Source organism: Pseudoliparis swirei, chromosome 13 (genome assembly GCF_029220125.1).
Source record: "Pseudoliparis swirei isolate HS2019 ecotype Mariana Trench chromosome 13, NWPU_hadal_v1, whole genome shotgun sequence".
NCBI lineage: Eukaryota > Metazoa > Chordata > Actinopteri > Perciformes > Liparidae > Pseudoliparis > Pseudoliparis swirei.
The window spans coordinates 10,297,274-10,439,401 of record NC_079400.1 but is presented as its reverse complement, the minus strand read 5'-3'; the positions used below and the strand labels follow the sequence as shown (position 1 = coordinate 10,439,401).

General features: G+C 45.7%; 1 protein-coding gene and 1 long non-coding RNA gene across 2 annotated transcripts; both read left to right on the top strand.

The window, feature by feature from the left end:
* The first annotated feature begins 21,639 nt into the window (after positions 1 to 21,639).
* On the top strand, positions 21,640 to 105,559 carry LOC130203177 (uncharacterized). The gene is made up of 3 exons (XR_008833456.1): positions 21,640 to 21,848; positions 68,402 to 68,480; positions 105,515 to 105,559. It is a non-coding gene; the product is annotated as an uncharacterized LOC130203177 (long non-coding RNA).
* Positions 105,560 to 105,584: 25 nt separating this feature from the next.
* Positions 105,585 to 136,542, top strand: LOC130203176 (thyroid hormone receptor alpha-like). The gene is made up of 9 exons (XM_056429100.1): positions 105,585 to 105,841; positions 120,614 to 120,675; positions 120,990 to 121,046; positions 124,113 to 124,213; positions 125,160 to 125,307; positions 126,100 to 126,305; positions 131,931 to 132,077; positions 134,442 to 134,700; positions 136,251 to 136,542. The coding sequence occupies exons 1-9, from the start codon at positions 105,786 to 105,788 to the stop codon at positions 136,499 to 136,501; spliced, it is 1,287 nt and encodes a 428-aa protein (XP_056285075.1). The 5' UTR covers positions 105,585 to 105,785; the 3' UTR covers positions 136,502 to 136,542.
* The last annotated feature ends 5,586 nt before the right edge of the window (positions 136,543 to 142,128 follow it).

The window sequence follows — 142,128 nt, the reverse complement described above, 5'->3', positions numbered from 1 at the left end:
TCATGGAACAGACTCATGGAACAGACTCAAGGAACAGACTCAAGGAACAGACTCATGGAACAGACTCAAGGAACAGACTCATGGAACAGACTCAAGGAACAGACTCAAGGAACAGACTCAAGGAACAGACTCATGGAACAGACTCAAGGAACAGACTCAAGGAACAGACTCATGGAACAGACTCAAGGAACAGACTCATGGAACAGACTCATGGAACAGACTCAAGGAACAGACTCATGGAACAGACTCAAGGAACAGACTCAAGGAACAGACTCAGACTCATGGAACAGACTCATGGAACAGACTCATGGAACAGACTCAAGGAACAGACTCAAGGAACAGACTCATGGAACAGACTCATGGAACAGACTCAAGGAACAGACTCATGGAACAGACTCATGGAACAGACTCATGGAACAGACTCCAGGAACAGACTCAAGGAACAGACTCATGGAACAGACTCAAGGAACAGACTCATGGAACAGACTCAAGGAACAGACTCATGGAACAGACTCAAGGAACAGACTCATGGAACAGACTCATGGAACAGACTTAAGGAACAGACTTAAGGAACAGACTCATGGAACAGACTCATGCAACAGATTCATGGAACAGACTCCAGGAAAAGACTCAAGGAACAGACTCATGGAACAGACTCATGGAACAGACTCATGGAACAGACTCATGGAACAGACTCAAGGAACAGACTTAAGGAACAGAGTCAAGGAACAGACTTAAGGAACAGACTTAAGGAACAGACTCATGGAACAGACTCATGGAACAGATTCATGGAACAGACTCCAGGAAAAGACTCAAGGAACAGACTCATGGAACAGACTTAAGGAACAGACTCATGGAACAGACTCAAGGAACAGACTCATGGAACAGACTCAAGGAACAGACTCATGGAACAGACTCATGGAACAGACTCATGGAACAGACTTATGGAACAGACTCATGGAACAGACTCATGGAACAGACTCATGGAACAGACTTAAGGAACAGACTCATGGAACAGACTTAAGGAACAGACTCATGGAACAGACTCATGGAACAGACTCATGGAACAGACTCAAGGAACAGACTTGTGGAACAGACTTAAGGAACAGACTCATGGAACAGACTTAAGGAACAGACTTAAGGAACAGACTTAAGGAACAGACTCATGGAACAGATTCATGGAACAGACTTCAGGAAAAGACTCAAGGAACAGACTTGTGGAACAGACTTAAGGAACAGACTCATGGAACAGACTTAAGGAACAGACTTAAGGAACAGACTCATGGAACAGATTCATGGAACAGACTCCAGGAAAAGACTCAAGGAACAGACTCATGGAACAGACTTAAGGAACAGACTCATGGAACAGACTTAAGGAACAGACTTAAGGAACAGACTCATGGAACAGATTCATGGAACAGACTTCAGGAAAAGACTCAAGGAACAGACTCATGGAACAGACTTAAGGAACAGACTCATGGAACAGACTTAAGGAACAGACTTAAGGAACAGACTCAAGGAACAGACTCATGGAACAGACTCATGGAACAGACTCAAGGAACAGACTTAAGGAACAGACTCAAGGAACAGACTCATGAAACAGACTTAAGGAACAGACTTAAGGAACAGACTCATGGAACAGACTTAAGGAACAGACTTAAGGAACAGACTCCAGGCCCAGCAGAGCACACAATACTTGAAGACTTGTTCAGGCCAAAAAAAAGGAAGTTGGTTCATGAATGACCATATTAAATATAATGACAATTTATATTTATTAATATTTTTATAGGGCCTGATCACTGACTTAGTGTCAGATGGAGGACATTTGTACTTAAAATGTTTATTCTTCACCAGCACCCCCCCCCCCCCCCCCCCCCATGTCACCTTTTTCACCCCTCATGAGTTTGTAAGGAGGCCATAATAATTGTTGCCTCATGGCTGAAGTTAAGTTTCTCCAGCTCTCCCCAGGTTGGCAAAAAAAGCATCTCAAAATGAATCAGATTGATGCTTTAAAATATGGACATTTAAAATGTGTATTCCAGGGGAGCATGCCCCCGGACCCCCCTAGAGGGGTAATATCCTTCTCACCTTTTTCACCTCTGACCCGTTTTAATGCCTGTAAATATGTAAATATTATGATATATACTAATACTTTATTGTCAGACAACACATTTATTATTTCTCATCCTAGAACCTCCTAGAACGAGTTTCTTTTACTGTGAAACATTTTCCATTGTCGGTTTTGTCTGAGTTTTTGTTGGCGCGCTTATCCTTCAATACAACCGAGTGTATTAATAAACCGCAGAGAGTAAAATGAATCAGAAGTGACGACTGTAAGTGTAAAGAAAGTCGATTCCTGAAGTGATACCTTTTATATCAAGGAATCTGAATGAGGAGTTTTATTCTTGGAGGGGGGGGAACAGATTAAGAAAAGGTGAGAGAGCGAGAGCAGGGCACGGAGGAGAGGAATTAAGTCGGTTTTCGGGTCGAAAGAAGAAGAAGAAGAAGAAGAAAAACAACAACAAGGAGAAGAAGACTCACAGGACGGTGACCGGACCAGGTCAGTGAAGACGAGGCACCGAGGGGGCTCTGAGGTTTGATTTGGCCCCCCAGATGTTTCCAGCAATACAAAAGGAATTAAAATGAACAAAGCAAAGGAAATCTGCAGCGTAAGAATCTCTGTTTACGCCGTTCTACACCCGTGAGAACAAAATTCGGATCCCTAATTATTAATGTTTGCGGGAGGTAACAAAGAGATGCATTTCACTGCAGTGAAGTCAGGATCCTCTTCATCACTTAACACAACACAGTCGCGTTGTCACGAATTCCCCACCTTCCAAATTAAATTCATCCTGCTTACACGTTTAATTAACTCTCCTGTCATTCCAGATCATGTCACCTGATTGTCTCTCATTCCCTTCACCTGGTCCTCACGCCCTTCTCACCTGCAGCCCATCCCCTCATTAGTCCCTCATTCCCTTCACCTGGTCCTCACGTCCTTCTCACCTGCAGCCCATCCCCTCGTTAGTCCCTCATTCCCTTCACCTGGTCCTCACGCCCTTCTCACCTGCAGCCCATCCCCTCATTAGTCCCTCATTCCCTTCACCTGGTCCTCACGCCCTTCTCACCTGCAGCCCATCCCCTCGTTAGTCCCTCATTCCCTTCACCTGGTCCTCACATCCTTCTCACCTGCAGCCCATCCCCTCATTAGTCCCTCATTCCCTTCACCTGGTCCTCACGCCCTTCTCACCTGCAGCCCATCCCCTCATTAGTCCCTCACTATTTAGCTCCCTCACTTCCACTTGTCCTCTGCCAGATTGTCTTGTGTGTCATTGCCAAACTCTCCAGCGAATTCCCTGTACTAGTTCTGATCTGCCTGTTACGACCCTGTTTGCCTGTTCACCCGACTTGAGATTTTTGCCTGCCCCTTTTTTGGATTTGTTGCCCTGTTTGACGGACCACCTGGTTTTGACCCTGCCTGAAAGATTAAGTAAACAGCCTCCTCCTGCATTCCTGTGTTTGTCGTGCTTTTGGGTTCCAGTACCTGGAACCATTACACGCGTGGGCTTTTGTCCTGCGTGAGAAAGCAAGAAATTCATTGTTTGCTCCCCAAGGGAAAACATCTGTGTTTCTGTTCCTCCACATGCGGGTCACACATCGACAACTAAGCCTTAATCGGCCCAACAGCCTTTAATATGTGTTCTTCCTTTTAATAATCAATGTGCCGACAATCAGCTGCAAATATGGAAACAGTCGTTGCGTTGTCCTCGTGCACGTTAGTAAAAACTAATCTCTGAGTGTTCGCCGTTCTCCTACTGTACTGTATGTTTGCGTTGTTTCGCCTGTAGTCTTCATCACGTGGTGCATTTGAAGATAATAAATGAGATCTCAGTTGGACTCGCTGAGCGTGAAACGAGGAACACTTCCCGACCACAAAGACATTTGCTTTGGCAACAGCACACAACAATATTTGAGAGTAAAAAGCCTAAAGTACAATGTACACACAAAATTCCCCAGTTTTTAAAATTCAGTGTCAATGTATATTTACTTTTTCAGAGTTATTACAACAATAGCGAGAGTAAATAGCCCCCAGTGTTGGTGTAAATATTCAGAGTTGAACATGTTGTGTATAATATTTAGTGTTAAAGTGAGTTGACTGTCAGAGTCATTACAACTAGAGCCAGAGTAAAACCCCAGTGATGACAACGTTCACTGTTACTTTGGTAAGCTCCGCCCCCTCTCTGTAAAACTCCGCCCCCGCCTTCTACTTTCAAATTGAGTTTCATCACGTGCGTTTTAATCCTAGAAAGAATTTCTCTAAATCACTGTTTTATTCTAAGGTTGATATTTCAGCAGAAGCAACATTTTAGAATAACTCTTTACCGAGTTTAACTTACACTCGAGATGTTTTTGTGTCTTAAATATTGAATTAAAGACGGCTAACGTGAACGAGTGAAAAGCTGCACAGTAGAATGAAAGAGTACAACACTAAGCCAGTAAACATATGGGCCCTATACAGAGAGCTATAGATCCACGATGGGGCAGTGGTTAGCAGCTCCGGCTAGCAATCAGGGGGTTGGCGGTTCAATTCTGATGTGTCCTTGAGCAAGACACTTAACCCTCGCTTCCTTGTAAGTCGCTTTGGGTAAAAGTGTCATCTAAATGTAAAGTAAGACTGAACATAGTGATAACATTACAGAGTTAGAACAACTCTGTTAAGAGTTTTATTCTACACAGAGGTGTAGAAATAACATTACAAGTATTATTTATATTTGACACTCAGACTAGTGTTTAACGCTTCTCAGTGTAGAATAAAATAATAACTCTTACCAGAGTTGCGTTAACTCTGAAGAGTTAACATTATGTTCAGTGTTACTTTAACACTCTAAAGATAAGGGGCCATATGTTCACTGTTAAAATGTACTCTTTAAGTGTTAAATTGACACTGCCAATATTACTGTGTAAGTGCTTCCACTTTGTGGGAATGTTTTCTTGGGTCCACACTTGGCTTGCTCCTGTATTTCATTAAGTCTCTCGCCAAAAACTATTAATCATTATGTATTAACACTCTTCTCTATCGCCCCCTGGTGGCTGGCTGTTAGTTTTTACGAGGTGCGTGATCAGATATGCGTAAACATTAATATATATATATATATATATATATATATATACTGGCTGCGCGGTGGTGTAGTGGCTAGCACTGTCACCTCACAGCAAGAGGGCCGTGGGTTCATTTCCTGGTCGGGGCGGTCCTTCTGTGTGGAGCATGTTCTCCCCGTGGCAGTGTGGGTTCCCTATGGGCTCTCTGGCTTACCTCCCACAGTCTAAAGACATGCAGTCAGGTTCATTGATCTCTAAATTGCCCGTAGGTGTGAATGTGAGAGTGAATGATTGTCCGTCTCTCTGTGTGCCCTGGATGGACTGGCGACCTGTCCAGGGTGAACCCTGCCTTCGCCCTATGCCAGCTGGGATTGGCTCCAGCGCCCCGCAACCCTAATGAGGATAAGTGGTATGAATAATGGAATGGAATATATATATATATATACAGTATATATAAAGCATATATATGTTCTACCTTTGTTTCTTTTGCTGTGTTAGATTCCTTGTGTTTGATGGTGTGTCCTGATATACCGGTAAAAAAAATTGGATTCACTGAAGCACAGTTAAAGTTGAATTTGAATGATTATATGTTGTAATAACTCGATTCAAAAGGTATTCACTGATCCCCTAATTGCATCATTCATCTTCACCTGCAGGACGATCTGGGCCCGCGGTGCTCGCCTACGTTTCTTGTTATTATTTTTGCAGTTGCTCGACTGCCTCGTCGGCCGTCAGCCCCGATAGATGAATTGCTCTCCGGACTGAACGCGGAATAAAGCTTCCAGCAGCACAAACACACTTTTCAATCAGGGCCACTCGGGTTCGCCATCTTCTCCGCGGCCTCTTTTATGCCCGACTCACAGGTCCTCTGCAATCACCGCCCTGGCAGATCTTCCATTAACCTCCACACAAAAGGCCCGTCGAGGCCTCGGCCGCAAAAAAACGGCTACATAGATTTGTCGAGAGCTCGGGCTTTTCTCTAAACGAGTTGATTGTGTTTTTGCGCTGGCGTTGTTGTTGTTGTTGTTGATGTTGCATTTTTTGTGGAGGGAGAAAATGTGCAGAGGGAAGTTTGGAGCTCACAGATAATGTTTTTTAAAACGAGAAGACATACTAAACCTCCAAATTACTCTAAATGCATAGACGGAGCGGGGGAGGGAGGGGGGGGGGGGGGTATTACAAAGTCTTTTGTGATACAAAATCCATATAATGTGATGCTGCTGGCGGCCATTGTTCATTGGCACTCTGGCTGTGACGAGACTCCAGAACGAGCACGTTTCACCTGGCACAAAGTACAGGAAGTGTTTATCTCCCCGAGTGGAGGTGAAGGAGACGTGTTTGTTCCTCGAGTGTTGTTGTTCACACCAGCGATGGTGAATTATCATCCACCATCACTAAGAGCGCCTACTATAGTAGCACTCTACTCTTCTGGGCCTTGTATTTTTATTTCACAGTCTTGTCTGCTTTTAAAGTTCCTCACATGATTTGATAAAAATATTATTCTGATTGTTATTTACATAACATGTGCTGGTGGGTATTCTAATGGAAACTTGTATTAACTTTTTTTTTTTTTATTGCATTGCTGTTTTCATTTATTTAGCATTTCTTCTCAAGCAGCTGTCTCAATGAGTCAAATTGAATGATGTTCACAATAAGATGTGTTGAAAACATCTGGATCCACTTTGTTCTGTCAAGTGAAACTCCCTCACAACAATATTTCCCTCGTGTATCATTTCTACTTGATATGTGATTATTGCTACAACATGAAGGGTCATAACAGTTACAGGTTATTGTTCCGCAGTGTACGACATGTCACAGGGAACCGTTTCCCCAGATTTTTACCTCAGAATATGAATACTGTGTGTTTTCCACCTCTTTGTACTGCCGCGTGTTTATTCACAAATAAACATAATTGATCACGGTGAAAAGAGAACTGCTCACCATAAAATCGATAAATTCATGTAAAAAGATGCTTATCATGCTAACCCACTCTGTATATATGTGTTTATATATATGTGTGTATAGAGTATGTATATATGTTTCAGTATATGTTTGTATATATATGTGTGTATACTATGTATCTATATATGTATGTGTGTACATATAAATGTGTATCCATATATATATATAATGTATAATAATAATTTAATAAAAAAACTACTTTTAATTTATATAGAGCTTTTCTAGACACTCAAAGAGGCTTTACATTAGGCATAGACAAACAGAACAACACTAAACAGAAAGACAAAGAGCAAACAAAACAAACAGAACATTTCGTGTAAAAAAAAAGCAAAAAAACTGGAGAAGCGATGCAGAATGAGTCATATGGTGGAGGGTCGGGTGCAGGTGAGAAGGCCCCGTCACATCAGGTCCGACTCTTGGTCCTGATGGTCTTCAGAGTGTTTGCACCGGCGGACCGGAGCTTGGGTTGGGGAGGGGGAGGAGGTCTGAAAGGGAGGGAGGGGCCAGGTTGTTTAGGGCTTTGGAGGTTGTGATATTTTAAAGTCTATCTTCAATTTGACTGGGAGCCGGTGAAGGTTGCGTCAGACCGGGGTGATGTGGGTGGAGGTGAGCAGTCGAGCACCAGAGTTCAGAACATACTGAAGTTTTTTTCCGGGACAGCCGTAGAGGATGCTGTTGCAGTAGTCAAGTCTGGAGGTCATGAGGGCGTGGATGAGGATTTCAGGGGTATCAGAAGACAGGGAGGGCCGGAGGTTTGCAATGTTCCTGAGGTGAAAGAAGGCAGTTATTGTGATGTGGTTGGAGTGGGGGAGGAAAGAGAGGGTGGGGTCGAGGATGTAGCCGAGGTTGCGGACCCGGGTGCAGGGGGTGATGCAGGGGGTGATGAATGGAGCCATCGATGTTGAGAGAGAAGGTCCGGGGGTAGCGGTGGAGGGAGTTGGGGCTGAGTTTGAGAAAGTTTAGTTGCATCCATCATTTTATATCAGTGAGACAGGTGGAGAGAGCAGAGCGGGTGACTGGGGTGATGGTCTTGGAGGAAGAGAAGAAGAATCGAGGAGAGCAGGAAATAGGAGAGAAAGGAAAAAGATAGAACAAAGAGAGTACTGTAGTGAGTGACCTAAAATATAATAATCGCATACATTGTACTGCCGCGCCCTGCAAATATACACAAAGCAATCTATAGAAATACACATTAGAGACTTTAAATGGACTATTCAATGTTATAAACCTGCCATAAAATGTGTCAAGTAGAGGTCTGTTTGTGATTGAACTGAAGGATGAGATGTGAAGTAAGGTAGCATCATGTTGAGGGCTGGGGGAGGTGGTTGAGGGGGAGGGGCAGCCAGATGGTTGTGTATTACGATGATGTTGTCATTGGAGATGGTGTCCGTGCATTGGGAGTTTATTGATGGTGGAGAAAAGCATTTTGAGGTTGTTGGAGCCAGAGTGGGGGGAGGGGATGTCTATGTCCAAGGTGAGAGCCAGGTGGTCAGATATGGTGAGGTTGATGCTGATGAGGTTTTCTGATGGTAATGCCGGAGGTGCAGACCAGGTCAACTGTGTGTCCTTTTTCATGGGTGGGAAAGCTGACATGTTGGGTGAAGTAGTCAAAGATGTCCAGGAGTTCTGCTGAGCTTGTGGATTCAGATGAGTTGACCTCTATGTTGAGGTCACCAAGTAGCAGAATGGATGGAGTCACATGACGCATGAGTTGTGTGAGACATTCAGAGAGATCAGAGGGGAAAGCAGGGTGAGGTGATGGGGGCAGTAACCAGGGTTCAGATGAAGAGGGAGCCGGGATGGTTATTGCAACTGCAGTGATGTTTTTACAAAAAATGTTGGCTATTCCACAATATTTCCTGTTTATATGTGCGTGTATATATTTGTGTATACTGTATGTATACATGTATCAATATATGTAAGTATGTATGTGTAAATGTGTATGTGTGTATATATAGACTACAGATGAAAAATAGCCTCTTGGCTAACTCTGGCACATTTACTGCAATGTTTTTATCAATGTGCACTGTCCCTTATTAAATAAACCATAAAATAAAAAAAATAGACTATACATAGTCTATACATGTATGAGTGTGTGGATATATATATCAATGGATATATTATATGTAGAAATGTATCTATATATATATATATGACTTATCTTGCTCTACATATATTTAATCGGTGGATTTTTACAGTTGCCCAAACCCGATGGGTTCAAATAGCATATTAACAAGCTGAGCCGTCATTATAACTTCAAACTCGTCATCCTCCAAAAAAAATCTTCAACAACTTTGCATAATGAGAATTCTTATTATTTTTGTACCTGTCACGAAGACAAACTAGTTAAGGATTCCCATGGAGCGAGCCCATTAGCCTGTAGTGCATAAACATGAGCGCTGCGGAGGCTCAGTGGGGACGAAATGGGAGTGTTTGTCTCAGTCATTTCGCGGCCGCTGTGAGCGCGGAGGCAGCGAGTCCTGTTTGGAGGACGTGGGCTCATTTTGTTCTCCTTGTGCATGAATACTGAGCAGGACTTATCGGTAAATCCTCTCCACCTGCAGCGCCGGTCTCCGAGAGACTCTGATGGAGCAGCGCTTTGATCCTGTGTGCCGAGCGACCTTGTTTTTAGTTCTGCTGGTGTGAATAATGAGCTACGTGCATCTACTGAGTGTGTGAGGGGCCACTTGTGTCTCTGCGTACTGTTTGTCCTGTGAATATGAAAACAGTAAACACTCCACCGCAGAGAGCCGTGGGCTTTAAAAAAGCGTGTTTGTATGTGTGTGTGTGTTGATGGAGAAATCATAGGTGTGTTTGAGGTCAGAGAATGACTGGGATTCTCAGCAGCCACCTGTTTAATGTTGGAAGTGAAATCATTTCTTTAAGTTGACATAAGGTTATAAAATCGTTAAAGTAAACTGTGCCCATGATGACAATTTTCCACGGCCCAAGTTAATGATAATAAACATTTATCTGCCCGACAGTCCAAAATGTAAAGCAGAGAGGAACGCATGCTTTTCAATTCCAGACGGCAACACGCTGTGTATGAATATACATTTTGACAGGTTTTATCGATCAAAAGTCAAGAAGACGCCCGTCGTGCTCCAACGGTCGGGGGGGGGGGGGGGGGGGGGGGGGGAGACGCTCGTGTCTCTGACCCACCGTTGGCAGCTCCAGTTTAACCTTCGTTGTTTTTTTCGTAACGACGCCAGGCGCGGTGCTCGTGGGAAGCATTGCCGCTTTTGTCCACAGGGGGCGCCAAAACCCAAAGACGAGCGTGACAAAATACATTTTATTGAGAAGAATCATCGTCAAATGTACAAAACCTTTAATCGCCTCCTCCACACACGTGTACAGCCTGAGCTTGTGCTCCTTCTACCCAGCTTCCAGTGGGGGACAGTGCAGTGTGTGTGTGTGTGTGTGTGTGTGTATGTGTGTATGTGTGTATGTGCATTCCCTTTTGAATGCACAAACACACATACACACTGCACAGAGAAAAGATATCCCTATTGTGAGCTGCTACCAAGCCAACACACTCTCTCTCTCTCTCTCTCTCTCTCTCTCACATACATACATACACACACCAAAAATATTTTAAATGTTCTTCACATCCACACGGCTCCCGGGCAGAATGGCTACTTGTTCTACTTCTTCTTCTTTTCCTTCTTCTTCTTCATCTTCTACTTCTTCTTCTGCTTCTTCTACTTCTTCTACTTCTGTTTCTACTTCTTCTTCTTTTTCTTCTTCTACTTCTTCTACTTCTACTTCTTTTCTACTTTTTCTTCTTCTTCTTCTACATTTTATTCCTCTTCTTCTACTTCTTCTACTTCTACTTCTTCTTCTTCAATGGCAGCACATTCCTGGAGGAAACAGGGGTATCTGTGCGAATTGTCACGGCGCGTTCATCAATAGTTGTTATCATGTCGAACATTTTCCGATGCTTCTGGAAAGAAGGCAGTAAATAAATGAAAAGGAGGTGGAGAAGTGCATGTACTGCCCCATATTAGTAATAATAACAATACATTGTCTTTAAAAAGGTGTTTTTCATGAAACTGAAAGGAGTCAGACCATGAAGTCATGTTTGTTCTCAGGTGAGATGGTGGCCGGTGATAAGGACTCCTGTACATGTGCTGGGATTCATCTGAGTTGGTTTTCAGGTGGTTGTTTTGAGGCGTGACTGAACTCTGTAACCCAGAGAAACCTGCATCTCAGTCAAAGAACCCTAAGTACATACACGGTGTACTTAGTGTATGTAATAATACTCGCGACGTATATATGTAGGTCATTTTAATTCGGAACCGCTGAGCCAATTTACGAATGGATTTAAGTGGAAGAAATAAGCTGGTTCATTATTGATGGGTTCATCCGGCTCCGACTTTATACAAGAATGACTTTTCTCCGGGTTCACACCTCAGGCCTCCGTGCTCGGTCACATAGTGGCTCGTCTGACCACTGGGAGTCCTCCTAAATGCCCCTTAAAGTTCCAGCTAAGTGTCTCTTCTCGAAAATCCACCAAGCTGCTAAGAGCAACGTTTCCTACGAATCAACCCCTGTTGGGCTCTGCACCAGGCCAACGGGAATGTTCTTCAGTGGCCCGGGAGCAAAGAGTTCTATTGGATTGTTTTGATTGTTTCTAAGCCAATTTGGATCCTCATTAACTCCCCTGTCGTCCAGATGGAACCAATACACAGTCAGGAGTTCTTTATGGCTCAGTATAGCTGATGGTGAGAAGGTCTTTTCAGCTGGACGGCCTCTCGCACTTGTCTTCAAATGTGTGATCCATGATAACAAATAATTTGTATTAGGAAGTAAAAACCCACAGGAGCGACTCGTCCCTTGAGTCACATGGTTGGTGGTTCGATGGTCCGAAGACCCCAAGTTGCTCCCTGCGATTTGGGTTGTTCCTAAATACCTTGACTTGGTTCATGCAGAGGTCTAGAACAATATAACTTAATGTTCTCCTTTCAAAGTTTCGGTTTGGTTCTTAGATTTTGGACTGACAAGTTTACTTTGTTCCAGTTTTGGAGCTGCTTTTTAGCCCCAAGATGCTTTTGCGAATATGGAAAATTGGGATGTTATTGAAACCAAAGCTCTGGAGAAGTTTCAGAGACTTTGTTTCCTGCATTCTGGTGACTTTTAAATAATGAAAATCATACAAGCAATTTATATGTTGAAATATTGTGGGGTTTAACTTGGATATAGAAGATCTTTAGAGTGATTGGGCTTAAACCCAGAAACAGGTTGTTATAATTAAAAGGTTAAAAAAATAAGTGAGAAATACTGGGAGGAAACCTTGAGAGGGCAATGTGAAATAAAATGACATTTAACCTTTTATAAAACGGTTATGGTGAACTTGTTAGCAAACATTTTACATATTTACACCTCCAGCATGTGTGGAGCAACAATTGTGCTTTTTTAGTTTCGGTCTTCACCAACTCCAGAGAAAGATACGTCAGGTTTCTGACACGACAAGCAACCTTTTTCAATCTGATCCAGTGTCAAGGTAAAACGATAGATAACTGTGTCTTTAAAATGACATGTAGATATATAAACTGGAGAGTAAACAGGGTGACAGTACGAGGGGGTTATGCTTCTCAGGATGGATGCAAGTGCGTTTGCACATGTCACATAACTGATTTGAGCTAACGTCTCCGTGTCACACTGGGTCTGGCTAATGAATTCGAAACAAGCTCCGCCTCCATGATGGAGCGGGGCTGTTGGCGCTGTGCGTTTCAAAGAGTCCCCCTCGCCACCGGCCGAATCCATTCGGGTTTTGCTTCGTGGGGATTTTGTTCTCCTTCAGTTCTTCCCTGCCACTGCAAAATAAACCCCAGAGGAAATCATCAGTCCTAGCCGGGTCCTGAGCACCCAGACATAATGAGATTTGAGGGACATCAAAGTGCCTCTCTCTTGAGGTGACGAACATGAGTGAGCTTCCTCGGGAGCGTGGCACAAAGGACGGAGGCGAGTTTGGACAGCGCGGGCTTCGGGAGATGAGTTAGCGGACATAAGCTGTTTTTGTCTAAATCCATAATATAAATCATGCCGTGATGAAAGGCTCCAGTTGAAAGAGTGACACAGGTACGACGATGAATCTGTTGGTGAGCGTCGAATCAAACAGGCGTGAAACTTTTAATAAAAGGACTAGAATGGCTTGTAATCTACGACTGACCTCACTTTCTCCTCCCGCCGGATCACAGGGTTCATCGGCAACCTTTGAGTTCAATCTCATCATGTGACTCCAGTTCAACCTGAGCTCCGTGTCCCAAAGTGCTGTCAACTTGGTTCAGATGTTTTCCTAATTTTCTCGTGTTTTTTCGTAATTAAGCTTGCGGTGCATTGACCTCAATTAGAAATTGGTCAAATAACGCTCCGCCAGATCAAGATGACTAAAAGTCCGCCTTGACAACAATTAGGAAAACGTCAAAAAAATGTCACAGTTAGCGTCGCAGTCGATTAACAACGATTTGCCTCGTAGCCTTTGACACGGCGGTGTCGGTATAATCCACGGGACGACGTGCTAACTTCAATCAACAGAGAACATAATCGTGGGCGAGATTAGGGGCCGGTGCCATTGAGGCGGAGGACAAGCTGCAGACAGAGGGATCCATTATTCAGAGCAGAACCTCTCCAGTATCAGGCTTTGACCGCCATTCGTTAGATTAACTCTCACTTGTGTGCATTGTGTGTCACACTAAAAGACGTATGGGCAAATTGGAAAAATTTAACATGTCGAACGGTGCACAAAAAGCTCCTTTAGAGGTTCAGTTTGATGGATGCTGCTCGGCCACTCCGTCCATATTCAAAAGGGCGTAGGCGACGCTTTTGTAGTTTTTCATTTGGGAGGATCGGCTTGTAAAAGGTCAAACGGTTTGCTTTTAAAGTTGTGTTTCCCTTTTGTTGCTATACCAAGAAAGTAGCACACAATCAGTGGAATGCTCGAGAATCCAAGTGCAAAGGTTCAGGAGCTGAATGTGCATTTCAGACCGCAGTCCCTCGGGACCCTCTGGATGTCTGAAGCGAGGGATTTGATTTCATCTACCTTCCAGTTGTTGGTTTTTCATTACATTTCTGATTTGAGAGTTGTAATAAAAATGATAATGAATGAACACACTTGGATGCCTTTCCCCGAAAGTGCCAACTACAAACTATACCAACCACGATGGACGACGACGAGACTCTCCTAAGCGAGGAGGAAATAGATTACATCTATTCAGCTGGATGTATAACATCCATATTTACATAATTGTTTCCCATTTAGAGAACAGAACCAGTAGCAGATGGGCTACAAATTCAGTTTTGGCGAAAGAAAGAAAAGGAGAGCAGCGACATCGGTCATCTCAAGGAATCAGTAACGTTATTAAAGAGCGACGAAGTCCACGTGGTTGTCGTCCCCATGGAGGTCATTTTAACCATCACCGTGACAGAGAACTTCAACATAATGAATGAATGAATGAATGAATGAATGAATGAATGAATGATCTTTATTTGTCATTGTGCAAAGGAACAACGAAATTTAGATGCAATCCCAAGGTGCTAATAGGACAATAGACAATATAAAAACAACAAGACAATATAAACAAGACAATATAAAAACCAGAATGAATCATAAATAGACATAGGGGAACTATACATAAGTATAAATGAGATCTATGGATGTAAATATAAATATAAAAATAAGTATAATAAACTACGTATGTAAACTAGGCATATTTCTTAGTGTAAACCTAAGTTTTTTATTGCACGATTCCTCATATTGAACGGGGATGCGACATTTGACTCTCTAAAAACTTAGCAGCGTTTAGTGCGCTTATGGCCCTCGGAAAGAAGCTGAACTTAAGTCTGTTGGTCCGGGTATACATAGTCTTGAAGCGCCTGCCTGAGCGCAGCCGTACAAAGTGTTCGTTGCCCGGGTGAGATGGATCCTTGAGGATCTTGACTGCCTTCTTAAGGCAGCGAGAGCTGTACAGTTCTTGCAGGGAGGGGAGGGGCACCGATGATCTTCTGGGCCGAGTTGACGACCCTCTGAAGCGCGTTCCTCTCTGCGGCTGTGCAGCTGAGGAACCACACGCAGATGCAATAGGTGAGGACGCTCTCCACGGAGCAGCGGTAGAAGGACACAAGCAGATCCTGTCTGAGGTGGTAATTCCTGAGTATTCTCAGGAAGTAGAGTCTCTGCTGTGCCTTCTTGACGATCGCCGTGGTGTTGGTTCTCCAGGACAGGTCCTCAGCCAGGTGAACGCCCAGGAATCTGAAGACCGAGACTCTCCACACAGTTCCCGTCAATGTACAGGGGCTGGATGACAGTTTTCTTCCTTCTGTAATCGATGATCATCTCCTGGGTTTTGAGCTTGTTCAGCTGTAGGTTGTTCGCTTTGCACAACACAGACAGCTGCTCCACCTCGTCGCGATGCAGCGTCTCGTCACCCGGAGATGCAGCCCACCACAGTGGTGTCGTCAGCAAACTTTATGATGGAGTTGCTGGGGTGGGCGGCGGTGAAGTCATTAGTGTAGAGGGAGTAAGTAGGGGCTCAGCACGCAGCCCTGGGGGACCCGGTGCTGAGGCTGAGGGCCGTGGAGGTGTGGGGACCTATCCTCACCCTCTGGGGCGGTCAGACAGGAAGTCCTTAATCCAACGGCAGGTAGAGTGTGATAATCCCAGGTCTGACAGTTTTGTCACCAGTCTGTCAGGAAGGATGGTATTAAATGCCGAGCAGAAGTCCATGAAGAGCAGCGTGCGTAGCTCCCCTCCAGGTGAGACAGGGCAGAGTGGAGAGCTGTGGCGATGGCGTCATCCGTGGACCTGTTTGCTCTGTATGCAAACTGGTGACGGTCCAGGCCGGGCGGAAGGGATGAGATGATGTGGGAACGAACCAGCTTCTCGAAGCACTTCATGGGGATGGGGGTGAGTGCCACTGGACGGTAGTCGTTTAAGCAGCTGATGGTTTTCTTTTTTGGCACCGGGATGATTGTGGAGGTTTTCAGGCAGGATGGGACGGTGGCCTGGGACAGGGACTGGTTGAAGATCTTGGTGAAGACCCCCGCCAGCTGGTCGGCGCAGTCTCTCAACACCCGTCCCGAGACGCCGTCCGGCCCTGCTGCTTTCCTCGGGTTCACGGCCTTCAGCGTGCGTCTCACTTCGTGTTCCGTAGAATGAGGCTGCTGTGGGCTGGTGGATGTGGTGTGGCTGCTTCCGTTGGTCCCACCTCGTAGCGGGCGTAGAAGGAGTTCAGCTCTTCCACCAACTGAGGGTCGCCCCCGTCGGCCGAGGGGTGGCTGGGTCTGTAGTGTCATGTGTTGGACCCCCTGCCACACCTGCCTGGAGTCGTTACTCTGGAAGCAGTCCTCAATCTTCGCCTTGTAGTCCGCCTTGGCCCTTCTGATCCCCCGCTTCAGGTCGGCTCTGGCCGTGCTGTATAGCTCCCCATCTGCGGAGCTGAAGGCGGTGTTCCTCTCTCGGAGCAGACGCTGCACCTCTCCCGTCATCCACGGCTTCGTGTTGGGATGTACCCGGATACGCTTGTCCACGGTGACGGAGTCTATGCAGTGCTTGATGTAACCCAGGACCGCTGAAGTGTACTGTTCCAGGTCCTCGTGCTAGAAAAACACCCAGTCGGTGGACTCAAAGCAGTCTTGCAACTGTGGAGTGGCACCTTCAGGCCAGGTTTTAACTGTCTTTGATGTGGTGGGAACCCTTTTTCTGATGGAGGTGTAGGATGGGATTAGGAGTAGGGACACATGGTCTGACTGGCCTAGGTGTGCTAATGCTCTGGCTCTATAGCCCAGCTTGATGTTAGAATATACCTTGTCTAATGTTTTATCTCCCCTGGTGACACATCTAACATGCTGGTAGAGTTTGGGAAGCACTACCTTTAAGTTAGCATGGTTAAAGTCCCCCGCAATAATGTGGACAGCCTCAGGGTATGTGTTTTGTTGTTTACTAATTGTATCGTGCAGCTCACCTAGCGCCACGCTAGCGTTAGCATCGGGTGGAATGTACACTGCGGTTATCAATACAACATTAAATTCTCTTGGTAGGTATCTGGGCCGGCATTTAACAGTCATATATTCTACGTCTGGGGAACAGTGGTTACTCACTATGTTTGTGTTTTCCCCCCAAGTGTCCTTTGTGTATATTAGGAGGCCCCCGCCTCGCGACTTGCCTGTAGCCTCTTTTGTTCTGTCGCGTCGGTGGAGAGTGCGGCCTGCTAGTTCGATAGCTAAGTCCGGGATGGACGAGTGGAGCCAGGTTTCGGTGACTATTAGCACACAGCTATCTCTCACCGTGGTGTTAGTTGCAACCTGGAGTCTCAGCTCGTCCATCTTGTTTGCCAGAGATCTTGCATTTGTTAGGAAAATACTCGGTAGCGATGGTTTGTCCGGGCGTTTCCTTAGCCTCTCTCGCAGTCCGGCTCTGCAGCCTCGTTTTTGCTTACGCTCCTTCCTCCGTCTGCGGTACTTGGTTCCGGGTATGTTGAACCACGGAGTACCGGGTCTCCTGGCGATGTCTACCGGGATGTTATTTCCATGGATAAACTCGGCTGTGACGGTGCTTTTGCTGCGTAATCCGATTTCTAGTAGGTCTTGTCTATTATAGCTGTATTTCGCCCAGCAGGACGAGAAAAAAAACACACACATAAATAACAAAAAAAAACACCAAACGGGAGAGCGGTGAGCCTCTGCGACTTGTCGCGACGCCATCTAAATATATACACACAACCAGGCGCATACAGAAAGATGATATGTGTTATTATATGTGTTTCACGGGCCACGAGCGCATATCGTTATTAAATCTGAAAGTCTCAACGAATGAATGCTAGCAGCCAATCAGCTTGACTCCTTAATGGATGAAGTGTGTGTCGTCATTGAAGCACCGCCGCCTTGGATATAAAAGTGAATTGCACTTTCAATCCAATTCAGTTTATTTTGTATAACCCAATATCACAAATTACAAATTTGCCTCCGAGGGCTTTACAATCCGTACACATATGACATCCCTGACCTTTGACCTCACATGGGATCAGGAAAAACTCCCAAAAAATAGAAAAAAAACTTTTGCGGGGAAAAAAGTGAAGAACCCTTCAGGAGAGCAACGGAGGAGGATCCCTCTCCAGGATGGACAGAATAATATATGTCATGTGACCAGAAGGAATCATTACAGAGTTACAACACATTCAATGAGTATGACAGAGTGGATGAATAGTTGGTAGTCGGCATGGATCACGATCCAGACCTCCACAATCCATCAGGCAGATGGAGGTAGAGAGGAGGAGTGGGCGGGGCATCAGCAGGGCCATGGCATCAGACCCAGACAGGTCCAATGGACCCTATCAGACGTGAACCGTTTTGAATCCCGTTCACTTCTCACATCTATAATTTGAGGCGATGTGATGACGAAGAGGTGATTACTCTCTCTCTCTTTTTCCTCGCCAGACGATGAATAACCACGATTGAGATTTTTGTCCCGCGCCTTGCCAACGGCGGCCTTTGTAATCTAGGTATAATCTAAACTAACGATGGCCACCGCATTCGCGAGCAGACAAAACCAAAAGGGCTGGTATGCGTTCAGTGTGTTTGTAAATGTTTTCACAACCTTGACAATGATTAACAACTCTCCCATTAGGACGGAGGTTTATTCACACGACGCGCTTCATTGCGAGGGTAACGCTTCAGAGAGGCAGAGGCCATTAACAGCGGGGGCCGAACACGGTGGCACAGGTGGTGCACCAACAAACAATTAAACAATTGCATGTGGTAATTGCGCGGTAAATCACGGCCCCGGAGATCCCAGATGCCACGCGCATATTTTTCCACAGCCTGTCGTGGGAATCCATTTCTAAAGAAGAGGCTATTATCCATCTGTGCATCCGTGCACTTATCTACTCGTCTGCCCAATCTCTGTAGGAACAACGCTCAATTGGACTTTTCTTGCTTTTTTGGCTTCTTAAAAAAAAAAAAGTCCTCATGAAGATTATGTCGTCTGAACCACGCTCTAGTTACCTAACTTTAAACGCTACGTTTGGATTTTTAGGGCTTTGGGGACGAAACTTTCAGCCAGAAATTCACGCTTCTCAGACAATAAATTATCCAAAATCGCTCCGATATATTCTCTTTCGAGAAATGAATCCCATTTGATCATATATTGTAGGCGCCTATACAAGATTGTTTAATTCTCAGCACAGGTAAACGGCGCCTTAAACACTATATACTGTATACAACGACAGGGGCCGTGTGCAAAGATGTAAGATATGCCACCAGGAAGGCAAAGACTCCATTAATAGACACGGTGTAGATAGAAGCACGACGTTAAGATGAGTCACACTGCATGCTGGGAGATGTAGTGCCTTCTGTTCTGAATCTGACCCGAACGTCTTCAATGTAAACCTGCTATATGACAAGTCGGCGAGGGGGGGGGGTCTGGTAATTGACGTCCCTTTGTAATCACACGACGACGGAAACAGAAGATGACGGCTGCACACAATCAAATAGCAACTTCCTGTTTCGTGACTCTCACACATGACCACCGAGTGAAACACACACACACATGCACACACACAGACACAGAAAAAAGAAGGTCTCTTTTTTGCTTCATTCTCAAGCTCCCCCATCCCCCCCCCCCTCTCTTTATAATCTGTGCAATTTAAAGAGCATCAAATGTAAATGTCACACTCCTGGCCATGCAGCGCTCTGAGATTGTGTCACTTTCACAGCCGGTGATTTCCTGACTCTGTGTGTGCCAGATTAGTGGGTAAGACGTATCTGACTGTTTGAAGGCTCCAGTCGGCACACACAGTTTCCTCCAAGGCTGAAGAAAGGATGGAGAAATCCTTTGAGCTCTATATATTGAACTGTATTTGACGTCTGCGCTGCACTGTGGTGTTTTCTCACTTTAAAACTGATGTGACAGTGGGGATGGTTATAGTGAAATGGTGATTTTAAAGGTAGTTTGTCCAGCTGTTTGCATTGTCTTCTGTTTTATGTCTGTCCATCTGTAGATTATTATTATTAGTGGAATGACGCACAGAAAGCCTGATGGGATTATTGCAACGTTTTAAAATGCGAGCGAGCGATCAACCCGAGTCCTGATTTACTCGGCTTGTGTTTTGTTCTGCAAACATATTTTTTTCTTTTCTTGCTAATATAAGAAAAAATGTGTCCACCGTCACAGAAATAATTGTCAATGGTTTTGGAAATAAATTATGTTAGGCATTTTAAAAGAATGTTAACATGGTGGGATTAGCCAGGCGGTGAATGAGCTATGTGGAGCTTGTGACGCTCCACAGTTCATATTTTTATGAAGAGAGGCGTTCAGGGGGCTCTGATTACAGGTTTGTCTTTTATTTCATGGCATAGATTGGTCCCCAAGCGGCCAACTCTTAGGACCGATTCAAAACCGTAAACATTTTCAAACATGAAATGCCAATATATATCGTCAATTTGGTAATAAATGTCAATATTACCACCAGCATATCATTCACTTTATAGCTTAAAAACATATTTAAGTATGCAATTACTCTTTAATTCACTCTCAGTTGGCAATTCATTGATTAATGGTCTCATTCGCTCAATACTAAAACAATTTAATTTGATCAATACTCATAATTTGTTATATTTGAATAATAAATCATGTTCTTTTATTTAATAAATAAAGTAAACATTACTGTTATACAATATATTTAAATAACCATATAATATGATTATATAATCCTTTTTATTTGGTAATTATTATAATTAATTATTTAATTATTTTCGATGAATTATTAAATAATGATATTAAATAATATTACAATCATTTAATATTCTATTTTTTTATTAAATAAAAAACGATCAAATCAAATGATATACTATATAAACCCTGCCTATCTCTATCAAGGTACATCATATTAAGGTGGACTAATCTAACCTTCCCTCAGGGAGGAGGAGGTGGAGGAGGAGGAGGAGGAGAAAGAGGAGGAAGGAGGACGATAAATAAGGAGAGCAGACGGGTTCGCGGGACGTGTTCCGGACATGTGCTCTACAGCCGCGGTCCTGCAGAGAGCGGTAGATAGTTTGAAGAAGTGGCCGGTCGACCTCCTCTACTGTACGGCGTAAAGGCGGAGGGAGGAGCGAGCGTGTAGTATTTTATTATTTTGTTGCGTGCGCGTGTTGCGTGCGCGTGCGTACGTGCGCGTTTCCTCGCTCTCCAGTCGTTGCAGCCCCAGCCAAACGCTCCTGGAAGGCAACAAAAAACAACAAGGGGGGAGGGAGAGAAGAAACAAACTGCTCATTTCACGCAACGACAACACACACACACAAAAAGGAAGCATTGTAGGAAGGAGGCGAGCTGTGTGAGGAGGGAGGTGTAATTCTGGCAGTGCAAGGCACAGCAGCAGCTTGAGCGGAGGACCCGGCTCCCGAGCAGGAGAGAGAGAGAGAGAGAGAGAGAGAGAGAGAGAGAGAGAGAGAGAGAGAGAGAGAGAGAGAGAGAGAGAGAGAGAGAGAGAGAGAGAGAGAGAGAGAGAGAGAGAGAGAGAGAGAGAGAGAGAGGTGTGGTGGTGGGGGGGGGGGGCGTGGAGCCCTGCAACGCACACACGCCGCTACACTTGAGACGAAAAAACCCGGAGGAGCCCCGTTGACTTTTCCCCGCTACATTTCCACCAAACGCTCTAGAAAAAAGAGAAAGAAAAGAAAAAGGAAAAATCCAACCACGACCTGGTGCCCAAGACCGCGTGTGTGAAGCCGCGAGAAAAGCGGAGAGAGAGAGAGGGAGAGCGCGCGAGCGAGGGGCTGGGGGAGAACACCCGACGGTAAGTGTCGCCGCCGCCACAGCGTCCTCTTTGCGTGTTTGCGTGCAGTTGTTTGGCGGCGCTAGCATCAGTAGCCGGGCTGTCCTGACAGAGCGGACCCGCAGCCGAGGGGGGAGCGCTGCGCAGCGCGTACAGTACAGGGAGGCGGCGCGACGGCGCGGGGCTGCAGCCATTCCGCCATAACTGTTGACGTCCGCGTCAGGTTAGTTGTCATTGAACAGCGGCGACGCGGCCGCATACGACGTGACGCGCGCGGCGGTCATATGCTGACTATATATCCATAATATGTGTGTGTGTGTGTGTGTGTGTGTGTGTGTGTGTGTGTATACATGTGTGTGTGTATCTATATGTCTGCGCCGGCTGTACTATGCGCTGCACGCAGGGCCCCGAACTTGAATTCCTGCCTGCAGCTGCACTCTGGAGCGCGCGCGCGCACGGAGGCAGATCGGACGGGATCGATACAATATCACCAGTTATTGTATAGGATGAAGGTGGAGGGAGGGGGGAGGGAGGGAGGGGGAGGCATGTGAGGTCTCTACGTGACCCTAATTGCGTTGTCCCCGGATGTTCTCCTTGAGGCGGAGGGGCAGCGGGGCCATGCGTCCTGTTATTTTCTAACGATAATCGCAATTTGTGTGTTTGTTTAGTTGGTTTCTGACTGTGCGATGGTCCAGGTGATGCTCACAGACCCGTTATATACATGTGTTGTTGCTGCTTGCTTGTTGTTGTTGTTGTGTTGTTGCCCTAATGTTCCCGTGCCTCCCAGATAATCACAGTCCGAGCTCATCGGTTGATGCCTATCACACATTTCCAATGACAGAACAAAGTGTTCCAGAGGTGCACACAATGTGCACTGCATTACAACTGTCTGGGTTGGGTATATTACATTACCGTAGGCGCTGTGCCTCCGTTGTACAGCTGTGTGTGTGTGTGTGTGCTTTTGATAAACATGCCCTCAAAATACAGTGCAGTACAATGGGCTGTGCTTTCTGCAACAAAGACAACATTGCCCAGGAAGTTGCCTTCACTCGACCGCACTGATTATGAAGGGAACTGAAACACCTTAAGTTTCCAAGAAGCCCTCCACTCATCCAGCCCGCTGTCCCAAAGCCCCGAGTGACCGCTGACAGGCAGCGCTCGCTCTTAATCATTCCCTCTGACCAGACAGGGGGGGGGGGGGGGTCTCAGCAGATCACACGTGTGATGGCGACGGTTTGTGTGCCAAGTCCCCTCGTCACAACATCACAGCGCCGCTGTCATAATTACCCCCCCCCCTCCTTTCTCCGTGGCGGTTGTCCGGCTATAGAACCACGCGGGCTCGGTCATCACTCCAAGAGGGGCTCAAGTGCAAAGGCGCCTCGAGGAGAGCCGAGTGCACACGCCTTCATTCATAAACAAGGCTCCCGTCGTCGCTATGTAAATGCAAGTGGCGCCGGACCCCCCTCCAGAGTCCCAGGGTTCGACTGAAACAAAGGTAATTTGTGTCGGATCAGCTGGTCCCCCCCCCCCAGGTGCCGCTGTTCATTAATCATTAGCCCTCCGTTTATATCGCAGTGCTCTCTCCACCGGGTTGATTATTACCACTGGACAAATCCAGCAGCGGAGTATAAACATTACCCCCCCCCCCCTCCTTTTCCCCACCCCCCTCTATGTATATGATTTTAAATAGACCTTACAGGTAAGGTGAGGCCAAACAAACTTAGAGAAACATTCTGGTTCTTCTGGTGTGTCCCCTCCCCCCCTTCTTCATAGTAAACGCGTTCTGTGCAAAGAGGCGATGCAAGTAGGACATACAGAGTTATGTAACAGGGCTGTACATGTGAGGACACACAGACGGTGCATGGGTGTAGCCCCATGGGACCTGGTCTTCTCTTTTTTTCCCCCGCTCCCTTCTTTTCTCCCATCTAGCTGTTGGCTGGGGCTCCTTTAGGGGGGCCCGAGGTGACCTCCTTCAGTCTCTCCCAGCAGCGAGCACCCCATCGGGCCTCTCTTTTTGTGACCTTGTCTTTTCTTCCTGGCCTCCTCGCTCCTTTTCTGTCTCTCTCTCTCTCTTTCTCTCTTCTCTCCCCCTTCCCTCTCCCTCCTCGGCTTCCATCCCCTCCTTTTCCCCAGCGGAGCTTAATGCTCAGACACATAGAGCCTTCACTTATATAACCTTGGCGGTGCAGCTGATGTCCCGGCCTGTATCCGCTGTATAATGATGTGAGAGCTGTCTGGAGAGGCAGAGGGCATGCTGGGTAGGCCAATATGTCAAGAGCTATTCCTGAACGGAGTCTGGTGAGTGGGGTGATCCGGGGATTTGATTCCCCCTCCATATACATTTTTTTTCTTCTCCCCCTTTTTTCTTTCAGCTAAATGGAGATGCAGTTCATTGTTTTAATGTATCAGTTTTAATGAAACGCGCCAGAGCGACGCATCCCTCCACGCGGAGAATGTCCCAGTAATTGTAATTGTTACTTTCTCACCCTCTACTTTCTGCTTGACCTCAGTTGGCCGCTGCTCATCCAATCGTGTGTTCTCGCCTATGACTAATTAGATTACGGCACGGCCTTATGATATGGACTTTTCGGTCGTTTGGCGGTTCAGCCGGGGCGAATGCGGCCGACCTCATGAAGTCATCTGATCATCACGGGGTTCTGCCCGTGGATTCTGTGTTTACAGCTCGTGTTCGCCAACATGCTGCATTTAGACGCGCAAAAAGCCGTCTTTTTTATCCGAGAGACACTTGCATTGACGGGTATGATTCGGTTAACTTTTTTTTTCTTTTCCTTTTTTCTTCTCACATGACCGCCGAACATCAGATAAACATCGTCTTTGATGGACGCCTGTATGTCTTCGTGCATTCCATTGAATAGAGTTTAATCGCTAATAAGCTCACAGACGTCCTCTTGTTCCACCAAATCCACCAGAGCTGATGGGAAATCTACAGGATGTGCAGCTTGATGCTTTCAGTGTTTTTAATCCCTAAAACAACATTTTAACATGAACCGGCTCTTTATTTCTAATTTCTCTCAGGACAACCTATCATGACCAAGACCTATATATTTGTCTGCGTCAGAATAACAGGCCAAAGGTCATATTGGCCACAGAATCATATTTGTGGTCCTGATTCTGGTGATAAAAAAAGTTTAATATTCCTGGGATTTTATTGATACCATACCCTTAGCGATGCTCGTAGCGGTGCTTTTGGAATGTTTTGTAAGAGAAAAAAAAGACGATAAAGACGATTAATTAGAAGATAATCCACGTTGCTTTATTACTCTTATGTAAACAAATAGTCTTTCTTGAGCAGCGACAGTAGCAATGTTTGAGTCGCTCACTATTGTAGATTACACTAATTGCACGACAACTAAAAAGGGCAAAGTAAATGTCGACAACACAGCTGTTTATTAATAACTATGTTTTAAACATCTCGACACACTGACAGGCTTATTAGTCGTTAGTTCATATTTCTCAAGACGGATCAATTAACGGTTGTTCTGTGGAATATGAACAATAAACCCTCCATGTCTTCATATTTTGTTTCAGTACACGTCGATCTCAATAAAATCTATTGAGGTAAAAGTCTTTAAATTCTTCAGAAAGTGGGCCAAGCACGTTAAGTGGGGACTCGGGTCCTTTTTGAGCGTACAAACCACATTTCCTGCATTCTTTACGGTGGAAATGTCTTTCTTCGTGTACAGGAAGACACTCATTGTAAGTCCCAGGTGACAATTCTAAATGTAAGGGAATATATAATGCAGCAAAGCTCTCCGTTATTGTGTACCGCTCTCACATATTTATCCTCCTGTCGATCAACTTTCCATCTTTTATTGAGTCGACACAAATGTGGCGTGAGTTACTCTCCCCTTGGAGGAAGTATCTGGATAAACGTCCATGTGGCACCTGCTCACATCGTCAATGATGAATTCATTTATAAACCGCCGGACTTAAAGTGCTCATATCTGTGTCCTCCAACACAGGAGCAGTATTGTGAGGATAAAGAAACAATATTTTTTTTAAAAGAGCGTGACGACAGCTGAGCATAGGTATCTGCCGGGGTACGGCAATACCGCGTGGACAAACCTGCAGTACAATACTAGAACGAGTAATATAATATACATCACAATGGCAATCGGTCACATTTATTTATGACTTTGATTGCATTTGCTTTTCATCATTTCCTTTGTATCAATTTATTGGGGAAAGGGGTGTGGGGGGGGGGGTCATTGCTGTTTCCTGCTTCCAATATCAGAGTCCTGAGTGTGTCCTCCTCACTGGCTATTTCCAACCTCATTATCTGAGAAGGCCGAGGCGAAGCTTCCAGGGGGACGTCCCACGCGGGTCTGCGCTGCACGCCGCGGCCCATTGAGCTCCCGCCGCTGATAAGCAAGCACGCTTGACACGGTGCACGCCACAAGCGATTAGTGCATCCCCCCCTTCCCCTCCCCGCGTGCTCCCGAGTTTGTGGCTGTTTCTCAGTGGGTTGTTCTGGCCCCGCCCCCTTTCTTTCTTCTTCTTTTCTCACCGGGTTAGGTTTCACTTTACTCGGTTGTTTCAGTGGTTTCCTTTTTCTCTGCTCCTCGGTGGCCCACTGAGCCAGCATCCAGATTACCAGGGGGTATGATAATTTGTAGAATAGCCCAGAGAAGAGAGAGAGAGAGAGATATAGAGAGAGTCAGCTCGGCTCTGCCCGGGTACAACTGGAGCCACTCACAACTTGCTTTTCATCAACGGTAACACTTGGCACGAGGGCCCGAGAGGTTTATTTTTGCCAGGGTGAAGCGGAGCACTTTACGAGGACATCAGACTTTTTCTGGCACTCTTTCTCTCTCTCTCTCTCTCTCTCTCTGGGAGAACTGCCTCAAATTATGCGTTGGAATAGAGATGAAGTCATTACGCATTTGCAGACGTATTGAAACCAGCTCCTAAGACAATAAAGTGTCAACTTTCTTGTCCTCCTCTGTCATAAACACTGAGTTCTGAGGGATTCCCTTCATGTGTATTTGAGATTAAAGTGGCAATAACAATTCCAGCATCTGTGCCGGAAGAAGATAATCAGTTTATAATCAGAGTTCCCAAGAGGAATTAGTGTGTGTGATTATTAGTTAGTCTGTATGTGGGCAGGACTGACGAGAGTTAGAAAGTAATCGAAAATAATTAAAGCTTTGTTTTTTGTTGTTGTTGGTAGATGCAGTGTTATTGGTTTTGACATGTAATTATTATTATTTTCATTTCCAAAAAAATCATCGATCTATTTGTTGATTTGTCTGAAAAATGGTCGAAGCAGAGCCGAAGGCAACATCTTCAAAAATAGTCAAAAACTCTTCAATAATCCGTTTACAATATAAATATAATGAAACGGAGGAAAGCAGCAGATACTCGAAATTGAGAAGCCTGAAGCAGAATGTTTGAGCTTTTTGGCTGGAAAGGAATATAAGGTAACCGACCATGTTGATAGTGGTATCTGCTGTAAAGTACACTTCAAAGTACAGCACTTTGCTGCATTGAGCGACTGCATAAAACACACATCGTTTTGCCGCATTCACCCCCTCCTAAAGATAAAGGAAAGCACACTTATTGGCTTTAATGATGCAGTCATCGTGTTAAAACACATCAGAGGCAAAATAATAAATCTGTTATACCGCTTCTACTGGGAGAGTTCCCATGCCTGAGCGTACTATCCGCTGAGGTAATGAATAACTTGGAGCAAAGAGATGCCTATAAAAGAAACAATTTGGCCGAGACCCAAGTCCCGCTATGCATGGCTACCCGGCTCTTCCAATGTGAGCCGTATATAGGTCAACAATTCATAACCGGAGGAAAGAAATGTAATATGAATATAGTGCCTTTGCTTGATGCTGTTGCAATTTAGATTTGACCAGGATATCCTTTATTAATTATTTTAGAAACAAGGGTTTGAATATCTTTCCGGCTGGAGTTTTATTGCTTCCCATGTTTCTGTAATCTGTCACGCTTCAGGAAATGTGGATGTTGAAGTGGTTCCAACGTGTGATGGTTTGACGAGCTTCGACAGAACGCCCACCTCTCCATCGCTGTGTGTTCCTGTTTGAACTGGGATGGTGGTTCACTCCACCGACAACCCCTTAGTTACCAAATAGCTGCGTATAGTTACGAGACCAAAATGAAGCCCTTTGGTTTTACAGTTGGGCTTTTCACAATAGAAACATGGTGGTTGTCAACCGAGCCGTGGAGGGAATGAGGCGGTGGTTTGGTTGTTCTACAACAGGTTCATTAGGTCTTTTTAATTATTGTAATTTACCAAACTATTACTGCGGTCTAGCTAACTGCGTCGACTGTTTACCCATTGGTTTTAACTGACTCTACTGTTTACCCATTGGTTTTAACTGACTCTACTGTTTACCCATTGGTTTTAACTGACTCTACTGTTTACCCATTGGTTTTAACTGACTCTACTGTTTACCCATTTTGTTTTAACTGACTCTTCTTTATGTTGTTTACCAATTGGTTTAAGCTGACTCTGCTGTTTACTAGGGTTGGGTATCGAAAATATGGTTCCTATACGACCGGTGCCGACCGGACCAAAACTCAACGCACATGCCGGTGCTTCTTTTCGGTGCCTGAGCCGATTGAAATTGCAAAAAAGAATTGTTTTGAACTTCTCTGCTGACTCCGCCCTGTCAGCAGGTTACGAAAGCCTCTCATTGAACTTTGAAAGCGGAGGCGTGTGCCGTGTTTGACTGCGTGAGCCCCGCGGAGCACATCGGCGTCAGGCTGGGCGCGATGGGGAGACCGATGATGACAAGAGCAGCCTGAACTCAGATTAGTACCGTAACGTTGACGACAAGTCTTGAATTCATAAATGTCGGCCAACAAATAATGAATTAGTCATTCTAACCATGTTTAAGCTAGCTCGTAGCTCGTGTTCGTAGCTCGCGCGACAGTCTGATATCCGTTTGTTGTCAGTGCTCCATGAGACCGGCTTTTCCAGGGAATATGGCCGAAGAGGTTTTTAATGTCGCCATTGTCAATCGTCGTTTTGTGCTTTTTTTCCCTTTCTTTTTTAAGTATCGTTTCAGACACCGTGTAGGCACCGGTATCGTTTAAAAACTACCGGTTTAGCACCGGTATCAGAAAAAACCCAAACGATACTCATCCCTAGAGTTTACCCTTTGGTTTTAACTGACTCTACTGTTAGCCCATTGGTTTTATCTCAATGTTTCAACTGTTTTCTGCTGTTTATCCACAAATACTCGTTAACTAATACAAATGTATAATACCAATACACAATCTTAATCCTGATATTGATCCTGTGTCTCAATAGAAGAATATTATGCCTTAATAAAAGATCAGATCAGTTGATATTACTCCACAATCTCTCTAGTGCACCTTTTGTGTATGAAGTGGGGGTCCGAAGTTCGAGGCAGACACGTGGAGATGAAGTAATACGACTGCTCTTTTCACTCCAAAGCTCGGTTTCTATTGGCCGAAAGTCCCCTGGAAGAACATGTTGTACATCTTAAAGTAAAATGCATCCATCTGGTGCGCCTTTGAGAGCAGAATCAAGAGGCTAGCTCTTGTGCCCTTGTAAACAACGTTGTGCTCTTTTGGTGTCCAGTCGCCATCAATCACAAACACGTTCATTGTATATGAAAAGTGATGACACAGCAACAAAAAAACAAAAACAAAAAAAAAGCACCTACACAACTCGGTAATGGGTGGGCTGCCTACATCCATTGCTCAGGCGCCTATGCATATAAGTAGTAATATCGTGGGAGTGCCATTATTATTCTTACTACACAATGAAATAAGTAATTAAAGCTCAGGGATTGTGCTGTCGGCCTTATTAAGACATCCACATGATCAGTCATGATTCTATTGCAGAGCTCTCCTGTTAATTCATTGCCAGCTGCTTCCTCAGGTGGAGATATTTGGGTCACATGTCTGGTTTCCACAGCAGCCGAGTCACAACTCTCTGGTGTGAACGCACGTGTGAGATGTTCCCCTGGCACGAGAGTTAGACTTTGGTTTATGTTCTGGCTGTCTGTGAGGTTGAAGACGGCTCCGGAGTTTAGTTGGGCTTCTTTGAAGTGTGACTGAAAGCGACCCAGTCTCCACTGGGCCTCCCCCAGTTACTGCCCAGCAGGCGCTTTTTTTGTTTGAGGAAACTTCGTTCTTCCCTGACATCACGTCCAAAAGCTTTTTTTCTCGAAGCCTGGATGATTTTTCATCCTCCACTGATTATTCTTTTGAGTGTAGAATAGTGAGGCATTCACTGCACCATCCAATGGCGATGGTGGAGGAAAATAGTTTGCTATTATACTCCAGCTGCAGGTGACATGCTGTGGTTAGCGGTGTGTGTGTGTGTGCGTGTGTGTGTGTCGGAGGATGCCGTTAGGTGAAAGCGGCGTGTGATTAATCTGTTTATTCGTCACCTTCTCTTGTTTGTTACCTCAAGTTCCCGCACACGTTCACACGTGATTAGCCTCCGCGTTAGTGACGCTGAGGCGGAGCAGAGAGACTCTTCTCTGCAGGCCTCTCTGGTCGATAAAAGCATTTTTGCTGTAATTTTATCGACCACGACACTAATGCTGATGAGTTGCAGCCCTGATTATATGACATGAAGAGAGAACGGGAACATTGTTATTGATCTAATTGTGGTTATCGGAGAAGAAACGCGTGTATTTAATTGTCGATTGTTATTCTTTTCACGTGTCCGACTCATTTTAATTGCTTGGATTCTTGCTCTGGAGGGATGTTTTAATGCGTCGAGGCTCGGATTCATGTCAAAGGTGTGGAGTGCGGAGCTGGAGCAAAGAGTCAAAGGAAACGCAGTGCGCCCGCTCGCGTACCGGCCCCGGGGCCCTGAGAACAAAACCAAAAGAAGCAATGAAACCCACATCAAGACGGCCATACACTGCACAAGGAATGCTGGAGATGTACTCGGTGCAATGTGGGTCATGTAAACAAGCCGTAACGCATCGCTGTCAGAGCCCCCCCCCCCCCCCCCCCCACATAATGCATCGTCCATCCAGGGATTTGCTCCGCAGGTTACCCGAACCAGCGAGTGTGTTTCATCTCTACCTGCTGGCGACGCCGGCCAAGAAGAGGCTCCGCGCTGGGAGGTCCAGAATGCCACGCTGCGTGTGCGTGCGCGCGTGTGTGTGTGTGTGTGTGTGTGTGTGTGCGTGTGTGTGATTGTCTTCGTAAAAACAGAGTATCGAGAGACTGGCTGATCTGGCAGGCGAACACATTCCCGGCCTGAGTCGCCTCAACTGCGTCCAATCAACTGCAGCCCGGCCCTCCGGAGACATAAACACAGTCTGAACTTATTTAGAGACGTCTCTTCATTTGGCTGCACTGTGTTTTGTGTGTGTGTGTGTCTCTGTGTGTGTGTGTGTGTGTCTAAGACCGAGCTTGCGTTCCCTCCTCCCGGGTAGCAGGAAACCCAATAGGCCCGGTGTGAAGCGGTCCCGGTGTGATCGGCGTACAGTATCGCGGCCCAGCGGCCCTCCCGGGCAGCTCGCTCTCTGCCAACGCCGCAACCGATACGCACGCTTCGCCCGAGAGGCGCGCGGCTATTCCCGTGTGAAGATGTTATCCATCAGGCTTGTGCAGATGACTCAGCCTCCTGTGAGGAACACATGTTCCATTCTGTCCTCGGTGTTTGCACAGCAGCGTACAGATGGATATACAGAAAGGCACTTACAGTTCATTTCTCTCCCCCCCCCCGAGCCGGCGCTGTCTGAGTGTTTAATGCCCAACCCGACCGCTCTCTGACTTAGTTCAATGCACATCGACACTCCGGCGGCGCTGGAACGAGTTTGACGTGATTAATTACGACGTCGCCTCTTTCGCCCGTTCTTCACGTGGGATTTGTGTTTTTTGATGATGCATAAATAGGATTTTTTGTTTTGTTTGTGCTGTGCGACTGTAGCAACGTGACGTTGTGTCAGATTCGAGAAGCGTTGTCCCCGCATAGAGCAGCCGGTCGGTGCTCCGTCACAACGAATCGGAGTCTTTTCTCCCTTAAAACAAATTCAAGTGTCGCGAAGCGTGTGAAAGTGAAACCGACTCGCACCTTCGAGCCAATGCAGAACTTTGATCGGGGTTCTTTTTTTTTTTAACGTGACGACGTGACGCAGAGGTGTGAAAATAATCATGTTGACCCCGCGAAGGATTCCCCGAGGGGGGGGGGGGGGGGTTGGCCGGGGACGCCGGGGACGCCGGCGGGAGTGAGACGCCAAGGAGAGGCTCCCAAACGCTGCTTGTGTCCTCCCTGTCGTGTCCCTGACCCTTGTCCAGCTGGTGGACCAGAGCTCTCTCTCTCACTCTCTCTCTCTCTGTCTCACTCTCTCTCGGTCTCTCACAGTCTCTCTCTGTCTCTCACACTCTCTCTCTGTCTCTCTCTGTCTCTCTCACTCTCTCTCTGTCTCTCTCTGTCTCTCTCTCACTCTCTCTCTCTCACACTCTCTCTCACTCTCTCTGTCTCTCACACTCTCTCTCTGTCTCTCACACTCTCTCACACTCTCTCTCACTCTCTCTCTGTTTCTCACACTCTCTCACACTCTCTCTCACTCTCTCTGTCTCTCACACTCTCTCTCTCTCTCACACTCTCTCTCACTCTCTCTCTGTTTCTCACACTCTCTCACACTCTCTCTCACTCTCTCTCTGTCTCTCACACTCTCTCTCTCTCTCACACTCTCTCTCACTCTCTCTCTGTCTCTCTCTGTCTCTCACTCTCTCTCTCTCTCTCCCCCTTTCTCCTTTCACATCTGTACTCCTCTTCTCTGCCAAGGAGGGCATGCAGCGCTGACCCCACCGTCTCTCTCTCTCTCTCTCTCTCTCTCTCTCTCTCTCTCTGTGTGTGTGTTGGCAGACCCTTATCTGACACGGGGGGGGCTTGGCTGACCGCAGGTGACCCTCTGTCTCCACTGGCCTCCGTCCTTCCCTCTTGTCTTTCACCTCAGACCGTCTGCCCGTCTCACCCCCTTTGACTGTAGATATATATATATTCATGTTTATCGTTTGCCTCACGCCAACGTTACAGTTTCCCAGTGATTTCCGGAGCCGTTTGATTCCTTTATATTTGTATTTCAGTGCGATATTAAAAGGGATTGTTCGCTCGTGTTGAAGAGAAAACATATTTCTCTCTTAAGTGCTTCCTCGCCGTGCCGTTTTGTCTCGTCCATTCTTCTTTTGCTGTTTCCACGGTAACCACGTCTGTCACCAAATCATTCATGACTGCAATTGTGTGGAGTCAATAAATTTATGTATTGAATTAGAAGGATTTCGTCTCGGTCCTTTTGAGATGTGTGTGCCTCAAAGCTAAAACATTGACGTGAGTGGAAAGCAGCGCTGCACATATTTATCTAAATGGTAAAACAAATGAATCCTTCACACAACAAAAAGGTGTTTTCAATGAAAGAGAAATAATGAAAAACGATCATTCCTGCTAATATTGCAAATCACATCTCCAAAGAAATTAGATATTTTATCCTAAACCATGCAGAGATGCAGTTATGCTGTCTTTTTGCACTGCGTATGCTCAGACATAGAAAGCCATAGATGACTATGTAATGGAAACATGCAACACATGTGCACCAATGGGGGGGAGGGGGGGGGGATCTCCCCTCATCCTCCCAGAGCATGTAATTTGACATTGTCGACTAATGTGACTCAATTTGTGGCATCAGAAAACGCAACAAACATATATATATATATATATATATATTCTACGCCTGCATGTAACAGCTGTGAACGGATTTTATTATTAGAAATGAGCACCAGTGTGTTTCCACCGAGTGAATAATTGATTATCGGAGAGTCTCTGTTGGAGCACAGGCCTCTCATTATGCTGTTCGTACAGTACGCACACACACACACACACACACACGCACACATACACACACACACACACACAAATAAACGCACAAATACAAATTATTTCCACAAAAGCCCGCACAGAGAATTCAGAAATGTTTTTTTCCCTCTAGTTTCTTTCCCCGGTATTCCGAGCTGTGCGCCCGGGCCGGCCGGTGGGTCGGTGGTGTTGTGTTTCAGCGGGCTGGTCCTGTGGCACTGCGAGTCCCAGCGATGCGCCGCTCGCCGTGCAGCTCCAGTGGATCCAGTGCGCCGGGGAGCTCCTCTTCTGTAGATTAGAGGCAGGAAGGAGGGCTGAGAGAGAGCGAGAGCAGAAAATGGGTCAGACATCTGAGAGCCTGGCAGTCCTCCTTTTTCTTCTTCTTTCTGCAATGGGTGTCAAGACATTATCCAACTGCACCTCTTTTTCTGCTTCCTTCTTTCTCCCTCTCTCTCTGCCTTGCGTCTTTGTTAGAGCTATTATGCTTGGCATGTCTGCAGAGCACGGGCTTAAAGTTGGACACGGCCTCGACGATCAATCTCCACATTGGCTCGGTTACAAGTCTGTGTGTGTGTGTGTGTGCGTGTGCATGCGTGTGTGTGCGTGTCTTGACTTCACATTTAACAGCTACATTTTTAAACTATGCAAACCAGAAAGTAAAGCACACACTCTGGACTAATTCTGTGTGGTAGTGACTTATTCTACACAACAATGAACTGGATTTAAACCTTAAATAATTATTGTGAACGCATCGCCAATAAAGTCCAAACTAAAGAGCTGAGCTGCAGGCCTCTCATCCGATTCTGATTTGGAATGGAGCTCCCTCTCACACACACACACACACACACACACGCGCTATGTGTTACACTCGAGCGGCTACGATGGCGTCTCCGTGAGCCTGCAACGCTTCCTGTTGGAGGCGTGTCTTCTGAGCCCTGAGCACACGACTGTGAGGAAGTCCTCGTCGTGGGCGACCAGAGTTCTTCCAGAAGTCACGCCCACATTGACACGCCCACACTGACACGCCCACACTGACACGCCCACAGCGAGGACATTATTTATCGAGGCCGCCTGTCATGACTTCCCACATCCGAAGGGGACGTCCTCAAACGTCATCTTTTCTTCTGTGCGTGTTTCCAGCTTAGCACGACGACTAAAAGTAGAGAAAACAGCGAGATGAACAATATGCATACCTCTAAAGATTACTTTAAAACTATGGATCTCATTTGTTTGATTGATGGGTTTCTTGTTTTTCGCCTGCCCGGGGAACGCAGACGGAAAGCAGCCAGCCGTCTTTTCGGTTCTCTCTTGGACATCCTGCGTCCTGGAGGAAGAGATGTAATTAAGCTAGAAAAAAAGTCTGCGATGAAACAAACCAGATGAAACGGTTTAGTTGGTGGGCATCGTTTTGGATTCAGCCCGGCCGGCTAGCTGTTCCTGCCTCCTCCCAGTCTGTATGCTAAGCTAAGGGGAACCATACATACATGTATATATTCTTCTAGGAGGAAGTTGTTGTCTAAAAAATGAATCCTTTTCTCATCTCGAGTTCAGGTTGAACTCTTCTGATGTTCACGAACGGGCTTCAGGGAGCACCTGATGTTCTCTCTTCTTCAACGTGTTGTCGGGTCGGGTCTCTCTCTCTCTCTCCTCGCTCGTCCATCAGTCCTCTTCCCGTCCGTACGTCCTCGTGTCTCCGTGACCGCCGGCGGCCCCTCAAGCAAATAACTGAAATAATGATGTTACCTCGCGGCAGCCTCGATAAATGTGGGCCGGCCTTCCTGCAGTGCGCCTACTGGAGGTGAGCGGCCGATCCACTTTTTGAAACCTGTGAAATAGCATTTAACCTTTGTTTAAAAATAATTACTATACTTATTTAGGCTCACAGGATATGAGCAATTTTCATAAAAAGGGCAATAATAAGACGATCATATTCAATTGTACACTTATTTTTGTGTGTGTATTTATTGTTATAATTTGTTTTAAACAATTCTAACTATTGATGTTGTAGTTTGTACCTACCTAGTACATGCAGTACAGATATAGGACACACACAACACAGAACAAAAACTAAAAACGCGATAGAATTATCAGAGGGAATCATGAGGGCATTTGTTGCCCGTCACCTCGTGATATCAGGGGCAAGATTATACTTCTTAGGGTCAGTTGTGCCCTTTGCCCTGGTGTATTTCTGACACAACACTGGCTTTATGAGGCCCGTGCAGATAGATTGTCGTCTCCTTTCTGGAGGTTCCTTCAGTTTCCAAAAGGTTTTCTCAAAGCTATTCATTTTAAATGCTCTCTCTCTCTCTCTCTCTGGGTCAAGCCATAGCGGAGCAGCTACAGTGGATGACAGCTGGACCTGTTATCTGTTCCGCATGTGCCGATGCATTATTTATCTGGCCCCCGGGCGGCTGGGGCCCTTGGTCTTGGCGTGCGGATTAGCCGACCGAGGAGCTGCACGGCCACCCCGACTCTCCGTCCTGATAACAGAGCGCTGGTGTTATTACGGGAAATCAGTACTTCATAGATCGGAGTTATGGAAGGGACTGTGCCTCCGTCTCTTGGTAATGATGCTTGAATATATAAATATATATATATATATATATTACATAAATATATGTATATGTTTGTATTATTAGGCCTCACCTGAGGAGTGCTTCTATACTGTGATTTGCGGCGGTGAGATGAACGTCAGCGGCGAGAAGGGCCTCCGACCTCTCGTCCCGTTTCCTTTCCTGACGACGCTGCCAGCGAGGCGTCGGTGTTCATAAAGAGTAATGACGTCATTATCTTCTCAATGCGGCGTGGGCGTGGCCCAATGAGTGCGCCGCTTCGCCTGCCAACTCGGGTGGAAAGGTGAGACTGGGGTGGTCCTGCTTGGCTGAATGTCACCTGATCATGATTGAGCCGCGTAAAAACGGATCCCGCGGGCCAAAGACGCACACTGGTGTTATGTAATTATATTGAGTGTGTGTGTGTGTGGGTGTGGGTGTCAGTGTCGACACAAATTAACTTGTTGAAAACCAGGACATGAAATTGATTAAGTAAATGTTCAAAGTTGGTTTGGACTCCACAAGCATTTTTTTCTTATTATTAGTCCAATATTCAGCTTCGACTCCAAGGGAAGGGAGGCACCGGGAGAACCAGGACCAGGACCAGGACCAGGACCAGAACCAGGACCAGGACCAGAACCAGGACCAGGACCAGAACCAGGACTGGGCGTAGCCGACGCTGTAGTAAAACCTGAGGTTCTCTAACGCGGTGCTTTTTAAATATAAAAGGGATAAATGGAACGTTGACCGAGGTTCAGACGGGTTTCAAGCTGCACTGCCATTGGAGCACAGAGCGCAGGGGGCGGGACTTGGAAAAGGGCCGCTTGTGCTTCTTTTTCGTTGTGTTGTGTACTTCAGGCGACGTCTCGAAAACCTCCGTGTCGCATTTCATTCAGCGTGGGAATGTTTTGTCTTCGAGCCACGCAGGGAATAATTCAGAAAAGGTTGTGTCATCCACCGACAGCTGGATCGATTTAATTCCTGATCTCATGCAGGATTGGGGTTCGACCTGGAGCTGAATCTCTCTCCCTCTCCTATCTGTTTATCTTCCTGGCACTTGCGCGACGATTAACTAACAAATCAACCAAAACGAGACCGAAAGATGACGTCGCTGCGGCGCTGACCTCGGCGCTTTTAAGCCTTTAAAAAAAAAAAAAATCATATTTTTGCGTGTGAACGCGTTTTTCCGCCGGCCGTCCCCTGAAAGCTCGGCGATGTCCGCCGTACTTTAAACTCCCTTTGATTCCTCCAGCCGGCCTTAAGTTAGACCCTTCATTTGCCTAAAGGATTAGACGACTAAGCCTTTTAGTGGTAAACTGGTCACATGAAAATCCGACTCCGTTTTTGTTTTGCATAGACGAGCGAACCGTGCGCCTCCTCCGGGGGATTTTCCTCTTCCTCTCTTGAACTCCCGAGGCTCCTCCCCCTTTCTCAGCACGTCTTCCCCGACTTGGCAGCCCGCATCATGTGGATTTTCCTCACGGGGGGGGGGCCGTGGCCATCCGTGGGATTTTGGCTGTGAGCCGTCTCGCTCTCCGGAGCGGCCGGGGGCCCCCTCGTGGACGTGTTTATGGCCTTTTGTTGTTTGTTGTTGGCGGAGATATGAGGGAATCACAGACCGTCTGTTCTGATTACAGAGTTCCCTGAGAGCTGCTTGTGTGTGTGTGTGTGTGTGAGGGGTGCCAGGATGAAATATTAAAAAAACGACTCGACTGACCACCCAGGTAAGAGACCGGAGCTCTGTGCACTTCGAGTGACTCGGCAGAAGCAGCGTGTAACAATGTTCCCGTCGACTGCGTCCAGTGTTCAGTTTGGTTGCTACAGTGTCGAGTCTAAAGGCCGTGGGCGGGGTTCGGTGGTGTTTGTCTCCTTGCTCGGGACACCGTGTCTCGTTTCCACAGCTGCAGACGTCAGAGCCCGCACATGCAGAACACCCGAGCCGCGCGGCACGAATGTTCCTGGTGCTCGCCAGCTCCCCCGATCAGGGCTGCGGCAGCTCTCCATCCGCGGAGCGTTGCACCCGGCCCCTCATTTACAAGTCAAATGGCGCGTCTGGAAAAAACTTTGCATTCTTCTCCATATTGTGAGATTTTGATGCATTCGACCACAAAAAAACCCTTTTGAATACAGGGCTGGGAGGGGGGGGGGGGGTCGAGCTCTATAATAACAACCTGTGTGATGTGTCCCCTGGATCCTGGAACACCGTTTGTGCAGCAGAGTGAGATGAGGGATATGACGTGTGGGAGATTGTGACGGCGGAGGATCGACGCGCGACACAGTCGGCTGTCTTGTTGCACCTCCCAAAAAACAAGAAACACTCCAGTGTTATCTGATTTTAGATATCGCTTCGCTCCAGTGGTGTGCAGGAAGGTGGAACCGTCCTCCGCACGCGTCCTCTGCAGCCTCATGGGAGGTCCCGGGGCGGGGACGTCGGGTGTGAACAGATTGTTCAAGCAAAATTGGCAGATTTGTGATTTTAGGGCGATACAACAAAACAACTGAATTGAATGTCTGCAGCCTTCTCTCGTCTCCAGATGCAGTCTGCTCTCGTTTCCGTTCGGCAGTCGGCGTAACCTCTTTTTCCCCGGGGACTTGTACCGTGAATTAGACGAATTGGCGCCCGTGGAATGGGACGAGAGGCGAGCGTGGCTCCCGCCCTCGCACTTCTCAGGTGGCACGGAGAACGAGCCGAGCCACTCCCTGCCCATCTGTCACGGCCCGTCAGGGGAATCACTTTTCCCGTTCTGGCAGACACGCACTGGCACACACACACACACACACACACACACACACACACACACACACACACACACACACACACAGTCTAAATGCATTTGAATTCCTACACAGATATTCTGCTGACATTTATCTGCGAGGAAGGGGGCAGCGTGGATGCCTTAAAGCTGGACGGAGGGCTCGGAGCCAGCGGATGAATTACTTTGACTCACCTGGTCGGCTAATCCCACCGCGCACGCTTATTGGACCGCGCCCGCGCTAAATCTCAATTTCATTTTTGAGTGAATTTTATTTCTCAGATGGCCCGTTGGAGCCACCGGCCGCCAGACGTAAGCCTTGAGGCCGCTGATGCCGGGCCGAGGAGAGACACGGTGACATTTAGATTGAAGCCTTCACAGGCCGACGCTTTATTAACGCGGCCTCATTTCCTGTCAGCGGCATTTCAATACGCTTTTTCTCTCCTCCTTCTTTTCTTCTTCTGGGTAATCAATGAACTAACTTCATAACCTCTTGGGTGTCTAGACAGATTATTGTGTTTTTTTCTTCTTCTTCTTCTCTGCAAAGAAACCAAGGATTCACCTCGGACGACCTTGGAAAATTCCAGTGAAGCTGAAGTCTTCATTATGTTTGAAGTCGGTCAATTTCATGCAACCACGACCACAACTTGACGAGTAATTCTCCGATCGGTGGATTCTATAATTGATGAAGTGTCACTTTGTGAATCCTTTTTTTTTTTTACAAGACATTTAAAATGCAGACATTTTATCTTGAATTATGATGTTTCCAGTTTCATAATTAACCATGCATTAGCATTTCTTTTACAAAAGGACCCCGTACCCCGTAGATGGAGCCTCTTCGTTGGCTTTTCTTTCACATTAATGATGCGCTTCAACTTTGAAAATGTACAAACATACTCTGTTCAGAAAGAGAGTCTTCATTCAGAGGAAGGGTTATATTCAAAGTGCGAGGAACTCCACGGTTTCATGCACAATGTTTCCCAAAATCAACGAGTGATCTCAGTATTCACCAAAAATAATCGTGACTTTTTGCAAACCTGGGGTCAACAAATAGAACTGGACCAATGTTAGACGACTACTATGTTTATATAGATATTTCTTAATTGGAAATGTCTTTTGTTATGGTCACCCTGAAGCAGGATGTAATCTTCTTGTTACTTATTTGACAACATGATACATCTGATATATATTATATATATCACATTATAATGAGAGTGAAGTGTTTTTGTACGTCGTACACCAGGAAAAAATATTCAACTTTGAGTAAAAGCGTTGTGAGCCTTTTTTTCTTCTCTAATTGGTTTATTCGTTGGTTTCATAGGGATACTTTGTCCGTTGCATATTTGCGAGGCTGTCCTGCGTTTCCTCTGGTTCATCATTTATGTGTTGCATATAGCTGCAGGCTCTAGACACACATCGGGTGGCCTCCGTCAGACATAGCCTAGTCAACATGTGAAGAGGAGAGAAGAAGTTTATACATGAATTAGCAAACGGGTATCAAGATCAAGGCTTAGGGAAATTGACGCTGACTGTTGGTAACAGACGGGAATATCAGGCTCACTATATATACATATCTATATATCGGACGCTTTGTTGTTGTTTTGAATCAACTTCCCAGGGAGGACAGCCTCCCTTTGTTGTGATCGTGATTACCTTTCACAACAGGACCGGAGTGGGTGAGCGCTTTCATTACTCTTGAAACATAATCCGACTCTGGATTGTTAAACATTCGGCTCCAGATAAATAAATGAAAACAGTAATATTTGCACCCAAATGGCGGACAAATGTGGCCTTTGAACTAAAGCTGCCGAGGAACCCATAACCGCCGTCAGCCCCGGTTGATGCAGCGGCGGGTCATCTTATGAATCCTTGTTTCCCTCTGCAAGATTTGATGCTAAACGCATTAATCCGGTCACACTTCGTCAGCAAGTCACGCCGCCGCCCTCATCCGGCTTTAAATACCAGGCGGAGGATGTAGTGCTGTGTATGTCTCCGCCAGCTGTGTTTACGCTCAACGCTCAGAAAATTCTCTTCGTTAAAAGGGCCGGTTCTTGCTTTACATTTGGGCCCTCATCCCCTCCCTGATGCTTATTCTTACCCAAAGGCCAGAATAGGTGCAGCAGGGAGTTCTTGCACAGTCCCCGACACATTTTATACATATATTTATATATATATATATAAAAAGTTATATATATATATATATATATATATATTTATACATGTATATACTGTATACATTTATATATATATTTATATATATATACACTACCGTTCAAAAGTTTGGGATCACTTAGAAATGACTTTATTTTTCAAAGAAAAGCACTGTTTTTTCAATAAAGATAACATTAAATTAATCAGAAATACACTCTCTACATTGTTAATGTGGTAAATGACTATTCTAGGTGGAAACGTCTGGTTTCTAATGAAATATCTCCAGAGGTGTATAGAGGCCCATTTACAGCAACTATCACTCCAGTGTTCTAATGGTACATTGTGTTTGCTAATCGCCTTCGAAGACTAATGGATGATGAGAAAACCCGTGCAATTATGTTAGCACAGCTGAAAACAGTTATGCTGGTGATATAAGCGATACAACTGGCCTTCCTTTGAGCTTGAAGTTTGAAGAACAAAATTAATACTTCAAATATTAATCATTATTTCTAACCTTGTCAATGTCTTGACTATATTTTATATTCATTTGATGAATAAAAGTGTGATTTTTCATGGAAGACACGAAATTGTCTGGGTGATCCCAAACTTTTGAACGGTCGTGTATATATATATATATATATATATTTATATATGTATATAAATATACATTTATATATTTATATTAGGGCTGTCAATCGATTTAAAAAAATTAACTAATTAATCGCATATTTTGAAATTGCGATTAATTAATCGCGATTAATCGCAATTAAAAGTTAAAAGTTAAAAGTTCATTCTTTTTAAAGACCAAACTTCACACAGAGCTGTGTTTTCAAAGAGGCTCCTACATATACAGTGCCAGCGAGGTATTTAATATTGTGGATGATAAATTGTTTCTTCAGTGAAACATCAGATTAGTAAAAAAAAGAAGTATATTGAGACCCCATTGGTCCTGTCATCCTTAACACTGAACAACAGCAGAACCAGTGGCCTTGGTAACTGACTGACATTCAAATATGTCCTGTTCACCCTCTGGAGGCTGGGGGCATTTTATACATTTTACAAAAAAAATTAAATTCACCTTTTAAAGGCGTTTGCATATGACACATACCCCCGTGTTCTACATAAAACATTCCAGAACAATCTCAGCTCTATTCAATGAGGCTCAGTTGTCCTGGTGCCGTGTTCTCTGCTCTCTGACTCCGTGTTCTCTGCTCTCTGACTGACAGGCTGCTATAGAGCCTTACCCGTGAGGTGGGAAGTCCTTTGTGATTTACTGAGTGTTCATTGGTTGTTTTTTCCCCAAAATGTTGACAGACAAACGGATTGACCAATCACGGTGAAGGTTTCGTGTGACGAGTTCTTTCCGCGCGGGTCACCGACACGTCGCCCCTCCGTTCCTCTGTGTATCAGAGGGGGAGACGGGAGGAAGGAGGAGCAGGAGGAAACCTGACTGATTCATCCACGAGTTTAAACTGATTTCTGCTCCTTATTTTCGCGGAGAAATAATTGTTTTAAAAACGGAAACAGTGTTAAACCGTACTGCCCGGTTTGACACTCGGTTTGAGTGTAAAAACTTCAACGAACACCGGAAGTAAACAAAGTTGCGTTAATTGCGCTAAAATATTTTAGTGCGTTAACGCGGCCAAATTAATCGCATAGATTAACACGTTAACGCTGACAGCCCTAATTTATATACATGTATATCTTTATTTATATGTATAAATATATTTATATATATATATATAAATATATACATAAATATATATATATAAATAAATATATATATAGTCTGCCACTGCGTCGCCAGTCAAGTAGAAGGAGAACACAGGTTCAAAGTACTCGGCCGCGGCTGCTTTACCTCTCACACCAATCCGGGGCTCAGCAGCCGTGAGGGCTTATAGATAAAGACACCATGTACGGCACAGACTTAAGACCTCACGGGGTCTTTCACCTCTCGCTGAGGACAGAAAAGAGCTGAGCGTCTGCCGGCTTACAAGTTTAATGAGTAACGCATCGGTGCGGATAAGACGCGCTGTACAGAAACGCATGTCTCAGTGGGGGGGGGGGGTCAAGGGTGCGCACGCATTAACATGCCGGCTCATGTAGATGCAACCTGGGCCTACAGCGGTGTGTGTGTGTGTGTGTGTGTGGATATGGATCTGATGGCGTGCCCTCTGGCAGCCAAGAGTTAATTGAGAAACTCCCCTTTAACCCGAGGACGGTTCTCTTCATGGCCACGTGCATCCAAAGTAACGCTGGCGTATCTTCAGTGTGTTTATTCACGACAAATTGCCTAGAAAAACCCCCCAGAAAAAAGGAGCTTTTTTGAGAGAGGGCAGACATGGCCGGAGACGGGTGGGCAGCATGAACCCGTTTGGAGGAGGGCATTCCAGCTCCTTTTGTTGTCCAGGCCACACATATTCCAGTCCTCCTACTCACTCCTCGCCACACAAATGAAGTGAACTTCGGAGGACTCCAATAAAGGGCCGAGGAGAGGCGGGAGCAATGAAAGCGCCCGGGGTTTTTTGTGAACGCTTGCCATCGCTCCGCACACAGTAGACGACGCCCCTCTCCGGCTCGCCACGTGGTCTGAACTCTTGGAGGTTCCACCATGACACTCCGTGCAGTCTGGTTTGAGTTTCACGCAGGCATGTGGAAGAGAGCCGGGGAGGGGGCTCGGCCTCTCCGCATGCACACACTGAGGCAGAGCAACGGGGTCTCTTTTTAAAATGCTATACGGATATATATTCATTAAAGAAGTGCGTTTTCTCCCGACGCATGCGCTCGCACTGAAGACCACGCCCCCCCCGCGCAGACAGGTGAGTGCATGCACAAACACGCACCTTTTTTTAATGTCTTCCAGCTGTTCGGTGCGGAGGAGGGGAAGGGCACAGGAATGCATCAGCCCACTTTTTGGACTGCTATTTGGACGAGTTCCAGATCAGTTTCTGCACCTTCTCATTAAGAGACACCGGGACCGGGCCGGTTCCAACGTGCCTTATTGGAGCCGTGTTGGGACCTCTTCCCCTCCACAGCTCGTGGACAGGGCTCTGATACACCTGAAAAAATTAGAACATTTGGGGTCACTTAGAAATGTCCTTATTTTTCAAAGAAAAGCGCTGTTTTTTTAATAATAAAGATAACATTAAATCAATCAGAAATACACTCTTTACATCATTAATGTGGTAAATGATTATTCTAGGTGGAAACGTCTGGTTTTTAACGGAATATCTACACAGGTGTATAGACGCCCATCTCCAGTGTTTTAATGGTACATTGTGTTATCGCCTTAGAAGACTAACGGAGGGTTAAAAAAACCTTTTTATGTTAGCGCAGCTGAAAACAGTTCTGCTGGTGAGAGAAGCTAGAAAACTGGCTGTCCTTTGAGCGGCAAGTTTGAAGAAAGAAATTAATATTTAAAAAAAAAAACATTATTTCTAACCTTGTGAATGTCTTGACTATATTTTCCATTCATTTTGCAATTTATTTGATAAATAAAAGAGTCTGTTTTCATGGGAAACACAACAATTGTCTGGGTGACCCCAAACTTCTAAACGACAGTATATATCATGCGAGTTGGAGCATATGCACGTCTTTATTTTTCTGGTTGATTAATTTTGACAGCGGCGGTGATTAATAATATCACAGCGATACACACTGGTAGCACGTGTTAGTGCCAAATGATTGGAGGCGTCTTTTAGAGCCAGCCTCAAGTGGACAGATGAAGAACTGCAATTGTTGGCTTCTCGTTTAAGCACCGTAAGGTTTCGCTTTGTACTCCGCCTTGTTTCTCCAGTCGACTCGGCCGTTTGTTTTGTCTCCAGAACAGTTCACGATCGTCATGAAAAGCCGCAGAAATCAAATATTCCCCCCGGAGAGACCGGGACCGGTGACTTCACTGTCCTTGGAATAATGTAATTTCCGCTTTAATGTAATGCAGACGGTGTTTTGTAAATAGCTTTCTTTGTGAGTCTGTTTGTGTGTGTGTGTTTGTGTGTGTGTGTCCCGGTCCGTGTGTCCATGTGTGACTGATGTGACACCATGTTATGACTGTACATGTGTGTGTCCTTGTGTGTTAATAGGTGTGTGTCCTTGTGTGGTGTCACCGAATGTGTCCTTGTTCAGCACTGTGTGTGTGGTTGTGTGTGTGTGTAGGCTCGTGCATGCAGCAGTGTGAGAGGACTGCAGGGGTATGTCTGGGGATGTGGTCAGGAGAGGCATGTGTTTCATGGAACATACTGTACTGAGCTGCGCCGCTGCAGCAGCAGCGAAGGTGCTATAAATAGAAGGTGCTGATGAAGAGTAAGAAGAAGAAGAAAGGGGGGGGGCTCACCGAGTCGGTTCCTGTTTGAGCGCTAAAGGGGGGGGGGGGGGGGGGTCAGTACAAGTCCAGTGCTAAAAAAAACAACAACACGAAGGAACACAACGGCACACGAGCAAGAATTGAAAGGGGCGCTGATCTCAGATGTACCGTGTGTGTAATGAGGGTGAGGGAGGTTTTTTTTTAGCGCGTCAAGACTTGACGCATTCATGACTTTCATCACCCCCCAACACACACACACACACATCTGACAGCCGACACGGATTGTCTCCTCCCAGAAAAACCCAACAATACACCACAGAAAGATGACGCTCCGCCAATGAACAACATCAGTACACGTGTTTGTCTGTCTTCACACTCTCCGTCTCACTTCCAAACACTTTCTTTTCTCCTGGTGATTAAAGCTAATCATTTATTTTTCTCTTCTGAGGCTGCACCTGGCTGGTGGTTATGGACGGACGGCTGGTGGAAGTTGATTAGAGGCAGTTTTTTATTCCTCCCCTTTGCTAAATATCCCCCTTTTCTCCTTAAACCGTTCTAAAAACGGGATTTTTGAGGATTTCAAGTTACAACCTTGTTTTTGCATTATAAACATTCGTTTCATCCAAAGTGTTTGGAGGAAGCGGCCCAGTGGAAAGCTTTGCGAGCGAGAGCGGATGACTCATTCTCAGGCTGAGGAGTCGTGTAGGGTGCTCAGACAGATTGTTTGCCCTCTGATCCGACGGCGTATATAATGGGGCTCTCATGGATGGAGGCAGGCAGCGCGGTTTGCTTAGCCTTAGATGAAGGTGACCTGCACACTGACGGGAGGAGACGCCCGCGGCGGTCTCGCTGGCAGACCTCTGGGTGTTGTGCTTCCTTTAAGGTGCCGTCAGGACGCTTCAGTGCTGCATCTTTTCAGCCTGAGGTGGTGCCCATCAGAATGCTCTCCTCCGAGGTGATGAGGAGGTAGGAGGAGGTATCGCTTTGGAAAGCGAGTTTCATTGCCGGGTTTTTATATTAAAGGACATCATTTAAAATCATCCTAAAAGCTATACAATACAAACAAATAAATAAAAACAAAAACAATACAATCACACATTTAAATGCTTGTGTATGTACAACAGGGAGGCTCAACGGTTCAAACTGAGACGGTCTATTACCTCTTCCTATTACCTCTTCCTATTACATCTATTAGCTATTTATATTACCTCTATTACCTCTTCCTATTACCTCTTCCGATTACATCTATTAGCTATTTCTATTCCTCTATTACCTCTTCCTTTTACATCTACATTAATATAAATATGATTTGTTTGTTGCCAGTTAAACTTCTTCCGGTTTGGTCACTTCCTGTTCCGGTTATACTCGTTACGGTTTAAGCACTTCGGGTTGAGCAGCAGCAGAGGACAGCAAGCTTCACCGCGCAGCACCAAAGAGGCAATGTCGTGAGTGCTTTGAAAATGGCAATTTATGTTATCACTCTGTTTGTGAATGTAGCCTCAGTGTTTGTATTGTCTTTGTTTTCAGTTTTTACCACAATGCACGTTAAAGGAGGAAAAAGTAAAGTAAATGGAAAGAAAAGTACTACGACTCTGTCTTCCTTAAACGTCAGTTTAGCTAGATGTTAACTCAGAGTTCACACGCTCTGCACAAAAACATCATAACCTCTATTACCTCTTATTACATCTATTACCTCTATTACCTCTTCCTATTACCTCTTCCAATTACCTCTATTACCTCTTCCAATTACCTCTATTACCTCTTCCTATTACCTCTATTACCTCTTCCAATTACCTCTATTACCTCTTCCTATTACCTCTATTACCTCTTCCTATTACCTCTATTACCTCTTCCAATTACCTCTATTACCTCTTCCTATTACCTCTTCCAATTACCTCTATTACCTCTTCCAATTACCTCTATTACCTCTTCCTATTACCTCTATTACCTCTTCCAATTACCTCTATTACCTCTTCCTATTACCTCTTCCAATTACCTCTATTACCTCTTCCTATTACTTCTATGACCTCTTCCTATTACCTCTATTACCTCATCCTATTACTTCTTCCTATTACCTCTATTACCTCTTCATATTACCTCTATTACCTCTTCTTTTTACCTCTATTACCTCTTTCTATCAGATCCACTCCGTCCATTTCTGACCTTTCACAATAAAAGCCCCAGTTCTATACGGCGTCTGTTTACCGGAGGGAACTCAAATGAGTCGATTCTCGATCCATTACGTTCATCGACAAATTAGAAATCTGTTTTGATGCACGCGACAACCCAACGGCCACACAGTCACAGCACGGCGACCGCGAAATAAACGCGACAAGTGCAACCAGATGGCTCGTGCTTTGGCCTGCATCTCTTTCCCAAGCGATGGCACATTCAGGGCTCCGGGTTTGATTTTTTTATGCCCTTGTTTTTCTGCTCGCCTTTTCAGTATCTTTGCTTTGTTCTCACACTCGTCCTGGAACCGGATCCCCCCCACCTCCCCTCCCCTCCTCTCTCTCTCTCTCTCTCTTACTCAAAAGTATCCTTTTATGCATCGATGCTAACACACACTGTTACCCTTGGGTGTGATTTCGGCTCCCAGCACATACGCTTGCACCCCCGACATTCCCGTTTGGAATTATCCCCGCTCCCCCATTCCCAGAATCCTGTCTCACCATATAGCAACACACACACACACACGCACACACACACACACACACACACCCTATCCACCCTATTCCCTTCTCTTTTTTAATACCCCAGCTTTGGGCAATTTTTTTTTATGGCTGCACCCCCACACTGAGTTCCTTCAGGAATTTTGGCTCACGTTCAACAATCCTAAATCAACTGCAGGCTGCATGGGCCTCTTTCACTCCGCATCTGTCATCCCCACATGTTTGTGTGCGTGCATGTTTGTGTGTGTGTGTGTGTGTAAAAAGGCGGCTGACAATCAGGCCACTGACAACCTGTCCCACGAAGGTTTCAACCGACGGACCCCCCAGTCTCCCTGTTTGTCTCACCCTCCTCCATCCCCTGTTCACTTCTTATAGTCACTACCTGATGTATCGCCCCCAACAGTGTTTCAATAACCCTCGTGACCCCCCATTACTCGCCCTCTCCCTCTGGGGTGATTGATTCCATCTCGTTCTTTCGGGCGTCCGAGATTTAAACGTTACGTAGAGACCTCTTCGTATGCGGAGGTCGTACAGAAAGCAGCTCGCACTGGCTTTGTGCCGTCCACATGTGCACGTCAGCCTCACCCCCGGCTCTTTCTTTCAGAGTCGAGTGGAGAGAAACTAGTTCTGCAGATGTTGTCTGTCCTGGGGCCCGGACCGTAGCCCCCCCACCCCGCCCCCATCAGACCAAGTAGTCAGCGTCGCAGTTTCCCCAATGACAAAATGAGGTTCTTTTTTCCACCCATTGGATTTTTAAAAAACTTTCAGGATACTTTTTGTTTCTCAAGATAATCCTCACAAATGAAGGAGGAGTCCTAGTGAATAAAAGCTTCTAGATTCCCCCGAGGGGCGTTTATTTCATATCGGAGAACTAAACGTTAAAAATTCTCGTCTATCGAATCAAAAACAAACTCACCGATGGAACCAGAAGCGTCGGCATGTCGATATCCGATATTCGTAGCTCCCGCTCGATGCATCGTTCCCGTCTCGTCCGCACGTGCCCATCAACAAACCGCTTTTAATGGATTTACTGCGGCGCTCTGTCAACACCGCGCCGCTTTAATGTGGCCTCGTGTACTTACACGATGGCTGCTCGGGACAGCGTTCAAGTGTTTTGCTCATGTGTGAGACGCTCGGATGACAACTGGCCTGCTGCACATTAGTCCGCTGATTTACTGAGTTTGGTTGCCCCCCCCACACACCCACTTGTCCCTTGGTCTGGTTCAGATCCCCAGTGCACATGTGCAGAGCGGATGTGTGTTGTCTCCTCTCACCGCTCTTCACTTTCACCTTTGCGTTGAAAAAATGTATATAAATATATATTGTACGGTAGTTCTGAAACTGGGCACTTTGCAGATGATGGAAAACAGGCTTCCGGACGCGCGTGAATTAAGTTATCAACATTTAATGGCAGGAAGTGTAAAACAAACATTCAACGCCTCACGTAAATCGATTTCCGGCTCCTCCGCCCCCTCAGCCTTGCGGCCTCGGGGATACCTGTAGAAGAGACCCGCTAACTCTAATCCCCAGAGTCTTAGCCTCAAAATCACTGGCCCCGGTCAAAACGTCACTTCCGTTCAAGTCGCTAAACAAGTGTTTTCACAATAAGAGTCCCGTCTTGTTATTGTCCGCATTAAAGTCACTTTCACAATAAAAGTCCCTTGTTATTGTAAGTCACTTCACGGAATTCAACCGGCCTCGTCAATCTATAATACTAACATACAGTCACTCTCATGCAATATACATTAATTCTTGCCATTTACATTTGCATAGAGTAAACATTACCCCAATGCTTCATAATACATTAATAACAATATCAATATTCTCCCTAATATTTTCTATTATAATATCTTTCTATATGTATTAATTTAAAACATAAGACCTCTGCAGATGTTATCAAAATAAACTATTACAACCTAACAATATATATATATATATATATATAGATGTATATGTATGTGTATATATATGTATATGTATGTATATATATATGTATATATATACATACATATATACACACATATATATATATATGTATATATATACATACATATATATAAATATACATATATATATACATACATATATATACATATATGTATGTTTGTATATATATCAATCTATAGATACAGGACTGTCTCAGAAAATTAGAATATTGTGATGAAGTTCTTTATTTTCTGTAATGCAATTAAAAAAACAAAAATGTCATGCATTCTGGATTCATTACAAATCAACTGAAATATTGCAAGCCTTTTACTCTGATTTATTGCTGATTATGGCTTACAGCTTAAGAAAACTCAAATATCCTATCTCTAAATATTAGAATATCATGAAAAAGTATACTAGTAGGGTATTAAACAAATCACTTGAATTGTCTAATTAACTCGAAACACCTGCAAGGGTTTCCTGAGCCTTGACAAACACTCAGCTGTTATAAATCTTTTTTTAAACTTGGTCTGAGGAAATATTAAAATTTTATGAGATAGGATTTTAGAGTTTTCTTAAGCTGTAAGCCATAATCAGCAATATTAAAAGAATAAAAGGCTTGCAATATTTCAGTTGATTTGTAATGAATCCAGAATGCATGACATTTTTGTTTTTTTAATTGCATTACAGAAAAGAAAGAACTTTATCACAATATTCTAATTTTCTGAGACAGTCCTGTATATACATATATATACATGTATATATGTGTATATGTATATGTACATGTATACATATATATATATATATACATATATATATATATAGATAGACATATATATTTAGTTGTTTACACATCCTTATGTCACTGTCGCCGTGCCGGCACCTGTAAACACTTGACCGTGCGGTTTATTTGTTCTCATCTGCTTTTAAAAGTCATGGGAATGAATCCCTCGGACGGCTAAATGAAATCAAAGACAGACAAGTGCTGAGTTTAGGATTACCATATTTTCAATGGGGACTCCTGGCGATACACATGGCTTTTTTTTATTTTTATGGTTGTGCATTACCTTATCAGGTTTTTATTATTATTTTTTATGATCTCTTTACAAAGGGATCAAACATATTTAGAGCTGCGAGTGCGTTTGGCTTGAAGGGCTTTTGGACATCACACGTCTTTAGTGAAGTGATCCCGGTTCTGGTTTTCGGTAAAGCCGTCCTGATCTATCCATCAGGCCCTCCTTTCCCACTCGATCCACACTGACTGGAGTCTCTGCTGGGTTTATCCAGCCTGAGACCATTGTGCTCTCTCGGCAAAACCATGTGGAGCAGACCTCTCCTGTGTACCTCCCCCCGGAGCGGGGTGCTCATAGTGGCGTGTCCAGGCCGCGACGAAGAGCGCGGGACACGTCGTCTTGACCTGTGGGAAGGGAAAAAAACGTAATGGTGAGCGCAAAGAGGACACAAGTGTGGATGAGATCAACGCAGCTGCAGTACAGGAGGTTTGAAGCAGATTTGACAGAAATCGATGTATACAAAAAATTAAAAGAACTCTTGCTGCTTAGACCAACCGCTATCGCATCTCCCGCCCCGAAACCTGATTTTGGATCAGTAAAACCTATCAAAACAGTTTTGTTATGTCCTTGTTATGTTGGTATTTTTAATTCCAAAGTATTTCAATGAGTGCCCTCTAAAGGGTTAACACAAGGGGCGGAGTCATGGTTTTCTCTATATATACACGCACGCAGAGAAGAAACAAAGATCCAAAGTGTTTCTACATCTTCACTCCACTAGAAGCTGAGAAGTAAAAAAACAAAACAGCTGCAGTTCATCACATCATAACATGTGATGATTGTGAGATCAGGCGAATAGATGAAGAGCAAATTGTCCAGTATTTCAAAGGCTTTGTAACTTCTCGTATTGCTGTTCTTCTGCCTGCGGGAGAAACAAAGCAATTAGCTTGCTTCACTAATTGTCTTTTTGTTCTCACAAAACGATCCAAAAGAACCCGACTGGCATAGCGACGAGGAACCGAGGGCCGCCGCCGCCGCTCCACCTCCCATAAACATAAATCGTATGAACACGAAAACGTCCTCCGGGGCCTCACTGGGTTGTTTTCTTATGTTTAACATCTCAAAACCACTAAAAACACTTCAGGGCAACCACATCATTGCGTAATATCCTCAAGTGAACCGACATCACATATTCATGTTGAAGCCGTGACTTCAGAGCTTCTCACGGAGCCCTTCCTCTTCCTCTTCCTCACCGTGCTGATCACACAGCTGCCCCCCCCCCCCACTGCCAGATCTCTAATCCACGACCGTTGCATCATCTGGGGAGGAGGAGCACCAGAGTTCTGTAAAACCAACTCTGCTGTGCATTCACCGCAGAGTTTGTTTACTCGGCTCGTGTTTAATTTGCCAGGGTATTTATTACAATCTCAGTGATTTTCATTTCCCGGAGATTCCCACAGATCCCCCTGCCGGTCCTCGCCCCCCAACACCCGCCAGGCGGGAGCAAAAAAAAGCACTTTTTTTCTCTTTCAACGACTGCCAGCGACACACCGCTTATCACAGCCGGGAGCTGGATTTGCATCTTTCCGCCGGTTTGCATCTGGAACGACCTCCAGGAAGAAAAGCATCCGATTGTGATCTGATTTGATTGTAAAACACTTCATTCTGCACGCCTCGTGTACAATCATACGGAAGAAAGCTGAAGCTGCTTTGGTTTCAGATAGAGATGCACCGATCAGGTTTTTTGGTGCCGATCACTGAAATCAGTATCTGCCGATCCGATAATACCGATCACCGATCACGGTGTCGATTGAAGCATTCTATTTATTGTGTAGCATTATTGCCTAGGACTATGAGGAAATACATATATAAAGCAACTCAAACATTAAAGAAATTACAGATTTCTTTAACCATTTAGGACTTTTACTTTGAAAAATGTCCTAATTGATACATTAAAATTGTTTGATTGCTATTGTAGGGGATTTCAGATATGTATGGAACACATCTGCATCATTCATTTCCTGGAACTCTTGGGGAAATCTATATACAGGACTTTTTTTAACATACAAAAGTCTGACTTATTTGAATAAACTCTTCCTTGGTACAGTAAAAATGTTTTAATGTTAGCATAATTTAAGCTAAATCTCAGAAACGATCTATAAAGATACAAAATCAGTTCATTGTTTACTTGTATATGTTCGTGTATGATTTGTCGACATCTTATTTTGATAAACGGATGTTGTTTCACGTGGTTCTTTCCGCTAACTTTGCAAAACCGGATGTTGTCATTTAAATCCTTCCGCTAACTTTATCAAAACCCTCGCGCTCCCGATCGAATGTGTTTACCGTGAGCATCAGTCTCTAGGGGCAGACATGTGAGAGTCGGCTGAGTCGACCCAGAGATTCAACTCGGGGGACGGGGACGCCGCTCGGTGGTGAGGATCCCCTCTGACCTCTCACTCTGCGGCCCTCGCCGGGCGCATCGTCTCCGTTGCGGTGCGCGGCGATTGAAACGTCTGATCGTTCTCGCAGATGTTACATCATCTGATCGGCCGTTTTGAGAACGCCGATCAAAACCGATAATGGGAATATCGGCCGATATGGATCGGCGCCGATCAGATCGGTGCATCTCTAGTTTCAGAGGCTAAACAACGACAACGATGCATATCTGTGATGGGGTGACGTCAGGCACGTGCACAGACATTTTGGGGGGCAGGTGCTCAAACCAAAAAAAAGGGCACCCAATGCCAAAAAAAAATTCTGACAGAGTTGAAGCATAAGCATCAATACACTGATGATGCAATACATCCTCGACCTGCGTTTCCTCTGGGCAGCATCAGACCACTAGCTTACATTTTCTTTAAGAATAAAGATGAATTATTATATAGCAACAACAGTACAAGCGTTCTGATTGGCTAATGGGTCGTCATGCCAGCCACGTATTGCCCTCCTGGTCTGATACGGATCCGTATTGCCCTCTGACGTCATTTTCAATATGAGCGATATTGATAGTCATCAACAGCCAACGTTGCCCGCCTCCACATTTGGCCCGGCCCTCTGAACAATACCAGAGAGGCCTTATGATTTTTTCAGTCTGGCCACGCAAATCCTAGACTAGCCCCTGTTAAATAGAACGGAATAAGAATACTCTCTCTCTCTCTCTCTCTCTCTCTCTCTCTCTCTCTCTCTATTCTCTAAACATAACTAACGTCAGTAAACAGCTGGACAAGGCTTTGAAATCACGGATTTCGTGAGTTTTTGTTTGTTTATTTTGTTTAGGAAACGTCGGATCAGTTGTGACGTCATGTTTTCAGCAGCGCTAATGTTGTGGTTGATTTATCACAAAACAACGTTAGGGGACAAACGCCGTCATGACCTGTGTGTCTGATGCTGCGGGTCAGAGGAGAAGGAGGCGCACCCGTTTGGTGGCGCGAGGAGACCTGCGCGGAGGAGGAAGTGCAGGAGGAGGAGGGGGAGGGAGGGGCGCGGCGGAGGGGGGGAGAGGGGGCTCGCGAGCGCCGCGGAGCATGTCGGGGCGAAATTCTCAAATAAATGCCCCGTCGGATATTAAAACACATTTGGGGGGACTTGATGACCGAGAGAGTAACTTTTATTCTTAAATCCTGATGAATAAAGGGCACTTTTCTCATCCAGGGCAAAAGGGCTGGTGCTTGAGCACCACTAGGGCTCTATCTGTGCACGTGCCTGGGTGACGTCACCAATTAGACAAGTGGTTCTCAGAATGTGGGGCACGCCCCTCTAGTGGGGCGCAGTGGTACTACAGGTGGGGCGCAGGAGCAAATGCGGAAAGACCTTTATTGAGAACTTCACATATTCTTCACAAGTTCAAAGTACACAGACATAAAACTAAGTCGTTCATAAGTACATGTTGAAATGCCCGTACCGCCGTGTACTTGTATTGTTCTAACAAAGTGATTGTTTACTTTAAATTGAATGCAATGTTCTTTATTCTTTATTCCACAACATAAATTGTGCTAGCAGCACAATTTATGTTGTCTATATGTTTACATGTTTCTTACTATTTTTGCACTTTAGGTTGTCTATGCACTTTATGTTGTCTATATGTTCACATGTTTTTTACTATTTTTGCACTCTATGTTGTCTATATGTTGCACAATTCACTTTATGTTGGACAGAAGAGAAATGCAATTTCGATCTTCTGTATGTTTGCACATATGGAAAATTGACAAATAAAACTGACTTTGACTTTGACTTTGACTTTTTGACTATATAAAGTCAGCATAGACCATTTTGTTGGCGGTGTGGCGCGACCGAAGAAGTTTGAGAACCGCTGCTTTAGACTGACGGCGAGCCGGACCTTCGATGCTTCAGCTGTCCTCCACGTGGACAGCATCCTCCAGCTTCCTGCATAACTTGTGCAATATGCACTTCAGTGGCACTTAGATAGCACTTACTTATGGTACTTTTGTAGTTCGACTATGTTGAGGAAATGTTACTTCCTGTATTCTTGTTGTTCTTAGTTTGTACTCTAGGTTGAAATGCACTTATTGTAAGTCGCTTTGGATAAAAGCGTCTGCTAAATGACATGTAATGTAATGTAATATGTCCGGAGCAGCCAGACCCGGAGGGCTTCTTACGTGGACTTGCTGTACGGTCAAAGACAGACAACATCCCGTCTTCTCCGGATCTGAACCTCCGCTGTCAGGGAGAAGACTTGAAGCTGTGGTTTGTTGCAGACCCCTTCCCTTCATATCTTACTTCACTTCAGCTCTTGCAGCCTTTTCTTTTTTATCGTGATGTCGATGTCAAATCTCTCTGTGTTTTGAGATCTTCTCATGTTGTTTAGCTGTTTAATGCAAATCCACAGACTGTAGCACTGTGCTCAAGACGACTATTACCTCGGAGACAATACAGTTATATATATGCACATATATACATATGTATATATACATATATATATATATTTATATGTGTATATATATATATATATGTATTTGTATATCTGATGTATACCGTACATGAGATATGAAGCGTCCTGATTCCAGCGGCGTCCTTTACGCACATTCATGAGATTGATGTCGATCCTCTCGTCAAACCAAATAAGCGCGATTCCCAAAATGTTGAGCCATTCTTTTAAGAGACTCGACCTCCTCTCCCTGAGCGGCGCCTCTGGACACCTTTCCCCCTTTCCTTTCCAGTAACCACTTCAGAGACCGCCCTCCTCTTTAAAAATGCCCACAGCGTCGTAAGAGACGGCCAGCGGGATGGTTATTATATACTTTTACACGAGCGAGTGGGATTCTGACACTTTTCTTTATGAGCTAGAGGGCCGCTAAGACAAATAAGGGCGCGTCTGCCTCAGACGCCGGCTTTTACAACATGTGGAACGATAAGGTTTATCAGTCCAACAAAGCCGCTGGTCTCATTCCAACAATCAGGCGGGGGTGCACCCTGCGAGGTGTTATCAGATGAATGAAGAAGAAGAAAGAGAGAAAGGAAAGAAATGTACACTTTTATTTATCCATGGGGAAATTCCTTTCTGCATTAAAAAAATAAAATAAAAAAGGTTCCCCCGAGTCACAAAGTGTGGCGGCTTTCATGTTTTTGTCAGAACCAAAACATATTCAATTAAAAAAATTCTTCATTCAAGTAGCTGCTACCAGCAAGCGTTCATTTTTACCGGTGAATTGATGTTGAATCCATTTCCGATGATCCGGCTGATGGAGGACGACACCCTGGTGTCCGATGTGCATATTTGTGAATGTGTGCGCAGGTGTGTTTGCTATAGTGTGTGTGTGTGTGTGTGTGCGTGTGTTTCAATTGTGGAAGAGCGTCAATCCAAAGGAGAGAAAAAAAATACACCTATTTAGCAGATGCGAAACCAGCTGGAACTAAAGGAAGCTCGCTGCAGCCCCCCCAACTGCCAGTGGCAAAGAAGAGAAGGAGAAGAAGAATCCCGCTCCACACTTATCTCGCCTCACTGGCAGTTGTTTTGGGAACTTTCCAAAAAGTGAGCGTCACCGCGTAGTGAAACGAGACTTCTGAGGCAACACGTGTTTGTCTTGGCAGCCGGTCGGAGCGATCTCACCGCTCCGGCTGAGTGTATTTTCTCAATGCGGCACACAAAAGGTCAATCAGACACAACTCAATCAGACACAAATCTATCAGACACAAATCTATCAGACAATCAGACAAAAATCTATCAGACACAAATCAATAAAGAAAGAAAAAAGAGGCCGTGGTTGCGTTGTGCTCGGCGTTCATCTCCCCGTGGCGGTGGCCTCTGTGCGTGTGAGAGCAGGCAGAGTGACGGTGTTCTGCAGCTCCTCTTGTTGCCTTCACGAAAACCCGACCGACCGGGTTCTGTCCCGGCGGAAAGAAACTAAATGACTTCTGCAATAATTCACAAGGAAATCATCCCCGCGGCACGACTTCCCACATCACTTGCATCTCGTCTAGACATGCACGGTGGATTAATTTAGTTCTATACATTCTTTGCCTGTGGACAGTCACACAGGGTAGCTGTTTGTCTTGCTGTGCTTGTTAACGCTCTAAAGTCAAGCCGTAAGAGCCCAGAAACCACGAAAAGATGCATTGGCAGACGTGTGTGTGTGTGTGTGTGTGTGTGTGTGTGTGTGTGTGTGTGTGACAGCTACATCAACCTGCTGCTATCTACAAATGCTCTGTGAAATGAAATGTGTTGGAGGTTTGCTTCGGCGTGAATTACTTATTTTGGTGATATTTCTTCAATAATTTCTGCCGTTCTGCGAGTACTGGGGGTAATGGCCTCATGGCAATCCCCCTCCCGCGTTGCTTTATTTACAGCTTCATACCCGGGACATGGAAGCAACTTGACTTGAGGAGCACTTTTTGTGTAAAAACCCCCCAAGAAAGTTAAAACAATCCAATCTCACATTTCTTTACATCTTCATGAAACAAATATGTTCCAACATACAAGACGTACACATTTAAAGGGCTTTTATTAGCTTGCTAAAGGTGTCAATTCGCAAAGCATTCTGGGGATTTGTCTGCTGCCACTCCCCCCCATTAGCTGAGTTTGCAATACTTACGCGACTGAAGCTTGTTATCCCTCTCTTGTGAACTCTTATCTGTTCTTCCACATTTAGCAATCTAATGGGCCCTGGACATTTAAATGTGTGTGTGTGTGTGTGTGTTTTAATGCTCAGTCCGTGTGTGTTTGGGATTATAGTTTCATCTCGGCTGTTGAATCTTTGCACATCGACGTCACGTCAACGGGCTCTTTATCGCGCGGTGAATTAAAGCAAACGGTGCAAATCGGTTCTTTGAAGATTATTTTGCCATTTTCACGTGTTTGTTTAAAACGGTTTCTGGCAAGAGGTTATAATTATGATTTATTTTTTTGGTCATGATGTCGTTACTGGCCGAGGCAGACTGACTTTGAGATGAGTTTTCAGAGGTCGCCAGTCACAGAGGTTTATTGGGACAGAATCTCTTTAAATCATCATTTTGTGAAACTTCAATGGAGAGAATTTCTCTGAACCAGAGTCGTTCAAAGAGAAAATGGACAGTCGCTGTTTTGAGCAAAATAAATCATCTCGTATTATGAGCCAACAGTTTGATTCCTCTGGTGGAAACACTGTAGAACGAGTCGTGTGATGGATCTCAATGTTACCTCTTTATTGTTCATGTGAGCCGTGGACAAGAGAAAAGAGCCATTCCAGCCTTAGAGGGGGCGGGGCTTATCTCTGTGTCTCAACCCCTATTTCTGCTTTATACCTGTCGTGGAAATCCCACAAACGCTGGAGCATCAAACGCCCTCGTATTTGTGTTCATAACATTAGTATCATATGTATATATATTGATACATAAATCACCCGTAGGCTCACACAGCTCGGTGTATTTCACAATGGTGACTGGCACCGCCCACTTACGGTCAAAAATAAAGAAAGCAGGTCGGGGACGAGTGAGCGAGCAGGTGTAAGTTGCCTTCGTGTGCTTCCATCAGACTCTGAGGTTTTCGCCTGATCCCAAGTGGCGAGTCCCCTGGCAGCCTGTGGGTGACCTCAACCACCGGCCTCCTCTCTTGTCTCATGAAGCGCCAACGCTTTTTAAGATTTAAAAAAAATATGGATTTATTTTGATTTTACAAATTAACAAGACAGGACTGTAAGGATACAACACAAACAACAAAAAACAGACCAAAAACTAGGTACAAAATAATTAGAAGAACCACAGTAAACAACACATTTGCACATGAAATCAAAAGGTTAAATGGACTCATTATATTACAGCCGTTAAAAGGTTTTGAATGCTAAACGCATCAGCCGGCTTCTCCCTCCACGTATGTTCCGGAGCCTCTAACTAGGGACTCCCTGCGGTGCGCCGGGTTATGTTCATGACATGGCAGCATAAAGGAACTGTCTGCTGTCAACGAGTGTTGGGCTCCCGGCTCCCGCTCCCCTCGCTGCTTCTCTTGATATTCTTTCCTCTTCTTCTACACGGCTCCTTCCTTTTTTGCCCCCCCCCCCCCCCCCCCCTTTCATCGTGGGCCCTTTTGATACCCTCCCCCGGCGCGAGGGAGAGGTGGACTAATCCTCTGACTCAAATGTGTCACCTACTCTAAACAGGAATGAATAGGCCCCAGATTACCACCGGACACTAATCGCATTTAGGCTACGCGATGATAGCTCCTGTTCTGGGCTCGGCCGGCGGGGTCTGATCCCGGCTCTGATTTAATGCTCCAGGGCCCCGGATGTCGTCACGCACCTGTTGGAGCTGTTGAGATGGAGTTTAGCCGCGTTACTTTCTCCACGTACCTGCTCAAGATGAACAGAAGTAACGGTTTGTAGACCGGGACGTTATCGAAGTCCGTTAGACCAGAACCACTCGGTTCTAACTGGGCCTGCCGCAACAATTACGGTGACGACTTATCGCACAACGCATGAAACGTGACCGCTGTCATTTTTACTGACCTCTTTTTTTGGTGTTTACATGGGAATGTCACCAGCGTTTTAGGCAATATGCCAAAACAACGGTTGCCCCATTAAGGGCTCAACACACCAGTGGAGCCCTTAATGGGAAAACCCCAAATTATAATAATGTTTTCATTACCTTCGCATTGAAAATGCGGAAGGTTATGTTTTGATCGCCGTGTATTTATTTATTTGTATGCGTGTTCCTCGCATAACAAAAAAAGTTTTAAACCGAATCACATGAAATTTGGTGGGATGATTGGTTATTATCCGGGGACCATTTGATTAGATTTGGGGATCGATCGGGTCAAAGGTCAAGGTCATGAAAAGGACAAAATCTTCTTGAATCGCATGAAATTTTGTGGGATGAATGGTTATTATCCGGGGACCATTTGATTAGCTTTTGGGATCAATCGGCTCAAAGGTCAAAGACATGGAAAGGTCAAAATCTTCTTTTATCATAGCACGGTCAATTTGTGTCCAATTGGCAACGAATGCCAACATGTTCATAATTCAATGCCCAACCTTGTGATATGCGAAGGTATGCGCTCTACCGAGTGCCCATTCTAGTTGTACATGTATTCCCTGCCGCGGAGTCGAGGCCTTTATAAGAAGTGTTCATACATCAGGGCCTAAGAGTCCATTTAACTTTAAGTTTTTTATTTTACAAGTTATTTTACAAGTTCTTTCACATTCCAAATGTCTGAATGATTTTGACTATGATTTCTATGAATTCTAATGACGTAATTCTCTCCGAGTGGGATGTCTTTTTGAGCGGCGCTGCCAGGAACTGCACCGCGGTGAAAGTCATAGTTTATATGAAACCATTGAAACGACCAGCATCCGGCACAAAGACTCATCTGTTCCAGCATGTCTGAAATGACATTTAATATATATAATCAGTCGCCCGTTTTGTAGAGCAAATCTCATATTTAATGGCAATTATAGGGCTTGTGTACGAAATGTATTATTATTATTATTATTATTATTACTGCTGCTGAGAGAATCAAGATCGCAATGTTTAAAACACAAACGTCCTAATCAGTATGGGGGCTCGATCATGAGATCCTTTATGGCAGCCTAGCTGGTCATGTGACCTGAATGAGAATACTGATCGTGGCGTTCGGTCGCTGAATATCTGAGTTTCCACAAATGAATGGAAATGATCCTTTTACTCATGGAAACCACCCAAAGCGTCAAACTACACAAACCCCTGTTTTCTTCCCCTCCATTCTGCAAATTTAACACATTCATGTTTTATATGCAAATGTTGTGACATATTCGAGGCACCGACTGTGTGTTGGCGCCCCCCTCCCTCTGTCTCGCTTTCTCCACACGTCATGCAAATCCAGTTTCGGAGGGTACAGACGCACTGCTATATTCAGCTTGACCACCAGTACATTTTTCATTTTTGACAAGCCCTGTTGCATTGTCTTCTCCACCCCCCCCACGCACACCCCTACACTGCTGTCTTCTTGCACCATCCAACTGTGCAGCCCCTCATCAACGAGGCCTTGTGTCTCTCGGACTCTCGGTCTCGGGACCTTTCTATTTCTGTCATCCCTCTTCGTGCTCTCCTCCCCCTCCTCCTCCTCCTCCTCCCGCTCGCTCTTCGCTCATCTTCTTCTTCCTGTGTGCGGTTTACGAGCGCCTTCAGTCTTCAGTGAATCCTGTCTTTCACCGGAGAGCAACAACCGCCCTTGGAGTGACCATGCTGTCCCCCCCCCCTTTCCTCTCGTCCCCAACGTGAATAGATCAACACACAAATGGCCTGAAGGACATGAACTGTAGTGTGTGTGTGTGTGTGTGTGTGTGAGAGGGGGTTTGTGAAACCCACAACTAAGTATTTTCAAACGGCTTCAAACGGCTAAATTTGCACGGAGGGACAGTTTTTATTTTTATTTTTTGTGACTTCCATCATGGATTCCAGATGGGCAACGCAGATCCTCCGGAGGGAATGTTTACGTGGGGAATGTTATTTGCACCGCTGTCATGCGAAGCTGCTCGGCTGGCGACCAACGCACCGACAGCGCGCCGCGATGCTCAGACGCCGCTCGCCGCTACCGACCCCCGTTAACGCTCCTCCGGGAATGTCGAGGTTCAAAAGGGCCGTCGGATGTCGGATCTCACTTACTTCTCATTTCGCCTAAGTGAGCCCAGTCAAGGTGTTATGGACGCGGGGTGGTGGGGGGGGGGGGGGGGTGGCGATGGGTACGATTGGGGAATGCGTTGCCGCCACCGAGCCGACCGGCTCTCATGTGAACCCTGAGGAGCCACTGGCGGGGGATCTGCTTTATTCCTAGCAGATTGGTTTTGAGCCCCTTTCCCACAAGCGGACGAGTGGAATCTTGGCTGACGTTGTTTTTTTTGCTGACGTTTCCCGACCCGCATTCTCATTTAATGAAAGCCATCGCGGGGTACACGACTCGTACTGTCTCTCTCCGCGTGTTTGACCTTTTTCCGAAGGGTTTCCGGAGGCGACCGGTGCGTGCGGAAACACTGCCTGCCAATCTCCCGGCTGATGAGGATGTCTTTTGCTGAAGATTGCAGGTGTAATTGGGCCCTTTGTGTGTTGTGTTGACATGCTGCGGAGCTCCAGCTCTTTGTGACTCACCATGTTTCAGCCTTGTGTCAGAATATCTCTTCCCCCCCCTCAGGACGGACCGGCGAGGCGGGATCTGATGTTTTCCATCCTCCATCATTCATAGTCCTGACAGCCCGGTGACCGCCCCCCTCCCAGCCTGAAGTTCAAAGCCTTACATTTACCAACAGAGAGGGGGAGGGGGATGTGGGGGAGGGGAGCACTGGAGAAATTGAGGCCCGCTGACAGAATTCACCCTCGAGATGTTTGCAGTTGAATGTCCTCTGAAGTGGGAAGACTTTTTTCTGCTTCTGTTTTCTAGACTTCCTCAAGTCCATGTCATCTGGTGAGATCATATAAGTGCCGGAGCGGGGGGGGGGGGAGCGTGGCGCACAACCTCCGGAAAACAATCCTCCCTCTCCTCATTAAAGTCGGCGCTTTCGGAGACGCAGAACTTGTCGAAGCCGTGTGACTGTGACGCCGCGCGCCGCCTTTCAATCGGCGCCAGCTCGTCATCGTCTTCGCGGTTGGATTTTAAAAATATATATATAGACGGGCAAATAACAGCCCCCGAAGAGCCTCGTAACTTAGGGCAGCGGGAGCCTCGCAGTAGGATTGTTAAATCATAATGAACTGTATTTACAAGAGAGCTTTTACGGGCCCCTCTTAAAATATATAAAGATGTGCCGCTGATGCCGAGATAAGAGCGACTCAATTAGTCGCAGCGAGCGGGACTCTCGGGGATTTTACGGATCTTCATTTTTTTTCACGCGTCCCCGCCGGGGGACGTTTAGATCACAAAGGATTAAACGATTTGGATTCGCCGGTCAAAGGTCACCGCGACCTCCAGCCCGCCATGGGGGGGGGGGGGGGGTGGTCTTCATATTTGGCACAAAGGATTGGAAATTGTTCGCCGAAGGTCATCTCCGTGACCTCGACCACATCACTCAACCGAGTGTGTAATCGGATACGTTATGTACACTGCAGCTTGACTCGTTGTTGGAGGCGTGCGACCGCGAGGCGTCGATTCCTCATTTCCTCCTGGAACACTTCCAGACTTCAGCAGCGCCGTTAGATAATAAAAGAAAATTCACTTTTAGACGCCATTTTACGGCCTTTAGGTCAAATGACAACATGGAAATTGAGACTTGAGACATTTTGACAGCACCAGAATGCCAAACACCTCCTGCGATACTTCACGTGTCGACTTCATCGTCATTTCAGGGCAACTCGCCTTTAAACGGCGCTGTGTGTGTGTGTGTGTGTGTGTGTTTAGATTTTTCTTTTTTTTTAGAAAATCTTGTTTTCGTGCAGAGAACAAAAGCGTGTAATTCGATACAATCCGTCGTCTAAACTCTGGATGTTGCGCCGAGTCCCGTCTGACCCTTCGCTGCAGTTCAGCTCGGGCCGTGCCCATAGGCTCCGGCACGCAACCTGCGTGTCCTACTTTTCACCGGGATGAGCTTAGATACACTATACATATATATATACATATATATATATGATAGCTATCCAGCCGGTGCAAATATAGCACAGGCATGTGATCTCATGCCAGACTAATGTTGAAATCCAACTTGACACAGGACACCCATCAGCATGTACACGGGGCCAGCTCAGCCTCGCACTCACTGTATGGAAAACACACACACACACACACACACACACACACACACACACACACACACACACACACACACACACACACACACACACACACACACACACACACACACACACACACACTGTATGCTCACTTTCATCCTACAAGGGCAAATGCAGGGTTTTTCCTGGGTCAAAATGGGTCTTCGGTGCTCCCCAAAGAATTTTTTTGCGCGTGAATAGCAACAGGAGGATTTATTTCGGCGTTGACAACCCGATGAGGGTTAACCAGCTGAAAGATTCTTCCTCCTTCAAAAGCAACGGAACGGGCACGGAGGAACTCGTACCCCCCCTCCCCCGCACGCTCTTTCCCCCTCCCTTCTTTTCACAGCGCCCAAATCAAATGATTAGTTTTTGATTTAGCTCAAGCATGGAGGGCACCACGCGACTGCTCCTCCACGCAGGCCCCCCCCCCGTCTTTTTCTTTTTTTTGTCTGTGTCGGAGAGCCCTCCAGCTAATTAGAGGCTCGCCAGTGGAATGCCACCGCGACAAAGGAAGCTATTCACGCCGGCGTGATGGCGGAAAGGCCACGGTGCCGGAGTTTGCGAAGGGCAGACGCTTCACTTTGAAGCTCGTCTGCTCGCCCCTCGAACGCAACGCGCCGCCGCTCGGCCTCCGGCCCGCTCTGACGCTCCGCTTCACTTTTCTGCCGCCCTCTGGTTACCCATATTCCTTCAATGCGCTGTTCACTCCCAAACGGACATTAATCCTGCGTCTGCTGATGCAGAGGGCGGACTTGGAGCATTGTATCGATATTGCTCGATAACGTGTGATTCGGTGCCATGTCCTGGTTTAAAGGGTGGCGTTACAGGAGTGACGAGCTCCTCAGGCTGTTCGGTACCTGCTTTTACCCACCAAGTCACATGACTGATTGTGCGTCAATAGCTTCTTAAAGCACCGATAGTCAAGCCTGTTGCACTATCGATATTGGTGTATTTGATCAAACAATACAATGTTTTTTCTCCATATGGCCCCGCCCTACCGTCGGCCTCACCTATTGGCTCAATGAGTCTGACGTTATCTTAATCCGTAAAACTTCCATCTCCGAGGGATGGATCGGAATGTTCCTTCCCGATACTGAAAGCTAAACTTTGAGCCGATCCCGATGTGTCACTCACATCATAAGCCTCACTGAGGGGACCGGGATCGTTCTGTTACGTGTGAGGCAACGTCAGGCCTGCCTAAAACGTTGCTTTACCTGACTTGATCCAGCGACTTGGTGAAATATCTCAATTTACTTGAAAAGAATGGTTACATTTCCAGTAGGTAATGTACGTATTACATAAATTGGATTGAACTGAATAGATCTGAGTCGGTGTCACATATCACTGTCGGTGCCTCCCCTCCGCTCCTCTCCACAGCAGTCCAGCAGGGAGTTAAAAAAAAAAAAAAAAAATGTATTCCTTATGTTCAGACGGAGGGGAATTCCCCTCACGTTGAGTGTGCAGTGAAAACTCACCCGTCACATTTTCCACACACGGCGTCGAGAGCACGGCGGTGGACGCATTCACGTCGACTCAGTGAAAACACAACGGACACATGTGAGCCTGTGAGAGCAGAGCACACGTCTAGCACACGTCCTAGAACACGTCTAGCACACGTCTTAGAACACGTCTAGCACACGTCCTAGAACACGTCTAGCACACGTCTTAGAACACGTCTAGCACACGTCCTAGAACACGTCTAGCACACGTCTTAGAACACGTCTAGCACACGTCTTAGAACACGTCTAGCACACGTCCTAGAACACGTCTAGCACACGTCTTAGAACACGTCTAGCACACGTCCTAGAACACGTCTAGCACACGTCCTAAAACACGTCCAGCACACGTCCTAGAACACGTCTAGCACACGTCTTAGAACACGTCTAGCACACGTCTTAGAACACGTCTAGCACACGTCTTAGAACACGTCTAGCACACGTCCTAGAACACGTCTAGCACACGTCCTAGAACACGTCTAGCACACGTCCTAGAACACAGCAGCCACGTGTAGAGAGTCAAATGCATCCCCCCCCCCCCCGCCACAAAAGGGTACCTAAAGACATTTACGGCTTCCTCTTCTCCTTCCTGTCTCCTGTTTCAGCTGAAGCACGTTTCCTTCCTCTTTCTCCCTTTCACAGATTTACTCACAATTTGTGGAGGTTTTCTCAATTTTCCTCTCTTAGTCACTTTCTCTCCCCCTCTCTCTCTCGCTCTCTCGTCCACCCTCTCTCTCTCGCTTTCTCCCCCCGCCCACTCTCTCTCCGCCTCTCTCCCCTCCTCTGTCTCATTCTCTCGCCCTCTCTTGCTCTCTCCCTCTCTCTCTATCTACCACTCTCTCTCCCTCCCTCTCTTTCTCCGCCTCTCTCCCTCTCGCTTTTTCTCTTCCTCTCCCTCCCGTCTGTCTCTCATCTCTTCCTCTCTTTCTCTCCGCCCCCCACCCTCTCTCTCCCTCTCTCTGCACTTCTCTCCCCCCCCCTCTCTCTCTCCCCCCCTCCCCCTCTCTCTTCCCCCTTTGTCTCTGTGGAAAGTCTCCTGTGGGCTTCATCCCCGTTGGTGCAGAACATTGAGACTCCATAATGACTTGCAGTGAAAGTGATTGCCTGTAAATGCGTAGATGCATGTCGTCATTACGGCGTCGCTTTGTAATATGAATTTGTGATTCTCTGGAATAAACCTTGCCAGATAATAGACGTGTGAGACGTGTGAGGCACAGCGACTGTACAACAACAGTAAGGAATAGTAGGAACTGAGAGGTTTTCATTTAACTACGACTTATCAACATGTTTTAGACATAAAGACTTGAATTTTCATGTCGTCCATGTTGGAACAATTGGAAAAAGCAGCACGAGTGTGTGTGAAAACACAATAGAAGTCCAGATTGGGTGGAAAGAAGATCCCTTAAAACCATAAATGTAGTTTTCTTTGGTGTCTTTTCTGATGAGTATGGGTTAATGCAGTGGTTCTCAAACTGTGGGGCGCAGTGGTACTAAAGGTGGGCTGCAGGAAGAAATGCAGAAAGACCTTTATTGAGAACTTCACACATTACATTAATTTCAGCAAATCCACAGAAATGTGTCAATCAACAGCAGACGTTAGCGCAGCTAGCTTTACAGAGCTAGCTTGACTCAGCTAGCTTAGCTCAGCTAGCTTAGCACAAGAGCGCTCACCAGCGTCCGACCCGGAGTCCGTAGCGTGCATGCTAACGTCCGCCTGACATCAGTCTGTCAAACAGCCGCCGACTTTAAAACCAGTATTGCCAGCTGTGGGAGGATCGGAGGGAGAGAGTGAGAGAGAGCAAGACAGAGTGAGAGACAGACAGACAGACAGAGGGAGAGAGTGAGAGAGAGTAAGAGAGTGAGAGAGAGAGACAGACAGACAGAGGGAGAGAGTGAGAGAGAGTAAGAGAGTGAGAGAGACAGACAGACAGACAGAGGGAGAGAGTGAGAGAGAGTAAGAGAGAGAGAGAGAGAGACAGACAGACAGAGGGAGAGAGTGAGAGAGAGTAAGAGAGTGAGAGACAGACAGACAGAGGAGAGAGTGAGAGAGCAAGAGAGAGAGACAGACAGACAGAGGGAGAGAGAGAGACAGACAGACAGAGGGAGAGAGTGAGAGAGAGTAAGAGAGAGAGACAGACAGACAGAGGGAGAGAGTGAGAGACAGACAGACAGACAGAGGGAGAGAGTGAGAGAGAGTAAGAGAGAGTGAGAGACAGACAGACAGAGGGAGAGAGTGAGAGAGAGTAAGAGAGAGTGAGAGACAGACAGACAGACAGAGGGAGAGAGAGAGAGGCCTGTTTGTTCCACTTCATTATCTGTTGTAATTGTGTATATTATAGGAAAACAGAGAAAGGAAGAGGAACCCCCCCCCCCCCCCCAAAGGGCTTCATATGAAGAGGAAATAGAGGGGGGGAGTCAGGGGGGGAGTGAAAAGATGAAGGGAGAGACGGGAGAGGAAGGACAGACAGAAACCAAACGCGAAGTAAGCGTGAGGACAGAGGGAACAAGGGGAGGGAACAAGGGGAGGGGAAGAGGGGAGGGTGTCCTTTCTGGCCTTTGTACTGTATGGCCTTGTTTGTTTTCTATATGCTTCCTCCCTCCTCCCTCCTCCCTCCGCCCTCCTCCCTCCGCCCTCCTCCCTCCTCCCTCCGCCCTCTGTCTCAGCTGCTCACCCACCCTAACAAACGTCTTTCTATTCCTTGCAGGGCGGAGACGAGGCGGACCACACAACGCAGGAGGCCCCGGGAAATCATTAACAGCTCACAAACACGTCCAGCATGACGGGTAGGTCACGTGATCAGACCACGTTTTATGAAGTGTGTGCGCGCGCACCACAGACCGGTTGGTGTAACGAGTATTTATCTTCATCCCGTCTGCTCTCCTCATCCTCGTCATTGTGCCCAGTGATTTGTCGCATATGCAGCATGCGCGGCTTTCTCTCTCTGAAGCCCCGCCTCCCTGAGCCTGTCACTCACAACCAGGAAGCGTCGGCGAGTCCCACCGATGAGTTGCAACATGTATAATGAATCGGTAAATTCACGAGGCGTCCGTACGGGTTCGACCCCTCTGGCTGATAATCTGTTATACATGACATTTGATTATTTATACTGCAGACACACTGTGGGAGCAGGTGCTGGCACCACTTTATAGTATATATATATATATATATAGTTTTATATACCGGGGCACCAGATACAGCTGAAGGTTTGGGTGATGAGAGCGGGAGAGGAAACAAGAATTACAAATGTTTTTAATGTTTTATAAAGTTTTTGACTTTTAGTGAGATATTGGACCATTTGAACATCTATTGAAATGAACCCACGTGAGACGTGTAGAGGGAACGTGTTCTCTTTGGTGGAGCTCGTAACCTCTGACATGTGACCCCGACGACAAACTAAAAGGTTCGATACTTCTGGTTTAGTCTATTAATGTGAAAACCTGGCATCAAGGAAGAAGTTTCTCACTGGAAATCGGCGCAACAGGAAGTGTGACAGCGGGGCAGACGGAGAATTCGGGGGTGGGGGGGGGGCTAATTGTGGTTTAATCCGTCTCTAAGTCCTTCCAGCATTAGGGAAGCAGATAATGCATCGCAGTGAGACCCAATAGACCCCAGAGTGGAGAGAGTTCACTGGACCAACAGGGACGGGTGTCGGTCTCAGACGACCCCGTCTTGCCGTTGAGTCGCGTCCCTCTCGAGTGGAGCAGGAGCTTCTCAATACGTCACTGTTGCTCTGGTGAATATGTCCCCGTGTTATAACTGTTCATGACATTGTTGTAAATGTTTGACATGCAGACTGTTGACCTCTGACCCCTTTACAGTCAGAGGGATCGGTGGCCCGGTTCAACATGGGTCAATGCATGTTGTGCAATCGTAAGCTATTTTCAGTTAAGATGCCGTCATAGTCGACAAGTCCACAACATATTTCATAAATGAGATCAAATGTAATCTTATGTGGGCGGAGTTAACAGCTGCTTGATATTTTCGTTTTCTCTCATCAGCGACGCAAACAGAACGTACGCTAGCCTCTCATATGAATTTATGATAATTTTTACAAGTAAGCTACAATTTTCACGAACAGTCAGACTGCCTCATGTGGCACAAAGGTGTACTGCGGGTGGTTTCAATCTTAAATAACAGAATCTCCTGCGACCCGCCAATGGGTCCCGACCCAGTCTTCGCCGGACTCTGGCTCAAGTTGCAGAATATTTACAAACTGCAAGGAGAAGAAAAGAAAAAAAATGCAACGTTATAGGCGCCGCCAGCCAAGAGGAGCGTCTTCAGTGTCACCCAGTAAAGGGGAAGTCTCGGTGATTCACGATGCTTGTAAAAGCTGTGAAACACGCGGCCTCTTTCTCGCCGGCTCCCTGCGGTGACCTTTCCTAGCCGCTTTCAGGTCAAACTCCTCATACACATACACGTACACACACACACATACACACAACACCAGAGAGAATGCTCGCTCACGGCTGGCTGTGGAGCTCGGGGATGTTTTAGAGGGTGTGCTCAGCCCCAGGAAGCGCGTCATTCGGAGCGGGAAACGTGGCTTCGGTGCAGACATTCGACTCACAGCTTCGAGTTCATGGGTTGTCGTGTGTGCGTGTGCATGTGCGGGAGCGTGTGCGCGTGCGTGAGCGCGTGTACTCGCAGCTGTGTGTCTGCCAGCGCTCGTGTGGGTCGGAGCCAGGGGAGGAGGTGGGATCAGGCTCCCATCGCTGGGCTAGAGTCGAGCATTCTTTAACACCTCGTAAATCTCACCTGGTGCTACAGGACCGCTGCTGACATAGTTGCTGCAGTGCACACACACACACACACACACACACACAAACACCTCATACACACATATGTACAAACTGTGTTGCGTGCACTTTTTTTTAGTGCAGCCACATGTGTGTGTATGTATATATATATTTATATATATATATAGTGTATTTAATTGCACACAGGCAGTAAAATAAGGCCACTGCAGCAGCGACATGGGAGAAACTCAGCGACGAATAATTCATCACACATATCATCCGTCTGACATCCATAAGAACAAAGAAAAGTTGATCTTGGCAGCGTTGGAGATGCACTGAATCCAACCCCACTGGATTTAATCTGCAGCAGTCAGACTTAAACTCATCCCTCCTCCTGGTTCGCGTCACATGTCTGTGATCGTGGTGCTCACTGATTCAGATTTGTATTTGTTTTTGGGTCACACTGGGTGTCCGTCTGGGTTCAAACCCCCTTCTACCTGTTGTGTGTGTGCAGCTTTCTGTAAATGCCCCCTGAGGCTCTGCCAGCCAGTTAAACAACATATTTTCCACACAAAGGAAAAAAATCAGAAAAGTAAAATGGGCCTCTTTGCTCGTGGAAAATTACACTTCATCTCTCTTGGGCTTTCTTACCGTTCTTTTAAAAAAGCCGGATGTACCGTCGCTGGCAGGGAATCGAATGACCGAAATAACCCCCGCAAATGCATATAGCGTTGCCATAGCTGCAGTCAGAAGACAGCAATTATATGATAAGTGTGTGACATCGATACACTCGCTCTCCGCTGTTGTTGAGGACGTGTGCACTGGGTGAACTGTTGCATAGGAATGAATGGCGTATAGGCGGAGCACATTATATACATACAGTATATATATATATAAATATAAATATATATAAATATGGATATATTCTATCATCTTGTGTGTGTGTGTGTGTCCTTATGCAGGCGGCAGCTGCGCCGGCGGCTTAAAGCATGAGTCATACATGTGTACATTCTCCTCTGACCTCATGTGTTCTTTATGTCTCAGCGGTGTCCTCGAAAGACAGCGAGGGGGGGGGGGGGGATTCAAGGTTAGAAGACACTCGGTCACCGAGTCTGACTAATTAATGCAGAAAATGCAACTGTGAACAAAATGTCTTCTTAATCCAAGAAACATACACATTATACTGTGTGTGTGTGTGTGTTAGATACTGCTGACATGCAGGTGGAGCCTTAACTCCTCCCATCAGGGTGTGAATGATGTGAGGTCAAAGGTCAGGGATGTCGTATGTGTACAGATTGTAAAGCCCACTGAGGCAAATTCGTAATTTGTCATATTGGGCTATACAAAATAAGTTTAATTGGATGTTAAACGCTCTGAGTGGTCAGAAGACTAGAAAAGCCCTGTACAGGTCCATTTACCATTTAAATGATGCATTTAGTTATGAGTGATGAATTACAAACAAGTTTGGACCAATTCAATAATTCTCCACCAAGAGTAATGTTAAAAAATAATAATAATAATTCTAATTCTGTTCTGACATTTATTTTCTTTCTCCGGTGAAACACAAGATATTTTTTTAATCTTTCAGATAAAACCTTTTGAAGCAATCTCACAATTTACGTTCTGTCCAGATACCAGATTCAATCTTTGATGAACCTTCTTGTCATATTTGCGTGAGCTGTCACTCCCCGAATGTCGCTGTCAATCACCGCCCTGTGGAACTCTTGAACTCCAATCAAACTGTCAAACCGCTCCGTTGAAAAACCGTCCAAATTTTGTCTCTGGGAACATATGAGTCGAGAAATGCTGCTGCAGTTTGACAGTTTGATTGGAGTGATTGACGGCTGCGCTGCAGGAGACTCCTCGGCTCCCATTGGCTGTTTTCCTTCCAGTGGGGCGGAGTCTTGCAAATGCCAATCAGGGAGCGCTGTGCGGAGGCAGAGGAACTCTTTTTACTGGTCTGGTGTACGACTGTCGGGGTGGAGTGACGGTTTGATATATACACTACCGTTCAAAGGTTTGGGGTCACCCAGACAATTTCGTGTCTTCCATGAAAACTCACACTTTTATTTATCAAATGAATTGAACATTTCATCGAACATATAGTCAAGACATTGACAAGGTTAGAAATAATGATTAATATTTGAAGTATTAATTTTGTTCTTCAAACTTCAAGCTCAAAGGAAGGCCAGTTGTATAGTTTATATCACCAGCATAACTGTTTTCAGCTGTGCTAACATAATTGCACAAGGGTTTTCTAATCAGATATTAGTCTTCTAAGGCGATTAGCAAACACAATGTACCATTAGAACACTGGAGTGATAGTTGATGAAATGGGCCTCTATACACCTATGGAGATATTTCATTAGAAACCAGACGTTTCCACCTAGAATAGTCATTTACCACATTAACAATGTATAGTGTGTCTTTTTGATTAATGTTATCTTTCTTGAAAAAACAGTGCTTTTCTTTGAAAAATAAAGACATTTCTAAGTGACCCCAAACTTTTGAACGGTAGTGTATATATATATATATATAGGGGAGAGGTGGGGGGGGGGTCATCACCACTCCTCCAGCCTGTTACAACGGCAGGGAGACCATGAGTCTGGTCACTGTCAGAGGGAATATGGCCAACAGAGCGGGTCTGGGCAGGAAAAGAAGGTGCTCTGTGTGGCTGAAGTGAGCATTATATATCTATAAATGTATATACATTTATATGTTTTTTCTTCACCCTGACGGGTTGGTTTAATGAGAGATTGAATGCATTACCCAGAAAGTACACAGTCCCGACCCCCGCGGATGACCGCCGCGCTCCGCCGCCGAGTGAGTGCGGTTATTTTGCAGCTGTCGCACACAAGCGAGGCCCTATGTTGTGGGCGGCTGAAGACCAGACTCATTCATTTCCTCCTGCGGCATTTTGATTTGTGTTCGCGGATGTCAGCTCACACCGGCCACGCTTTTCAGATGCTTTTTTTGGGCTCTTTTTTTGTGTGGGGGGGTTTCTATGCCGTCTATTCCCAGACCCAGTTTGCATTAATAAGCTGTTATGCACTCCTCTCTCTCTCTCACTCACTCATGTCAACATATATATCATGTGTAAATGGTGCCTGGCTCCAGGTCCAGCACTTTGTGTGACTGCTAGGCCGCTTGTCCTGAACCACAGATAACATGAACTAAGATGTATGTTGCACCACGTGGCAAATATGTCTCGACGGATAAGTGGAACATACACAGGGAGGAGTGTGGAAAACTCTTTGAGATCGGTGCATTCTCGGGCCCTCTGATTAATATTCTTGGCATTGGTAAAAGATAACGGTGAGCTAATCTGAAACAAAGGGAGATGTTTGGTCCACCGCGCCGGGTGAGAAGTTCAACACTGCAAATTAATGTGAAAATTGTTCAACATGAAGTCGAAAAAAAACAAAAATGTAAAGTGTCTGAAGGCGGGGAGTGATCAGTGACCCCTCCGCCTGACGGGCATCTTAATTATTATTTTAAAATGCAGGAAAACGGTCAACCGAAAGCTGCGTAGAGGCATTAAGGGACACGGCTGCTGTTACTGTGTCGCCATGAAACGACCAAAACCAACGCCGTGAGTCTCTGAATCCTTTGCAAACACGAGGAGGAGACTCGCTGATGCAATAACTGTGAAAAAAATAGCTGAAAAATATAAATCATTGAATTAATACGGGTAGTTTGTTCCTAAATAAACTGAGCACTCTAGTAAATAGTGCTTTTACCGGGGGGACTATTTTCAGCTGCAGGTGAGCACACATTTAATGTTCTGTGGCAGCAGGATGATCTGTGTGTGTGTGTGTGTGTGTGTGTGTAAAAACATGAGAAGCGGACGGTGTGATTTTGATCATTTATTTTCTCTTTCACTTGGATTTCCTCTCCCAATCTTTTTACAGTTGAAATTGAATCCGTCGGCTGCGGCGGACCATTTAGGAGAAGGAAAAAGTGATTAGTGCTACGCCCACACACACACACACACACACACACCAACACACACACACACACACATCGCTAATGATCTGGATTATCAGAGCCCACCCACAGCACGGGTCTGGCCCACTGTCTATTTGTTTGATCAGCTAATTACGACTATTATGAGCAGACACACTCACACACACAGTATACCCAAGAGGCCGGTGTAATGCACCGAGCCGCCGGGCTTTGGCTCCCCGCCTCCCCCTCTCCCCCTCTCCCCCTCTTCCCCTCTCCCCCTCCCCTGCTTTTCCTTTCTTCACTGCCCCCTTTCCTCTCGTTCTACTCTTGTCTTCATCCTTGGCCTCAGAGCAGCCTGGCCAACATGTGAGTTATTGAAATAAATAGACAAAAATGGACACGTGGCCTTCAGAAATATCGTTCTGCAACCATGGCGCTACTTCTAGATTCTGGGCACTAAGCTGCAGTTCATGGTATATAATGGAGGAATTGTGCATTTACAAAACGCTGAACCTTTATCCTTCAGTGTGGATGTTGCTGCTCCCTGTGGACAAACGCGGAAGTGTTTCCCAACGCCAAGGGCCCCCTTCCTCCTCTGCGCCACAGCAGCAACAAAGAGGCCCGTTTCCCCTCCACGCTGATCGTCATAACCAATTACGTCCCCCCCCCCCCGCCAATGTGTTTCCCACAATGCCGCTCTCCCACCTCCACTTCGACATGCTCTCCCCGACCCGGGGGAGGGGGAAACGCGCGGCCGCCTCTGGAGTTGCTCCCGCTCGGTAAAAGACGAGGGTCATTTCCTGGCAGCGGGGCCTGGAGTTCCGGCCAGTGCATTATAGCCTTAAACCCTGACCCGTATCGAGTGACTCTAATACGCAAAGAAAACAAACAAGCCGAGACATTAGCAGCTTTTCCTCGAGGAATACTACAGGGCGGGGCCGCTCGGTGCCGAGACATATGTTTGATATCGTTCATGTTCAGCTGGTTCATTAATTTTCCTCGGATTTGCTCGCCGGCCAGGAGGAGAGAGCTGGAATTCCCCCCCCCCCGATGCGAGCCATCTGCCGCTGCAGCCCCGGCGTTCACTCGTCATCTGAAACGGCAGTTTTTGGTTTCCTTGATTCCATTTCAGCCCTGTAGAATAGACAGCGCCCCCCCCCAAAAAACATTTAAGTGGGTAATTTCCTTGAGCATCTCCTTCTGTGTCCACAGGCTTTACGCTGTCACACATCTGTGGCTAAGTGGTGTGTAGATGGAAAGCTCTTACAGGCGGAGGGTGCGGGTAAAAAGGCGGGCTCTTGGGAAAAACCACACAAAGTATGAAAATACTGTAAGTTCAGGGACCGTAGGATTTTAATTTCCTGCTCCTCACTGCACGGCGCTTCTCCCCTTCTTTTGAATCCCCACCCCCCCCCCCCCTCTCCCGTCTCTGACGCTTTCTTGCATTTGGCGCCTCAGCCCATGAAGTGTGTCACGGAGAGCCTATCAATGAAATAGCAGCGCAATGAAAGCACACTGTGGAGGTGAGAGCGATGTGCTTTGAGACAGCCGGTCACTCTTGGCAGCTGTGTGTGTGTGTGTGTGTGTGTGTGTGTGTGTGTGTGTGTGTGTGCAGTCACATTACTTAAACGCGAGCCTCTAATTGCCCGGGCAGAAAAAGGCCAGGAACCAGTGCCAAGAACCGCAGCGAGCGTCACAGAGTGGGTGTGTCGGGGGTATGTGCCTCCTTCAGCCAATCGGCTCGCAGCTCCGGCGGGCAGGAAGTTTTGGCTTTTTGAACACGTGCTTGAGAGAGAGAGCGAGTGAGAGAGGTGCTATTCCTTCACTCACAGCTACGATGACATCACACAAGACTCTTTTACACACGTTTCTAAGAATGGGAGCGGGCGTGTGAGAATGGCGATGTTTGAGGGCTCGGGAGGTTGAAATACACACACACACACACACACACACACAAGTCTGTTTGGAAGAAATAGGAAGGAGAAACTCATCTGCGCGTGGGCGAGTGCTGAAAAATGTCGTCTCACCTTTCACACACACACACACACTCAACAAATGTCTCCCCAACACTCGTCCATTGTCGGCTAATGGACCGACACAGGATGAAGTCATATCCCCCCCCTCCCCCCCCCCACACACACTCAGAAGCCATTATCTCCCAGCCCTCAAATAGCGTCACACCATCGCCGCGGGCGTCGCACGGCGTTGCGTTAGCATCTCAGAGTAGCAGCGCAGCTGTTGTTTTGTGAGGGAATGCGATGTACAGTTTCTTTTTTTGGGGGTGGAGACACAGCTTGCTGCCTTCGGGGAGAAACAGACACCGCTGTGCACCACCTCTGACATCTGACACCAGCTTTAGGAGGGTTAGTTAGCTCGTTAGCTTGTTAGCTTCTCCCGCCATCGGAAGAAGCTAACGAGCCAGCTAACGAGCCAGCCCTCTGATGCTACGTGCAGCGCGAAGAAGCTGACCGCTTCTACGGTAACATGCCATCAGATCGGTGCAGAGGATCACTTCATTTGACGGCGGTGGTGAACAGCTGCTCTCCTCTGTTCTCTCAGCGTGTCGTTGCTCCCACGAGGCAACTGGGAACATTTTGAGTTCTTCGCTGAATACTTTAACGACAACGGACAGCATCTAACATGTTCATTTGAAGAACCGGAGCCGAGTACCAGGGCTCTCAAGTGTCACGCATTGAGCGTGAGACTCACGCATTTCGGTCTTAAGTCACGCACTCCCGCCACACATCGTATTTCTCACGCTGAAAAAAACTCTCTGCTATTTAATGTTTAAATGTGCCGCAGCGCGCCAACATGAGCCGCGCTGCCCTCACCGTGGAGGAATCAAGCGCTCCCTTGGAGTTCTGCTGTGAGGAGCCACTTATCCGCCAATCAAAAAAAAGAAATGGGCTACACAATCGGCAATCAGAAAAAAAAACACGTATCTGTTGTATCTGGGTAAGATTTAATCCAGCAACCAATGAAAATAAAGCATCCTGGAATCGCGACTGACTGATATCCCAAAAAAAAAATCGTTCTGGGGGGGGGGGGGGGTGGGCTGATGATGGAAATGTCACTCTTGCCTGTCTTCAAAACTTGAGAGCCCTGGAGTAAAGCCTCCGGATTGACATCGGAACACGTTTCCCACACACATTTAGCATAGTGTATTTTGCAAGAGTCACACTGCCAATTCCCAGGCTTGTCAACAGTTAAATTAATCTGTACTGACTTAATCAGGTACACTGTGTTCTCGGCAATTCGGACGTGTGATTGTTGCTAAAGTGTTGGCAGCGGATCAAGAATGAACGAGGATCTTCATCTTCAATAGCAGAAAAGAAGAAGAAGATAATTTTTTAAATTATTAAATCAGATGTTCAGTTTATGATCGGTGCGCAGACACAATAGCTGCTTTCCCCCCGAGAGGCTCACTGGCTGGCACTTCCTGCTCTGGGCCGGTCCAGATTATAGGAAATTGATTTAATGGCTTTGGTTTAATGGCTCAAAAAGGCTTCACCCAGCGTGGGGACTTCCTTCACTGTTCTCTGCTCTTTAAATGTTGTTCTCGTCCCGTCTGTCGCTCGCACCTGTTTTCCCTCGTTTTGCTCTGCGGCACACGCTGTAAAGGAATTGTGCTTTTTTTTAAATGTGTGTGTGTCGGCCTGTGTGGGTGCAGCGAGCTGGCTTAATGGAGACACGGAGCTGCGATCAATAGCGGCGGTAAAGCAACACACACCGCCTGAGGCCCAGCAGGGCTTTCAATTAGCCGGAGCCGGTGCACACCAACAGGACCGTCGACTGCTTCAATACAGATGTCCGGACTGCAGGTGTTTGAGTGGGAAGGCCTTTCCCACACATCATTTAGAGGAATACTTCAGCCCCCTGGCTTTAGAGCCACAGACAATGCTTTCTTACACAGTGAAAAGTACCACTTAAAAGCACTTCCACTGAAAACTTTGAAACCAGTGAACCACACATGAAACGGAGGCAATTGTACGTGTATGTCTAGGTGTGTGTGTGCGTGTGTGTGTCAGAGATATAAATCTCCCGCTGTTTGACGTTTAGCCAGAAGGCCGGGAAGCATAAGTCAACATACACCACGACACGGTTCTGCTGTTTCCAGAGTCTGGGAAAAATATGCTGTAAATCAGATTAGCGCCGGAAAGACACAAAAGACACGCCCACAAATGTGTTTCAGTTGTGGCACTTATAGAGCGGGGTGTGTATCTATAGGTTGTAAGGAATGTGTGTGTGTGTGTGTGAGAGCTCTGATGTTTAATCTCCTCTACGCAGATACGTGACAGGTGGGGCTCAAATCAAGTCAGCCCGCCTCAAGGTCAGAGGGTCAGAGCCCACCTCCAACACATAATAGATCCACAAGACAGAGACCCCCCCCCCCACCTACCCCTATTACTTTAATGACGACATCTGAAATGCGTCAGTCAGATATCAGAAGCTGCAGAGAGAGGGAGAGAGAGACGGAGAGAGAGAGCGAGAGAGGGAGGGAAGGAGAGAGGGAGAGGGAGGGAGAGAGAGAGAGAGAGACGGAGAGAGAGAGCGAGAGAGGGAGGGAAGGAGAGAGGGAGAGGGAGGGAGAGAGAGAGAGGCAGAGAGGGAGAGAGAGAGAGACAGAGAGAGAGGCGAGAGAGGGAGAGAGGGAGGGGGAGAGAGAGGGAGGGAGAGAGAGGGAGGGAGAGAGAGGCGGAGAGAGGGAGAGAGGGTGAGAGGGAGGGGAGAGAGAGAGAGAGAGAGGTGGAGAGAGAGAGGGAGGAGAGGAGGGAGAGGGAGAGAGAGAGAGGAGAGGAGAGACAGAGGCGGAGAGAGGAGGGAGGAGAGAGGAGGGAGAGAGGTGGAGAGAGGGAGAGAGGGTGAGAGGGAGGGAGAGAGAGGTGGCGAGAGGGAGAGAGAGAGAGGAGGGAGAGACAGAGAGGCGGAGAGAGGGAGAGAGGGTGAGAGGGAGGGAGAGAGAGGTGGTGAGAGGGAGAGAGAGAGAGAGGGAGGGAGAGAGTGAGGGAGGGAGGGAGAGAGAGGTGGAGAGAGGCGGAGAGAGGGAGAGAGAGAGGGAGGGAGAGAGAGGCGGAGAGAGGGAGAGAGGGAGAGAGAGAGAGAGAGAGAGGGAGGGAGAGAGAGAGGGAGGGAGAGGCGGAGAGAGGGAGAGAGAGAGAGGGAGGGAGAGGCGGAGAGAGGGAGAGAGGGAGAGGGAGGGAGAGAGAGAGAGAGAGAGACGCCATTCTCATCTTTGGACTTTTATACAATGTAAAAAAATATAAAACAAAGAAAAATAAATAAACCTCAAACCACGATGAGGTGTCAGACGACAATGTTCACCAGCTGTGAATGGCGGCCATTCATGTGCGATTAATTGAACACGAGCCCGTTCCCCAAAAACAGCCGGCGCGACTGAATGAGATAACCAGTGAGCAAGGTAATTGTATCGCCGCGGTGGACGTGATGAGCCGCGGTGTGCAGAGGGCAGCGAGGCGTCACGTGTGTGTGTGTGTGTGTGTGTGTGTGTGTGTGTGTGCTACCTGGTGTTTGTTGCTCATCCGTCAGCCGGCCCCGACTCATCTCCACTCGACCCCACGGCTCACTGACATCAGGAGGTGAGCCTGAACGCCTCTTAGGCTCCCGCCAACACTCCTCTGTGCCGCGCTGAGCATTTAACCGGCGTAGGACCCCTCCAGCTCTGATATTTTATTCAGCAGAAAGTGCCTGGGTTGAATTCCCAATTCTCTTAAACAGGGATTGTGAGCCCTCTGCTCCTCCACTGTCGGCAGCGCCCAGGAGGAGAAAGCGTGTTGGCGAGCGGCGTGTCGGCGTGCACTCGGCACCCAGATTACTAAATCTTCGGAATTCAGACCTGGTGTTGATTTTTGGAGCGTCAAATGAGGACCGAGCGACCGAAGCTGCTGTTTTTGGGGGTTCAAAGGAATACACATTTAATCCTGTGAGGATATTTAACGAAATAAATAAATCATTATATTTGGTACTAGGTCCCATTTAAAGTACATTCAGTTTGAAGTGTGTCTGCACGACCAGTGTGCAGCAACTCACATTGATGTAATTCATATTTAAAGATTCGGTGTGAAGGGCTTTCTGTGATGTTCAGCCTCTCGCGACCTTTTGCCAAAACCCTGCTGGTTCTGTGTCGCTGGCCTTTCGAAGCCGAGGCCTGCGGCGCCCCACGGGGGCGATAATTGACGCGTGTCAAAAGAGAGCGCCTCGATTATTCTGTTTTAAAAGCGTCCAGCGTGCCTCGCACCATGCGGATTGGAGAATATATAAATATATACAGTATATACAGTGGCGTGCCGTGGGCCTGGGGCCTGGGCCTTCAGTGAGGTCCTACACAGTCCCACCCGAATTAATCCACCTCTCATTACATCATTATGATGCCATGGCTCTAGACACTATACAGTTAGACAGAGACGCAGTATAACCAGGCGTTACGTCACCTTGAAATTGACATTTTTATTCAGAGAATTGCAGGGGAAGAGTACAATACAGTCCAGTTCAACTAATAGGCAAGAACATAGTCGAGTGCAACAGAGTTATATTAATATTATTCTTCTGTCCATTTCTGGTCCACAAACTTTGAGCTTTAAGTCCAACTTTTTTTTACAGTGTGTTCACTAAACAGCGCATTGTCACCCAAAGCAGTTTCACCGTGATGATGAAGATGAAAGTTCCTGTTTACCCAAACACATGACACAATTAATGAGTCTTTTCAATATTTCCCTCTTGTTCTTCACCTTTTCATTGTGCAGCTCCGTTTCCCTGCGCGCTTGTTCGTTGATCTGTAGATCCGCTCCGTGTCCCCTGAAGTTTTCAAAAGCACCGATGCTTGCAAGTGCCGAGCCGTACTTTGGTGTCTCGTTGCTGCCTTGGTTAGACAACTCAAGTTTGCAAAGCCAGTGTGGCTCCAAACACCAAATCGATCACTTGCAACAGGCATTCCCAGCAGTCCGGTGTGCAGAGCTTCTCGGAGTCTGAGCCATTGGTAGCGCTCGTAGTTGGAACTTAGAAAGTGGCGAATGAACCCCTTCCCCGCCTGTGACGGGCTTTGTAACGTCGGCGTCGGTCTTAAAGTTCGTCTTGAGAATGGCGTTATAATTATATCCTCGACCAAATCGATATCTTCTCTTTCCGCCATTGTGGGTTGAAAAGCTTAGTTGTACGCGAATTAATTCGTTTATCAAATTCAGTTTCCTAGTTCTGAGGTTCTGCATATACCTGCCCATAGGACCCGCCTCTCAATATTGGTAATCCAATCAAAAGACGTGCAGCACTCCGCCTGCTAGCTGGCTCCTGTGCCGGTTCCGGGGCCTTCTCGAAGGCCTAGAGGAGCCAACTCTAAAGCTGATTGGTTGACACAACATCGTCATTCCCATTCACTTGAAGCTACCAGCGCCCGCAATGTTGATTCTGAAGGCCTCAGGGCAGATTTTAGCCCCCTGGCAACACACGATGGCTGAATATGATTGGATAAAAGATCTAACAGAAAGACCAGCCCTCCAAATCTCAACCTGGGGCTGGCAGCAGTGCAACCAAGAGGAACGCTATGAAATGAAGAGTATAACTCTTATGGTGTGTTCACACCGGACGCGTCAAAATGTTGACGCGCGTCGAGATTACATGTTAAGTCAATGCAAAGCTGCGTCGAAGCTGCATAGCTGCGTATTTTCCAGCGAGCAGCGCGTCAGACGCGTTTGAAGCAGCACGAACAGAGGGTTTGTCGCGGGGCGAACTCAGCGAACAGTGCGAGCAGACGCAGCTCCTCGACGCGCGAGTTGAAATTTCCCAACTCCAGCAGCAAAAACGCGTGAGTCATAGTTGCGTCAGCCAATCAGCGTTGAGCAGCTCCGCTCGTCATCGTCCTGCCGGTTTTAAAAAATGGAGGACAAGATTATTATCGCCGTCTGTGGGCACCCCGAACTTTACGATACAACTCTTTATGCTTACCGAAACCGGAGCTATAAAGATAAAGCGTGGAACAAGGTCGGAGAAGCCGTGGGACTACCTGGTAAGTTTTGAATGTATGTATTTGCTTTTATTCTCGCTATTTGTTGTACTTTACTATCAACCAACCGCCGGCATATGTGTTTCATGGCAGGAGATCTGCCGCCGGAGGTGGAAAAGTCTCAGAGACACGTATCAAAGAGAGAAGAGAGAGAGAGAGCAGCGAGAAGCGCAGTGGGAGTGCAGCTCAGTCCACTAAAAAGTGGAAGTACTCTGCGGTCCTGTCGTTCCTCGATCCATTTATGACTCCGCCCCCGACGCGTCTGGTGTGAACACCCTTTTTTCGACGCGCGTCGAGCCTGCTGCGTCAGACGCGTAGAGAATTTTTTCGACGCGTCCGGTGTGAACGCACCATTACTCTGGGGAATAATTAAATACATATTTGTGGGAACATTTATTTAAAAAAAAATTATATTCTGATGATGTTTTTAGGCCAGCAGAGAAGGCCTTGCTGGCCCTAACGGCCCACCACTGAGAATATATATATATATATATATATATATAGATCCCATCTGGCCTGGGAAGGCCTCGGGTTCCCCCCCAGGAAGAGATGGAGAGTGCAGCCTGGGCTACCTTTCTTTCTTTTATAATTACATTGAAAAAAGATGTCTGATAACAATACCACCATATAAATAAACATTTTACGATGCGGCAAAAGCTCTGCTGCGTCAGCAAAGAAAAAGGGTAAAGGAATCGTACATTATTATTCCCCTGATATCAATGTGGTGTCCGGGCTAGTTCTACATGCTGCACCGTTGTAACCGAGAGAGGCATGTGGACCAGATAGGGGGCGTGTCCTACACGATGCTATTGATCTGACTCCCCCCTCCTCCCAAGGCCACCAGCAGGCCAATCAGTTATGTTATTAATGGCTCTGCACCGACCTGTACATCTCCCCGATATGAGCTGTGCCGGCGCGCTGACGTTAATCGACGCCCCATTAGCGCCCTGATGGGGTCACATGGTGCGGCGGGCAGCTGGAGGAGGCGTGACGGGGCTCCTGCTGTCCGTGTTCGGGTGCAGCTGTCGGGGGGAGGAGGGCAGCACAACGGGCTCCCTCAGCACCGGCCCCCCAACAGCTGACGCCACTCCAGGTTTATTTCATGCACATTTAGTTTTTGACACCTCCTTATGTGTGTGTGTGTGTGGGGGGGGGGGGGGGGGTATTTGGATATATTCTCTTTTTGCTTTTTTTAATGGCTCAACAAAGTGCACCGAAAATAGAAGGAAATTATAACACCAGTAAATTAATATATTGTATATATATACATATATATATTTATATATGTATATATATATGTATATATTTATATATGTATATTTATATATGTATGTATATGTATATACATATATGTATATATGTATATATATATATATATATATACAAAAAAAGGGGACACGACGCCATCGACCATCACCTTGATTTAAAAATGACAGATTCCTCAGGTTTGAAAGTTAGTTGGAAGCATTTGTGATGATGTAAATACATAATGAGCAACATATATCACATAAGTTGAGTCGTTTCTAGACATTTTAAAGAGAAAAAGCTTGGTATCATAATTTTGATTAACCCTTTTGTTATTTAGAAACGGGGGGATGGACATGAAAGGAAGAACTTTGTATATTTGTATATGAAATATTCACTGCTATTACCCGGAGAATCCAATAAAAAACGGAGTACAATCCGCGTTTAACAGTAAAACTGGATCAAAACACCAGTTTACAAACCCTCCCACGACTCGGGAATATGATCCGAGTCTCATTCATCTTGGCAAACGGTAAAATCACTACCGTCTCGTGCCAGGACTCATGAGGCGGTGGGAAGTGTTTTAAATATTCACATTTTGGTGATGATGCATGTGTCTGGTAGTTTTGCTGTTGTTATTGTTGTTGTTTACTGTGGAGGCGCAGAAGAGAGGTTTTTCTCAAGGACTCGATGAGAGTAATAGATATGACACAAAATTATAATTGTGTTGGCCAAGTATGTATTTCAACAAAGACCCCCGCAATTCACGTGATTTAACAATGACACTGAAGGCCACACACACACACACACACACACACACACACACACACACACACACACACACTGTACTTACTCAAAACACACGGCAGTAGTCTGTGCCACAAACCGGGTGATCCAGAAAGTCTTGCTGTTCCACTTCCCTCAAACCGACACCAATTCAATTCAGTTTCAATTCAGTTTATTTGTATAGCCCAATTTCACAAATTACAAATTTGTCTCGGAGTGCTTTACAATCTGTACACATAGACATCCCTGCCCCAAAACCTCACATCGGACCAGGAAAAACTCCCAAATAACCCTTCATGGTGGAGGTTGACAAACAAGAGAAATGGCACGCGAGAAAACAATTACAGGATTAATTAGTTAATTTTTTTTAGCGCATTTAACGCTCCGCTCTGGTTTCTCCTGCGCCGCTCTGCGCTCAACCGATATTCTCGGTATATTTTGTGAGAACATAGAGATTTATGACAAAAGACGGATATATACATTTATACATTCTTCTATACAATGGTGCTGCAACTCAGCAGTTATTTAGCAGTTTTCTTCCATATGGAACATTAATACATCTTCATCCTAAACAGAATGTTTAACCCTCCTGTTACCTTTCGGGTCAATTTGACCCCATTCAATGTTTAATGTCGGTGTTCTTTGGGGTCAGGCTGTTTTTCACTGTGTCAAACACATAAGAAATATCAACTTTTTTATTTATTTAAAGGGCTATTTAGGTAGTCAACAAACAAACATAAAGTACCTCACACTTAAACTTGGGAAGCAATATTAATTCTAATAATTTTCTGGAGGTTTTAATTGCTGGGGTCAAATTGACCCCGAGGGTAAAATATGTTAGTAAATGTAAAGGTAACAGGAGGGTTAAACAGAACATGTTTCTCTTGTTTGTCAACCATTAACTCCACCATGATACAATCTAAAGGCCTCTCGTCTTCCTCTAGCAGCTGCTGAGGCAAACTGACTGTGTGGGTTTTCTTCATGAACTGGGCCGTGATGAAAGGGACGGCGGGACACCGCTGCAAAGCTGAAACCTCACCGGCCCGGACACGGACAGGTGGACAGATTGACAAGTGACTTTTTTGCTCGGTCGATGCGCGCGCACGGAGCTCTGTGTCGCGCCAGACGGAGATCGATAAGTGTTAACGCAACGCGAAGAGACAGAAATGACATGCTGCTGTGGAGATACGATCAACAACAGACGTTTAGTTTAATAAAAGAACAAAGACGTGCGATAGAGAACATGTCAGGGGGCGGGCCAATCTTTTTAATGTCATGTGATCTACCGACACTACGCCGCGATCGACTGGCAGGTCGCGATCGACGTGTTGAGACCCTGATCTACAGGAAGTAGAAGTCGTAACAAGGTTTCCGTAGGTGAACCTGCGGAAGGATCATTACCGATGAACAGACCGTCTGCATGAGAGCGGACAGAGTTCAGATTGAAGTGGTGTATTGGAAGCTCATTTTGCAAGTGTCTTTTTTTTCGTCCCGACGACCAACAACAGGCGGAATGGAAGCTCATTCTGCGCATGCGTTAAATGCGTTAAAAAAACAAAACTAGTTAAACCTGTAATTGAATTAACTGAGTTAACGCGTTATTTTTCACAGCACTAATATATATATGTATATGTATATACATATACATATATATATGTGTGTATATACATATGTGTATATACAGGACTGTCTCAGAAAATTAGAATATTGTGATAAAGTTCTTTATTTTCTGTAATGCAATTCAAAAAACAAAAATGTCATGCATTCTGGATTCATTACAAATCAACTGAAATATTGCAAGCCTTTTATTCTTTTAATATTGCTGATTATGGCTTACAGCTTAAGAAAACTCTAAAATCCTATCTCATAAAATTTTAATATTTCCTCAGACCAAGTAAAAAAAAAGATTTATAACAGCTGAGTGTTTGTCAAGGCTCAGGAAACCCTTGCAGGTGTTTCGAGTTAATTAGACAATTCAAGTGATTTGTTTAATACCCTACTAGTATACTTCTTCATGATATTCTAATATTTAGAGATAGGATATTTGAGTTTTCTTAAGCTGTAAGCCATAATCAGCAATATTAAAAGAATAAAAGGCTTGCAATATTTCAGTTGATTTGTAATGAATCCAGAATGCATGACATTTTTGTTTTTTGAATTGCATTACAGAAAATAAAGAACTTCATCACAATATTCTAATTTTCTGAGACAGTCCTGTATATATATCAGGCATGAGAATCCCTCACCTTTCGGCGAAATTCGCCGTTTTGAAACCAAAATAGGTGACTTACGTGAATCGTGTAGATCCGAAGAGTTTTTGTTTTGGGGTAGGGGCCGGCCGGCGTTTATGAGATTGGAGTGGGACGCGGAGAAAGTGTGAAGTGTTGCTCTTCGCAATAAAACATCTTTGATGGGACGTGTCGCGTCTCGGCCAATCAGCGTCAAGATGTCTTCAGCGTTTGGTGGTTTAGGTTAGCTTGAATGTTAGACGCTACTTCTGCTGCTGTCGCGCTGCACGGTGGAGCGATGCTAACGAAGTACCCGTACGTTCAGAGCGATGTGATTTAGCATATTTTTAGTATCGATACTTCATTAAAAGAGCGATCAGAGCGCACGCGCTGCTCCGTGTCAAGCTGTTTGCACGCGCAGCGCTCACAGCGAGAGGCGTTAAGTGGCGGAATTTTCGGCTTTAAAAATAAAAATAAAAAAAGATGCCAGAAGTGAAATGTTTAAGTTCAGTCTGTAAAGTTCTGTAACTCTACAGCTGCTCTTCCTGATGAACTCTGTATCCTCTGGTCAGAGACTAAAGGCCTCATAGTGATAATCATTGATCAATGCTATGATGGCTCCATGTAGTTTCATTAATATCTTGCTGTATTAATACTAATATTACTGCTATTTGTTAAGTGTTGAAAAAGTTGGTAAAAAGTGAACCATACAGATATTTTATTTATTACTATTATAGATAAATATACCAGTATCGTATTTATGGTATACTGTTTTTATGGTATTTTATCATGATATTTATGGCAGGTATAGTATAGAAGATCATGACAACCAGGTAGAGGCAGAACAGACTCGAGGAACAGACTCGTGGCTCAGCAGAGCTCAAGACTTGAAAACTTGTTCACGCCAACAACAACAAAAGGAAGTTGGTTCATGAATGACCATTATACACAATATTACTATTATTATAGTATTATAGGGCCCGATCACTGACTAGGTGTCAGAATGGAGGACCTACAGATTATCATACAACGTCCAACATCGATGTTCGTGGAAGTCACCCCCCCCCCCCCCCCCCCCCGGCGCCTATCCTCCTCACCTTTTTCACCCCTGACCCGTTTTCATGCCTGATATATATATATATAAGTATATATGTATATACTGTATATATATAAAAGTATATATGTATATACTGTATATATGCATATATGTATATATATATGGCAGTATCCCACTCACCTCTGTGTATTCTTCTTTGCTATATATGGGTAAAACAATAGAAATTGGCCTGGGAATCTGCTTTTGGTGTGATGGAGAATGCGTTGGCTTTTCTTTAAATGTGTTTTCCTCCTTTCGCCCGTGTGACATGATGATTTTGATTTGCATTTAAACAGACCATCAAATACACATGAATAAAAGGACATCATTTTTTGCATGACTCCTCATTTACATTGAAATGGGTTTCGCTCGCTGCCATTCTTCCCCGTTATTTATCCCATTTCCTCCGCTGACGAGCCGTGAGCCGGTGGGCGCGTCGCCTCCGGAGGCTCAGCGAGTCCACCGTAGACTGCCGAGCGTTGTGTAACGTCTCCGCGCGATCGAGGGCTGTGAGTTCTGTCGCCTTAACCGCCTCCACTGGAAGCATCGTTCATTTTAATAGCCGGTTCATGTGAATGAGTTTTGTTTTGGTACAATTATGGAGTCACAGGACTGTGAAAAGAGAATCTCTGAGTGCTTTACAACTTATCATCAGCGGAGTGTGTCGATGCTTCATGCCACCGCAGTCTGAAAGGATTGTGTTGGTCAGCAATGAGTTATCAATGCTCAAAATAATTTTTTCAGTATCGATTTATATTTTTTATTTCTTAAACGTCAAGAAAATGCTCTAAAATGTGCAAAGTTTGCGGGTTTTGCGTGATGGATCTCCTTTAAAATATATGTAACCGTATAAAACACTAAGTTCAGCGTTCCGAATTGCTTCTCAAAAGTCATCAATGACTAGTCAGTACAAGCCGTGGCAACCACTTTGAAAGAATGGCGACCAATCCGTGGCCTTTACCGCAATAGGTCTGAGACGGTTGTGATGTCAGTGATACAGCTCCAGATAAAGGTTTCCATGGGAACTTGTGACGTTGTCTTTTTGTTCTAAACTCTACCCCTTTTATAAATAATGTATCTTTTCCGTTTGATTCCAGTAGAGAAAACAAAAGGGGGGGGGGGGGGCGGAAAAAAGAAGAGAAACGACATCAAAGCCTAATTCGCCTGAACAGAAGGTCGTAGAAAACCCCCAAAATGATTCAAAAGAGAAAAGAAGAAGAAGCGTTTCAGGGGTGAATTATGAAACCCACCTTTTCCCCCGACGGTTCCTTCTGATTGGCCAAGCAGCCGCTCTTTGCCGCCGCTCTTCTTCTGTTGGGCTCCTCTTTTGATTGTCTGATGGAGAGGAGCCTCTGGGTAAAGAGCATGCAGGGGTCAGTGTGTGTGTGTGTGTGTGTGTGTGTGTGTGTGCACGCAGCCATACAGTATGCGGAGGTGTGTGTCTGCACTTCACGCATGGCGCCGCCAGTGTTTTAATGGATGCGGTCGTTATCTGGTGGAACAGGAACTTCCTCCTAACACATCCTCATTGCTGTCTGAAGTTTGCTAACATCAACCACCGAGAGGTTGAACCCCCTCCCCCCTCCTCCCCACCTCTGAGCATATCAAACGAAACCCTAGCTCAACTTTTAATTTGAAGGAGGACGTTCGTGTTATTGCTAGGGATGGGTATCGTTTGGGTTTTTTCCGATACCGGTGCTAAACCGGTACTTTTAAAACGATACCGGTGCCTAAACGGTGCCTGAACCGATACTTTTTTTTTTAAACGCACAATGAGGACATTAAAAACCTCTTTGGCCATATTCCCTGTAGAAGCCGTTATCATGAAGCACTGACACACAACGGATATCAGACTGTTAACATACACAATATATGTTCTCCATTATATGATGTGATATGTATCGTCATGTGCAGACCTTATAGGGTTAATCCTGTCACTGTTTTGATTGGTAAAGAGAACAACCAATCAGAGGTACTGAAGATGACACGTGACAAATAAAGTTTTGCTTCTGACAGCGAGAGTTCCACTGAAACAAAGTGACGCCCCACGGTCTTTATTCCTCCGTCATTATATTCCCGGTAACACCGGGTATACAGACGGGACCGCTGGATACCAACACATCTGCTAGCAGACTGTCACGCTCGTAGCTCGTAGCTAGCGCTAGCCAAGAGCTAGCGTTAGCTACGAGCTAGCTTAAGCATGGTTATAATGGCTAATTTATTATTTCTTGGGCTACTTTTATGAATGCAAGACTTGCAATCAACGTTCCGGTACTAATCTGAGTTCAGGCTGCTCGTCATCATCGGTCTCCCCGTGTTCAGGGGGACCGGTGACGGTCTCCCCGTCGCGCCCAGCCTGACGCTGGTGTGCTCCACACGGCCTCACTAGTCACACACGGCGCAGCCTCCGCTGTCAAACTTAAATATGAGAGGCTCGTAACCTGCTGACAGGGCGGAGTCACCAGAGAAGTTCACAACAATAGTTTTTTTCAATTTCAATCGGCTCAGGCACCGGAAAGAAGCACCGAAATGTGCGTTGCGTTTCGGTCCGGGTAATACCGGTTGTATTGGAACCGGTACCATATTGGCACCGGGTTTCGGTACCCAACCCTAGTTATTGCTCCTGTCAAAAGTTACGCACTCTCACTTCAATAATTCACGTGATTAAAAGCCAGCGAGCTGAAGTTCGGTTCCGCGTAATTTATTCGGGGACACGGTTCACTGCTTTTGCTCAGAACATCGGTTTGATCATGTTATACAGTATGTGTGTTTTTTTGTTTTTTGTGTATGATGAATAATTGATACAGCCTGAAATATGAAACAAATGAGAACGCTGCTGAGTATTTTTTTATGCAAAAATATACAAACAAGAAAGAAAAAAGGCCTAATGGGTGTTGGTGTGCTGTACCCTTGAGGGCCGTTATGAACACGCGTGGGCTTCTGATTTTCGGGTGATTGTTGCTCCGCGCCCACTTTAGACGGGAGTTGAACACAAGCTGCTGGGATCGGTTTGAAACGTGTAAATCACACACCAAGAGTACCGTTTCCCTTTTAAAACATGTCCGGGTGGGGGGGGTCGGTGCTCTCCGAGGCCGACACATGTACTTCAGTATAATATACAGTCTTTATGTCTCTCAGCAGCGTCTGCTTTTTTCTTCTTCGTGGAGGCGAATCTATTATTACGCAGATTCCTGCCCAACGAGGCAGATACACACAGATTGGAGTTGATGGTGAAGGCCTGCTGACAGCCCGCCCCCTCCCTTTTAGCCCCTCCCCCTCAGGCTGAGGACCCGCTCGAACGTGAACCCCCCCCCACCCCCACCACCACCACCACACCCTGAACACACCGGTGCACCGAAACATGTTCGGCAAGCAAGAACATCATGTCCGATCAACGCTGCCTCCTCGCCTCTGATTGGTTGCTAATCTTCGGGGTTAAAGGAGGCTCGCGATCGAGCGGAGGTCTGCAATTGGCGGTGTTTTGTTATTATTCGTGCGAATGTTGCGTCATTTACAATCTGCGCTCGGAGTGCACTGGAACTCGCTGCGCCCTCGGATAATAAGCGCATCAATCAAAAGCGTTGTTTCAGTAGCGAAGCAAACAAATTAAATAAAAAGGTGTCAGAGCTTAAGAGGAAATAACTGGTGCTGTGACAGATGATCTGTCACCGACTCGCTGCTCGACAGGTGGAGCCTGTCTGAACACACATCCTAAAGATGTGCTCCCTTCCCTGCTTCCTCCTTCCCTCCTTCCCTCCTTCGACCATCCACCATCACTCTCAACGGTAACACTGACAAGGGACTCGCTCAGATTCAGAGACATGTTTATGCTGCACAGACATCTATCAGCATTCTACCTGCTTCTTCCACTGCACACACACACACACACACACACACACACACACACACACACACACACACACACACACACACTTGGACACACGGATACACACACATACAACCTGGACATGTGTTGTATAGACTGCTACATGGACACAATTTTCCTCCAGCTCTTTGGGCATACTCTCACACACACACACACACACACACACACACACACACACTGGTGACAAACACACTGTGTCTGCATGCACATACAGAACTGTGTCTGTTGCTTTCAGACTGAATCTGGATGTAGTCTATCTGTGTGTGTGTGTTTGTCTGTGTGTGCATGTGTGCATGTGTGTGTGTGTGTGTGTGTAACATCCAGAGAACGAAAACAAGGAGAGCACATGGAAAAGATGAAGTGATTGAGTAACTTTTTTTACTTTATTCTTTGGGGACGTTTTGACAGCTCTGTTTTTCTCCACGTTTCACTGCTGCTTCTTCTTCCTCTTCTTCCTCCTCCTCCTCCTCCTCCTCCTCCTCCTCCTCTTCTTCCACACAGCACGATCACTTTGTTCTGTTTCTTATCACTGTGTTTGTGTTTGTAGTGAAAAACCTGTCAACTTTATGTTTCCTTGATGCACTCTGACATTGTTCAGACAAGTGGACTTATTGAACAATGAGGAGTGTGTTGGACACACTGCCCGTCTGTGTGTGTGTTTGTTTGTGTGTGTGTGTGTGTGTGTGTGTGCGCATTGTGTATGACGAAGCGCTCAGCGTTAATCACATCCAGGACACACAGGCACTTGGGGGGGAGTCAGGGGGCCCCGCGGCCCACAGTTACCCCAAACCAAGACAACCACCTTCCAGCCCGCTGGCTCCGCCTTTCGGGGCCTCCTTTACCACCTTCTCCCCTTTCATGGATCCTGCCGTCCGGAAAGGATTTTAGATTTTAGTGTGTGTGTGTGGGGGGGGGGGGGGGGGAGTGTGGTTGTGGCTCCGGGGAACCCAGGGGCCTCAACAGGCATCGTAGGCTTCATGACGCACTATTGAGTGTGTGTGTGTGTGTGTGTGTTGGTCCTTTTGAGAGTGCGCGCTGTGGTCTCTTTGCAGTGTGTGTTTTATTGCTCGTTAGGAGGCTGCGCTGAGGTGAGGTGAGGAGGGAGGAATGGAAAGGCTTTAGGAAGGTGACGTGGGGTCCTCCAGGGGTTTGAAGGAGGAGTCTAACAGACGCCCACGGTGGCTCTTCGGGTGTTTACTCCCTCGCCTACGCATCTGTACATCGATATCACAAATTAGAAATGTGCCTCAGAGGGCTTCACAGTGTGTACACATACGACATCCCTGACCGTTGACCTCACATCGGATCAGGAAAAACTCCCAAGAAATAGGAAAAAAACTTTCATGGGGAAAAAAGGGAAGAACCCTTCAGCAGGATGGACAGAATAATAGAGGTCATGTGACCAGAAGGAATCATTACAGAGTTACATAAACATTCAACGAGTATGACAGAGTGTATGAATAGTTGGTGGTCGGCATGGACCACGATGCAGACCTCCATGATCCACCAGGCAGATGGAGGTAGAGAGGAGGAGTGGGCGGGGCATCAGAAGGGCCATCTGTCCTCTTAAACTAGGACCCGCCTGAGAAACTGCTTGGGTTGTGTGTGTGGGGGGGGGGGTCTCGGCGCTGTCACTAGTTGTGCCGGTGAATGTGGGGGGGGGGGGGGGGCACTCGCCTCGAGTTCCGCTGCTCGGACACGTATGACGTGTCTCGTGCCAGAGCCCAGAGCGGCTGAATCTAGGCCCTGTGGACTGATGACGTTGCCTCATACCGAGCTCAAGTTAAACAATGCAATGTACTCCATTAAGCCGAATGCCAGCAGGCACATTAAAATAATTATAATCTGATTGATTGCGGTGATGAGGCACTTAAAATGAGCCGATACATTTTCCCATCACTTATGCTGCGTTCACACCAAAAGCTCTCAGAGTAGATTCATGAAAGTCAAGGCACAGACGAGAATGGATGAGAATAAAGAGGATTTTCATCCAGTTATCCAGATGTAGCTGTGTGCGCCTACGGGTGATGTTATGTATAAATATGTGTATATGATATTAATGTAATGAACCAAAATTAGAGGACAATGGATGTTCCGACATTTGTGGAATTTCCACGACAATAGTCCAGGCAATCTCGCCAATTTAACTATTACAAATGGAAATAAATGCTCCAAAATTTATTTGGGCACAGAGGTCTTCTATGAAGTGTCCTATATAACGTACTAAATGTCCTAAGAAATTACTGATGCGGAAATAGGTTAAATATGCAAAAATCCAAGATGGCCGCCATAAATACATCATGTCTCATATCTCCACTATCAGAAAAGACATTTGAATGATTTAAAATACTATTATACGTTTTTTGAGATAAGGAATCATTTTGAATATGTTTTAACTTGATCGGATGTAATGGTCATGGCGAAAGAATCCAATATGGCCACCAAAAATCCATTTCTTATGTTATTTGCATTGATATATGACATTTCATTGAATTAAATTGTATCCTAATATAATCAAGGCAGGTAAGTATTTTCTAGTTGATTCAAATACATTGAACTTTAGTAACCCACTAATCAACATGAATTCTACACGTCACATAAAGAGTATAACAGAAAGGTGACGCAACACGATACTATTGTCAATACAGTGATTAATCATTGTAGTTGATACACTGTTGGACTGGGTCCAACTCAACCGTCTTTATCAGATGCATTTGACAAGTCTGGTAACTGTGAGTTGCTACAGCTTACACCACGACGTTCTCTGCACACATTTGTGCAAGGCAAGCCATATTTTCGGCATGTGCACCTTTCGGTTGGTACAGTCCTTTTTACAGCAACAACCGATGACATCTCGCAGTTCTGATGGAGCGGCTGGTTGGTTGGTCTGTATTGGCAGATATGGCCCGTCAACAACGTTCCATCCCAAATCCTCTGGGCTATATTGATGCAGGCATCTTTCCATTCAATAACCTGATCGTATACACGAAGGCTATGATACTTAGAGGAGCCAGAGGTTGGTGGTAGACTTTGGGGTTCCATGGCGGCGTTGAGTTTTGAAACCTTCGGCACCACCATACATTGACACCAATGCCTTCTCTCCTGCTGCAATGATCGCCTCCTTTATTTGATGAGGTTGACTGAATACTTTGGCCTGATTGTCAGGGTCATTCTCGATTTTCTTGACTGCCACGCCCTTCCCTAAACCAAACAGACGAGAGGTAGTATCACAGTCTGAAATTGCGTTGACAAAGAGCAGATGATTACAACGTTCGGAACCGAGCAACTCCCTGGATTGTTTTATGCACTAGACTGTCTGCCTTTTGGTGGATTGTTTAGGCTCTGGTGCCATGAACAACTTGTGTGTGTCCATTTTGACATGGTACAGTAGGAGAATCAGCAAGTCTGCGTCATCCCCGATAAGTACAGTGTCTTTTGTTTGGGCAGAAGCAACTGCTGTTGGAACAATTAACACGTCAGCGTTGTGCGTTGCTTGGTCTATGCTACAGCAAGCTCTGTCCAGCTTGTTGTTCAGATAATGGATGAATCGCTGCTTGTTTGCTTTGTTGTTCAGGAAATCTTTGATTGAATCATCATGTCACCATCGAAGTGTACTGTCATACCAGCACAAGCCCCTGTTTGTCTCAGTTGTGTTGCGTCTTTAGTTGCGAGCTCATCTTTGTACCCATCAAAGACAACGACAGCAGCTCCACACTTATGTGTGACGTACGCAACGTACATTTGACACACACTGTCAAATGTAGATCCTCTTGGCCATGGTATGCAATGAAGTAGAATATCACCAGATAGGACATACTGGACATTTGCACTGGGTTCTCGTTGCTCTCCCTTCCTAGACTTGAAGAGCACATCGGCCAGTGTTGCCTTATTTGCCTGCAGGGGGAGTGCATCTGATTCAAGCAGTGCAGGTAGATGAGTGCAGAGCTCAGACTTGACTCGGACTGAACACTGTCCTATAGTTACCAACCTCTGTAATATCAGCTGTGGATCCACCGTTACAGATTTTCCTTTGACCTTCACTGTTGATCTTGATCCAAGTGTCGTGGCCTGGTCAGCTTTCCTGAAGACACAGTCTTCTACAGATACCCCGACCATGGAGTCTGGAATATTTTCCCCAATTTCTCTTGATCGGTCAACGTTGACTCCTTTTTGGGCCGTCATGCCATTGGCGATGTTGAACAGTGATGGATTCTCAATGAATGGATCCTTCTGTGTGAGGTAGCTGATAAGATTCAGGGTGTCATTGACATCTCTAGCTTGTCTAACCTTTTATATAACCTTGTGTGGGTCGGTGGTCTCATATGACACACCAGGGAACTTCTGCATGGCATCATTCATGTTGGCACATGCCGGCATGGACATGTCCCACAGTAGGCGTTGAGTTTCGGCCATGGCCTTTTCTTTTCTCATGTCAGGCCTCCGTGTGTCTTTCTGATCCTCATTAGCACCTGCTCTAGGCTTAGGTCTGTGAACAGTCTTCCCCAGTATATTCAATTCAATTCAGTTTATTTGTATAGCCCAATTTCACAAATTACAAATTTGTCTCGGAGTGCTTTACAATCTGTACACATAGACATCCCTGCCCCAAAACCTCACATCGGACCAGGAAAAACTCCCAAATAACCCTTCAGGGGGAAAAAAAGGGAAGAAACCTTCAGGAGAGCAACAGAGGAGGATCCCTCTCCAGGATGGACAGGTGCAATAGATGTAATGTGTACAGAAGGACAGATTTAGAGTTAAAATACATTCAATGAATGTGACAGAGTGTATGAATAGTTCATAGTAGGCATATTCCACGATGGAGACCTCCACGATCCATCAGGCAGATGGCGGTAGAGAGGAGGAGTGGGTGGAGTCTCAACAGGACATGTCACTACGCCTCACTACATGATACCCTTCCTCGAATTTCTGATGAACATCGGGGTTTGTTACGGGCAGCATGGTCATTGATTGCGGATATATATATATATATATATATGCAGACTTCGCATTTAATTTGTGTGCAGCTGCTGCAAAGTAGGGTAGCATATTACGAACTCAATGAAGATGCAATCTCCAGTTTCCCGTTCGCACTGCTTTGAGAAACCTTCGCAAGATATCCACCATCTCCAGATAGTGAAACCATAATGTTTCTGTGCGCACAGTCATCGTTTCAGTCTTCCCATTCACTTTACTTTGGAGTCGCACGAACGCTTCTGATGAACACACCTCTTCCATAGAGAATGTACACGACATGGTTCTGTCATACAGTTCCGCAGCTACAGTCAAGTCAGCCGTGATGGTGTCTAAATCGTGTGTCTCGTCATCATCATCTGACCGCTCCGGATTTTGTAGAACACCTACAGCTTCGGAGTCATCAGCTTCCTGGTTAGTTGGTACTGGAACGTTGTATGTATTGGCCACAAGAATCGTATTGCGTGCAGAATCTACAAGCAGGTGACCACAGACTACCCTTAACACAGCTTTGCCAGTTAACATGTGGCTAAAAGTGTTAGCTAGCATATGCAATCTCGAGGAGTTCCTGTAATCCTGAATCGGCCATCAGGTGTCCGATACTGCCTAAGAAGCTATCTGCATATGGAACCCACCAAGCCTCAGAACCATACACTTCAGATCACTGTCATCGGGCTGAGACCGGATATTCATCATTGCTTTACAATATAAGGGCTGTCAGGACTGGAGTGACATCATATCTCTTCGCTTGAGCTGTTACGAAATGCAGTGTAGAGTAGATACATGATGTATCGCAAGGATCAAGATCAATCTTTGGCTAGAACATCGCTGAGGCCTTTCTTGGGTGTTGACCATGATGTAATATCTGCATCATACCACCCCTTGCTGCTCTTGGAGAATTAAGGAGTAGTGAGCTCTTCCATAAGACATCTAGCTGTGCTGTTGGATCTTCTGCCTCCAACAATACAAGGGGTAGATACTGTATGTAAGAGATGCTAGTGCTGGAGGGATCGAATGTTGATGGGACCAACAGCAGCAATGTCTGCAGCAGTCCCATTTGCTTTAGGAATATACTTCTGTCGTTCTTTGGTGTCGCAGCACGCCCACGGACCAATTGGTGGTCATATTGGATTCCATAACCATTGCATCAAATCAAGTCGTAACCTACTCTAAATGATTTCTTAAGTCTAAAACCTGTATAATAGTATTATAAATAATTAAAATATCTCCTGTGATAGTGTAGATATGAGACATTATAGATTATGGTGGCCATCTTGGATTTTTGCATATTTAACCCATTTCCGCAACAGTAATTTCTTAGGACTTTTAGTATGTTATTCAGGACACTTCATAGAAGACCTCTGTGCCCATATACATTCTGTTGCAATTTTTTCCATTTCAAAAGTTAGTTTGCCTGGACTACAAGTATAAAGCAGTAATTTCCTCCATGGTGGATGGTGGAAATGAGAACTATTTCCACAGAGATAAGCCACACCCCCTCTACAATTTCAGTAAAGTGTTGTGTATATTCATGTTGAACGCAGCATTAAGCATTTAACTCTGATATGTTGCCATGTTTCTTGTCTAGCCCTTGCAGTGGTGGTGGTGTTAGATTTTGCCATGATTATGGTCTGGAATTCCTCATATGTGTTCATGATCATCGCACGGATCAGCCTTTGAGAAACCGAGATAGCCTGACTTCAATCATTCGGTTAATTTGAGCTGTCTAATAGGACTTTTGATGGACTGAGTTGAACCACGAACAAGGTACGTTGCCCCGTTGTTTGTTATATTGAAGCTGAGGCTTGAGCCTGGAACCCAGTCCTTAAATCCCAAGAAACTGAGTATGCAATGTACACACACACGCACACACACACACACACACACACACACACACATGCAAACAATTGCTCTTGTTTCGCAACCATTTTGGGAAAATCTGTGAATCTGTTTTTTAAATGCAACAAACTCTTAAGTGTAACCGACTCGCTGAGGAGCCGACGCTCATGTGTTCTCAATAGAACTTCTCGTAAGTCGATGCACTGACCCCGGCTTTTGTTTATCAAGTGAAGTAAACAAAATGTAATCAGGACATGTTTTAGGAAAGTACGAAACGTTTGGCGAAGAGCAACAAAATAAGAGAGAGTACTGAATATAAATGTTAGAAAAAAAACATGGAGCATCTTATGCCTTTCACAGTGAACCTGGCGCAGTTGAACGAAAGTTCACGGACGATTTCGATGAATGGTTTCATTCATTCATAAGGTACAAAAAAACAAAATAAACAAGTAAAAACACATGTGCGCCCCTAGTCCCAGGATCCATAATGGAGGGAAAAAAAGTTAGGCTCTTTTAAAGCCATCGTAAACTGAACATATTTGGGCTTTTTGGACGGTTGGCTGAGCAACAGGACTTCTGAAGGTGCCACCAAACTCAATCGCTGTAGCCCGCGGCCCTTATTGCTGGAGGGGGTGTGGGGGGGGGGCACTAGCCCTGCCGGCGGGGGCGGCTCACCTGCCACTGGGCAAGGCAGCCGGAGCTGCAGCGTCACTCGGACCGCCGGGGCGTGAACCGTCTCTTCCGGGGCAAACGAAAGCTTGGAAAAAGCAGCTCTGAGCCACTTTGTTTGTTTGTTTGTTTGCGTCATCTTTGTACGACCAGCTAACTTCTGTTGTTTTTAACGTCTCTTTTTTCGTCCTTTTGCATCTTTTTGAACGTCGTTTTTATACAAAAACTGTCACTTGAAGGTCTCTCTCCTCCCGGGGGACCCGTCCGGTAATCCATCCGCAGTTACCGCTGTTTATCTGGGAGCCAGAGTAACAAATGTCAAAGGGGCTCTGCTTTCTCCCAAGAGGACGGAGGATGAGGGGGGGCGGGGGGGTTTAAATCATCATTAGTTCTGAAAGTGACACGCAGACGAGTGGAGGAGATCGGAACGCGGCGCGATAGCAAGGCAGAGAAGCACGGGAAAAAAAGCACCAAAAGAAACGAGGTTGAAAGAAAAAGCCAAACGAAACGAGGGAAAGAGAATCGTTGGAATGGTCGGATGAAGACGTGCAGAAGAATTCAATTCAGTTTATTTGATATCGCCCAACATCACAAATTACACATTTGCCTCAAAGGGCTTTACAATCTGTAGACATACCACATGCCTGTCCCAGGACCTCACAAAGAATAAGCAAAGGCGACACACACACACACAAATATGTTTTTCATGTTGTATTGGCGTTCCCTGTGAACCTGCCAACCCCGGGTGTGCCCCTACATGTCCTTGGCTGAGCAGACAGTATCTATATGCACACACATATGCAAACAGAAGAGGAAACATGCTGTTACCAGCACAGTCGGGCAGGACACCGTGTTCCCCTTTCCAGCAGGGCGGCGAGAAAGGATTCAGAGTGTGTGTGTGTGTGTGTATGTGTGTGTGTCTATGAAGACTTATAGACACACACACACACATACGCAGTTGGCACGTGTAAAACCTAAAGGGAATATTGTGTCGTTGTTTGACATCTAAGTGAGGAACACATGAGACGGGGCTGGCTGCCGCTGATCCCAGTGTGAAAGTTCGCCGGGGTCAAAGTTGGACAAAGTGCAAACGGTTTGAAACCAGAGGCTCCGTGTTTTGGAATTTAGTTTTCCTGCTAAAATATATGCGAGTGAAGTTTGCGTTCTTGTCCCTCGACCTCAGGTAAAAGGAGGGATGTAAAACCACCGCCCTCCCGTGTGTGTGTGTGTGTGTGTGTGTGTGTACACATTTATGTTGAACATTAACATTTTAGTGTATGCAGATGTCTGTGTTTGTGTGCGCTCAAGGTCAAAAGGTCAGACGCTAAGGAAAACGGCTGCAGAGGTCGCATTTAGCACTTTGTTGTGACCTATTAGCACCTCTCAATAAGGCCCTGGCAGCAATTAGCCTGGAACATGATCTACTTGCTTATGACCTGAGGGTACTAACCCCCCCCCCTCTTCACCTCCCTTTGCGCCACATCACCAACTTAGACCCCATTACTTAACCACCAATCACTCGCGCCACCCTTGGGAGTCGGGGAGCGCTGCCCCCCCCCTTGCTGTCATGGTGTGAATTTTACCACCGGGGTTCCTACTCAGGAGCTTTTGGGCTGAAACCATCATCACCATCGCCATCATCGCCACCATCGCCCTCCTCTGAGGTTACACGACAGACACGGCGGAGATCAGGCGAGAGCACGTTCCACGTCCAACGGGCGTTTCGCCGTAATGATCAAATTGCCGCGTGGGCGCCGGCAAAACACCAGAGCACGGCAGCTGCTGCGAGAGGCGCGTAGCGGTCTTAACAGGTGTCTTGTAGACTCGGCTACCCCCCCCCCCCCACACCCCTCCTCCTCCCCTCCTTAAAGTTCAAGTATATGGTCAAAGAGCCCGCAACCAAGAAGCAGTCTCACAGCCCAAATTGTAAGACTTTGTGCAGCCGGAGGGGCAAACAACGCGGTAAACAACGCGGTAAACAACGCGGTAAACAACGCGGTAAACAATGCAGTAAACAACGCAGTAAACAACGCAGTAAAGGAAGCCAACGTTCCCCACGTAGACGCTCCTCATTCCCTCTGTTGCTCGTCGTGTCCGTGCTGCTCCTCCCGAACTTAATTGGACTAAAGACATAATTCCTTAATATTGTTCCAGTGTCTTTTAATTATAGCGTAACTTGATATCTCGCCCATCAAAACACGGCAGACCGCCTTTTGACCGTAACGATTTCCACCCGGCGTATAACCTCGTCTCCTTTCTTCCCGAGGAACGAGGGGGTGGACATCGATCTCTCGGAAACCGAGAGGAGCGAGAGAGCGGGTCATGTTTAATGGATGCTCGCCGTCTGCGATGCGACCTTGTGCATTCGCTACTTATTCTTTACATACATTTTTCAACCCGGTATCTTGAGAGCGTGCAATTAAAAGGAGAACATTTCGTTCCTTCAGGGGAAGAAATGCCAGTTTTTGCAGGCCCAATTAAAATGTGGAAGCTGTCCTGGGAGGGAAAGTAATATCTGTATGTGTGTGTGTGTGTGTGTGTGTGTGTGTGTGTGTGTGTGTGTGTGTGTGTGTGTGTGATGCCAACAAAAGGAGGTGTGGCCGAGAATAAATGCGGGCGTCATCCTTGCGTCTGGCTGGATTTAGTTGGATATAGAAATAAAGACAATAGATCCGACAAAAAAATCACAACAAGGCCCGTAGATGATCCGGAGTTACCGGGTCACGGTTTTCTGGGAAATCAAGTCCCATTATATTGAAGAGATGGCCGGTATCTTTAAAAATAGCTCTCTCACAACCAAACAATCTTGATTGGTAAACAACACCACAGGTAACGGGGACTATATGTGGTTTTGGTTTTAGAGTGAACTGTCCCTTTAAGAGCCTCTGCCTATACATGCACTACATGATGGTAGCCTTGTATCTCCCCGTTACATCACAATATGAGGTTCTTAGTTTCCGCCCTCCGTATAGTGTCAAAGCTTCTCTCGCCAGCCGATGGAAGGTCACCACGAAACGCTAAAGCCACTGGTCACTTGTTTAGAGGGGCGGGGTCAAGAGCACGACCCCAGACCTTCGTCTTTTAATGTACGTTGAGGCCGTGAAGCCTGAAGCTGATTGGACCGATTCGGCCTTTCGACGCGCCCCCGTTCTCTCTTCCTGTTGTTCGTCTTCCAGTCCCGATTGGTGGGTTTATTTTGTCTCCATTCCAACAGGCAGCAGTCGATTCTTTACCTCGTGGCCTCCTGCGAAAAAAACACAGGGTACATGATCCCAATCTCTCTTTATCTCTCCTCGTCTCCTCGCTGCCACGTTCTCCTTTCCTCCACAGACCACTTGACGATCTGGATGTTCGTGGCCCGACCTTGAAAATATGGGATATTAATATGAGCATAACTTCCTTGATAGGGGGAGGGGGGTGGGGGCAAGGGCCAACGAGTACATACAAGGACACAGTAGTTAAGAAGGCAACTATATATATATATATATATATATATATACATATATATATATATATGGCCTTCAGAGTAGAGGAGTGTGTCATTACCCAGATTTATTGCGTTCCGATTCGTTTTCCTTGAAATACCTTGATGGAGTGTTCTCGTTAGCTGAGCTTGTGAGTGAAATGGGAACTTTACAGCACTTGTGGTCCTCCTAAATGCTGCTGGGGGGCGTCTTATATTAACACTCAGGGCGACGATGTGCTGCAGTCACAAGTGCCCCGCCGAGGTGGACGGTGCCGCCCTCAGAGGTCAGTGGACTCGAGGGAAGCACGTGTGAACAGTGGCGCCGGCGGCAGCGTTGCAGTTTATATTTTCTCGCAGACATTATATATGCAGCTGCTTCTTTCTTTTTTTGGCAATGTATGAAAAAAAGCTTCATAAAGTTTCAGAAAGGGTTCTTCATTGTTGTCATTATTAATATGGGATTTCATTTATTCATCTATTTTTTCTAAAAGGTGATTTTTTTTTCAGTTGCCAGTCAAACAACGCCCTCCCTCTCTCCTCCATTCTCTCATCCTCCTCACAGTGTGATAGACAACTCAATGTTTGTTTGCACAAACAAAGGCCTCTGATGAAGCACACACTCCATTAGAGGAAAGCCTCCGGGCCGCATGTCATCATCACTGTCCTGTTTGCCGGCGCACCAAAGTTTTATTATCGACCTAAAGCGGAGACGCCGTGTCTACAGAAACATTTCCATCCACTTTTCAAGAAGGAAACAAGAAAAAAAAGAGTTAACATACTGTATAGAAACATGTCATCAGGGTCAGGTTGGTTGGGGTGATTGGATGTTGATGTTTGTTGGTGCATGTGTGTTCTTAACGTCAGTATGGGGTGGAGTCTATAGAGGGGGATGGATGAGGGGGAAAATATATATAGATATTTTTTATATTTATATATATATTTCTCTCATTCATTCACTGTATATATATATATACATATATATATATTACAATATATATATATATACAGTATATATGTATATATATACACATATATTTATATATAATGTCAGAGGGTTTCTGAAAGGGTCAACTTGGGTTATTCTTAATGTTGTCATTATTAATATGGAATGTCATTTATTCTTTTATTTTTTCCCAAAAAGTGATTTATTTAATTTTTTATTTTCAGTTGCCAATCGAACAATGCCCTCCCTCTCTCCTCCGTCCTCCACAACTCATTGTTTGTTTGCCCAAACAACAGCACACACAGTTGGTGTGATGGAGAGAAGGCCTCTGATGAAGCACACACTCCATTAGAGGAGAGCCTCCGGGCCGCATGTCATCACCACGGTCCTGTTGGCCGACGCACCAAAGCTCGTTTCTTATAGGCCAACAGGGTTCTTGATTCATGCTTCTTTTAAATGGATACACGGTTGTTGAGGATATATATATAAATATATATATATGGGCTGTCAGCGTTAACGCGTTAATCTATGCGATTAATTTGGCCGCGATTAACGCACAAAAATATTTTAACGCACTTAACGCAACTTTGTTTACTTCCGGTGTCGTTGGAGTTGTTGCACTCCTGTGAGTGTCAAGCCACGGCAGTCCGCCTCCTTCCTCCCGTCTGCTCCTCCATATTCACAGAGAAGCAGAGGGCGACGTGTCGGTGCCGCGGGGCGGAAGGTGCAGGGGACTTTTTTTTTTCTTCTCCGCCACGATGCGCGCGCAGACACGCCGGCATGGAGCTCTGCGGCGCGCGAGACGGAGAGCCGAGAAGAGTGAACGACACGTCGAGACAGAATGACATGCTGCTGGAGAGACGACCAACAACAGACGTTTAGTTTAACACAAGAACAAAGACGTCTTGAAGGAAAGAACCTGACATTACTTCTGCTGTAATCTGGTGCGATAGAGAACATTACAGGGGGGCGGGGCCTCACCCTGATAGAATGGTGGGGGAAACACTGGGATGTGTCACATGCAAAAGCCTTTAAGGTGAATTTACATTGTTTTGTAAAATCGAGAAAATGAGCCCAGACTCCAGAGGGTTAACATGACATATTTGTCAGTCACCAAAGCCACTGGTTCTGCTGTTCAGTGTTAAAGATGACAGGACCAATGGGGTCTCAAATGCACCTTTGTTTACTAATCTGGATGTTTCACTGAAGAAACAATATATCATCCACGGTTTCTTTATTAATGAGTCACAAGGACCGCTGGGCCGAAAAGAACATCCAGTCAATAAAGTGAATCTTATTGTCGGCTGCATCGCAACGATATACGAATCATTACGTCAGATGTTATAGAAAATAACCTTTGCCGTGCTCGTTGATTAATTGCTCAAAACGATCAATAGATAATATATGTTGTCCTTAACTTGTCTGTCCAACCGCTTCGATATTGATTTAAAACTAAACTCATTAAAAAAAATCATCATTTCACCAGCATCCGATAATCTTGTCTCTGCTTCTTCTTCTTTTTGACATTTACAAACGTTGAATTGTCTCCAAATCATAACGTTGTGCGTAAGCTTCCCTCAGCGTCACACAGGAGGAGTCGGCTGTGACTCGGATAAAGAGGGATGTAATCTCTCTATTGGTAGTAAAGGAAAAAAAGAAAAAGCGATAAGACTATGGCTATAAAAAAGAAGAATGTTTTATTGAACGCTCAACGAGTCGGATGTGTGAGGACGTCTGAAATGACCAAAGGCACGAGACCTTGAAACATGCGCGACAAAATAGACCCTTCTGACTGCACACACTGGTTGTTTTTGTGTTTTTTAAATCATTGATAAATCTGCTGGTTACACAATTAATGACACAATTAGTTGTGAACATCCCTCCTCACAGCTTCCCAGTGTCCCGTTGTGTTCGAGGTCTCATCGAGAATTAAGAGAACCAGCACATCTTCACATGTGACTCACCGTGTCCTTTCCTTCTCTTGCAGACTGGATCCCTCCGCATCCCTGAGACCCCCCCCCCCCCCCTTCCCGACTCACACCCCGGACCGGCCACGATTGACCTCCGACACCTCACATATCCGACCTCGTCTCCAAAAGAATACACAACAATCAGTCGAGGGAGAAGGATACACCAGGGACGGGACCCTGTCATGTTTCAGTGACGGGCCCCTCCCGACCGGCGAATGACAAGCGGGCATCCGAGGGTGGGGCTTGCCTCAGTCTCTCATGATTGGCTGCTGGATGGAATTAAGGTGAATGGAACTCGCGTCCAGGGAGCAGGACCGTAGCCCATCAGAGGGAGAGGAGAAACGGTGAGTCGTGCGCCTTTCAGCTTCATCTCCGACGTTTGCGGTCGTTCTTTTTTTCTCCTCCACTCAAACATTCCCGATGGCTTCCAGAGCAAATCGCCTCACGCTTATTCAAGGGTTCCTCGCAGAGTGTCACGTTGGTGTGTGTGTGTGTGTGTGATGTTTAGAAGTCGGACGCGTCACACTCCGAAGCTCGGCCTCGGATGTAAACATTTCCCCGAAATGAAGCGGGCTTGGCTTCCTGTTCGGCCGTGACGCCGAGCGTGGAGGAGGTCTTCTGAGGACAGCCGAGAGTCTTCAGTCCCTCAATCGCCGGAAAGGTTCTCATGGTCCTCCAGACAAGCTCAACAACAGAAGCAACCTCTTTTTTTCTTTCTTTCTTTCTTTCTTTCTTTTCTTCGCCGCTGCTTTCTTCCTCTCGTTTTGGATTGTCTTTCAGAGAAAGTGAGCTTCGAGCCAACGCCGACCCCCCCCCCGAACACAAACAAACACGGCCCTGTTTAAGCCCCTTTCTCATAAATGAAAACATAATATTAGTGGAATGGAGGCTCTCTCGTAGAGTACAGTGCCGCCCGGGAGGAAGGGGCCCCCCTTCTCCTCCTCCTTCTCCTCCTCCGTGTGTGTGGAAGGTGCCTCCCGCTGAAAGAAAAGCCTTATCAGTCCCACTCAATCTGCTCTGGCTTTGTGAGGGGAGCTCAGTTAATTTACAGAACTCTTATTTCCATAGGACAGACGGGGAGAGAGAGAGAGAGAGAGAGAGAGAGAGAGAGATAGAGAGAGAGAGAGAGAGAGATCGAGATCCCCGGCTATAAGACGGTGGCCGTGCGTTGGACAGGTAGCCGAGCATTATCTCAAAGGATCGCCAGCGATATTTTTCCACGATTTCCCGATTACGTGGACGTGAAGCGAGGCCTTCGGGCCGAGGCGTTCTCGCACACGATGACAAACGTTAAGCGGAAAGTTTTTATATCTCCGCTGGGTCCTTTCCTTTATGTTATTAAGACACTTGTAATAACACTCTGAGGGGGATACACGCACGTTTAGTGGCTGTGCATTGAGGGTGAGGAGGGTCTCTCAATACTGGACCCATTTAAAAATAAATGTGTTCTCGTCGTTAGACACAAGAAGATGTGAGAAAGCAGCTTTTAAAGAATATGAAAATAACCTTTAACAAATATCCATTTGGACACAATAATTCAAACATTACGCGTCTGCGTTGTTTCATGTAGTGCACAATTAAAATGGTTTATTGAGTTGAAAAGCCGCAGCCGTCTGTTTACGACATGTGGTGAGCACTACTTTCAGACCAAGAACCCGAGTGGACCGGAGGAGCATCAGAACACCGGCCCGAACCGCTGCAGTTCAAGTGAAATAATACTAATAAATTTGAATACTAATAACATGAATATGAGTATAATGCTATAACGCCGCGAGAGAGGCTCGCTGTTCGCTCCTCGAGTGAAGAAAGTCCGGATTCCTTGGCCGACCTGTCAGCAGGCTTTTTTGGGCTTTCTTTCTTTTTTTCATATCCGGTATGTTTAGGTGTAAGTATTCTGCGCAGCTACGCTTGCGTTCCAGCACCTGCACTGAGTTGGGGGGGGGGTAATTAAGAGTCTTCTCACTGCTTCAATTGATTACATTTTTTATTCTGAATAATAATACAGACACACATACTGATCCGCACACACACAGATTCATACACACACATATTCGAACGTCTAGTTCTATATGGTCATCTCCATATACAGGACTGTCTCAGAAAATTAGAATATTGTGATAAAGTTCTTTATTTTCTGTAATGCAATTAAAAACACAAAAATGTCATGCATTCTGGATTCATTACAAATCAACTGAAATATTGCAAGCCTTTTATTCTTTTAATATTGCTGATTATGGCTTACAGCTTAAGAAAACTCAAATATCCTATTTCTAAATATTAGAATATCATGAAAAAGTATACTAGTAGGGTATTAAACAAATCACTTGAATCGTCTAATTAACTCGAAACACCTGGAAACACATTTTCAAATGTTTGATTTTGTTTTGCTGTTATAAATCTTTTTTTTTACTTGGTCTGAGGAAATATTCAAATTTTATGAGATAGGATTTTAGAGTTTTCTTAAGCTGTAAGCCATAATCAGCAATATTAAAAGAATAAAAGGCTTGCAATATTTCAGTTGATTTGTAATGAATCCAGAATGCATGACATTTTTGTTTTTTTAATTGCATTACAGAAAATAAAGAACTTTATCACAATATTCTAATTTTCTGAGACAGTCCTGTACATGTATATACACATGTGTCGTACATGATACATAAGAACATACAGTACGCGTATCCTCATAAGTATCTATTCATTTGTATCAATTAGATCATCTTTGGGCTTTTATCTAGTTATTCTGAAAGAGTTGAGATAATTATGTGAGATCTCATTGGATGATACATGCCATGAAGCCGACTGTAAGCAGGCACATTTCAATAATTATAATCTGATTGATTGCGGTGATGAGGCACTTAAAATGAGCCGATACATTTTCCCATCACTTATGCTGCGTTCACACCAAAAGCTCTCAGAGTAGATTCATGAAAGTCAAGGCACAGACGAGAATGGATGAGAATAAAGAGGATTTTCATCCAGTTTTCCAGACGTAGCTGTGTGAGCCTACGGGTGATGTTATGTATAAATATGTGTATATGATTAGGGATGAGAATTGATACGATTTTAACGATTCCGATGCCTTATCGATTCCTGCTTATCGATTCGATTCCTTATCGATTCTTTTATCGATTCTTATTGGGCAAGGGGTGAAAAAAAGAGCACAAACGGGTTTATTTACATTAATTTTCTTTTATATAATTTTCTATAATGCTGCACACACCATATACAGTATGTATACATACACATTTACATTTTTTTAAATAACCAAAAACATTTATACATATTCCTCTTGAATTTAAAATAAAACTTACATCACTTTAATAAAATGTATTCTGTTTAATTTAAACATGTTCCTAGAAATTACAGTGCTCCTTCCTTTTTTTAAAGGGTATATGAACACTCTCTCAGATGGGGTGGAGGATGCCTGAACACAAAGATATGAGGAGGTGTACAAGACGTGCTGTAGCCTGCGACCCAGACAGACTACCAGCCTCTGAACCGGTCTGACTCTGAACGTCATCAGCTAAATTGGATGGCAATGGAGATTATTTATATAGTGAAAGCTGGTTTACACAATGAAACAAATGGCACTAACAAAATCGCTGAATTTGCTGAGCTGACATAAAGCCACATTAAGAGGGGAGGCAAACACGACCTCTGCCTCAATGTAGGGGGCTGACAATGGAAGATTCTGTAGCTAAGCTAGCGTAGCTATATGCTAAATTTAATAATGGATTAAAAATCGATATGCTCAGTTTAATAATGGGTTAACACGATAACGCGAACGTTTGCTGATAACACACGCCCTCCGATCATTAACACCGTTACGATCAAACATTTCTCAAAACTGGACTTTCAATCCAAACGTGAAGTGATCAATAACGGGAGACCAATGCCGGAGCTCAAATGTATGCTTCAAACGAAGGACAGAAGATAACTTGATCGACTCCACACAATAAAGGCACATTGCTTCACACAGTGAGTGGTTGTGATCACTTGAGGAGTTTACCTTGGACAGAAAGAGATGAAGCGCCGACGTTAGTTAAGCTGCTGCATCGAACACACGACATTCCTGTCATTTAATTTCATGCTGTGTTCAAATGCTTCTTCATATTTGTTGTATTTCCTCCCTTCGACGAAATAGACTTTTTACACACGTTACAAGTGGCGTAGTTGTCTTTTTGTCGTGTGAAATAGAGCCAAACTTTAGAACGCTTCTGCCTAGTTGCCATGTTTGCTGCAGTCTGAAGAAGAAACTAAAAAAATTCGCGCATGCGCAACGCCACAGAGGACCGTTAGCAGAACCGTTAAAGAATTTGGCTGACGATCCCAAACAATCGGTTCACTGGGAACCGGTTCTAAAACAGAACCGGTTCTCGATGCCCATCCCTGTATATGATAAACCCAATTTCACAAATTACAAATTTGTCTCGGAGTGCTTTACAATCTGTACACATAGACATCCCTGCCCCAAAACCTCGCATCGGATCAGGAAAAACTCCCAAATAACCCTTCAGGGGGAGAAAAAGGTAAGAAACCTGCAGGAGAGCAACAGAGGAGGATCCCTCTCCAGGATGGACAGGTGCAATAGATGCCATGTGTACAGAAGGACAGATTTAGAGTTTAAATACATTCAATGAATGTGACAGAGTGTATGAATAGTTCATAGTAGGCATATTCCACGATGGAGACCTCCACGATCCATCAGGCAGATGGCGGTGGGGAGGAGGAGTGGGCGGAGTCTCAACAGTGGGCGGAGTCTCAACAGAACAGTGGCGTTGTCGATAGCAGGAATTCCACGACCCAGACCTCGATGATCCATCAGGCAGATAGGATCTATGCCGTCTCATAGGGTCCGATGACCCCATGAGACGTGAAGTCACAAGGACTCCGGGGAGAAAGCAGAGTTAGTAACGTGTGATGGAGAGATGAAAATTCATCCCTAAGGAGAGAAAAACCCAAACACGAGGGCGTTTGATGTTCTGACGTTTCTGGGATTCCCACAACAAGAGGACAAACAGAAATAGTGGTTATTTCTTTCATGGCGGAAACTATAACTCTTTCCACAGAGATAAGCCACGAAATTATTCTGTCAAAGAATAACTCTTGTTTTCACTTCACGAGCTCCTTCCAGTCAATCAAAGTACACCAGGTTGCAAAACACTGGCTCTTGCTGACATTACAAAAACTGCATAGACTTTTATGTTTCAGTTTTACAGGTTAATTCTAATCCAAAACTTGCTAAAACATATTTCTCAAAAACATTCCAAACTCCTACCATCGGGAGGAGATGGGGAATCAATTGTTTGTTTATTACCAGCTGAGATATCTTCTTTTATAACTGACATCATTGCAGAATAGGTTTTTAGACTGTATCTAAGGTTTGGAATATTGTGTTTGCCATTGTGGGATGTTGTGTGTTAACATTCGTAAATAATACAAAAACAATCCATAATTTTGTTTGGAGGTATAGTTTGTCTGTTAAGAAAATGTAAGCATTATGGAAATGTGTTCACTGACTGCATTTCGTTTGAAAACGACATGAAATGTGTGAACGGTACGGCCACAAAAAAGACCGATGCTGTGCTAATTGTGTTTAGAGTTTTGAAAATGTGACCACTGTTTGGACAAACGCTTGGTAGCGCCTGAAAAAAACTGTAATATGGTTTGAACACAATGTTCTTTGTACTTTAGACCGCTCTGTCCTTGGTGCTCGCCACAGGTACGACCTGATCCTCTCGGCTGGAAAAAGCACCAGACGTGAGAACATAACTGTGGGATCAGCAGCCAGACATACAAGGAGAGATGCATCTTCACACACGTGTGGAGGAGGGGGGGGGGGGGGGGGTCGGTGAGCCTCTCCCTCTCCATATATGTAGAATGCATCTTTACCCCCCCCCCCCCCACGCTGTGTTCTCTCCCTCTGATGATCAGATTATTCTCTCGCTTGCAAAAAGTCAACATGATTCTGCGTCTTCTTTTTTTAATCCTTCCCCCTTTCTTCCCCTTCAGAGCACTTGCGTTGTGGGGCTCCTGATATGGATTATTTTTTTGATGACGCTCGTTGGCGATGTTAATGTTGAGCGTCTGTGAGAGAGACAAACTGTACCTACCGGTATGGTCCGTCTGGAGATGAAGGTCTTTTGTTTTGGTAAACACACGGCATGTATGGATGTGACCATGAAGCAGGTGGAGAACATGAACCGAGGGGCGTGGGCGTATGTGTGTGTGTGTGTGTGTGTGTGCGTGCGTGCGTGCGTGTGTGTGTGTGTGTAAGAAAGAGTCTGAGATGTAAAGTTGTTTCTGAGAACATGAATCTCATGGAGCTCGTCACTTTTATTTTGTGTGTGTGTGTTTGTGTGTGCCTGTGTGTTTGTGTGTGTGTGTGTCAAACATTTGTGACCACATTTACAGAAGGTTTTTGGTTTTGAAGGTTTAAAAAAGAAGAAGAAGACGAAGACGAAGAAGTTAACAGCCGGAAACTGCCGGTTGGGCTTTTAAATTTTTTTTTTATTATTTCAGGCTGATGCTTCGGATCTCATGTTGCTCTGGAATCATTTTGTGTCGCGTCCCTCGAGGAGTCTCGTTCACGACCACGAAGAGGCTGCGATGCTAGAAACACCGCGGCTGCCTCTGTGTCGCGTCCTCGCTGTTTGTTTTAGTGCGTGTGTGATTTTGCTCGCTGGTAAACAAGCGGACGTGCAACGCAGAGATAAGCGGCTGTGCATTGAGGTGCGCCCGCTGCGCCCGGTTGATAGTTAATCTACACGCCGTTTACGTTGCCTCGTCACACGGAGCAGCGGAGCCCACACCCAGAGCATTTACAGGCGAGGGAACCACAGCTTTAAGTTAAAAAACTTAACTTGAACTTAAGCTTGTAAAAAAGCCTAAAAATGCCTTTTTCTTCCATGTGTTGTCTCGAACATTCACATTTAGCTGCGTGGTTAAACGCACTTCTTTCCTCCGGTGCGATGAACACAAATTACGATATTTAACGTTATGCATACGTCTTGAAGTAGCATCCATGGAAGCGACGTATACAACAGGTTGATGTGAACTAAATGCAGCTAAACACAGGCCTGCGTGTCGCCATTCGGGTCTTCTTCTTCTTTTTTAGATTCCATTGCACCGGAAGTAGCGAGCTGTATATATTTGAGTTGTTTGCCTCCATGTTTATGATGGCTTCATATGTGTGGGTTGCTGTGAAGTTGTGTGTGTGGACCGAGGGAGTTGTCTCGCTTTCACTCCGTGGCATGCTATAGGCTACCGCCCTTCTGGCTCGGCCTGTAATTTAGACAGTGGTGGGATACACGAGGGAACAAAGTGTCCATTAGCACTGGACGTATAGCGCGGGCCAGCTGGAGGCCTGGAGCATGCCCGCTGAACAATAGGCCACTGTAGCACTCCACACATCGCACAGGGGCCTCTTTCAGACCTGTTATGGATATCATTCTTTCACTGGTGTCTCTTTGTATTGTTCAGATTGTTTCATGCTTCAGCTTCAGAGCAGGTGCCTCTCGGTCTTTTTCACTTAAAACGTCACATACTGGACATATTTGTCTCTTCTCACCTCTCACCTGTGGCCGGCCATGCAGATAGTTCTGGTTTTTAATTTGCTGAGTTTTTTTATTTGGGGGGGGGGGGTGGAAAATGTGAGATTGCCGGCTCCTCCCCTTGTACCCAAAGTAGCAACGAAAGGGACATTTAACAAACAAAGTCAACAGCAACATGTATCTTATGGAGACGTGGGTGTCCTTCTGGTGTAACATTAGCTGTAAAATGTGCACTTGTTTTGAGCGTCACAAATGAAACTCCATCCACTTGCATTGTGTAGGCAGCGAGGTCGAAAAGCTCCCGACCACGAGACATGAAACCCAAACCGTGCGCACCGCTGCACACGTCTCCAGGAAGTCTTTCTGTAATCTGGATGAATTTACCTTTTTAATCAGAAGGCCGGTAATATCCCATTTTTAAATAGTTTTATTGTCAAACAAATGCCGTGAATCGACCAAAACAGGTGTTGTCTGTTTATCTCCAGCTTATTCCTCTGTGGCATCGAGCGCCATTGTTGTCTAAAGACTATTGAAAGCACATCGGTGAGCTGCACAGGGAGACGCGTACAGCTCCAATCCACCTCCACCATCCTGCTCGCCTCCAATAACCTCTAGAGCAGCGGTCCCCAACCTTTTTTGAGCCACGGACCGGTTCCGTGTCAGAAATTATTTTCACGGACCGGCAATATAAATGACGTAATAAATATGACGTCATACAATTATACGAAGGGCATAAAGTGCCAAAACTACAACTCATCATTATGCCGAATGAGTGTGAGCCGTGCGCTTGTTTACCTGCAACGAGCCGCTGATGGAGACGGCGACACAGACGTGTGTTTGGTCCGCTGCTCCTAACCGAGTTCTGGTCGCGGTCATTAGAACACCGGCAGAGTTGTTGTGTGAAATGTCCCTTAAGGCCACCGTCATTTGCATCTCGAACACATGTTCTTCTAGCTCGGACGGGCTCGATTCACCGGGTGGGTTTGTTTACAAATGGGTTGCAGGTCTATTCTTTTGCAGTCGGGTCTTTTGTGGTTGGAGTACCGCTCAAACTCTTTGAAAAGCCTCTTCCACCCGGTCAACGTCTGAAACATGTAGAATATTCCGCTGTTCACTCGCCCACACAGCAGCGACTTTATCGGCCAACTTGAAAACAGTTGTCATTTCCCTGAAGTGACAGAATTCATGGAGCAGGTTGAATATGTTTTAAGATTCTTTGTCACTGAAATGTGCCGCCAGCAGAGGGTTCGGCGCGTGAGACTCGCCTGCAGCGATAAACCCGAACTTTAAGACTCCTGAACGCGGCTCAGACCGACACACGGGTGTATCCGGTCCTTTTTCAAAATAATATATTTTTCCGACTGATTAAAAAAATAATTAAAACTTTTTTTATTCACTTTTTTTCCGCGGCCCGGTTCCAACCAAGCCGTGGACCGGTACCGGGCCGCGGCCCGGGGGTTGGGGACCCCTGCTCTAGAGCACTTCATGTGTGCTAATCTTCCTCTTCAAATTCTTCAAATTCTGGTTCAAATTCGTATTTGTCTTCTAAACTTTGATTTGATTATATGGCTGTGAGTTTCCTGTTTTGCTGCTTCAGCTTAAAAAAGAAGAAAAACCGTCCGTCTCCAAAATAGTCAAAGTCTCACGAGACTAGCCCTCGCTCACCTGAGGAGCCCGGGGGGGCAATTACATGTCCATGTCAGACTCCTCCCACAGCCGCTGTCAGAGTCGCAGGTGGAGCAGCTGGCTGCCGTCCAATCAGGGTGGAGGGGGGTGGTGGAGGTGGGTGGTGCCAGCAGCAGAGAGAAAGAAAGTCCCACAGATTAGAGGAAGAGGGAGGGAGAAGGCTGGCTGTATTTGACTGGGTTGGCAGGCTCAACATAGCACAGACATCAGGGTGTGAGAGAGAGAGAGAGAGAGAGAGACACACACACACAGAGAGCGAGTCCACACAGGAGCGCTGCCATGCATATCCTACAGTCCCACTGCGTCCTCAGCTCAGCGCTGTAAGTTCCTCTTTTTGTGGCTGGCTAGTTGTTGACTTCTGCTTCCTATCGCACGTTCAATTGTGGGCCGAGTGTGTGTGTGTGTGTGTTGTGCAACACATGCAAATGTTCTGCACAGACTTCAGGGTGGGGGGGGGGGGGGGTCGATCAGAATCGTATTGCTCTGACATATCAAGATTAGTTTCATGCTGAGTGGAAGGTACAGTATGTGCACGCGTCTGTAAAGGGTCGTCTCTGGTTGCCCAGAGAAGTGCAGTGTGTGGGACCGTGTGTGTGTGTGTGTGTGTGTGTGTTGCAATCATTGTCCCGTCCCGGCTTTTTTTTTTTTGGGCAGCTGGAGATTTGAAAAGCGCTCCTCCGCGGTACGCCTGTGCCGCGCGGCAGGGCGTCTGGCCCTAACCTGCAGAAACAGAAAACTCACATTCCATCAAAAGATCAGGATTGAAGGACGCATGAGGCTGAAGGGCCACACGCGTGTCCACCGGCTGCGTGTTCACCGGCTGCGTGTTCACCTCCAGTCCAACTCCTGTCACGATGAGCGCCCAGTGGGATGTCCCGCGTGTGTCTCGTGCTTCCCGCCGTCGTGTTTGGCGAGACGCTCATCGCCGGCGTTTTCCTCCTCACGAGCCGGTCGGGCCACTTGGCAGCTCGCGTCTCTTAAGTCTTTCCCCCGAGAGCTCTTGGAGCGGTGGAAAGCACTTCTGAGGCTAAGCTCTTTTCTTTTGTTCGCCGCCACACTGCTAATATTTTATTTATTAGTGCCATTCGTGGGAGTGATCTCGAAAGAGGGTGAGTGCCGGAGCTTTATTCTAAAGGGCCGTGATTTGTGTAATTATCTCGTCATTACATTACCTCCCCGCCGTGCCAAGCCGTGTGGCTGTTGTGTTGCTTGGGGGAGGGGGAGGGGCCCAAACTGTCACATCGCTGTCAGCGTGATGCGTGTCGCTGTGTCAGCCGATTGGCAGAGAGAGGGAATGTTTACCTGTGAGTGTCAGTCAGCGGGAGCCCCGCCTCGTCTTCTGAAGCCTCCGCGGCAGCTTTTCATTCTTTGTTTATCTAAATTTATTTTCCGCCGACCTTTTCACTTTGGGGAAAGAACAACGGCGCTCTGATTCCTCACCGCTTTACGTCGGGAAATATGCACCTCGGCGGCGTTGTTGTTGTTGTTGTACGCCGGCAAGCGCTGTTCCCAGGAAGAGACGGCCGTCATGTCAGCTGCCATTCGTCCCGTCCCCCCACACACACACACACACACACACACTTAAATCTCACCCCGGCAGGATCACGGTATCCCGTCTTTTCGAGGGGTTTCTAACAAAGTGCTCCAATCAGGACAATCAGGCTTCATCTCACCTGCTTGAGAGTTTAATTTACTGCCCGTTAAGCCATCGGAAGTGCTGTGAGAGCGGCAGCGGGAACAATAACCGAGAACCAAACGCTGCTCCGAGCAGCCGTTCCTGAACTTAAACAGGCAATCGTGTCGTCGTGTCTCCAAGAGAGACGGTTTGCTAGCGTGAGCTAGAAAAGGAAGAAAAAACAGAAAACGTGCTGCCGTGTGAGAGGAGCGTGACATCGGATCCCACTCGCCGGCATTTACGTTTGCAAAGACCCAAAGCGTCGGCGTTGATATCGAGGTGCTACACACACGGGGTCGTGCCTTTTAGTGCAGCGTATCCCCCCCCCCCCCTCCTCAGGTAAACACCGTTAGCCCTGGAGCTGCCGGCTCAGCCGTCGCCAAGTTGAGAGCCGTCCGGAAGCAACGACACATCGCGTTCAGCGCCTCCTTTGCATCTTTAGTTTGCCGGAATTCAGAAGGAAGAGGAAGAGGAAGAGATCGTTAGCTAACGCCGTGGTCCCATTTCCTGTTACGTCAGTTTTCACCAAACGGAGTCACTCTGCAATCAAATCGCTTCATGAAAATAAAAAATCGTAGAAATAAAAAATTTGTTTTTTGCGCTAGAGTGACTCGTTTTTTTACGCCACCGTCTCCCAAGTTCCTCGGTACGTAGTGTGAAGTGACCAATTAGAATGTAATCAGACGTGTCGGCGTGCAGGATGTGTGTTATCCCAGAATGCAAAGTGCAGCGGAAGTGAAAGAGCGACTCAGAGCTGTGTGAGTGCATTCTGATTCTTTCCAGAGATGCCGTGGATTAATTATCCAGCCACACACACCAGGCGTAATTACCTCTTTGTGCATAATACATGTTGTGACAGCAGACAGCACTATGGAAGCAATATGGAGAGATATTTTATAAATAGTTTTTTATTTCCACACTTTAATATATAATTTACTGAATTATCCATGTCACACGACTGCTAATAGACATTTAAAATAAAGATATTAGTTTAATTAAATGATGTAGCGTACACTTGTCGTCACTACCTTATAGCATTCAGATATCGAGCCGTCGTGAGATATTTTTCAAGCGTCTTTGAGTACTATGAAAAGCGCTATAGAAATTGTATGTATTATTATTATTATTTTTCTCATAATCTGAACCCTCTCGATCCTCAGCCCTTTGATTCAGAAACAGAAGGCGTTTCTTCTAACCTCGACTCCGGCGGAGAACTCGTTTCTCCTGACGGTGAATAAACATTGTCTCTGAGTGCAACATCTCCTCAAAGCCGAGGTAGCCGACAGGCGGCGGCTTCTGGACAGAGCGGAGCTCGACTTTGTTTCTGCTGCTAATGGAGCCGCGCTGGCTCTCCTGGAGCCGGGGTTAAAGGGCCCCGGTGTGTCAGGAGAGCTGCAGGCTACACCGAGTGTCTGCGAGCAGAGAGCTGGACTCCTGGGACCAAGCACTCACCGACTCACCGACTCTCTCGCTCTCTCTTCTCAGAAATGCTTCTCCCCCGCTACTTTTGAGTCTCTCCCCTCCTTCGTCTCTTCACTTTCATAGTTCCCATCAGAGCAGCCAGTTCCCATCTGGGCTGTACATGCCTTTCACATGTGTCAGTGCGGTCGTTGGCGTGCGTGCGTGTGTGTGTGTGTGTGTGTGTGTGTGTGTGTGTGTGTGTGTGTGAGTGCACGTGCTTGTGAAGCTCGTGCACTTTTTGTTTGTTCTGGTGTTGTGTTAGTTTTCCATGTGCACCCCGCGGACCGGGTCTTAGAAGTGGACGTAATCATCATGGCGTCACCCTTTGGTTTGTTGTTTGTTGAAGACTCTGGTTCATCGTCGCCATCATGTTTAAAAAGACCGGACAGCACTGCGGTAGCAACCTGTCAATCACCTTGTAGCCCCGCCCTTAAAGCTTCCCCTTCCTTGTAGTCTTTTTGGCTATAAATGGACCATAATTTAATGAACTAGAAAATGCATTTCCTGCTGAAAAAGCGTTTGAATGCTAACATCTGAAAGCTTGAAGCTGAAATATTTTTTTTTAATGTCTGAAAATAGCTGAAATATAAAAGAAAATAGCTGGACATAGCTGCCAACAGCTGAAATAGGCTGAAAATAGCTTAGAACAGCTTAACACATCAAAAAGGGAAAGTGTTGAAGCACAGAGATATTGAGTGGAAATGTATAACTGGAAAAGATAAGCAAAACTTTATCATCTACATATTCAAAGATATGAAACACAATCCAAGAAATGAGAGAGGGGGAACATTCAGACACGATAAAAAGAGATAAATACATAAAGAGACATAGCGAGAGCATGGGGTGTGGCATAGAGAGAGTGCGGGGTGAGGGTGTCCTTCCTTCCCTCCTTGCCTGGATTCCATTTCTACCTTCCTTTCCTTTCTTGCCTCCTTTCCTACCTTCCTTTCCTCCTTTCCTTCCCTAGCTTCCTTCCTCCCTTCCATCCTTTCCTTCCTTTCCTACCTACCTTCCTTCCCTCCTTTCCTCCCTTTCCTAACTCCTTTCCTTCCTTGCCTCCATGCCTCCTTCCTTCCTACCTTTCATTCCTCCCTTGCCTCCTTTCCTTACTTCCTTCCTTGCCTCATTGCCTTGGTTCCTTCCTACCTTCCTTCCTTCCATGCCTCCTTCCTTGCATGCCTTCCTTTTCTATCCCTCCTCCACAGCTCGGACCCCACTATATATCATAAATGAGAATCTGTGTCTTTGGTTGTGTTAAACTGCTCTAATGAGAACACCTGTGTGCTGCAAACATCAAACGTTGCCATAGTGATCTCTTCAAAGGGAAGACAGTTGTTAGAATTACCATGGAGTTAACGCTCCGGAACTCCTATCAAACTATCTCAAAAAGTCAGATAACCATAGCTCCATTTCTTACGCCAATATTTTTTGAGAGGAAGGATGACTTGATGAACAGATAGTGTGAATGGTGGGACTGTCGGGTAAGACATGTGTCTCTAGCGGCGATTTAGAAATCAGGTACGATTGTCTGTGAGAAATCTTTTTGGAGGGAAAGATGTAATGGTGCTCTATGGGGCAAACTGTGGACTTGCTCCCTCGTTAATTCTTCTCTAGAAAGATCTGGGAAACTGTTGGATTCCATAGTCACATGTCTACGACAAGCACAAGATTCCCTACTACTTTACCAGAAAATAATCCCTAAAGAGTAAGAATTGCGGCCATAGTGACAATATATATTTTTTTAAATTCCAGATTCTGAAGTTGCACTGCACTTTAGTGACGACTTCACAGCTCTAAGGTTCCCCACACACACTCATTGAAAACTGCAAGACGAGCTGAAAAACACACAAAACTAAAACGGGGACAGTTACATAACTATAAGAGCTATGAAAAAAAGCTGAATTATAAATTATAGCTCACGATTTTCTCAACATTTTAAACGTACAGTGTTGTCTGTAGCTAAACGTATGCCAACATTGTAAGCTTTTAAAGTTGAAAAAGTTTAAGCGGATTTGAAGCTTTGCTCCATAGGAAACCATTCATTATGTATTCCATAAAAATATTAATCATTTGATAATGTGGAAAGATAAACAAAATTTGAAAATATACAGTAAAAGTTGAAGGTTATTTCAACATTTAAAAAAATAAATGATTTAGCTGAAAGTATGAAGATCTTAGAAGCTTTTAAAATTGAAGACTTTCTCCATTGTGATCCCATTCAAATGAATAACCATACAATATTATAATATGAACAGTTGAAGAGTTAGAAATATGAAAAGTCATATTAATCATGCTGAATATTTTAATATTTGAACAGTTTCTGTAGCTTAATATATGATGGAGGAGAAAGGGTCCAAAATACGTACGGAAGAAATAGAAGAAGAAGAAGTTTCTTAAAGATTTGAAGAACAATAGTTGGACTGCTGAAACATTCCAACTAATAAACTTCAAGCTGTATTGAAGAAGACTTGAAACTCGAGATTTAGACATAAACTCATGTTTACAATGTTTACTGAGGGAATAAATCAAGAGAGAAGTAGAGTCATTATATAGACTTCTAAACAACCAGAGGAGTTTCTGTCTCACTTCTTTGTTTCGAATGCTCCCTTCAAGGACCGTCAGAAATGAGATCATCCAATGATGATATCAAACCCGCCGGCGGTCGGTGGGTCTATTTACATGCATTTTAACATGTGTGTCTTATCTCTTTTTCTCTATTTGTCTCTGTTTTTCTCTTCCAGGTGGCTCAATGGCCCGAAAAGGAAGAGGAAGAACAGCCAATGTTCCTTGAAGAGTATGACTGGTGAGTAACCGCCAGAGGGGGGATGGGGGGGAGGGGGGCCTCTGAGGTGGCATATAGGAAACAAACCTTCGCTTTCGTACCTGAAGTGTGAAGGAAGTGTCCTTAGAAACGCGATATAACTATATTTCGTTCAGCCAATATTTTGATGCACTTTTTAATTATTTTCAGTAAAGGTTTATTTGCCGCTGTCAGTCTCACCACAGTGCGTGCATTACGCTTTCGATCGGTCACCTTTGAACCTGTTAAAACTTCTCGCCGTGTGTCATCAACTAAACGAAAGCCTTGTGCTTTGTCTGCTTTCTCGTTGGACGCAGCACGTTGTCTGAGTGACAGCTCTAAATCCCTCGAGCTGAAAGAAGCGAGTAAAGAAGGTAAGAGAGAGTGGTGGTGATGGCTGTAGGGTGGGAGGGAGGAACACCCACGTAAGAACACATCTCCCTAGAGCCCCGGGGCCTCCCCGCATGTTTCCCCTCCCGGCATGCTCGTTGTCTCCCTCTCTGCGTGGATTTGTATACCATCGTCTTTATTTTAATCCGCTGTTGTCCACTTCCACCGGGAAAGTACGACAGTGTGTCTGCTTGTGTGAGATCGCATTTCAAACAGTGTGAATGATATCAGCGCTTCCCCCCTGAGGGGGAGCGGACCCTCGGACGCTCCGACGGGCACAGAGAAAGAAAGAAAGCTCAAATCATGTCACAGATTATTAAAGTGAATGCAAAAAAATCCAGTTTACTCTGAGACGACTGAATCATGATAAGTGAATGAATCAGTTGAGACATATTTAAAAACTTTGACTTTTTGCGTCTTTAAAGAGGCGACTCACGACACCCATAGCATTAATATAGCAGCAAATGACTAATATCTAATATAGTCCCTGAAGAAAGTCTCTGGGTGTGCAAATAGGCAACTTATTAGCTAACTGTAAACAAACAAGTTTATCGGCTCCGACTTGTTCTGCTGCCCCCTAGTGGCAAACATCGATGAATTCAGCTTTAAGCATGAATTTATCTGCTATTTAATTAGTTAATTTATGAAAGAAGCATGCCAAACGTTGGTATTTTCTACTTCATTTGCACATTAATACCGTCTCGGGGAACTGTGCATTGAATCCCTTTGGCTTGTTCAGACGGAAACCAGCAGTTTGAATTAAAGACGTCAGAGTGAAGATGTTTTCCTGCCGGTTGATAAACTTGTGACGCGGCGGCGTTACCGGCTGCACTTCTGCTCCTTCAAAAAGAGAATGAAGGCATTCTAAGAGGAAAACTGACGTGATACAGCTGGAGTCCATTTTCAGTCATGTGTTAATTCTGTAATTGAACTCGTTTTATGGTAACAGATGGATGTTTAAAAAAAAAAAAAATATGCTCGTCGAGTGCCGGTCAGTGAAGGGCCGATGAAGGCGGCAGCAGATTCTGTTTAACAGCTGTTGTTTCCAGCTCCCTGTGTGTGTTTACAGTCTCAGATGTCACCTCACTGTACTGTTGTCATGTAAGACCTCGGGGGGGGGGGGGGGGGGCTTTGATTGAAACACAATGGCAGAAACCTGTGGGGCACAACGTATTTAACTTGACTCGGGCCGCAGCGGCAAAAACTGTTGTGTGTTTGTTTTGTTTTTTGGTGTGTTTTTGTGTGTGTTTTTGTGTGTGTTTTTTTGTCGATGGGAGATTTTGCAGAGGCCGTCATAGGCGGGGTTGCTAGCCACAGTATTGATTTTGGACTTGGCTTCCAAACATAGTCCTCAGACCTCAGCCGGCTGGCTGCTCGCCCCGCAACACACTGGAGCTGACACTGGTCCGTGTGTGTGTGTGTGTGTGTGAGGCTTTCTCTTTCCATCTTAACTGTGTTTTGGATGGAAAGAGTTCAAGAGCTTTTCAATTATATATGTATGTTTATGTATGTACAGTATATATACATATAAATGTATATCTATATCTACATATAAATGTATATGTATATATAAATATATATATATATATATTTCACTTCTGCCTCCTTTTTTTTCTTACCCAGCATTCTCTTCTTGCCCTCCTCCCCCTCCTCCTTTAAACACTGCCAGTCACAGCTCTTACCACGCCTCGCATATATGTCATGCAAAACACACACACACACACACACAGAGCAACTGTGTGTGTGTGTGTTCAGACTCACACACACACATGTTTCTGTATTACGTTGTGACTCCTCCCCCCTCCGTCTCTCCACCGTATATCACAGTAAATGACTGGAGATCGGCTGTTTCCTGTGTCTGTGCTCCCCCCCCCCCTCTCACTGTAGGCAGAGCATGGAAAAAGAACAAACAGTCCTGATCTCCAGTGCAGAGAGAGAGAGAACAATCCAAATAATACATGTTTATTATGGCCTTTACATTACCTAGTTAGTTTAAACCCATTTATAGACCTAATCTGTCATGTTGTGACCTCATTGATTATGTTTATATTTGGGATTGAAGAGGATTAATTCCATTAAAAAAAATAGCATTTTATGACATACTTCATTATTATTATTACATACATACCTTTTATGTTACCATGACAATGGGGAAGACTTACTGAAAAAATAAATGAAAACATAATGATAATATAATAATTTGAAGGTGCCTGTTAAGTTGTTTTTTTTGGTCAACAAACAAAAGCGTTGTTTACGTTCAGAGTTGATCACAAACATGTGCATTCCTTAAGGTCTTATCTTTCGGCCATTGTTTACGTCCGCGTCTTCTTCGCATTTTTTGGCTCTTTACCACCACCAACTGTCAATCAAATGGCCATTGCACTGCTTTCTCACTCGAAGTACACAAAGTAAAGGTCTAATGTCTGATCTGAATTGTTTTCTTGCCTGTGTTTATGATTTAAGAAGGTTAATCTTTATAAGAGTAATATATATATATATAGCCTCCTTAAAAAGTTGCGTTTGTTATTGTAATACTCCTTTTGGCCACAAGAGGCTGAAATGCACCATGACGCAACGTTTTAAATATTCCTAAAAGCAAGTTTTCTTCCAGGCGACTTTCAATTTACATAACTTGCACAATGTTCCTTTTGGGGAAATGAAAACTCACCTGGAGAAAAAAAAAGAAAAGCTAAAGATTAATCATCTGCCAAAGCGTTCTCACAGATAGAAAAGTAATCTTTATTTTGTATTGTTTTCACTGTAAAAGAAAGACAGGAGGAGTCAGGAAAGGAGAGAAAACTTTAAGTAAGACTAACATTGTATCACCAGATTATTATTTTTTCATCACCTCCCTCTCGGGGTCTCAGTAGTAGCTTCTCATGGGCCAAGAAAATCAATAGAACCACACTTCGACGAGAGAGTGTTGTTTTTCATCACCTCGTGAGGCTCACGGCTTGGGGGAGATGGATAGTGTCGCGTTTCTCCACACATACATATATATATATATTGTAATATTGTCTTAACGTTATCTTTGCCCCTCTCCCTCTCAGGGTACATCCCCAGCTACCTCGAAAAGGATGAGCCATGTGTGGTGTGTGGTGACAAGGCCACAGGTTACCACTACCGCTGCATTACCTGCGAGGGCTGCAAGGTACACACACACAGTGTGTTTAGAGTGTTCAGTGTGTTTAGAGTGTTCAGTGTGTTTAGTGTTCAGTGTGTTTAGTGTGTTTAGAGTGTTCAGTGTGTTTAGAGTGTTCAGTGTGTTTAGAGTGTTCAGTGTGTTTAGAATGTTCAGTGTGTTTAGAGTGTTCAGTGTGTTTAGAGTGTTCAGTGTGTTTAGAGTGTTCAGTGTGTTTAGAGTGTTCAGTGTGTTTAGAGTGTTCAGTGTGTTTAGAATGTTCAGTGTGTTTAGAGTGTTCAGTGTGTTTAGAATGTTCAGTGTGTTTAGAGTGTTCAGTGTGTTTAGAGTGTTCAGTGTGTTTAGAGTGTTCAGTGTGTTTAGAGTGTTCAGTGTGTTTAGAATGTTCAGTGTGTTTAGAGTGTTCAGTGTGTTTAGAATGTTCAGTGTGTTGAGAGTGTTCAGTGTGTTGAGAGTGTTCAGTGTGTTGAGAGTGTTCAGTGTGTTTAGTGTTCAGTGTGTTGAGAGTGTTCAGTGTGTTTAGTGTTCAGTGTGTTTAGAATGTTCAGTGTGTTTAGAATGTTCAGTGTGTTGAGAGTGTTCAGTGTGTTGAGAGTGTTCAGTGTGTTTAGTGTTCAGTGTGTTTCGAGTGTTCAGTGTGTTTAGTGTTCAGTGTGTTTAGAGTGTTCAGTGTGTTTAGAGTGTTCAGTGTGTTTAGTGTTCAGTGTGTTTCGAGTGTTCAGTGTGTTTAGAGTGTTCAGTGTGTTTAGAGTGTTCAGTGTGTTTAGAGTGTTCAGTGTGGGTGCAGAGCAGATTTGATTCAAGATTTGATCCCTGAATTGGTGTTATCGCACAGAGGAGGCGGTGATTAAAATCTCTCCGCGCGGGTTTGTCAGTCACACTGGAGCAAACAAGCAGACTGAAAGTCTGTCTCTCTCTTTCTCTCTCTCTCTCTCTCCATGTCTCCCCCTCACAGGGTTTCTTCCGTCGGACCATTCAAAAGAACCTCCACCCGAGCTACTCCTGTAAATACGATGGCTGCTGCATCATCGACAAGATCACCCGCAACCAGTGTCAGCTGTGCCGCTTCAAGAAGTGCATCGCCGTGGGCATGGCCATGGACCGTGAGTGTGTTGAGCCGCTGGTTCAAAAATAAAAAAATCTTTTTTTAAGAAGAGGTGGCGACAACGTAGACGAATGTGTGTGCTGATGTGCCTATATATATATATATATGTATATATACATACATATATACATATATCTATACATATATAGATATATGTATAGATATGCCTGTATATATACAGGACTGTCTCAGAAAATTAGAATATTGTGATGAAGTTCTTTATTTTCTGTAATGCAATTCAAAAAACAAAAATGTCATGCATTCTGGATTCATTACAAATCAACTGAAATATTGCAAGCCTTTTATTCTTTTAATATTGCTGATTATGGCTTACAGCTTAAGAAAACTCAAATATCCTATCTCTAAATATTAGAATATCATGAAAAAGTATACTAGTAGGGTATTAAACAAATCACTTGAATTGTCTAATTAACTCGAAACACCTGCAAGGGTTTCCTGAGCCTTGACAAACACTCAGCTGTTATAAATCTTTTTTTACTTGGTCTGAGGAAATATTAAAATTTTATGAGATAGGATTTTAGAGTTTTCTTAAGCTGTAAGCCATAATCAGCAATATTAAAAGAATAAAAGGCTTGCAATATTTCAGTTGATTTGTAATGAATCCAGAATGCATGACATTTTTGTTTTTTTAATTGCATTACAGAAAATAAAGAACTTTATCACAATATTCTAATTTTCTGAGACAGTCCTGTATATGCAGACTTCAGGCAACACGCAAACTAATTATCTCTCTCTCTCTCTCTCGGCCCCCACCACCTCCTCCTCCCAGTGGTGCTGGACGACTCGAAGCGGGTGGCTAAGCGGCGTCTGATCGAGGAGAACAGGGAGCGACGCAAGAAGGAGGAGATGGTGAAAACCCTCCAGAACCGTCCAGAGCCCACCGACAGCGAGTGGGAGGTGATCCACCTGGTGACGGAGGCCCACCGGCACACCAACGCTCAGGGCGCGCAGTGGAAACAGAAGCGTAAATTCCTGGTAATTGTTTTTTTCTTCAAATCAACACAATTGATATGTTGAAGCACCCGGCAGGAACATGAACTCACCCTCTCTCGTTCCTTCTGGTCACATGACATCTATTCTTCTGTCCATCCTGGAGAGGGATCCTCCTTGTTGCTTTCCTGAAGGGTTCTCGCTTTTTTTCCTGGGAAAGGTTTTTTTATATTTCTTGGGAGTTTTTCCTGATCCGATGTGAGGTCAAAGGTCAGGGGTGTCGTATGTGTACAGACTGTAAAGCCCGCTGAGGATAATTTGTAATTTGTGATATTGGGCTATATAAAATAAACTGAATTGAATTGAATAGTTTAGTTTAGTCGCGTCTTAATGCGGATATGAACGCATGAGAAACATCTCTGGAAAGATTTAAAGTGAGGGACTTTTTTTGTGAAGTCTTTGTGGAGAAAAATGAATCAGTTAGATCCAGTACAGCTCCACCTTTTTTTGAAATACAAACCCCCTTAATCGGGGTGTGTGTGTGTGTGGGGGCGGGGGGGGGTGTAATCCCTCACTGTACACTGTCTCCGCTTGCTTCTTTTGTGCCAAAAAAACCAACAACGGGACCCGGTGGATTATATGCTCGCGCTAATTCAGAAACGAGAAGGTTTAGTTTCTCAAAGCGGAGCCGAGGCTGTCGGAGGAGCTTTTTACGACTTTATCGCCTAGTTCCCCGCTGCCTGTTTCCCGTCTCTCTGCCTTTATTCCTCTGTTCTCTCCGGCGCTCCTCTTTTTTTTTAGGGGGGGGATTCTGGGCTCTTAACCAGAACTAATTCCCTCCATAGTTCTCATTCACACCTCGACTCTCTCTCATCTGCGTATTCACGTCCATGCTCCCTCTCTCCCCGTCCACCCTCACTTTCCCCGCTCATCGAGACGTTGGCAGTCCAGAGTTTCTCTCTCTCTAACCAACTCCCCGCTGGGCCCGGATCGATCCTGGACCAGCCCGATCCAGTACCGCTGCCCCCCCCCCCCCCCCCCCGTTACACAAGAGCCCAGATAACATCGAGCGACCTCGTGTTTTCATCTGAGGCGCTTTACAAGGTTTAGAACACTCGTCAACAACTTCACAGCTGCGTTGGACCGGAGCTTACGGACCAATTGTTGTCAATATATATATATATATGTATATATATATATATATTCTGAATCTATGCCACTTGATCTGTTTCACTGTCGCTGGGGTGATGTGAGAAAATGAGGGGGGGGGGGGGTAATTCTGGGGAGAGGTTGATGCCGCAAAGATAGTTGCTAGGCAACAAGAAGGACGTGGCCGGGTGTTGGGACGATAGGGATAACGAAGGTTGAGGTGGTGGGAAGCTATACGAGGAGGAGGAGGAGGAGAATCTGGGCTGTTGTGTTTACCAAACTTCTCACTGTGCGTTGGAGCATTTAGAGTCGAGGAACAAATTCTTATTAACCTCAGAATCTGGATTTAAAAGACAGATTAGCGCCACAGTCGATGCTCCTGTGGCATACTGCGTCCCTCACAGGCCTCGGTGGTGGGATAATGAAGAAGGCTTCAGGACGGCACGATGAGCGTCCGTCCTTGTCCTCGCCTCGCCTTTGATGTATCGATGCGTCTGTGATGTCATCTATTGAATTTATGAGATGTGCCGAAAGGACGCAAGAAGACATTCCCCACACGTACTGTCAACACATCCCGCGGTTGGATTGATGTTGTGGATTATTAGTGTTATCATCATCATCATCATCTTCATCGTAACCATCATCGTCATCGATATATATTCTCCAGCTCTGCATTCATATCTGAACGTGTTTCGGGTTGGCTCGTTCCTGCAGGCTCTTTGATTTTCTTCTCATGAAGTGTCAAATCTAAACTGCTCGCTGGCCACGAATGAATGCAGCTCATCAGCAACGATTTCACGCCTCGTTTTGGGCACTTAGACGGCGTTTCGTCGACACTAAAGAGCTCTTCGGTTTTATTATTCTTTTGACACCTCGTGTGTCTCGCCCATTTTAATATTTGGCCGAGCCTCCAGATCCTCAAGAACATCTCTCTCTCTGTCTCTGTCTCTCTCTCTCTCACTGTCTCTCTCTCTCACTCTCAGTCTGTCTCTCTCTCTGTCTCTCTCTCTCTCTGTGTGTCTCTCTATCTCTCTCTCTTTCTATCTCTGTGTGTCTCTCTCTCTGTCTCTCTCTCATTAACAGCTGTGTGCACGTCTCCAGTAGTAGTCATGGTTATTTTTTTATAGCCATTAGTGTTGGACGGTACATTGAAATCCCCTCTCAGGAACAAAAGCACATCTATATGTTAATCCCTCTGCTCAATGGTGTAAAACAAAACGCTTAACACAATTATCTTGTATTAATGACGTCGGGTATCAGTTCAGAGCACATCGGAGCCAGATGGACATCCTCATTCCTCTCCTGAAACCAACCATCTGACGAAAGGTCAACCGTTGAAGGTCGTAACTGATGAGATGGCAGGAAAAATAAGTTTCCTCCCGGTCGCCAGTTCCCAGCGTGCGCTGTTGGTTCACGCCAGTCCAAATAACGGCAGCCCCCTTCGGGACTGAAGAAGCGCCTCTTGGAGGAATGCTCAAGCCACATTGAGTTTTACGATACCTCCCCACAATGTTTAGCCCCCCCCCCCCCCCCGTGCAGCGGCGAAGACATAAATAATCCCCTCGTCGCTTCTTTGGCGTGGGCATCCGAGTTTGTTCCCCCGGACGCCGCCCACCCGGGCCACGCGGTCAATAAACTTACATCAACAGCCGCGGGGAAATCGGATTAGTCCGAAAGCAAGACGTGAAGGACCTTTACACACACATTTACAGATCGGTGTAATTGGAATCACTCACATTCCGAGGGCAGAATATATTTATTTATTTTTTGGGCCTGGTTTTGAGATTCTTTGCAGCCACACCGATGCAATGGAGGTGCGTGGAATATATATATTTTTTAATATATATATATATATATATAAAAAAGAAAATGTAAAACATCCAGAATCTGTGGACCAATTGACCGGGGTGGTCCACCTCATTGTATTTAGTTCGGTGGAAAGAAACTAGTTCCTCCATGAGACTGCTCTTGGAAAGAAGGCGGAACAATATCGGCACATCACACCAGAGCCATGATGCGTCCGAGCAGCTCTGGACATCGTCGGCTGCTCGCTCTGCTTTTTGTCTCTGACCCACGCCGACCTCCACTCAGGGGGGAAGCAGCGCTTTTTGTTTTGGTCTGTCAAAGTTGTTCCTACACTTGTTTACATCGTCCACACAGCATTGGCTTAAGTCCCGCCCCCCTCTGGATTCTGATTGATGGTTAATCCTACGTACCCGGTCCCGAAAAAGAAGGACTTTTTTTCTGAGCGTGTTATTCGGCGCGGTGTGAAAACAGCATCCTCGATCAACTCTGTGAACACACGCGTTCACGGCCGTCCTCCTCTAAGTGGGCGCTTATCTGCTGGGTGACGCGTCTCCATTCATTCACTCCCCCGGGGCACAATCGGCCCTCCTTATCTTGGGAATTGATTTTAATTGGTCTCCCAAAGGCAAGTGAGCACTTTGTAGGAAGGCCACACAAAAACGGTGTTGTGCCCCCTGCTGTATTATTGATCCTTCTATATAGTCCTATTCTAATCTTCTGGGCTCTTTAATTTAAGACACACAGCCGTACTCTCAGCTGACGCTCCTCTAATGCACTCTGTGGTCGAGGAGCAGCGCTCTCCTCTTCTTCTTGCCCTTTGCACTTTGTTCTTTCCTTCGCTTTCCTCGGCTCACACATGCGCTCCTCGCCTCCTCCGTGATGTCATCAACGCCTAAAAAGATGTCTCCAGTGTTGGATATCGGTAATCGATACCTCGAAGGCATCGAAATAACCCAGAGCCAAGTCAAAAGATCCTTTTTGTACACTTTGTTTGTTTTGTGTGCTGTAAATTAATACTTTGCTTTTATTTCTTCCCTCCCCGGTCTGTGACACAAAGCCCCCCCCGAGCCCGTTGGTTTCCACTGAAGACATCTGTAAAATAATTTTTATAAGATAGATCAATTAATCTCAGGAAGCACTTTAAACTAGGGCTGTGAAACGATTAAAATTTTTAATCGGATTAATCACAGGTTTTTGTGGATTAATCACATATTACCGATATTCTCGGTATATTTTGTGAGAACATAGAGATTTATGACAAAAGACGGATATATACATTTATACATTCTTCTATACAATGGTGCTGCAACTCAGCAGTTATTTAGCAGTTTTCTTCCATATGGAACATTAATACATCTTCATCCTAAACAGAATGTTTAACCCTCCTGTTACCTTTCGGGTCAATTTGACCCCATTCAATGTTTAATGTCGGTGTTCTTTGGGGTCAATTTGACCCCAGGCTGTTTTTCACTGTGTCAAACATATCAGAAATATCAACTTTTTTATTTATTTAAAGGGCTATTTAGGTAGTCAACAAACAAACATAAAGTACCTCACACTTAAACTTGGGAAGCAATATTAATTCTAATAATTTTCTGGAGGTTTTAATTGCTGGGGTCAAATTGACCTCGAGGGTAAAATATGTTCGTAAATGTAAAGGTAACAGGAGGGTTAAACAGAACATTTTTCTCTTGTTTGTCAACCATTAACTCCACCATGATACAATCTAAAGGTGGACAGATTGACAAGTGACTTTTTTTTTGCTCGGTGGTGATGCGCCAAGCGGAGCTCTGTGTCGCGCCAGACGGAGATCGATAAGTGTTAACGCAACGCGAAGAGACAGAGATGACATGCTGCTGTGGAGATACGATCAACAACAGACGTTTAGTTTAATAAAAGAACAAAGACGTGCTATAGAGAACATGTCAGGGGGCGGGCCAATCTTTTTAATGTCATGCGATCTACCAACACTACGCCGCGATCGACTGGCAGGTCGCGATCGACGTGTTGAGACCCCTGATCTTCAGGAAGTAAACGTCGTAACAAGGTTTCCGTAAGTGAACCTGCGGAAGGATCATTACCGATGAACAGACCGTCTGCATGAGAGCGGACAGAGTTCAGATTGAAGTGGTGTATTGGAAGCTCATTTTGCAAGTGACTTTTTTTTCGTCCCGACGACCAACAACAGACAGATTGGAAGCTCATTCTGCGCATGAGTTAAATGCGTTAAAAAAATATAACTAGTTAAACCTGTAATTGAATTAACTGAGTTAACGCGTTATTTTTCACAGCACTACTTTAAACATCTTCAATTCAAAGAGGAGAAATTAGGGCAGTTGATGGGGACTATTTTCAGCGGTAGATGAATCCACATTTGGTGCTCTAGTAAGTATATGTGGTCAAAGTGTGTGTGTGTGTGTGTGTGTGTGTGTGTGTGTGTGTGTGTGTGTGTGTGTGTGTGTGTTCATGGTGATGAAGGAACAACAGTGCTGCTCATTCATGTGTTTTTAATGGCGCTCTGAGGCTCAGAGGAAGATGAGATGTCAGGCTTCAATACTCACACAATATGTATTAATATGACCATTTTGGTCTTTCACTGGATTTGTTTACAAGAATAAAAACGAGTCTAGTGGCTCTTTTACTTTCGTGTCTCAGGTAGTTTTCTTTTTTTCCGACCGCGCTCTAATCGGCCTTCGTTTTGTTTCCCCGCCGTAGCCAGAGAAGATCGGCCAGTCCCCGGTCACCCCGACGTCAGACGGCGACAAGGTGGACCTGAAGGCCTTCAGCGAGTTCACCAAGATCATCACTCCTGCCATCACCCGCGTCGTCGACTTTGCCAAAAAACTGCCCATGTTCTCCGAGGTGAGTGGCGGATAGTTCAGGTCTCCTTCTGAATGCAAACGGGCAAAAGCACAGGTGAACGTGTGGGTCTTTGAACGTTACGCCTGGCTTGTAAAAAAAACCTACCCAGAAGCCTTTGTTGATTAGCAACATGTAATCATGTGTTTTTGTTTCTGCTCGTGTAATGAGACCTTAGATTGGATAATTATCTGTGCGTGTGTGTCTGTGTGTGAGAGAAAGAGTCTGAGATGAAAAGTTGTTTCTGAGAACATGAATCTCAGGGCGCTCGTCACTTTATTTTCCTTTTTTTTTGTGGCATATTTAAAAACGCTGAATTCATTCAGATTGTTCCGTTGTTATATAAATGTTATTATTATAATTAATATTATTCTGGATGCTGCTGTTCAAAGGCGAGCGCGAGCGCGACTTAATTCCTCCCCTGTGCGTTCTGTTCGTTTTAGAGATGAAGCAATCAAATGGCGGCGGATAAGGACGCAGTTTGAGTATTTCAGACCCCGAAGCCCATAATCAGTCACGTTTATCACGTTATCGTTCATTCACAATAAAATATATTATATTATATGTACCTGTTCGTGTCACTGCAGTGAATTAGAGATAAGAACGCACGGAAACAAATAAATAAATGAGGCGTGCCCTCCAGGTATACAGGACTGTCTCAGAAAATTAGAATATTGTGATGAAGTTCTTTATTTTCTGTAATGCAATTAAAAAAACAAAAATGTCATGCATTCTGGATTCATTACAAATCAACTGAAATATTGCAAGCCTTTTATTCTGATTTATTGCTGATTATGGCTTACAGCTTAAGAAAACTCAAATATCCTATCTCTAAATATTAGAATATCATGAAAGTATACTAGTAGGGTATTAAACAAATCACTTGAATTGTCTAATTAACTCGAAACACCTGCAAGGGTTTCCTGAGCCTTGACAAACACTCAGCTGTTATAAATCTTTTTTTTTACTTGGTCTGAGGAAATATTAGAATTTTATGAGATAGGATTTTAGAGTTTTCTTAAGCTGTAAGCCATAATCAGCAATATTAAAAGAATAAAAGGCTTGCAATATTTCAGTTGATTTGTAATGAATCCAGAATGCATGACATTTTTGTTTTTTTAATTGCATTACAGAAAATAAAGAACTTTATCACAATATTCTAATTTTCTGAGACAGTCCTGTACATCCACCAGACAGATCAAGCCAAACAATCCGCCCGTCAGTCCAGAGCAGCGAAATATAAAAACAAGCTGCCTGAAGGTGAGAGTTGAGTTCAGCAGTAGATTTAATTAAATGGGTCTCTACCCAGAGATTGTAATATCTATGTAAATCAGGATGTATTAGTCATAATGTGTGTTCATCAGTGGAAAAACAATTCTGAGCCCCCCCGGCTCCTCCTCTGACTCCTCCCTCCGCCTGCAGCGTGCGTGATGATGCTTCAGACTTCCACCAAGATGGCGTTCAGCGTGTGAATGTGTGAGGATATCCAGAAATACATGCGTGTGTGTCTGTGTGTGTGTGTGTGTGTCTGTGTGTCTGTGTGTGTTTGTTCTGTTATAATTTAGGCCATGTCTTTTTTTGGGCTTTTCTTTGTAAATTAATTATGCCTGTGTGCCCTATATCTTTTAGAGGGGTGTGGGGGGGGGGGGGTCATCTACTCTACTCAAAATGTATCTTTTGTCTTTTTCTAAACATCTCATGAAAAAACGACTCAATAACCCGTCATATTTTACAACTGATGATTTAGGAAACCAAAAGTCTGTTAAAAACAAAATTGGAACACACTTTGGTTTCTATTTTTTATTTAACCCTTGTGTTGCCTTTGGGTCATTTTGACCCGATTCAATGTTTCACCCTCCTGTTACCTTTATATTTACTAACATATTTTACCCTTTGGGTTCAATTTGACGCCAGCAATTAAAACCTCCAGAAAATTATTAGAATTAATATTGTTTTCCAAGTTTAAGTGTGAGGCACTTTATGTTTGTTTGTTGACTACCGAAAGAACACCGACATTAAACATTGAATGGGGTCAAATTAATCCTAAAGCGGGGGGAGGGTGTAATATTGATTCGGGTCAAAATGACCCTAAGGCAACACAAGGGTTAAGTGTAACGTTTAAACATTCATGTCGAACACAGCTGTTGAAAAGTGCCGCACAAAAAAAAAAGCTAGAAATAAATAACCATCCAGACCCTCCTCCATTCCCGTTGTTCCATAACTTGTTGATTCAACAACTGTAAAATAAAAGAAACAACCACAAAGACCATATTCTCTGTGTCCTCGTGAACACCGATCCACGGAGAAATGTGTTTTAATAATCCAGCATTAAAACCTCCCTCCCTCCCTCCCTCCCTCCCCCTCCAGCTACCCTGTGAAGACCAGATCATCCTGCTGAAGGGCTGCTGCATGGAGATCATGTCTCTGCGAGCCGCCATGCGCTACGACCCCGAGAGCGAAACGCTGACGCTGAGCGGCGAGATGGCCGTGAAGCGCGAGCAGCTGAAGAACGGCGGGCTGGGCGTGGTGTCGGACGCCATCTTCGACCTGGGCAAGAGCCTGGCGCAGTTCCACCTGGACGACACGGAGGTGGCGCTGCTGCAGGCCGTGCTGCTCATGAGCTCAGGTTGTTGTTGTTGACATTGCACATTCCCCTTGACTTCCTCTTTCTACAACAACAACAAAAAATCCCACGCCGCTGCACGACTGCACGCAGGGCGAGTTCGGTTTAATGTAAATGTTAATTTTTCCGTCTCCCGTGCCCCTCGGAGACACAATTCCATGACGGTCCATATTCATTACACTGTGTACATCGTGGGTCAGAATGTAATTATGGCTTCAAGATTAAAGTCCACATACGGTGTTGAATGGACTTTAAATTCCATCCTAAATGTGATTAAAAAGCACTTTTTCCCTCCCGGTTTGCTCGTTGCAGACACTCCTAACATGAGACTTTTACTTATTTAGATTCTTCACATAAATTGCTCAGTTTTGAAATGGTATGGTTCAAATCAGAAAGCGGGTGTGTGTAATATTAGTTCCGCCATGTGTGCATGAAGGTGAAGTGGTTTGATCGTCACGCCCTCCGACACATCTGTAATTCTTATTCCCTCCATAAAGTCGGCACCGGGGAAATAAAACATCCTCCGATAATTAGCTCTCGGTGATAAAAATTGTGTCCGATGTTTGCTGACTGAGGAACGGAAAGCTGAAAGGAGTCGGCGAGCTCTTTCTGACGACTTTCAGCCTAAATCTCTTTAAGAAAATTGTAACTGATGACGCTAGTGTAGTTGCTGTTTGAGTGTGGGATTTGTGTTGTTAAAATGACACGTAGTGATCAAAACTGTCTTAATTACCTTCGCATTGAAAAAGGTTTTGATCGACGTGTATTTGTGTGCGTGCGTGTGTGTTATTCGCGTAAGTCAAAAAGTATTAAACGGAATCGCATGAAATTTGGTGGGATGATTGGTTATTATCCGGGGACCATTTGATTAGATTTTGGGATTGATCGGTTCAAAGGTCATGGTCAAGGTCATGAAAAGGTCAAAATCTTCTTTTTACCATAGCGCGGTCAATTTATATCCAATTGGCATGCAACTAATGCCAACATGTTCATAATTTAATGTCCAATCTTGTGATATGTGAAGGTATGCGCTCTACCGAGTGCCCGTTCTAGTTATATTATTTTAATGTCTGTTGCAATGATGATTTTCGTTTTTTTCTCTTAGAAATGTGCAGGGATAAGTTGCTCTAATTATTCATTGCGGTGCCTTCAGGCTCTTCATCATGAAGAGTTCAACAGACACACTCGTTTATTGCCTAATTCGCCTTTTTAAATGCGACCAAGCCAACACAGTTTATTGTTTATCATGCACTCATTGACCGTGTTTACATGCATTCGAATAACTGGCTTAGTCGGACTGAAATCGAATTATCCGTTTCATGTAAACACCTTTGTTCGACTATGTGCGGTCCGACTACGATCCGATTAACACCCCTGGATAACTCGATCCGATCCGGTTGATAATTCGACTATCGCGCCATGTAACGGTGAATTGGATTAGGAACTGGACTTTGCGTCTTTGCATAGTCCAACTAAAGCAAGATTCGAATTATACCATCATGTAAACGCACTGACTGTTCCTCTCTCTTCCCCCCCCCCCCCCCCGTCACCAGACCGTTCGGGCCTGACCTCCATGGACCGGATCGAGAAGTGCCAGGAGATCTACCTGCTGGCGTTCGAGCACTACATCAACTACCGCAAGCACAACATTCCTCACTTCTGGCCCAAGCTGCTGATGAAGGTGACCGACCTGCGGATGATCGGGGCGTGCCACGCCAGCCGCTTCCTGCACATGAAGGTGGAGTGTCCCAACGAACTCTTCCCGCCGCTCTTCCTCGAGGTCTTCGAGGACCAGGAGGTGTGACACTGGGCCGCCGCCTTTTTTTTGGGGAGGGCACGAGGACGAAGAAGCCGGAGATGGGAAGGGCCATCTTTTCTCTTTTTTTGTGGGGGAGGGGAATAGAGGGTGGGAGGGGGGGGGGGATGGAGGGAGCCCTCTCTCTCTATTTTTCTCTCGACATCGCAATTTTACAGGACGAAGCGACTGGAACCGACGGCAGAAACAACACACCAGCAACGGGAGAGCGGAGCAGACGGAGAAACACCGTCTCCTCCGCCTCTTTCTCCTCCTTTGACTTACCCCGGCGCGGGGGGGGGCCCTTCTGACTGAGCATGATGTCTTATCGAGTAAGAGTTGTAGCCATTTGCCAAGACACACACACACACACACACACAGCCTGTTCCACCTCAGTTCTTCAGAGCAGCGCAATTGTCAGGGGTCCATCGCCCCCCCGACCCTTCTGGTTCTCTTTTTTTTTAAGGCCACATATTTACACACCTTTTCTGGAGCCCATGTTTCCAGCTTCCACACTGGCCAGCACCTCTCAGTATTATTTCTGAATACGTGTTCAGGCAGTAATTCAGAAAGTGTGGACAGGGGGGAGGGCAGCGAACGCAGCACGTCGGAGAACATTGCAAAAGGCTGCGGCGGAGCGACCCGACTCGCTCTCTTGTCAACTCCTCCACTCAATCTGAGCCGTTTACTCACAGCTGCTTGTGTTCTTTTGGGGCTTCGTACTTAGAACCCAGTGAAAACCGGTGCTATATTTATACAAGGCTACTCCACTTTTTATGAAATTGTGTTGAAAATGTGCAGAACATGGCTCCATATCTACCTTGTTTTTTGTCATTGGACCGGCTCCTGTGACACACACACACACACACACACACGTACATGAGCTGACTCGTCATTGCCCGTGCTGCCACCGTCTTGTTAATGACAATTCAGCTCTCCTCTCTCTCCAGGGAGTAAGAAATCAATATGGCGGGGGGATGGGGGGAGAAAGGGAGAGACACTTGGAAGGGGACGAGAGGAGCAGAGATAGAGAGAAGAAACAAGATTTAACAGCTGAACTGTAAAGTCCGAGCGGGAGTCAGAATAAATCTCCTGCACGCAGCCAGACGGCAGAGCTCATCTTACACACTCTTTCTCTCACACACACACACACACACACACACACGTTTTCTCTCTCTCTGTCGTTCTCTCACACACACACACACACACACACATAAACACACATCACCTCAGAGTAACGCGAATGCCTCATTTTACTGTATGCACTGCGCGGCGGTGTCGATATACAGCCCGAACCTGCAGGGTCTGTACAGAGTCCTCTCCTCACGGACTCTGCTCAGTGTGGCCCTCCCAGGCTTCCATACGCATTCGCCTTTCTTTTCTTTTCTTAAAAAAAAAAAAATACACGGGCGTCACTGAGAGCAGGCAAACGTCAAGAAGGCTACCATTTACCTCAAAAAGTGGATTACACCCCCCTCCGGCTGGGGGCCGCGCGACTGCCCCACGTGGTGTCAGGCACTACCTCACCTCTGTGGACACGGGGCAGCTGCCCACAGCCGACTCACAGGCACACACACACACACCCTTCATGTGCTGGTTAACGCGCAAATGTGCATAATATTTACGCCGGTGTCACCGAGAGACACAAAAAAAACACTTGCGTCATGAACGCACACACACACACACACACTCACTCACACCCTCAGTGCTATCACTTGGTTGAAATGCCATTGAAGACAGGAGGGGCCAGCCATCTCCCCCCCGGAGAATTTTTGTTGTTGTTCCCGACTCCAGGGAATGGTCCCCATGGCATTGGGGGGATCTCTTTTTGTTATCCGGGACCAAGTGTCGTATCTTTATTATTTTTTCCCCCCGGGGGAAGGAGAACATTTTGATTCTCCAGTTTCGTGGGGATAAAAGCAACTCGGGGGAGCGACGGAGGACAGATTGGCAGAGATGGTACCCGGAAAGAAAGAAGAAGAAGAAACCCCTCGGTGGCCACGCCCGTTGGATGAGCGTGCTGGGAAAAGTTTCCTTCTGCATCGTGGAGATCTTCCACACTCATGGCGGCTGCCGTTGGATCTCCACAGGAAATAAGCTTTCATGCATGGACTGAGCATCAGGCGTGGAACGAGAAAGAAAGTAGAATGCTCTCCACCGAAGTTAAGCTCAAAAGCTCTTTTCAGTCCCCGTGCACTTGCTCACCACTATCGCGGTCATACCTCACGGCGGAGATCGGAGTGTACGAGCCAAACGACCAGAATGTCGATGACAAGCGCCCGGTCGGTTGGTTCCAATGACGGGGCCGAGTCGAACTGGGCTTCACCACTCTCACGGGAAGAGAACGAAAGAACTTAAGAATCTATTTTATACATTTTAAGAAAGTAGTTCCCGCTCGGCGCCTGTACAGGACGGGGGATCTGCACCCCTGAAGAAGTACCTAAGCAGAGCAGTGCGGCAGAGGGATCATGGGTAGTGGGCCGAGCCTCGCCGCTCCGACGTCTGGAGCGGCGCTGGGAGGAGGGAGGAACCGGAACGCCCCGAAGAAACGCCCCGCCCCCCGCCCCCGCCACGCGCTTCTTGAGCGCCATCACCACTTTCAGAGCTCCATCACCTGCCCTGCCTTACCCTACTTCCAGCCCCATGACGAAGCCCTTTTCTGGAGCCTAGCTCCAGACTAAATTGCGCCCCTCCCACCGTTATAACGGCCCCCAACCAGCCAGGCTGGTGGGAGCTTTTGCACTACTGCAGCGGTCCTCCCTTTCAGCCCCTTGGATTAAACCAATCGTCCCCCACCCCCCAACCCCCTCTCCAACCAACCAAAACCTGCGTCGATTTGGGGGGCTCTGTGGAACAGATGCTGGCCGTCTCAGTGGGCTCAGTCCCAAACCTGACCCGGTAGTCAGTCTTAGACCAACTCCGCGCTGGAGAGCAGTAATAATTTTTGTGGTACTAATTTTCCCGTCACCCCTCCTGTAGCGTCAGCCCTCCCCTCCATCATCTCATCTCCTTTCCTCTTCCCAAGTCCCCCTTGACACCAAACGGGATGCAGGCCTCTCCCTTGTGAGACGAGGCGGGTCCTGAACGCCTTCTAGAGGGGCGCCACCGAATGAATGTGATCGGCAAAGCAGCAGCGACAGGAACGAGAGATCGAGAGGATGTAGGGGAAAGAAAGCGGACGGGAAACAACAAACGACAACAAGAAAGCCGAGGGGTCCTCGACTCCCTCACTGCCATCATCGTCGTGGGAGAGAGAGGGCGCCGTGGCCGGTCGGAGAGACGATGTAAAGGAAAACTCGGAGGAAGGGGAGGAGGCGGCGGCGCAGGGATGCGTACGACCGCCTCCCCTTCGGTTCCCACGACAACCGCGTACGAGCCCCTGCTCCCATGCCAGCTGACACCTCCAAATGCCCCCCCCCCCCCCTTCAGCTCCCTCCAAAAGGATAACCTCCAGCTTTCACACGTGGTGAGGATCAGAAAGAGAGATGCCTCATTCCAGAGGTGCAGGTTTGGAATTTCTAAAACGTCTGCGTTAAAAAAAAAAAAGAACTGAAAAAGAGATTTAAAGAAAAAACGAAGAAGAAGAAAAAAATAAACCCTATTGATGTCCTTTGTTCTCGTGAGCTGACTGGGTGTGTGTGTGTGTGTGTGTGTGTGAAAGTCTGGGTTATAATGCTGCTTTACCTTCTGAGTCGGATTTAGATTGAGAAGAAAAAAGATATATGAAATTATTATGAATCCACGAAACAAGATGAAAAGAGATGACTTTAAAAAAAAACTTTTAAAAAAAAGACTCCTGAACAAAATTTATTGGAGATGTTTTTATTTTGTATCATTGCTTTTCTTATTTTTCTGTTTCTGCTTCTGTGTAAAAAAAGGGAAAAAACAAGCTGTAGTCACTTTTTGACCATGCGTGCAGTGTAACAGAAAATATTTCACTTCTTTTTCACATCTATACTTTGTGTTGAAAAGACAACTGATCTGTTTGTCTGTGTCTGTCCAGTTGTCCGTCCCCTTTTATCAGGAGGAATTTACAACCAACAAAACAGGAATTTCTAAAATATATATGTATATATACATATATATATATATGTATATATATCCTTTTTTTATGAAAAAACACAAACAGGAAAAATAATGCAACAGAAATATATAGATAGCATATATAGACTAAAAAAAGATGTATATGTTAAAGATAATATGTTCTTGTGTGTACGCATCAGTAGAAGTTACAAAAGGACACTTCCCTCAAGCTTTTGTGCTCTACCTTATTTGGTTGTGAGACGTTCGAGATCATCTGCGAGCGGTTCACCAACTTAAAGGCACAGTCTATAGACATACATTTAAAATGTGAATGGCCCGGAGACTGAGGGATTAAGACTTTTGTAATGGCTGAAAGTTTTATGGTATTGAATGTAGCTGACAGGAGGGGGGGGGCTGGACCTGAGCCCGGCACCCACAACGCAACTTCCACACACCAGCAGAAAAGATAGTGGTGTCACATAGACGTTACAAAAAAACTACAAAACTGAGAATATATATTGCCCGTCTGCAAGGTGCAATGTTGTGTATTTTTATATGTTTTTTTTTTGTGGTCTTCTTTTTTTCTGTTTTTGATTTTGATTTTTTTTTTTTTTTTTGGGCCATAACCAAGGATGTAAATACAAAAAGAAAGAAAAAACATACAACACTCGAGATTTATTGCAACAAAAGTTAATTGAGCCTCTCCGTCCTCCGCTCCCATGTAAGAGAGGGGAAGGGTGGGGGGGTGGGGGGGACAAAAAACAAAAAAAAGTAATGTGTAAATGCTTCATCCATTTGTATGTGTGCACTCTCTCACATGTGCATGTTGATCCATATTCAGAAGTGCCCCGTGAAATTAATCATGAACCCTGTGCCTCCTGTTGTTTGCAAAGAGATAGATTCGTACCCCTCGTATTCTCACCACGACATCACACGCTGCACATGAACGCTGACAGCTCTGTGTGTGTCTGTGTGTGTGTGTGTATGTGTGTGTGTTCGCCTATGGAATCAGATTCAATTCTTCCAAACTATTGATGTGGGTGTCGCCAGCAGCCACAGTGGCCAGAAGGTTAAGAGGGCAGTGAGAGGGTGTAGTCGGGTGGGAGGTGGGGTGGGGGCATGGTTATCAATTAGAGTAAAACGTCGGCTACCGTGGCTGCAACACACCCGCGTCAATGTTTGAAAAGGGCAAAATGGATTTCCCCGTTTGTCCGCCAACCCCATTGCCTCCCCGAGAAGCCAGCCTGAAAGAAAGGAGAATAAATAAAATCTCGCACCTCAATTTCTAAAAACCAGTTTGTCGTGAACCTGGACCAGTTGACATCAGGCAGAGGCCCCCGTATGCACCCCTCATGTCAAGTTTCTTCATGCAGATGCAGATTTAAGACACTAGTGGTGTGTTCACACCGGACGCGTCGAAATTTCGACGCGCGTCGAGATTACATGCAAAGTCAATGCACAAATGGAGGATAAGATTATTGTCGCCGTTTGTGGGCACCCCGAACTTTATGACACGACTCTTTTTACTTACCGAAACCGTAGCTGTAAAGATGAATTGTGGAAGAAGGTCGGAGAAGCCGTGGGACTACCTGGTAAGTTTTGAATGTATGTAT

Excerpts from the sequence above, each read along its gene's own strand:
- LOC130203176 (XM_056429100.1), top strand. The coding sequence starts at position 105,786 with ATGGAACTCGCGTCCAGGGAGCAGGACCGTAGCCCATCAGAGGGAGAG. Across the intron at positions 121,047-124,112 it reads GAAAGAAGCGAGTAAAGAAG|GGTACATCCCCAGCTACCTC; the intron begins GTAAGAGAGAGT and ends TCTCCCTCTCAG. Across the intron at positions 134,701-136,250 it reads CGTGCTGCTCATGAGCTCAG|ACCGTTCGGGCCTGACCTCC; the intron begins GTTGTTGTTGTT and ends CCCCGTCACCAG.